General features: G+C 42.3%; 3 protein-coding genes across 4 annotated transcripts; 1 reads left to right on the top strand and 2 right to left on the bottom strand.

The window, feature by feature from the left end:
• Nucleotides 1–26736: 26736 nt before the first annotated feature.
• Nucleotides 26737–67069, bottom strand: TGFBRAP1 (transforming growth factor beta receptor associated protein 1). 2 transcript variants are annotated; one of them, XM_032997080.2, is made up of 13 exons: nucleotides 66671–67069; nucleotides 65435–65564; nucleotides 63319–64020; nucleotides 54441–54635; nucleotides 53314–53468; nucleotides 47600–47682; nucleotides 40163–40504; nucleotides 38776–38833; nucleotides 37304–37447; nucleotides 36180–36326; nucleotides 34424–34583; nucleotides 32367–32800; nucleotides 26737–31477 (listed from the first exon to the last, which is right to left on the bottom strand). In XM_032997080.2, the coding sequence occupies exons 3-13, from the start codon at nucleotides 64001–64003 to the stop codon at nucleotides 31289–31291; spliced, it is 2592 nt and encodes an 863-aa protein (XP_032852971.1). In that variant the 5' UTR covers nucleotides 64004–64020; nucleotides 65435–65564; nucleotides 66671–67069; the 3' UTR covers nucleotides 26737–31288. The 2 variants fall into 2 exon arrangements, with proteins under 2 accessions (XP_032852971.1, XP_032852970.1); XM_032997079.2 differs by lacking the exon at nucleotides 65435–65564.
• A 1117-nt stretch (nucleotides 67070–68186) lies between these two features.
• CUNH2orf49 (chromosome unknown C2orf49 homolog) lies at nucleotides 68187–83209 on the top strand. Its single transcript, XM_032997033.2, has 4 exons — nucleotides 68187–68362; nucleotides 70045–70211; nucleotides 76599–76971; nucleotides 79810–83209. The coding sequence occupies exons 1-4, from the start codon at nucleotides 68219–68221 to the stop codon at nucleotides 79864–79866; spliced, it is 741 nt and encodes a 246-aa protein (XP_032852924.1). The 5' UTR covers nucleotides 68187–68218; the 3' UTR covers nucleotides 79867–83209.
• FHL2 (four and a half LIM domains 2) lies at nucleotides 83066–110634 on the bottom strand. Its single transcript, XM_032997032.2, has 6 exons — nucleotides 110321–110634; nucleotides 98722–98901; nucleotides 90654–90828; nucleotides 87398–87567; nucleotides 85519–85705; nucleotides 83066–83957 (listed from the first exon to the last, which is right to left on the bottom strand). The coding sequence occupies exons 2-6, from the start codon at nucleotides 98875–98877 to the stop codon at nucleotides 83806–83808; spliced, it is 840 nt and encodes a 279-aa protein (XP_032852923.1). The 5' UTR covers nucleotides 98878–98901; nucleotides 110321–110634; the 3' UTR covers nucleotides 83066–83805.
• Nucleotides 110635–132057: the final 21423 nt, after the last annotated feature.

Genomic DNA, 132057 nt, shown 5'->3' with positions numbered 1-132057 from the left:
TCATCCAGGATCTTCTTTTCTTTTACTATTTATTTATTTTTCTCTCCACCACTTTAATGTTTTGCTTTGAGTTAAGATACCAAAATTGTCTCTGAGACAAACGGACTGTATCTACACCATCGACTTCTGGTAATTGTCACATTTCTTTAGTGTTGAAAACAGTCGGAAGGTAAAGCTGTAAGGATGCTTCGCTTTGTATTAATGATGCCGTGTTACCACAAGATGGAGCAGTTTGCAATCGAATGAAACGAGCTGTTTGCAGAAGTGGTACAGAGATACTTGGGAAAGAGATTACGAGTCTTCCTTATAAATTGTGACTTTATAACAGATTAATATGAAAATAAACATAATGGGTTTCAAAAGGCGAGATGCAGATTGTCTGTCCGGGATGTTTTCTCCTGACAACAGAAACAAATTTTAGGGAGCAGCAATAAATGTCTGTTGATGCTAGTGGTCAGCAATCTAATTCAATGTGTAATACCTTCAAATTAATATTACAGTCTTATGCTGAGAAATGCCAGCTGATGTGTGAAGCTTGGAAATGGTACAGTAATGTTGTGCCAGTCATCACACAGTTAAAATCACAGAATGGTTTGGGGTTGGAAGGGACCTTAAATCTAGTCCCAGCCCCCCTGCCCCGGGCAGGGCCCCCTTCCCCCAGCCCAGGGGGCTCCCAGCCCCGTCCAACCTGGCCTTGAACCCTTCCAGGGAGGGGGCAGGCACAGCTGCTCTGGGCACCCTGGGCCAGCGCCTCACCCCCCGCACAGGGAAGGATTTCTGCCTTCTGTCCAACCTCATCCTACCCTTAACAATCTCATACTAATCATATACATAACTAACTAATAAATGTAATCGTTTAAGCAAAATGCCAGAAATTGGGTTTGGCGAAGGGGAGGGAGACTTATTACTGAAACTGCATTTTATCCGTACGGTTTGGTAAAATCCTTGTGCATATAGAAATTAATTTTCACAGCATTCTGTGATATTTTATATAGTTCTGTGGTGGTTTATATAGATCAGAATTCATGGGGTAGAATTGGAAGCTAGCGTGGGGTTTGTGCTCTGCTAGCAGGCAGTGGGTATTGGCTGGCATAGCTTACTAAACGTCCTGCAAAACCTGTGAGCACAAAGCAGCGTGGGGGGAGAACAAAGCCCGCAAGCAAATGGGCAATAATGGGTTTAGACTTCATATTGCTTAGCATCCGCCTCGACCACTAGGTCAGTGACTACCTTCACTGTTAGTTTTTAGTATTAAATAACTGAATATTGAAGCCTTTCTGGTGGGCAATTCCAATCCCTCCTGCCACTTCTCTCCTAGTTACCATGAAAAAAAGCCCTGGGTGCTGCACAGAAGAGGTCTGCATTTCAACACGCTAAAGCTTTAAGGTATTCAGATGTGTGCTGACCATTTCTTCATCATTTCAATAGATGTCACCTTCAGACGCTGGCCATGCTTACAGCGGGGTGGTGCATGCTTGCCACAGGTCCTGAGCAGACCAGCACATCGTGGGGGCTGTTTCAGGCTGACGTTTTTAGCAGGAGATGCAAGATGATACACCAATGCTTTCTTCTGAAAGTGCTGATTTGCCTCCCAAATCACCCAAAGCAAGTTCTCCTCTGTTCCGGGACTGGTCCCCGATACATTCCTGCTTGCTTGGTTATGCTTCCCCTTAGTAACTGCTGTTACGTGGTGATGCCAAGATAACTTTGACTGCACCCGTGGTAGAAATGATTCAAAAGACATCTTGGTCTTTTGTCCAGTACCAGTGTGCCATGGTCCATCCAGTCTTTATTTCAAGTCCCAGAGCAGCCCTGCCGGATTTAGATCGGTGGCACCTCTGAAACTTTGACCTTGTACACCTTGAGTGCTGGATTGCATATAGGCAGTGGCAGCTGTAATGCTTTTTAGCTGGTGGGGATATCAACAGGATTTTTTTTTTTGTTTAAACTTGTGTTCATATAATGTAACAGCAGTTTTAGAGGGAAACATTGTTCAAATTAAGAGTGATATAGATTATTCATTGTCAATAATAAATTTAGAATAGTATACGCTGCATAAGAGAGGAAGAAGAGGTCATTGGTTTGTAAAGGGTTTGGTGGTTTGGTGACTTTATCTTCCATGTGATAAATAATAGAAGAATTTTTCTTTCGCTAAAAGTAATTAAACAATTACTTTTATTGAGTTAGGCTAAAGCTATTATTAGTACAATGATCCAAATTTTAAGAAAAGTAAAAGAATTTACTACTGGGAAAAGAAAAGGGGGGAATTGATCTGAGGAAACACCAACCCAACAGCCCCCCCCTCCTTGGGATGCTCACCAGATGGTCCATGTCACAGGGCGGTAACTCCTTTGCAATGGAATGAGAAAGAACAGGACGGGCCATCCCTGGTATCTCCTGTCCTTGAGATAAGAGAGGAACTGAAACCACTGAGCCAGCAAGACAACGGAGCTGCAAATTAGCCCAGACCTGAAGGACAAGGTGTAGGTGACCACAGGGCTGAGTTGGCGCAGAAGTAAGGGTCAGCTAGAAACACGGTGAAGAAGGCTACGAGCCTTCATGTGAAGACCCCTGCCCACGACCTCCAGGGAGCACTGCGCAAGCGCGAGGGGAGGCGTGCTGAAGGTGTTGAAACCAGCAGCTGTAGAAATAAAAAGGGGGATTGAAACTTAAGCAATTTGGTGAGCCTGGACGGAGCTGCGACTCCTCGGCCACCCCAGCGCTGCATTTGCTCTCTTACCTTAATAAAGATTCATTAATCCATATTTGGATGTGATTGGCCTTCATCTACCTATAACATTCCATATTGCTTTTCACACTTGAGCACCACGTAACCGTCGCTGCAAGCGTGAGGTTAGCCAGCGAAATCCCCGCTGAGAGCTCTTACGCCGGAGCACCAGTGCCTGAGAAGGCTATGGCACGCACACCGAAAACACCCTGCGAGACAAAACACTGGCTTCGTTCAACGTCATTGCAAAAAGGAGGAGCACAAACACATGGTCGCACACTATCTTCCCGGCTCGTACGAAATCGTAGGGCAGCTGGGTTGTCAGGATGTTCCAGCTTCCACGCTCAAGCCGGGCTGGAGGTCCCCATGGCAGCCAGCAGCCGCGGGGGCAGCGGCGTGGTGCTGGGGCTGCTGCTGCTGCTGGCACCAGGCTTACTGCAAGAGGGAGGCGAGACTCTGAAAAATCTCCCTGAGGCTGTCAAGTTCTGGTGGGGCTGGGCCCCAGCGTTGCTAAAGCAAGGGCTGCCCCGGCTCGTATAGGTGTAACAGATACCTAGGATCCATTGCTTGGTAAAAGTTCACCTGCGGATTATATCACCCGCAGGTTAGAGAGGAATTTGGTGTTCTCCTCACTCAGCTGCAGTTACATTCCTAGGAATGAAAAAACTTGTTCTTTAGTGAGCACTGACACCTCTTGGATGTTTTTGAGCCAAGGCTGGAGGGGTCCCTCCTGCGTCTTCACCTGCGACAGCTCTCTGGTTGCTATTGCTTCTACGAGGAGAGCTGATGAGACCTGCAGGTTTAACAGTCGGTTTCTTTCCGTGTGAAAAAGTCACTTCGGGACCGATTCTAAATCTCCCCCAACATTACCTCTGACCTCCGTTTAATGGCAGAGGTTAAGCAAACAGACAGATCATTTTCTCCTCTAAGTGCATGCTTCCAAGGCTGGAGGACTCATTTGTACTCAAGTTGCGAAGAACACTTAATGATTTTATTTGACTAAGGCAAAATGAGAAAGGGAAACGATATTTAGGAAATTTCATTAGGAAAACATTTGCTTCTTTGTTTCTATAACAGCAAGATTACTGGGTAATCTCTGCTAAAGCAGAGATTGCATCAGGTATGCTGGTGGAGCTGATATTGATGGGCTGAGCGTGCAAAGCATACGCATTGCCCTCTGGAAGACACGTAAGATGCTGTTGTGGTTTGGGCCTGATCGGCAACCAACCCCCGCAGCTAATCACCCTCCCTTCCCCCTCCCCACCTGGGAATGGGGGAGGGATTAGAGGGGTGAAGGGAGACTTTCAGGCTGAGATAAGAACAGTTTAATAATGGCAATAAAATAAGAACAATAATGATGATGGGGAAAACAAAAAGAGATATATATAAACAGGTGATGTACAGTGTAATTGCCCACCACCCACTAACCAATATCCAGCCCGTTCCCGGCCAGCGACCCCGAGATACCAAGATCCCACAATCGCAATCCTGGAAGTGAGAGAGCTCCTTCCCAACCACCCCTCCTCTATATAGTGAGCATGACGTTCCATGATATGGAATATTTCACTGGCCAGTTTGGGTCTGGTGCTGTGGCCGTGCTCCCTCCCTGCTCCCTGTGCCCTTGTGCACGGGCAGGACACGGGGAGTCAGAGAGTCCTTGAAGTCTCGGCAGCAGCTGAAAACATCAGTGTGCTATCAGCATTCTTCCCATACCAACCCCAAAGCTAAATCCAAAACACAGCACTCATCTAGTCCCTGAAAAGGAATATTAACTCTATTTCAGCCCAAACTAAGACAGATGCCTCTGAGCAGGAAGGTGCAAAACGGCTGCCCCAGAAGGATGTCCCAGGGCACAGGCCAAGAGCTAGGCAGGAGGCAGAGCAGCTCAAAGCGGGCAGCAGAGAGCCGAGGGCAGCTGGACTTGCCAGAGCACGGAGCCAAGGCTGCCAGGCGCGGGAGGCTGGGGAGGTCCTGGGAGAGGAGCCAGCTCAGGCAGTTACTTGCAGCTCAGTGCGGGAGCTGTGGCACCGACTGACGCGGTGACGGGCACTTCGGTCCTTTGGGAGGTCATGAGGGTTGGGGGCCCGGACCTGTGCCCCCCTGCTCCACAGGCCCGGCCGGCCAGGCTGCCCTCAGGCAGGCAGGACCGGGACGGAGGTGGGGAACCACGGGAAGGAGGGAGGAACCACTGGCCCGAGCCCTCGCGCTTTTCACCGGCAGAGGATGTGCCCCTTTCCTGCAGTGGCGGGGGGCGATTCAAATTCTGTCATTTGCCAACCCAAAGGGGACACTGGCTGTGCTTCCTCATCCACTGTGAGTTTGCTTTTACCTTAAGGAGCGTATGATTTACAGATATAACGCTTTACTTTAGAATGAAGTTTATCAGATGTTTAACATCAAAAGTCAAGGCTTCATCCGGCGCCTGGATTTGGCATAAATCTGATTCGTTTCTTTTGTAGAAAGCCAATTTAGGAATCAGTCATATATTTTAATGGGCGTGAAAACAGCTCCTCTTTGGTCATTGTAGTAGATTACAGCTTGTAGTCTGACATCACTTAGCTGTGTAGCAAATTGTCTGAATATGAAAACTCCTATTAGGACACTTAAAAAATTTCTGTTTCAAAATGACTACTTAACAACCATTAAAGCATCTTTATAGAAATGTCACTACCCTCGTTACATCTGTACCTTTGGTTAGTTTCTTTCCCCCTTTCCAATTTTCTCCCAGCATCTTGCAGCTTGCCTATTATTTGGATGTATAATTAGAAATCCATTATTATGTTTTATGGAGATGTAAAGAGTAGGAAGAAAGCTGCGTAACTACTTTTTACATGCAGCATGCAAATTATCCACCTTGTGTATTTTGGCTCTGAATGTTCCGCAGATGTAGTTTCATTTCCCTTGGATCTCTGTTTACCCATTTTTATTGCTAGTCATCAAGCATAGCAGCAGAAAAATCAAAATAGGAGGGGGGGAGGGACCTTCCCATAGAAGCAGCTTAGCATGCCCCTGTCGCAGAGCGGTATTGACATTAATGTGCTTCACCTACACATTTCTGTACGCAGCCATTATTGGTAATAGATGGTCATGGAAACGGTAGGGGTAATCAGCATTGCAGGAGAAAACGGTCACTGCCAAAGCTGAATAGTTGGGGAAGTGCTTTGAAGGGTATGATTTAAAATGTTCTAGCCAGATGCTACGTGTGCTGAGAGAGGATGCGGGATGGGGCTTTGCCTGTACCTCACGGCTCAGAATGAGCAGACGCCTCTTTCCTCCTCCCCGCTCTTCCAGCTGCCTGCTCGTGCCGAAGGATTCTATCCCGCCGCGTGACACGCTCAGGACCTGATCTGAAGTCCGTGGAAATCTTAGAGACTTCATGACCCTTAGGTTTTTAAGGACTTAAGATCTGACTTTATCCTCTGTGAGATCCCACCCGTGCACACGGCACTGTGAGGTTTGTGGGTTGCGCTCCTGCCGTGGCTTCTTCAGATCTGCCGGTCCATCGCAGGGCTCGTCCCTTCTCCCCCTCCCTCCCACCTGATACAAATTTCCCAAGCCAAGAGTCTCTCTCCGTGGCTGGTGACCAGTAAAGGTCTGGTGAGGCTTCTAAAAGCTGGCAAAGCCCCTGGGGCTGTGGCTACGTAGCCCTTTCAGCGTGGCACTAAACGCCGAACGCCTTAAGAGAGCGGCAAGCTCTGCCGTGCCTCTTGGGGGTTCCTCGCTGGATCCCCAGCGACGTCTCCCCGGGCGACAGGACGGCTCTAGGCGGGGAGAGGCCTCGGTGCAGTGGCCTTAAAGCAAAGATTACTTTAAATCGGTGGTGGACATCGGGTATGATATAAGTGTATGGAAGTGGCTCTTGGAGCAATTATAAAAGCACATCATCTTTCTTTTGTAGGGGTAGGAGGAGGGAGCCGGTGCGTGAGGAGGAGCTGGCTTCCTAGGAGAGAAGGAGACTCCTTCTCGGGGGTCTGGCAGGGCTGTGATCTGGGAATTGTGACTCGTTCTGTGGTTTAGTGGCTCAGTGTGACTTTCTGAATATTATGTTTTTAAAAAGAAAAAAAGGACAAAGTGCGCCTAGTAAGTAGACATTTTTTAAAAAAATAAATTTATTTTTTCCCTGAATGCTATTGTATCTAATTTCTTTAGCCACTAACTGGACAAAACCAGATATTACATCTCTACGATCTACGGATCTTTCCCCATTCTGAATCGCTGCTGGTTTTACTTAGCTTTTAACTTCATGTAACAGGCAAAATAATACATTGCTCAAGGGTATCAGACTCTTTTAGTCATGGTAAAAGTAGGAAACAGATTCTGGTCAACCAGCCATTACCACTTAATAATAAAGTAGTATTTGATCAGTGTATCATCTGCATATTTATACACACACGCACACACACACATATACATCCAGGTATTATACACATTTTTTTATATGTATTAGAACTAGGGAAGATTATTCTTTCTGATTAAAAAAAAAAAATAATAATAATTTCTGAAGCTAATTTGATAACTATGCTACAATAATGACTTAGGGAAGTCGTAGAGCTATAAAGACTGGAACAATTCAGAATAATATTGCAATTAAGAAGAAGTTCTTACGGTGCTGGGCAAGGACATGGGAAATAGTTCAGCTCTTGCTCCTTTCCAGAGCTCGTGTGTGAGGACAGAGAAATGGCTTACTGCCTGACCACGACCTGCAGGAATTTGGTAACACCTGAACAGTGGGAATGGCCCTGGATATCCCCTTAGCTCTTGGTGTCCAGGCTTTCAGTAGAGAATCCAAATAAGAGAGTGGTCACGCCTGGCACCTCGTGCTGCATCCTGAGCCAAGCCCTCAGGTCGGGCAGCACCAGAGATGCTGCTCTCAGAGAAGCCTCCTTTTCCACTCCGAGCTGGCCACCAGCCCTCCGTGGGCTCAGTCCAACGGGCCTTTTGGAACCTAATATGGCTGCATGACATTTAGCCGGTGGTCAAAACCGGCCCGTGGCTTTTTGGAGTCGCAGATGGAACAGAGCTCTGTTTCTAGGCTGAGAGGCTGGGCTGGGCCACGGAGAGGAGAAAAGGTGGGGCAGGAGAACAGGTCAGGCCTTTTGCTTCTGCTGCCGTTCGCGGTGCCGGAGGGGTACGGCGGATGACCGCTGATTTGGGGTAGCAGCAGTCCTTCCTCAAAAGCGAGTGCTCTCCTTGCTCTGCGCCTTCACCCCCTCCTCGATGCCGGCGGCAGCAGCAGCCACGCTGGCTCTCCAGGAGCCTCGCGGGTGCGTGTGAGAGGCGGTAGCCCTACAGCCAGTCCCTTGCACCCCGAAGTTTCCTCCCGCAGGCGACGGGCTCGGGGTGCCTAAGCCCGAGTTGTCCTGCTCATCGGGCGGGAGAGGGAGGCTTTGCCCGCCACAATTATTCATGCCCAGGCTGCCACAATTACTCCCGAGGCCACATTCGTGCAACCCGACACGCGGTTTTCCCTTTGGGCAAGGAGGGTTGCTGCAATATTTTAGCTTTACTTGGAGGAGAGGGTGGGATCTGAAGACGTCGGGGTCGTTGCTCGCGTATCACCGTGGCTCACAGCTTTATCCGAACCTGTGGCTGGGGACTCGGGTCAAAGCAGTGATGCAGCTTGGCCAGGTACGGACCAGAAAGCCGCCGGCTCAATCCCGTCCCGCTTTTGGCTCGATCTCCTGCAGGTCCAACAGCTGTAGAAACTTTTTTTAATCACTAGTTTAAGAAGATATATCTCTGGATACATCCAGGGAGTAGATCTGTTGAGGAAGCAGGTGCCAGTTTTCCATAGTTACTTTTAAGAGCCAAATTGTGCTTTAGTGCTGATTTTTAGTTTTAAGGCAATATTGAGAATTTAAAAACCCTTCTTTTTTATTTTTTTTAATTTATTTTTTATTTGATCCAGCTGGAGCTTGTACTTCCTCTTTAACTTTTTCTTTTATTATTTAAAATCCTTAATTATCCGAGACAAAATTGGTAAGGAAATCTGCAGAATCTAGGGATTCCACAGAGCTCTCTCTATAAACACTCAGGCTATTCACTGTTGCCAAATAGACATGTGCCAACTCTGAAACACCCACCCACTCCCTCCTTCTGCCGCAGCAAACTAATAAGCGCATTGATTACATTCATTTAAAGAAAAACACTGCTCTTTTAATCTTTACATTCCGCATGCTTTAGATTTCTGATTACGAGAGATATCCTGTTTATCACACATCATGTGGTGAAAAAGCTACTTGACACACCTCAACGCATTAGATATGTTAAAAGAATATTTTATAGGGTACCAGCAAGTGGTAGTAGGAGATAATTATCATTTCCTGCAAGCTGTTGTTGTACTCTTCGCAAGATGAACGAGAGGTCTCTTAAATGTGATTTTTGTAAAGGTCCCTTAAATGCCTTCAATCCCCCCAAACAAAAATACTCACACGCAATTTTTCTCTTCCTTTCCTCTCCTCTCCCGCCTCTACCCCCCACAAATCTGGAAGAACTTTGTTATAATGGTATGAGACAACCACATGATGCCTATTTTGCTGCTCTATGGAAGTCAGTCACTAGGAATGACAATTATATAGTTATATATAGGTGCATGTATATATATACTCACTTTTTTTTTAATATATATATATATATATATATATATATAAAATGCAAATGCAAAATCATATATATGTGTTGGACACGCACTGATAAAATACAAAGTGAATATTTAAGCCAAACTCGAAGCCCATCTTTTTAAAGAGTTGCACAACTTTTTTGATTTGAAGACTGGCAGGAATGTCCCCGGTTCGGTGCAAAATCCTTTCCAAATGTCCTGCGCACCTAGGTATACAGACGTATGTACATGGACAAGCTTCCTTTCCTCCAGTGAGCCAAACCCCACGGCCACGGAGCAGGTGGTCCCTGGGGTCTGCCCCCGGCCGGGTCTCCCAGAGGTGCCGGAGGGAGGGGAGACGGGCAGGTCCCCCCACGGGGCGGCTGGTGCTGGATCCCACCTCCGAGCGGCTTGGAAATGAGCAACAAACTCGTACCAAAGCTGCGGAAAACCTTGCTCAAAAGCCTCCTCTGGGCCCGTTTGAGTTTACTGCAGCGAATTTGGGATCCTGGCATTCAGCACACCCGGGCTGCAAGTGATGTACTGGCCATGGCACTGCTTGTACCCCTAAATGCAACCGGCACTGTCAGTCCCGATTTCTAAAGCTATCGAGGCTCCCAACCATGTGGAGAGGCTTCTGTAGCCTCTTGAAAAAACACCTTTAATCTAGTAGCTCGGGCCAAGTTCTTGAGGTGTTTACTACTTAGTGAGTTCAGGCATTCAAGCATGACCCCTGTTTGGCATAGAACACTTCACTTGTCCTTGGTTAGGGCCACTCTCCCACCCATGCTCAGTGGGAGCTGTGTCCCACTCCGTCAGCAGTCCCATCAGCTGCAGACAGAGACTATGCTGAGGAAAGAAGAGCCACAGGAGCTGAAATTTGCTGACAACAAATACACAGCCTGTATTCTTTACTTCCGCAGAGAAAAGCTGGCTTTGGTCTCCTAGTCCAGCTCTCCTGGTTTCGTTGCCATTCCCCTACTGAAACAGTGGTGCAATCACAGCATCAACATTTAAAGCATCGGTTTGTAATAATTACCATAATCTAATGGCAGCCTTCATTTTTTAACAGGAATTTCTGAAAGGAGCTGGGAAGTGCTAGACAGAGCGTCCCCGTGGAAGTTCAGCTCTGTGCCCAGTCTGGTTCTCAGGGACAAAGCGTAGTGCCATCCGCATGCCGAGTACAGAGGGACAGGGAAACAGTGCAGAGCTGGGGATTAAGTATTATGCATTAATATGAATTAATAGCTGCAATGATGTTCTGCAAGTCAGTGAGAAAAGTAACTATGCAGCTGCAAGTGGGCCCTAAAAGCTTGATTTTTGGAGCCTCCGAGGGAGACTCAGAGGGAGGGTGCTGCAGAGTGTGGAGGGGAGGACCCTGGCGTCACAGCCTGCTGCTCGCTCTTGTCAGGTTTAAGGGGCAGCTTGGGAGGGTGTTGATTTGTTAAATGGGGAAATACCCAGAACCTAGGTAATGAGCCAGCACCCTGATTCATTCTCCTTGTTTGAAATAACATACTTCTGCTGAGGGTGGATGCTAGGACACCAGCCGCGTCTGCTAACCAGCAGCGTCCCACAGCAGGGTTGGTAGCGGCCGTGCTGAGTTTCCAAGGCTCCATATTTTGCACCCCTGAAGCTCCCTGACCAGACTGGCAGTGTCCCCTAAGAGCCTGACACAGAATTAAACCGTTGGTAATGATGTGGAGGGAAGCTGTCTGGGGACTCCCTGGCATCCGTCTCGGCAGTGCTCCTGCACGCGAGAACCGCCCTGTGCTGGCTCGGACCGTACAGCTTCGCTTCGCTTTGCTTTTTTTTTTTTGCAGAAGGGAGAGGATATCTGCAGGTAGCAGAGAAACCTGTGGGGATCTGAGTTGTCTTTGCTACTGATCTTCAGTGTTTGGGATTCTGCACTTGACGCCGTATGCTACAGTCATAGAGTGCAGAGACTCGTGCATCTGTAAAACCAGTCACTATAACCCGAATAACTTGCAGGCGTGAGGTCCTGTGGGTTCTTAAAACCAGCTCTGCTCAGTCTTTGCCTACAGAGTGCACTCCAGTGCAACTTTTAGGATTTAAATCTGTTTGAGGTCATACGTCCCGTCTCCGTATCGTGCCACTGTACTGCTACGGCTGAAGTAGGATCGATGTTTCCACAGCTTCTCACTCCTCAGGCTAGTGCCTGTTCATATTTCTCATGAACATTTCTCATGCAATCCCCAGTTACTGATTAATTTTACTAGTTACTTTTAACACAACTATTTATTACTGGCCGAAACCATGAACACTTCTAAAAGATGTACCTTTTCCCCCGCTTTGCTCTGTTGGCCTATAAATTACTAATGTAGATTTAATTTTTCAGTTAAACCAAGCTAAAGATAGGTTTAGAATAAAACTGTTGTTTTGTTTTGTTTTGGTTTTTTTTCCATATATGTACAATCTCCATAACTATTCTGTCAGACTTTTAAAGGCAGCATTTACGAAGAATTCTTCCTAATATTTTGACTACTAACCAGGTTTTTTTCCCCTAAGAATAGATTTTCTAATGGAACAATTCAGAAGAAGCACTATCATCATATCAAAATGTACTGTGACAAGAACTATTCGGCTTTACATTTTGGCATTTAATGTATTCTCAGCTCTTTACAGTGGCTGGCAAGGGTGACTTTAAGCAGCTGATTGTAGAGAAGTAGTTGAAAAAAAAATTTTTGTAGTAAGAGATCCAGGACAAATCGTAGCAAATCTTCCCTTGCTCTTTTTCAATTGCTTTTAACATGTGTGTGTTTCTGTCTGGCATCTTCCAGCAGAAGTACAAGACGTCAGCTGAAGACTCCAACGACTCACAAAGCTTCCGTAGACTTTCTAAGACTTAGTACAGATTGTCTCTGTCCTTGGAAAGAAGGGAGCAACTAGCTCACACAGAAACCCAAAATATACAGAAAACATGGATGACAGTAGAGGGATTTTTGTTGTAAAACTTTGTTTGCTTCCAGAAAATTAATTGCGCTGGTGTCTGAATATGAACTACTTCATTATGGGCTTGGATATATGTCACAAATAAGGAACTTGTAAAGCTAAAGTATCCCCTGAATTTTCAAATGCTGATGAGAAGCCCTCTATAGGGCTCAGCAGAAATTATAAATGCATTTTTCTGAGTCTAAAGGACTTGGAAATAATTGAAAATATAAATTTATGCTGTAGAATCTTGCTCTTTTTGCCACATATTTTCACTGCTGTTCCGGTAGAGACTTTCTGCTGTAGTGATCCTTACAGGGAGGATTCCCAGAAGGTCTGAAACATTTCAGATCTTATTGCTTATATTTTTTCTTTTCTTGACAGAGCAATATGAAATAGCTGACCTTGCCCAGGGCATTATCATTAAAGCTAAACAAGATGACACTTGTGCTGCGTCTTGGTCAGGAGCTGTCTAAAGCACTTTCTGAGTTCTTGTGAAACAAGAAGAAAAATTCCAGGCAATTGAAATGCATGTGATGCTAGCCACATAATGTTTCTTATTTAAACATTAATTTATGGGTGTATTAGGATATGTGCTTAAAACAAAGAAATGGAGTGTCTTACAGCTCAGAAGCTCTTTTTGAAATTTTTATTTATTATACAGCAAATTAAATTCAGACTTGGATATTTTGAAGAACCTTTGTTTGAGGATCTACCAATGTGCTCTGGGCTAACATCTGTGCTTGCCGGGTGACCAGCAGAGGTCTGTCAGGATCTTTTATCCCTCATATCAAACGTTGGAGCATAGATGGAGCTCCACTGACATTAGCTGCTAACCAGTGACTGCACTTCAGGCAAGGGAGCCAGTAAGGGCTAACACAGGCCCGGGGAGAAGGGGAGCACACACCAATTTTCTGGATTGGACACAAGAAGAGAAAAGTGAATTTTTGACAGAAAATAAATCTAGTCTTCTTTTTTGCCCTTTACTCAGGAAGCAACACAGCACACATCACGTACAGGTCCCGCTCACACAGCCGTTGTGTCCACGTGCTCACCTGGGCAAATATTTTAAAGCCATCGTTCTCTTCACCTTCTTCTCCCCAGCGCCCTTGAGTCAACGCTTCAGGGCTTGTGCAAGCACTGCTGCTCTTGCCAAGCTTGCGCCGTCCGGTCACCTAGTGAACAGTAACTGTCGGTTTCAGGAGTGAGAGGTTGCAACCCGTTCCCAAAACTGTGCAGCCAGCCCGGGCGATGCCCTACTGTGGGCAGCTTTCCTTGCCTGCCCACTGGCTGGCTGAAGCTCCTTTACTTCGGTTCTCCTTTCTGCTCGCAGGGGATGGGTAGCACGGAGGAGGCTGAATAACCTCATGAACAGAATTGTTCTCCTTTTGGGATCACTTTTTCCCATGATGTGCCGGCTGCTGTGTGTTTTTTCCCCCATACATCGGAGCTTTTCCGGGCTGGAGTGCCATTCAGAGCACACTTCCAGACCCGGAGGTTGTAGCCAACGCAGATGGATGGCTCTTTGTCGCTGAGCATACGTGAGTGCTAAATTGAATGTGCGCTCTTGTCTAATATTTGACAAAGCACATTGAGTTAATGACTAATGTTTCATTATTACAGGAAGCTTTTAGTACCAAAAGGTTAAGTGGTTCATTTGAATATTGCCTGAGTATCTTTGCCCTGTCAGGTTTTTTTTTTTTTTCCTGAAGTTAATTTACCATTGTTATGATCATGTCTGAGAAGTGGTGGGTAAAAGCAAAAGCAGGTTATGGGGGTCTGTTTCCATTACATAATTTTACCGGTATTTAGCAAACCGGATTTTACTTGGCTAAGCATCTAATTTGCATCGACCCTTACACAGGGATGAAAAGCCTGTTCTGAGCATAGGCCATCTTCCTCAGGGAATTATTTTCATCAGAGGCAAAAGACTTGGGGGGGAAGTGACAGAAAAGCAAGCGAAGTTAATGGAGATAGAAGAGGTTGCCAGAGCTACCAGAAGAGACTTACCTTCACACAGATAGAGGATTAGGCTTAGGAATTATTGTTAAGTATAAAATTGCAGTGGCTGAGTACTAGTAAAGCACCATGAAAACAAGTTTCTGCTACACTGACATTAATGATATAAACTGCTTGTGACATGTGGTCATAAAAGTGGGAAAAAAATTTCCAAGACAAAAAGCCTCCGTGTGACTTTGGTTATGCTGAACTCTCAGTTTTTGAATGAGTTTCTTTCAATGAGAACCAGATTTCTCGTAAACGAGTTCACCATGCCTTTTTCTGTTTCGTTTGTTGAGAAGGGGAGCACACACGGACACCAAACCCGCACTGTCCCGCTTTGCTGCTTTCCTGCACAGGAGAAGTTTGTGAAGTTGGCTTCTGAACCTTGCAGGAAAAACATGGCTGTTGTAATTCTTCAGCTTTTTTTTCGATAGTCACTGCAGTGATTTTGCCACTCTATGGCAGAGTGTGACACTAAATGTTCACCTGTGTCTTTGTAGCACTGGCAGTTTTAGCAGGTCTGTGTGCTCTAGTTGTCTTTTGAATAGATTTGAATACTTTTTAGTCTGAATCTTCAATTCAAAATCTTTTTTGCTTGTGATTAACGATAACCCCCTATAGATTGACCTCTCTAGAAAAGAGATCTAGCTCAGTACAGCAATTCTAATACCAAGAAAAAAAGCAATTGGAGAGGCTTTACTTTCAAGGTAGTGGTTGTAGGATTTTTTTTTTTAACTAGTTCGTTATTACATTTTCTATATCAACTCTTTAAATTGGGCAAGCTTCTTTTTTCTAAATCATCTAAATTATTTTTTTTTCCTAAATAATTTTTCTAAAGACATCTAAATTAAGATATCTGTTTAAGTAAGACTTGCTTGCAACTGAACCTGAAATGTTGATAAATTCAGGTACCTCCTGGTAACACTGGCTGCTACTTTGCAGCTTTCAATTCCAACACTCTGATCTACCTTAAGCATCAGTAGGGAGAATATCCAGGCGCTAGACTGAGAACAACTGCATCTGTGCACTAGTATGAAGGATCTAAATTAATGGTCATCGATTAATCTGACACACTTGCAGACTTCTTAGTCCTAGCACCAAAAAGTTTAAAGTTTTTTTAAAGATACTTTTGTGGGCTTTCAAGTAGCCGATTAGATGGTCTTGCAGTGGAGTAATGCTTCTGTCCAGGAATGCGTCTCTGCAGTGTTAAATTGAAGGGAGAGTTACTAAACTCCTTCTTCACCCAGAAACAAACCCAATCTTTTATTTGTTTACTTTGTAGTTTAAAGCTGAAAATGTTCTTTCAAATGGGTCTCAATGGCTCCCTACGCATTTTTCGATCACAATAACTAGCTTGAAAATCAGCTTCACTTTTTTCATTTTTCAGGAGTCCAGAGAATTTTGAGGTGAAAAAATGTTTTATCTTGCATTGCTCAAAGGACTTGAAGGGACTAGTTTCTGCAGAAAAAAAATCATAGACAGCTCTTATGTCAAAGACCTTCCCTTCCCAAGTCCAGATCTTTACCTGCCTTAGGGTAAAATCTCCATGACCATTATCAAGGCACTGTAATATCATACTGCTTTTCTGTGTAAGTGCTTTGTTAAATCAGGGGTTTCCGTGCATCTCAGCACTGAGATTCTATGAACGGATTAGCCCTCTTATTCTGAGTTTAGACCAAACATCAACATAAGGAAGTATTTTTGTAAATGTGCTCTAATTCATCCAAAGGCATTATTCTCTAAGACCTAGTCCTAGTGTGTGAACAAGATCTTTACAGGACTGACCTGATTTAATTTCTTGTCCAATATCATCCTTTTTTTTTTTTTTTTTTTTTTTTTTTTCTTTTTTTCGGTAACATTTTTTCCTGCCTTATTACATCAGTAGATCCCTGCTTCAGGTGGTATCTTGTCACCTCTGACACAAAAAAGCAAAACACATGCTTTAGCAAACCTCTGCAGAACAAGGTATTTCGCAGTGGGTTAGGCCGCCAGGCCAAGCACACAAACACAAACTGAACGAAGTGTGTACCTCGAATCAAGACACCGCGTGCTAGTTAAATGACCAGTGAACAAAAATATTCCTTCCTACCCTCAGGACTGCTTCACGAGAGACACCACAGTGGAGTACCCACCCCCTCTGCTTCTAAGCAAGGTAAAATAAAATGGCTCGTTTCAACAGATACCTCACATTTCAACAGACAGACAACCCTGGGAGTTATCGCTCAGGGATGCAGCAGCTGTTTGGGGATGTAGGCAGTGAGGTGTGAGAGAGCTTCTTCTATGCACCCTGTGGGGCCCAGCAAAGCTGGGCTGCAGCCTGAAGCAGAGCTGGAGTCTATTTACTCCACTGCTCTGAAAATGTTTGCCCATTGGCACTTTTCCCTACAAGTTGACAGGGGAGGAGTTGCTTAATTTGTGTCAAAAGCCAACACTTTCAAGCCTCCACAGGTTCTTTCAATGCTCAGCTCCATGTACCCTGCAGAAAAAAATGTTTCTGTGTTGTGTCTCATCCTCTGAATCAGGTTTCCTCAGAAGATCAGTAATTTTTCTTTTAACCTTTCAATTTCTTTTAAATTGTGAAAAGCCCAAAGGGTTGAAGGAGACCTCAGAAGCCACTAAGTCTTCCTTTGTGTGAAAGGGAGCCTTGTGTCATGGTTTGAGCTCAGAGGGCAACGGAGCACCACACAGCTTCCCCCTCAGGAATGGGAAGGAGAAAATGAAGCCAAAGGCTTGGGAATCGAGGTACAGACAGGGAGGGGTGGCTCACACATTACAGCCACAGGCAGAAGACAGACTCATTAGGGGAAGAAAAAGCACATCAATTGCATTCAGACACTAAATCAATTGAATTCAGACATTAACAACAACAACACTTAACAGAGCAGGGTAGTGAGAAGCATTATCGCATTTTCAGAACGCCTTCCCCCCACTCCTTCCCCCTTCTTCCCAGGCTCAGCTTTGCTCCCCATTTCTCTACTTCCTCACCCACAGCGGCACAGGGGCCAGGGATGGGGCAGGGGATGGGGTCAGTCCCGCCGCCCCTTCCTCCTCAGCAGGAGGACTCCTCACATTCTGCCCCGCTCCAGCATGGTGTCCCTCCCACTGCAGACAGCCCTCCACGAACCTTCTCCAGAGCGAGTCCTCCCCACAGGCCGCAGCCACTCCCGAGATGCGTGGGTCACCCCCGCACGTTTCAGTCCCCCCAGCGCCCAACCACAACAGCGGGGGCTGCTTCTTCCCTCAGGGTCCCGGCCTTCTTCGAGCGCAGACGCCCGCTCCGGTGTGGGCTCCTCCACAGGATTCAGGTCGGCCTCAGCTCCACCATGGACCTCCACGGGTGACAGGCTCTGTGGTCTCACTGTGGGATACAGGGGCGTCTGCTCCGCTGCACCCCCCCCTTCCTCCTCCTTCCTGCCACTGACCTGGGTGTTCGCACAGGCGTCCTTCTCCCAGCTCCTCCTCACAACTCCCAACGCCCTCCCACATTCCCCTTCTGAAATACGTTCTTGCAGAGGCACAACCACCATCGTGACCTGGCTCGGCCTTGGCTGGAGGTGGGGCCGGCTTGGAGCTGGGGCAGCTTCCAGAAGCTTCTCACAGGGGCCACGGCTGTAGCCCCCCCTTCCCACTACCCCAAACACGGCCACACAAACCCAGCACACCTTGCAGTGTGAGCCGCTCAGCCTCACACACACTGAAAATGAGGAATTTTGCAGTGCTGAGTAGCTATGTGTAGTTACTTACTGTAATGTATTTCCCCAAGTTTACACCTCTGGGTTCTGAATCAGTGGTCCTTCTGGTTGGAAAGTTCTCTACTTGTGGCTCGTTGCAGGTATTGTTTTCTACCATTCCTGGGGGTATCTGACGTTTGCTAAATCTCTCTTAATTTTGGCTGCTTCCACATCTAGAATATTGATATACTAAATTCAAATTTTTAAAAAGAGTATTAAAAGGACTAATGTCCCAGTGCAATTAGCTTTCAAAAATAAACTAAATGGACTACTTTTTGGCTGAATAATTATGACAGCAGGGGTTTCTAATGAAGAGTGTGAAAGACGTGAATGTCCAGAACAGACACAGGTTGTTTAATCCAGGCTGGAGTGACATATATCACCTATTCCAAGATAGACAAAATGTGCTCATCAGGACACCCTTCAGCATATAAATAACCATCAAAGAACAGTGGGGAAAGTGTCCCAATGTGAGTTATTGTCAGGGAAAAAGTGGTCTAAAGGCAATACTGGGAAACATGCCCTTACGTGAACCAAAATAGTCCATATAGAAGTGGTAGGCTGGGATGGATTTTGGCTTCTTCAATGCTAAAGTTGTGTGGCCTCAACTCCTCTGCCAGCAAAGTGTTGCCACCAAAGCTGCGGGTCCACTCATGTTTTCTTTCTCATCTTCAGTCTCATCAGCAGAGATGCAACAGCCATTATAAACGGTGGGTACTGTGCATTTTCAAGGTATTAAAGCTGTCCTGTAAGCTCTCCTGCCCCAGTTTTGTTTTGCTCTGGCATGTGTTGGGTTCACAAGGTGTTAATGCTGTGAACGCAGAAGCCTTGTCCTTGGCTGTGTAGAGGCTCATAAGCAACTGCCAGCACCTCTACCCCATTCTCTGAAACAAAAACGGCACTCGCTGCCCGGCAGCACCTCACAAAGCCAAGGGCCTTGCATGTGGTGAACCCCCATCTCTCAGAGAGTCAGGGTGATACACTGGCTGGCTGAAACTGCACACCCACAGCAGGTCGAGCCTCAGCCACGTTCTGAAGAACTAAAACCACTTTTTGATCATTAATTGGCCGTACAGGCCTAAAAAAAGAAGCATCCAAAGTAAATGCAACGAGCTGCCTTAAAGTGCTAGCCTCGAAGTAAAGACAACATCCTTCTTTTCCATGCACGTCAGGGCCCTGCCGATTGGAAAGGAGGAAAGGAGGGAAACTGGAGAAGGTTGGTGACGAGGTGAAGCTGCCGTGTCAGTGGTTCCAAGGCTGGCTAACACTCTTTTGCCTGCAGTTTTCAGGGCTGGCTGGGCTGGCTGCTGCCACCGGGTATTGCTGCGCTGCTCTGCAGCCAGGCAGCATCCTGCTCGCTCAGTCGCTTCAGCAGATGTGCATGATTAATGGATTATTTACCTTTTGCTGCCTGATTATTATTTTTTCTGCCGCTAACCTTTTCACTTTTACAAATGTAGTTTGACTTTGAAATTCTGGGGATTCCACTTATAACCTTTATGTTTATTGGTGAAGTAGCTATTATTAGACTGTTTCCCTCCCCCCCCCTTTCTAACTCTGGAGTTTAATTCTGGAGTTTAATTATATTTTTCCTCCTGCCTTTTGGTACAGGTGCAGTAATTAAATGGCATTAAGTCTGTTTCACGATCATTAAGTAGGCTTGTTATTGTCCTTTTTCTATATATTTGGAGTTGTAAATAAGTCACCTTCCTAATGAATCCACCTGGTAAAACTTTGACATATCACCAAGATAGTGCCGCCACGGTTTTACGAAGAAACCTCTTGAGTTAGGTTTAGTCCCTGGCCCTTTCCAGCAACCGGCACAGAGAGGTTGGGGTGGAAAGAGAACTGCTGCATTTGGTACTGCAGCGTGAAACTCGCAGTCGGGATGAGCCCAAGGGAGAAGGGGAGGCAAGGGGGAGAGCAGCGGGACAGAAATTTCATTTGACCCTTAGGGGAAATATTTTCAAAGCCCCAGGGGCACGTGTGGGTGCCTCCAGTCAGAAAGAGTCCTAAGAGCTGAGTGGACACTGGGGGATACTTGCGTAATCTTATTTTTCCTCTGCCTTTTCCTTCTCCTTAGCTTTTATTCCTTTCCCCATTCTGCCAGCCCCCTCCAGCCTTATCTCTGGATTTTTTATGCCGTTTCTATAATTTATTTGCTAAGGCACATTGTGCTGATTCCTCTCTTAGTTTAGAGTATTTCTCCCTCTCCCTGCCTTTCTGATTTCCTCGTGCACACTAACCAGGCAAGGACACTCCCAGGTCTCTTTCTGTGTTGTAGCTGTTCTCTTGCATCCTCTCTGTAAAAGCCAGTCTGAATCGTGTTGAACCTTAAATAATATGCCAGAGCATTCCCATTGCTCCGATGGCAGGAGGACAGTCGTGTAAAACAATGGCAGGTAACGATGCGTAAAATGGGCATGTCAAAGTTTCTGGGCTTTTTTATTATTTCCATTGCTGGCACCACCTGAACAAGACATTTTATAAGTTTTCTGTGGCGGGTCTCACCCCACACTGCAGGGAGCACACAACACTTAAGTGCCACGTTACACCAGAAATAAAGTATCTAGATAAGACATGATGACATGATGAAAAAACATAGATAGCACTTGTCATTTCCTCCACTCCCTCAGCTTACCTTCACCGGAGATGGAGGTCAGCCTGAATGGGCTGAGAAAGCCACAATCCTCAAAATTTGTTGCCTGAAACTGGCATGAACTTCACCCTCAAAATATTAGTCTGGAAAAAAAAAAGGTTTTCTTCTTTAGGAAAATGCTATAAAATAAAGACAACTGCCCAGACAGGCTGGGTAGCTTTAGCATTTCATTGTTACGTTGGTGTCATGAAAGAAATTTGAAAGTTCAGATGTAGTTGTCACTTCTGTTACCAAATGTTACTGGCTATTCTGTCACCCCACTGACAGGGCCTCCAGCTAGATCCAGAGGGGCTTGGACATAGGGAATGGGGAACAGCCCAGCTCCTTGCACATTTGCCAAATATCCATCATACTCTGGTGGGAAGGGGGTCATTGGTTTAAGGTTTTGGAGGTACGGAAGAATGATAACGAAGGTGAAGGTATCTCATAAATATTATTCCTGTAAAAATAGTTCAGCAATTAAGCACTGTCAGTCGTCACCCCATTCCTTTCAGACCAAATCTGGCTACTAGAGAGTAAAATGAAGCAAAACTTATAGCAGGTTCAACTCCATTTGCTTCAGTTCAGAAGACAAGGATGTCTTCAGGATTCATAATTTTTGATCCAGGAGATCTTGTCTAAAACTTTTATTTTGCATTAAATCAGCACTTGCTATTTATTGTATAAGTCCACATGCAGCAGGCCTGTCCCCTTGGCTTCCTCAGATTTCTGCAGATAGAGGTGGACAGAATTTGGCAGGACTGCTTACAAATGCCTTCAGACTCCTTTCGGTATTACAACAGTAAGTTGACTTAATAGCCATTGTTTCCCTAGTAAAACCATTAGAGATGACGTTTCATCATAGAAACTTCATTAAAATAGTGAGTGTATGAAAACGTTTCATCACAAAAAGATATTGCGGACAAGTTAAGAGACCTTGAATTCTTGTGTTAGAGCACAGCTTTGCTCTTTATTTAGTGCGACATTGTTTAATGAAGTCAGGAAGCTCTGTTTATTTTTATCATGGAATCACAGAATGGTTTGGGGTTGGAAGGGACTTTAAAGACCATCTAGTTCCAACCCCCCTGCCCCGGGCAGGGCCCCCTTCCCCCAGCCCAGGGGGCTCCCAGCCCCGTCCAACCTGGCCTTGAACCCTTCCAGGGAGGGGGCAGCCACAGCTGCTCTGGGCACCCTGGGCCAGCGCCTCACCCCCCCCCCAGGGAAGGATTTCTGCCTTAGAGCTCATCTAAATCTACCCTCGTTCAATTTAAAACCCTTATCCCTCACCCTATCCCTACACTCCCTGATAAAGAGCCCCTCCCCAGCTTCCCTGTAGCCCCCTGTAAGTACTGGAAGGTCTCCCTGGAGCCTTCTCTTCTCTGGGCTGAACAACCCCAACTCTCTCTGCCTGCCCTCCTAAGGGAGGTGCTCCCGCCCTCTGATCTTCTGCTTCATTTTCTAGCATTTTACTAAAGCTTAATATCAAATTGCACAAAGTTTTGATACAAGTCTGGAGGGGAAAAGAGGTCAAACCCAGGCGGAGGGACCCCCCCGGGCAGGGCACAGCCTGCACCGCCCCGAGAGCCGAGCAGCTCTTCAGCTGGGGAGGATGCCCCCAGAACAAGATGCAGCCCAGCAAGGGAAGCAAGCGAGCAAGCCAGCCGGGGAGGGATGGGAGCAAGTGGGCACAGCAGAGACTGGCAGCCCCGGAGAGCAGTGGCTGTGGGTCTTATCCCCAAGGGGGCAAGAAGGGGGCTGGGTGGAGGGGGATTTGCAATTTGGGAAGCCACAGAAGTCCGTTCTAAAATCCGACACAAAATCAAAACCTGACCTGACAAGACGCGAAGCTGGGGATTTGCTTGCAAACCTTGAAAACTTTCTCCCTACCCAACTCAGGAGCTTTTTCCATTTTAAAACTGTTCTAGCTCATGACTTCCTGGAGCCCAACTTTTGCATTCAGAGCCCTTCTGGGGCTTTTCAGGGCGTTCTCTTTGAAAAAAAGGCCCCAGCAGGTTTTCTTTTTGACTGCCTTCGAATCCTGTTACAACACGGCCTCAATAAAGAAAGTCTTCCTGGTTTTCCTTCCACCGGAAGGTAAGTTATCAGCACAGTTGATTATTTGTATGAAACGCTGTGCACACTTTTAAGTGACTTGGTGTCAGGCAGATGGGGAAACCGAAAGGGTAGGGTATGGAGGTCTCAGTAATTAATAGCAGCTTAACAAGAGACTTCCTCCCTCCTCTGGGACTGAGATTTCTTCAGTTTGTAGTTTTTAGTTTTGACCATCACATTTCTATGGCTGTTCAGCATTACAGGATGAGCAAGTGCTATCAGAAGCAGTCCTGGCATGCTGGCTGGAGTATCTAGGAGGGGATGTACTGAGCAGCTGCTACCCAGAACAAGAGTTTTTGGGAAGGTTTGGAAGAAGGAGCGCTAAACTTTCTGCTTGACAAATCAGCATGTCACAATAGGCCACAGAAACGCTTTGAAATAAGATATGACAAGTTAAAACCTAAAGATGGATCAAACAAGTACAGAAATTAAACCTTCTTTCCACTTTGCAAATATAAATCTCCAGTGCCCAACATTTTTTAAAGCCACAGATACAAATCCATCCTGTGCTCCTCCCTCTCCATCTTCAACTGCTTGTAGTTCAAGTAGAAAAAAAACATATTTCTATCAAACTCCGGCAGCTTTCTTGCATGACACTGCAGAGTAACCTTTCATGTTACAGGGACTAAAGGGATTGAATCATCTTTGCATGCAGTCTGTGACTTTCAAACTAATAAAAAGAACTTGCATTTTCTTTGACTATACTTCTCCAGGTCAGAGAAGCACCAAGCAGACACTCTTGAAGCTGTCATCAGTAGCTTGTTATTTTCTAGAAATCCCCTGTTTATCCAGTCTTTCTGTAATATCTGAAAGAAACCTCAAACTGTTCCTCCAAGACAGATGCACCTTTTAGCCACTTAGCCACCACAGAGTCTGGTGGATGCTCAAACGATACAGTCCTCTGGCAAAGAGCTGACCAGAAGACATTTGGACCCTTCCCAACCTGGTTTCAAGCTTATCACCACTGGTCTAAAGACGACTAACCTGACACAGGTTGACCCTGCTTCAGGTTGGGCTTAGACAACACTGTCTCTGGAGAACCCAGCCAGCCTAAAATTTCTGAGGATTTTAACAGACGTTGGGATGGTCAGGTACCGCAAGTACCACACCAGCAAGGCAGTATCTTCAGGGGATTATTGGCAATTACAGGCAATGGCAATGTTGCCCATGACTGCTACTGGATTTTTAGACACTATTATTATCCCACTGAAAACCTGCCGTGTTCAGCCATCAGCTTTCTGTTGGCAACCCTGGCCTCTTTGACCCTGTGTTGTCCTGCAGCTACAGTTGTTGCAGTGAACTGGACCTTTGAGGCTCATTTCTGCCAAAACTCAGCTATGCTCTATTGTTTATTTGTCTTGGAAGAGGGTGCCACCTGCATGATTAGTGTAGACCATTTTCTAACCACTGTCTGGAGGCAAAAGTAGCTGAAATCCCACCATGCCAAAGCCACAACTGCTTTTTTTCCTGATACTTTTTGCATTACCTTTCCTCCACTGACTGGATGGATGGTCGAGGAAATGCAAACCAGGGCTCTCCAGGGTGCATTTCCTGCTGGCTGAGCTAATGAAGTGATGCTTGTTGTGGTAACATTTTTCATTCCTTTCTGCATCATGCTGTGCTCCAACCTTTGCAACCAAAACACCTCTCTGCAAGAGAGTCCTGAGCACCCACCAACACACCCACGGCCTTTGCTTCGGCCACAGGAACAAACCTGAGCTGACGGGGCTGTAGAAACCTTACCACGTGAATGTAGACTTTAGTTCCCACTCTGTTGGGTTTTCACCTCGCTGGCTCCCCAGCTCCTTAGTGCACAACCTGCCTTTGGCAGCCAGTAGATGCCTACAGCGTTGCTAACAGCTACGGAGCCCGGCCGAGGGCTTACCCTGTCCTCTCCTGCCTGAGCACCAAGACACTTCAAAGAGGTTTGAGCTGAGTTCTGGCATAAGACATCCGTGATTCTCCCCAGAGTACCTGAATGAGGAAAAATAATACAACCTATTCTTCCACTAAGAGCCACTCAACTGTCTAAGCGGTGGTTTCGGAGATGTAGCTGAAAATCAGGGAAGAACTAGGCAAACCGCACAAATTTTGCTTCCGTATCTTTCTTTCTGACCAGCCCATGAGTTTTTGATGCACAAACCAAACCAGAGAATGAGCACGTTCCCATTTGCTATTTGGCTTTGAGACATCAAATAAACCCACAACAGTGCTATACTCTCAAAGCCATACTTGCAACCAAAGCCAAGTTGACTGAATGGCACGTAGCTACTGCTCAGGAGCCTTTATGATAATATTTCTTCATATAAACTTATTTTCAGCGAAAAAATGCGGCAACAAAAAGACAGGGAAGAATAATGTTTGCACTAATTTGAAACAAGCAGCGAGTCCTGATGATTAAACAGCCTATGCAAAGAGCCAAGGAATTTTTGGTACAAGAGCAGTGAAACATTGGGGTGACATTCATTTGTACCAAAGTGAAGCCATGGTTTCAGCGAGGTCTGCCTATTTTATAGTTTGCCAGGACAACCATCACATCCACAAACTGCATGTGAGAGAGAGAGGGATGTAGCAGGCAAAGGACATACCAGCTGCTCAGGATGCAGAGGCCCGTGCCAATACATAAACCTAGCAGTGACCACTTCTCCCCTGCCTGGTTACTGCCCCTTTCTCTTAAATTCCTTCCAGTGATGGTTTTAAAGGAGCTGAGAGGCATTTTGTTCAGGTTTCCCATTTCTCATTACCCACAGGCCACCACCTGCCTGCACCTTCTAACCAGCGTCCTCAGTACGTTTTGGTCACGTACGGGATTTCACGTGTCGTGGGCAGGGAAAGGTGCAGGGAGAAGAGACCCAGGCACGTGCGGAGTGGGGCTGGAGACCAGCTGAATTAGCTCATACCCGCATGTCCTAAACACAGATTTCTCCCTTTCCTGCACTTGTCCTTTGCATGCAGCCCTCGCTGCCTCCCCTTGGAGATCCACCGGAGGTTTCCTTGGCTCACCGCAGCCTCCTCCCCAGCCCTTACCCCCCCCCTTTCCCAGGGTTGCCTCACCAGCAGGTCCTGTGGTGCCACCGTGGTGGCCCCAGCCCCGTCTGCTGGCAGTGGGACGAGGGGGACACCCGGCCCTTTGGCCCTGAAGCTCTCTGAGAGCCAGGGCCGTGGCTCCTGAGCGGTGAGGAGGAAGGTGAGGAACACCGCCTCCCTGCCGCACAGAATGTAAGCGCCAGCCTCATCGCCACACTGCAGGGATAGAGTCATCCCCTTTTCCTGGGAACATGGGCTAGGCTCTGGCAGGAATTGCGCTTTTGGCCTCCTAAGGTTGAATTTGGGGTCTCTAGTAATAAAAATACAATCCAACCTTGGTAGTACTTGCACCTTTGCTTTCCCTAAATTGTCGTTTTTAGTAAAGACTGCCCCAATAGAGAAGCTGCGGCTTAAGCTCGCTTTCTACCTGGTCCCAGAGGTGCCTCTGCAAACAGTATCCACTTTTACTACTTTCTGCCACCAGTCTATGGACTCAGATCGACACCGGCCCTGTTTCGAGGTCTTCCCCTCAAAAAACACCAGTACTTCTGTCGGTATCGCCCCTGGCTGTCCACACCCCTGCCACTGAGCAGACCCCCCCCTCTAACCGTGGACTCGAATCACGCGAGTGCTTTGGCTACGCCGAGGCAGATCAAGCTCTTCCACATTTGTGATGGCAGTAGCCGCTTTCACCTCAATCTGTAAAAATGCAGATTCAGTCAAGGAAGAGGTAAAAACAAAGTAAAACTTCTTCCCAAAAGTAAAATTCACTAGTTTTTAAGAACGCCTGTTTATCTCCATTAACACCCTGCACTGGCTTAATTCAGCCATTTCATCTGACCACCACTGTCAGTACCCAGATGAATTCTCTACCACTGAGGAACCTTTCTCCTGCACTTGGCCCCTCACATCTGAGAATTTATGTACCTAAGAACGAATGACAGAAACATAATTAAAAGATTTTTTTATTAAAAATCAACATATTTATACATTTGTACATTCCACGTACTGCTGTATATGTTCACCAACATAACCATTAAGTCAGAAAGCATTAACAGTACAGATTTCCATCTGAAAAAAAATTTACTGCAGGGGAACTTCAGTTTTGTAATCAATTAGACATTACAGAACATCATTAACCTCTTCCCTTCTTTTCCCTTTAAAAGTAGCAGCACATTTAATTATCAGTGTTCACAAGGCATAAGCCCCAAAGTGCTGTACAGCAAGAGAAAAATTAATTAGTAAATATAGGCAATAGGAGGAGAGTTCACAATGAAAATGTATTAGTTGCTGCCTGTTATAAACAGCAGGATGTTAATAAAACACTTAGAGCTATGCTGAGTAGAGACTGCAGCGAATTGGGAAGAGTAATAAAAAAGTTACTTCTTGATACAACTGTATAAAATATTTTTTAATGCCATTCCGAATAGGAGTCCTGCAAAGAACAGACATTGTTATAAAGATTCGGCAGAGTCAGGACAATGCATGTGTGTTCAAACATGCAATAAAGGGCTCAGAAAACACACGCATACTCCATCCCTACCACCACCTTTCCACAGCTGACATTATTAGGGTTTCACGTGGTTGACTAAGAAAGTGACATTTTAATGAACAAAGACAGATGCGCACAGGAGTCCACACGGAACTCCCAGGATTTATACCCACGTCACTGAAGTGCTAGAAGCGTGACATTAACCAGCTAACAAGGGTTGGAAACCTTTTGGAGAGTGGGGAGCAGAGAGGAGTTCTCATTGTAATCCCGACTCCCGTGCACGCCGGAGCCACCACAGAAGTCAGCCCCCAGGTACCTGTGGTGCGCTCTGTGTAACAAAAAGCAATTGCTTATTTTCTCCAGACTTTAAGATCAGTATTCCTGTGATATTATCGCTGTGGCAGCTTATCCCTTTAAATCACAGAAATGAAGATCTGACTGAATTCTCTCCCATAAACGTACAGCCATGAATCTTGTTTCAAGCAGACTGCCAGATTCTGGGCAATTTTTCCTCATTAGTATTTTCCCTCTCTTTTTGACTTAGAGAGGGGAAATAACTGCGTATGATGACATATACATGTCATAGGTAACTTTTACGAGAGGAAGCATGGAGATATGAAGAGTAGAAAAGGGTTTAACCAGTGCTTTCTGTATGTATCAACGGCTGTAACGGGGTATGGCCAAAATAGTCAGAGCTGCAGTATTTCTGTAATTAGAACCTACGTGTTAATCAAATGTGCCTCAGTGTCTGCAAAAGCACCTGTGTGAGAGACCAATCTGATTTATTATGGCCTGAATCACAGACACATTAAAAAAAAAATCTGCACTACTGTTTTGGTTTTCACACATATACGCACAAATTTTTCCTAAGGAAAAAAAAAAAAAAAGTGAGAGAGATGAATTACAAACACAAGTAATTTAGCAAGAGCTAAATTAAGAAGAAATGTTCTGACAGAATCTCCTCTCTCCAAGGGCAGGTTTAAGCCACCACATTCCCTAACTGGAAAGAAAAAGATTGCATCAAGCTTAAACTCCCAGAACCCATTTGATTACCCAACCAGAAGGATGGTCGAAGAAATGTTCCTCTTTCCTGCCTCTCCTGCTTCAGGTATCCAGTCAGGGACTAATAACCAGTTCACCATTCATCCCCTGCTTGCTGCTGCAGCCATACCAGAACTCACCACAGCGGCAACGCTGCCCCAGCACTTCAGGTACACAGAACAGGCATGAGCAAAGTGACAGTGCCAAAATAAAAGGAGGAATGAATTCGGGTTCTCCAACGGGAGGTTCACTTACCCAAAGGGTGTTGCAGTTGTCCTACCTAAGGGAATCCGAATGCAGGCCTGCCATAAATATCCTGGTGATGAAGTACAGAATACCACGCGCCACGCAGACGGAGGCTGTCATCTCCTCTGGTCGAGTATTCTGCCAATTGCTCGAGCGCTGTACGCACACTGGAAGAGCATCCTCCACCTGCCACCTCCCTGCTGACCAACTGCTCTACTTCAGCCTCATGTCGGGTTTTTTTCTGTTTTTTTTTTTTTTTTTTTTTTCTTTTTGCTACCATAGGACTTCCATATTAATTCATCGAAATGAGTTCTAGTACAAAATTTAACAAAGAAAAAGGTAACAATGTATAAATCAAATGTCATTATTTTTCCAGTCCACATTTCAGGGGGGCTAAGAGTTAGCTCCTCCAACTTAATCAATCACTGTTTTAGGCATCTATGATTGCAAATATGCTACCTTACATTACTCTGATTTCTGTATTTGTTCAGTATGTACAATTATTGTTACTGCTGCATTTTAGCCAAAGTACAAATCTGAAAAAAATCTTAATAAGGAATTGTTTAATCTTTCACAGACATACCTCTTCATTCAGTAACAATTAAGAACTTTCTTGTGGTCTGGAATGATATGTCCTCTATTCCATTGCAATTCTAGTTGACAAGACTAAGATCATCACTACCTAGTGGCTAGAATTAATCTTAATCATGGAGTGTGGTTTTTGTTTTAGTACCTCCTTATTAGACAGGAACAGAGCATACCGAGGATGCTTGCAGGAAAAGAAAGTATTTCTTATGAACTGCATGCGACTGTACACAAAAGACTTATCAGATCTTTGTAAAATCACCTCCTCTCTATCAGTAAGTGTTTTGAGGACAGGGGACTACAGATCTGTCCATGTCATCATTGCCAGTTGTATGCACAATGTTTGAAAATCGTGAATACAAAACACACAAGAGACTGCTCATAGCAGTGCCATGGGAGAATCATTCATGCCAGAATTAAGTCAGAGACGCCCACATCTGTCTGGTTTTGAAGGTGCCTTTCACTAAACGTGGCTTACAATGTCTTAGCGGGACGAGCTACAGAATTCCTTACTTGCATTTTATCGAATTTTTAAAGCCCAGCAAAACAGCTATACTTTTCTAATGTCAAACTCGTGAAAGAAAAAGATCTGAAGGTCTTGTTGTTCAAAAACAAAGGAATGGAGATTTCTTTTCTTTCCCCCTAAACATAGTCTGGCTGCCCCTCCTTGGAGGCAGCACTACGCTTACAAGGCTGCTTCCTTAGCCAACCTCTCCGTACCAGGAGGCCCCTGATGAGACCGCATCTAGAAGATACCACGCAGATATCCCATACTGCTGAAAGGCTGCATCCTGGTGTGGAACGCTGAAACGGTCAGCAGCCCTGCTAACTCAACTGCATGCTGGTCAGGAGAGCTTGGTACTTATTAGAGCGTTACAGAATTAAAAGAATTGCTTTGACTCGGTAATACGTTTATTTAAAGTCATCGTTTTTGAACCTTTCTTGGGGAAAGCTGCTTCTTTTAAACCGGTTGCTTTAAAATGGTTAAATAGCAAAGTGAATACCGATCAGGGCAATTAAATAAAGCGTTTTTGTTGTGACTTGAAAAAACTTAGTTTACAGAATGCTTTGTAGAATAAAACACATCCAGTACCCCCCTGTAGTGCACCTCTGTAGATCTCTTCCCAATTATATCTTCTTTTCGTGATTTTGATTGCACAAAGTCATCTACAAGTACTAAAACCTATTCTTGTGGAGTCCCAATCTGCCTAAGTTATGTTATAGCAAACATTTAGCACATAACCTGTACACTTATGTATCAGCTATATCTTTATCCTCCAAAGAAACTCTAGAATGATATAAGATCAATTTATTCAACTGTATGTACAGTATATTTGCATATTAATAAATAAAAGTTAAGGTCTCTTCCCCCATATAAAAGTGACTACAGTCTGACCAGACAATCTGACTTTTTTTTTTTAATCTTCTAAGCACAGCCATGCGACTGAGGCTATTAGTTCCCACTCAGTTTATTACAGTAACTGTAAGAGTAGAAACCCAATGGACCAGTGCTTACATTTAAATGCTATACAGCAGAGGAGAGGGGCTGGGGAGGTGGGGGAAGTACTAAAAAGTGCATCAAAAGCCAACAGTTTGTAGAGCAAAAACAAAGTTCATAATGTGATCCTGGGGAAGAGAATCTGGCCCAAAAGAGGACATGCTGCAGCAAACATTATAACCAACACATATTTTTGTCTTGATAGTAAGCTGCATGGTGCCAGTCTTGTCACGCAGTGTTCCAAGAATTCCAACTCCAGTAGATGCCATCTCCACCTCTACAAATTTATCAACACCACAATCAGTGCAAAGTGACATTTCTTAAAATACCTGTTTGCCTTGTCTCCATAACATTCATCCTTACTCTGAAGAAAAGGCTCATTTCCTTTAACTGTTTATTACTATATACAGAAGAGCCTATAACTGCACCTCTCCATTTCTGGTAGTGAATTTTCTATCTACATTCATTAGAAATCAAAAAGATAAGTGGCGATATTTCATATTTACTGGAAGTCTTCCCATTAACCCAAAGACTAGCGGTTCATCTTGATTTACACCTAAAGTAGCTGCACTTTGTTTGGTTTTCCAGCCCACTTTCAATGGGGTACAAGTCATGAGAATCTGTGGCCTGGAACATATTTCAAGTCTGATTGTTGGAGCTGGAGGAGTGATGAGTCATGTTTGAATTCAGATGTCTGTTTGCAGCACAGTGTGTGTGGACCATACCCCCATTTGGGTATCTTACAAATACAGGCTCACAGAAAGGATTTTGGCACACCTGGCAGACCTTTTTGTCCGAAAGAAGAATTGGGGTTCCTTTTTGTTTAACCTAAAGAGAGGGGGGGAAAAAAAGAAAAAAAATCAAACACGAGTCTAGCAAGAATGGAAGGAAAATTATGAGGCATATAATTTCAATTGTGCCAAATGGACAAACCCGGTCAATGACAGAGGTAGTAGCAAAAGACAGCTTGAACTATTTACCTTGAATTCAGTTTCCAGATTCATACTCGTTCATTTTCATCCTTCCTCTTAAATACTGAAATTTTTTTCTTTCTTTTTTTTCCTCTTGTTTAATAAAAGAAAAGCACTGACACATTGAATGCAATGGAAAACCCAATGCAGCTTCCTAAACAAGGTCACAGGACGACTCCAAGCAAACTGAGTACTGATGCATTTTTATTCCAGACAGATGCTGCTAGATATACTGTCATTAGAACTAAATTGATTTAAGAATCTACTGGGAGCTTTAAGCAACACAGCTCTAGCTAGAAATAGAAGAAAGTTGCACAAGTGAATTTACTACTAACAAAAGCTACTAACAAGCTTCAATTAATACTAAGTGCTGGGTGAACTTTTTTTGCAAATTCTAACAGGTCTCAATCCTAGTGAAAAAAAAGCTAATTCACATTTGTTAAAGTTTCTGCAAGAACTTTGCTAATCTGTAAATCCCAGATTCACTTTCATTCAGTCCAGAAGTTCACCAAAGTAGTTCCTATTTCAAGGCCCCCATCTTTCCTTTTGTTTTACAGAGAAAGCGTAAAATTAAGTTTGAACTGAGTAGTCACGGCAAAAAACTAAGAGGTGCAGCAAGTAAAACTGCCAAAGACATGAAGACAACTTTGTCCTAATTCTTCAAACTACTTCTGATTATTATATGTTAAAGAACCTCACTGTAAAGCTTCAAAGTGCTTCTGTTTAAAAAACCAAAACCAACCTACCTTCTCGTGTTTGTAGATTAAGTTTTCAGCTTGTGCTAACCCAAGTGCAGCCTGAGTCATTCTTTTCGTATGAATGCTTTGCCTCACTGCTCCAGCCAGAAACGGGGAGAGGAGCTGCACTGACCAGCTGTCAGGCACCACCTGCAGAACTAGAGCTGCATCAAATTCAGCAGCGTGGTTGTTCAAGAGATCCACAGCCGCCGTGACCAGCGCACAGTCCGAAGTGCCTGGATTTAGATACACCGACAGCAGCAGATGGAAAAGCCTCCGCCTGTACTGCACATCTCTGTTCTCCGAGTTCCACATACAGTATTCTTCAGCAGCATGGAAGTCCTTTAACTCGTGGACAAGGATATGCAAAGCCTTCTCATGTTCTTCTAGTTTTCCATATAAAATTGCACTTTCCATATGAAGGTCTGTGCCCTGGATTTTGTCTGTTAAATGAGAAACAAGGCAGTATTTGCTCAGTGGAGAAGATGACTACCCCCCGTCCCAGAGTCAGTGTAAACAAGCCCATGAAAACTCCTGCTGTTTTTGCAGGGGTGCGGGCAGCTAAAGGAAAACAGATGTTTCCAAGTACAAGAAAACCTAGATGTATTGAAACACATCTCAAACAAAAGAGCACCACAAAACACAGGGAAAAGAAGTTACTGAATAACAAGTGATATAACCACTGTCACTGACCTCTTTTAAATCCTAGCGTGTCAGCCTTGTGCATTTCTGTGCACCCTGCTACCGTGTATGACAAACGGTTAGATGAAGCTGCAATATTTTTCACCTCTGCTGCTCCCAGTATTATAGAAAATTACAGAATAAGGTCCATAAAAGGCAAATAAAGATCAAATAGTACTTCCCTTTTCCTAAAGGATACTACAAACTCCACAATCCAGTCTGACAATTTACAGTTAAAGTGTCAGTGACAAGCAGAGAGAATGGCAAGTTCATCTGGCATTTCAAAATAAAGTAGAAAATCCTCTACTTACTGTAAAGGTGATAAAGACCTGGCATGGGCCTCTGTAAAAGTTATGGAAATACAATGTTTTTCCCCCCAAAATATTTTGGTTATCAAGGACGAGCACGCTAGCATGCACTGATCTCACCTTCACATAAGATAAGAATTGTCACGTAAGAAATCCTGTGCTTTGGAGTACATGGATTTCAACAGAATAACCCATCTTTTAACTCTTGCCCTTAAAAATTTGGTTAAAATTTAAAAGATGAAAAAGAACAAGAGTTTCAATAACTGTGTTATAGTGTATATTATCTGTCATATAATGTTATGCTGACTGGAAATTCAAAGGGACATTAAATGTTGGTAAATTATTTTAGTTTCTACTCAGCTATTTTTATTTCCACATCCACCGGACTGTCCCACTGATTTTCAGAAGAAAACTTTTCACACCTTTCAGTACAATAACACGTCATTTCCCTCTCATCCAGTGGAGGAAACATTAAAAATAAGCCATTATAAGCACTGGCCAAGGAAAAAAATTTAGCTCAACTGTTGCCTGCCTTATACCAACAGTAGGAAGTATGTTACACTTTTCACTCAGAAAGATGCTCATGTTTTTGTTTAGCATGAACCCCAGCTTTTGGGGTGAGAGTAGATTATGGACAGCAAAGTCGTCCTTGGTAATCAGATTCCTCAAAGCTTCACTTCAGTTCACTGAGAAACAGACTGCTTAACAAGTGAACTTCTAAGTCTTCCATTTGCAAAAGATTGTCACAAGTCACATGCCCATCAGTAAAAAGAAACTGACTATAAATTAAGAAGATAATTGTGTGAAGAGATTTTTTTCTATCTAGTTATGGTATTCCATCTTTGGTGCAGGAGCAAGCATAGCACTGTACCTGATGAGCTATGGGAGATCAAAGACAGCACTAACAAGTAAGCTTTCTAAATTAACTTGGGTCTGTTAGAAATACAGACGGTAAGCCTATCAACCAAATACACCTAGAAACCTCAGATCTTTTAGTTTTCTATCCTTATGAGGACTTTATTTTGTTTCCTGGTGGAACTGACATACAGCATTTATAACAGAAAACATGCATCTTACCCAAAATAAAGTGAATTCTATAAAGATCAGATTTCTGAAGAAGACCACGTAGTTTAAACAGCAGTTCAGTTGTTTCTGTACAATTATCCACGGTCACAGATTTTAGCTTAAGTATTGCCTCCAAGTACAAGACAGCTAGATGAGTATGGTACTTTTCTTTCTACAGATGAAAAGGACAATGTTAGCTCAGTTTACGAAGACAACCCCTTCTTGCCATCAGTAACAGTGATGAATATTTATGTGATTACACAGAAACATGTTTTAATTCATTTATTTAATTCAAAATAATCAGAAAGCCTTTTGTTCATGCAGATAAAGGACTTATTTAGACCAGCTTCACGAAATACACTATACCTATAGTATGGGATTCTCTATTTCATGAATACAGGTATTTCCAAAATGTAGATATGAAACAACTTATTCCTAAACCCATCTTTTACGTTGAATAAACAAGCACTATGAATAACTCTACTTATGCAAAAATTATTTCCTTTCAATAGTTCACCTAATGGAAGTCAATGCAGTAAAGCAGATCTCTCTCCTTTGAGTACATGTATGACCTCCGTTGTGTCTTCTCCTTTTGCTTCCCTTGTAAAATGAGTAACCTTGATCTAATTCATCCTTCCTCGTATCCAGGCATGCTCTTTGACCTTTTCTATTTCTGCAGTAAAATTTGAGGCGGCCACCAGAGGTAGACATGCACTCTGAAGACAAGAGTGCTTTTTGTGTTACCTCACAATATTTGTATAGACAATATTCATCAAAGCAAGCTGATGATCTGACTGTTTGAAAAATTGTCACTAAAGCATTCACAATAACCTAGTACTTGCTAAAGACCAAATCAATTTACAACCCTGCCTTTACAAGCAGGTAAATTTAATGATAACTTATTTTTGTTACAAATATTCTGCAAGGCACTATATTTAACTCAAAAAGTTTGTTCGGAAATATTCATGACATCAGAAACTAGTAAATTCATCTGTCATGGTGTCACACACCTTCACATATTCACAATAGTGACAGAGGGAATCCACTGATCTAGCATGTGTATTTGAAGATTGTAAATTAGTGGTCATCAGTTCTGCCGAGTTCTTTCAGTGTTCATTGCCCTGCTTATTTGCAAGTTAAAGTAACTTTTGTGCTTAATATGTCTCATATCCAAGTACCACAACGTTTGGCTGCTTCTGTATCATGCTTAAAAACCCAAAGGTAGAATACACTGTCACTTATGACTTGTGAACACATCTTTTGGACATTCAACATCTATAGTGCTTTGGAATTCTACAGTGAGAGGTGCATGGCTTAAGCTGCATCATTAATTGCTCAGATCTCTCCAGAAGGTCTAAATAAACATAACTACTTGTAAAACACTGAACTGGCAATTTCAGTATATTGCTGCCACAGTGCAGCAGGATTAGCAGTTGCTCAAACATTTTTCTATGATCTTACCAGATGGAGGTTTGAGCCTCATTGGTGAAACAGAAAAGTATGCAATAATCAGCTGTAAAAAACCCCCCACCTCTGAGGGGAGGGAAGCAACTGTCTTGCTATCGAGAGAGGTGACAAGGTAAAAATAACGCAGATATCCGCTCCTCACCTTCTACTTTAATTGTAAAACAACTCCTTCCCTACTGAATACATCTGAAAGCCTTCAAATTATGTTTATTTCTTCTAGATTTTGGCTTTTTTCAGAGTTGTTCATCATAGTCTGCATTCTGAATCCTATGCTTATCTTTAGTATTCTTGTAAGACTCACCTCTATTTTTCTTTCCAATACTAGATGTTCTAGATATTTAACACGTGCTTTAGGGTATTTGTTAAGGCAACCGATGATATCATCTGCATTAAAGTTGCTTTTCTCCTGTTCTTCCAAAGGCCTTTTAGTGAAAATCTGTATGCCAACCTAGAAAGAGATGACTGCATTTAGGAACTGCAATTAGGAATTTGAGGTAACCATTTTATTACCTTTTAACTACTTATTTAATAGCACTATCAGATTAGTTAGTACCTTATTCAGGAAGATAAACAACACAAAACCCTGCTCAACACCACCAAGATGACATTACTTGATGCTTATCATGATCTCACTCACCCCTATCTCCATTACCTCAATTCATAGCCTATACATTGTCCAGCCTATAAACCTTGTGTTGGGCACAGCCTCCAACAGCCACAAAAAGTATTGAGCAGATCTACACAACAGCAGAACAAGAGACTTCAGCCTTTGCAGCAAGAAAGCATGTTAGAGACCAGAATGTTTACAGCCTTATCACACATGATGACATACACAGGAGACTTCTATAAATGACCAAAACAGAAGTTTAGAAATCTGTCATTGCACGTAATAACTGACCTTTAAATTAATACAAATTAGGCAATGACAAGTTCCAACAGCACAGTGCCTGATACAGCATTAAGCATCCCTTTTAACAGCACACCACACTAATGGATGTTACAAAAAAAATTTTTTTTTCTCATTTGGGAGAATTAAGTTAACTCTTGTACCAGTGAAGTTTTGTCTTGAATGAAGGCTATTTATTCTACATCCTAGTGTACACAGATATCAACCAACCCTGAAATCCTGTTAGAAAAGAAATAGCAGCAAGAGTTAGCTTGTTAGGTGATTTTATTATTTTTTTTTAAATATCTGAAAATGATCTTGCTAATTATTAGGCAAGTATCACTAGTACTTGTTAACAGATAGAAGAATTGAGAAACCTGTAATTTTTCTTCTGTTGATCACTATTTAACTGGCATTAAAACATCCTGCAAAAATGCTCCATTTAGCTATCAAGATGGAACAGTGTTAATGAACATTCAAACACCACTGCAGGGAAGTTATATTTATGATGTTCTGAGAAAGGTACACTAATTACAAACCTCTTCATTTTTTTGTAAAACCCATTCAGAGTATTTCCACACTAGATCGTGGTCTGAGCAGAAGGTAAGGAAGTCAACTATATATTCATAGAGATCTGAACGTGTAGAATCTTGAATGTCTCCATCAACTATCTTTACCCATAACTGCAACAAAAAACACACACAGATTAAAGTGCTTAAAACATGTACTAACTCTTCCAACTCAAAATGTATGTGAATTACTACAACACTTAGTATTAGCCACTGGTACTCGTGGAATTAGGAAGAGCTCCTTGAAACACCAATTGCAAGGGACCTCACTGGTCACTAAATTCATGCCTCCTCTCTATCATAGGCTTTTCTTGCACCTACCATCTTCAACTAACTCAGACTCTGCATCATGTGGACTCTCACATTCTGAGAGTGACTGGCCGAATACTTCAGGAGGAGGTACACTAATCGCAAAGAAAGCTTTTCATGAAAGTCCTTTTCTCCAATGCATGGTATAATTTTCATGTGTTCTATGTGTGCAAGATTAAATGCAAATGATCTAAACAATTTAGAAGAAAACCTGATTTTCTGTTCTTCTTTCATTTTGGCTGAAGAACTTCAAGTACCATGTGAGATTATTTTTATATAAATTGTAATTGGAATTAAAAGGTGCCGTTATCTAGCAGACCAGTTTAGCAATAAACGTTGTTCCTTGAAAAAAAGAAAAATACCTCTCACATGACAAAAAGTACATACTGTTTTTGTTGTCCTTACTGTTTTTCTGCTCAGAAAATTACTATTTACATAACTGACTTAAATGCATTGACAGTGTTACTGTGATTAACATACTTAAAAAGCCACATAGTAAGGCAAACTACTTAAGGATATGGTCTGAGACATACATGTTATTTATTGATTAAAAAACATTTTAATTTTTCTAGATGAAGTTTTGCAGACAGGAATAACAAAACTATTTAGTCTCTGGTCTACAGACCGCTGCTGGTCTTAGTGACATCAGAAGCAGGGGGCCCAAAGGGATTACTAACCCAGCTGAAACCCACAGGTCTTGCAGAGTGCATTCACTGTCCATCATCAGGTAAGGAAATAAACTCCCAGTTGCTGTCACAGTCTGCCATGAGATTACAGTACTACTTTGCTGTGTGTATACAGACTAATTGGCACGTGATATATCCCTGAAGTCCCTCAACCCCCTTTTTAAGTGATCTCTTGGTTATTTTAGTGCCTCTGTGCATCTTTTAAGAGTACAAATGTATGTTCTGCTATGCAGAGTTTTGCTTAAAAAAGAGCATACATGCATCTAAATAGCTGTCATCTTCAGGTTTTTCACATCTAGCATATTAATTTATTCAAGAAAGTCTTAGCATAAGTTTCTCATACATACACATTACTACTAGATAAATTAGCACCTCAGATTTTTATCTCGGAGGTAAACTGGTATTTTTAGAATGGTTTACGGATATCACTAAAAGCTTTATTCTAACCTGAAGAGCTGCAGCATCCTGACCATTGTAGTGATACAAGAGACCAAGGGCAAAATACCTGTACAGAAAGAGAAAATAATATTAAAATCACTAGGATCATACCTACCAATTTAACTATTGTTAGATTAGCACAGAATAAGAAATAATTGCTTACAGTGGGATTTTTAGGTGACATGTACATGGCTATGTCTCTACCTGAACAAGTGTCTGCAGGCATCTTTTCAGAACCAAAGGAGAGAAGTTGTGTCTTAGAAATGTGTCTCTCTCCTGTCTCTAAGGCAGTTTCTAGTTACTAGTGCCAAGTTAAAGAAAGTATGTGTCACATTAGAGATGATTCCCATGCAGTTCTTCAAATTTTATACACAGACTTAACACATAGCCCCAAATAATAAATAGTCCTCCAATAGTTAATTGGGTGTCATTAAATCAAACCTCTATGATGCTTTTACTCAAAACTCTGTTTTAGTATGAGAAACATTTTTTTTCTTTACTACAGCATGAAATCAAGTCAGGCAAGGAAGAGCTCTGTACAGTGCCACTGCAGAGGGGTTTTTTGTGTACTGTAATAAAAATAAAGCTAAAGTTATGTATCAGCTGTTCTTATGGAACCATATTTTACCATTCACATTTGCGATAGTTTGCCATGCAAACCATATTTACCAAGAGGATTTAACAAAACATCTGAAATAAACGAAAACACAATTACAGACTTCTCACCACTGTAGTTGCTAGTACTGCCACCACACAGTTTAAAGAAATTCAATTCAAGACAGAAACACTACCTACGACTGGAGTTTGTATTTTACACATTTACTATCTATCTAGTGTTTCCTGCTTAATGACAAACAGCTAATTCTCCACCTGCTGGCATTTCCAATTTGAAGTCATTTGCAGTCATCTTAAGCAACCTCCTTTCAGTGGATCAGTGGGAGCACAGAAAAGACACAATTCAGAATTAAGATCTCTTTCCCTGTATAAGCAACTACAATTTTAAAGCCACTAGTTGGTTAACAGCTTCTACCTAAGGTAGTAGATGCTTTGAGGCATCTTTTCATTCTGTCCAAGCACTGCTAACTGTGTCATTCAACTGTCACAAGGGCAAACAAATAACTTCCCCCCCCTCAAATTTGTACCAATCCTTTATTTTTGTGTTGGACACAGAAACTTTCAGGGAGAACTCTGTATTTACCAGCATAAGACAGAATGCATTTTCTTTACCTCAGACTGTCAATTAACACCTTTTTAAATGCTGACAAGTGAGACCAAGTTGTCTTTTGACCTGAAAGCACAGAAACTACAAGGATTTGAACACGCTCTAGAAGCCAGTAGCACTCAAGACAAATTTCCCTCCGGTCTCAAAGGTGCAATATTCAAAAAATCCACTCACTTTTTGTGTTTTTCCAACCAGGCAGCACTATCTGTTAAAAGACAAAAGTTCTCCGAAACTAGCAGATCCAGCAGGCTTTCATGATTTGCCTCTGCATATAGCTTGAGTAAAGCCGTGTCAATGTCCTCCTTGTAGCCATTTGCAACCTCAGTGCTGCGGACTTCATTCAAGTAACTCATGAGGAATCTTTTGCATTTTGTCATCTTCTCCTGGTCCCCTTGGGTCAGCTGGTTTAGGTCCGCGTACTCATGCAGAGGGGGATGAGACCGTATAAATGAAGAGGAAGTAGGCAACAGGAAGGGGTAGAGAGAGATCAGCTCCCGGACATCAAGCTGGCCGCTTCTGCAATTACAGTGTCAAACTAGATGAAGCAAAAAGAAAGAAAAAGTATACATAGGCACAAAAAAATAACATACTGGGAATGTGTGCTCGCATATGCTTAGGGTCGGGAGACCTTTCTTTTTCCTCCTCTAGACATTAAAAGCTCTGAGAATTCAGAGACTGGGCAGCCTTTTGCTTTTGACATCCCACAGCTGTTCTGTGGCATATACAAAAATCGGCTGAGTAGCCTCCATGCAGCTTCTAGGACTCTCCTAGACTCCATCAGTACACTACGGTAGCTAACCTTCTGGTGGAGGCAAAAAAAAAAAAAAAAAAAATGTGGAGAGTGTGAATTCTTTCAGGCAAGCCACAAAGACTGCAAGTGTAATTCTGTAGAAAACAGAAGCTTCCCGTAGTAAACTATGGCTTTCAGAACATGTGTTTGGATGACAAAAATGTTTTCCCCAACCCTGAAATCCCCCAGATTCCTCCTTCGGCTCACTTCTTAAGGAGGTTCTGAAAATGAACCATGGATACTGATCATGCATCTTGTCTAACCAGTAAGTAGTAGTCTGTTGTACAGGCACAGGTCTTGGGTCTACATCGATGTCTGATACTATGGAGTGGCTTTTCCACTTTTCATGTGAAGGGCATCTATACAAGTTGTAACATAGATACGCTACACAAAACATTCTTCTCTCAGCCTAGATTGAAGAAATTCCTCCAACATTTGAAGAACGTATGTTGTGACAGAGGAACAAAAGAAGAAGTTTTTTCACACGTGGCAAACAACTCCTCCATTTTCACAGCTAGAATGACTCCTCCTCCCAGGCCTTGCTTTAGAAGAACAGCAAGAAATCAGGGGGTTTATTTCACTGTCAAAAGTCATTATTCAGAATTAACCTTTAACGATGAGCATTCCTGAAACACAGGAGATACTGTTGCTGAAAAAAATCAAAATGAACTGACAGGTCTCCAAAAGAAACCCTGGTTAGTTACTACTTTGTTAACAATAAAAGTTTAAAAAAATAGTTCTTATCTATCCAGTGAACACCAACTTCCAAAAGACTTTCCTTTCACAACCCTGATTAGAAAGAATTCAAGTAAGAAACAAGTCATAGACATGGAAGTAGACAAAGCAGCAGATTTCTGCAATCAAGTGTGAAAGATCCTCACAGGCAGACTCATCTCTTCCTTACTGTTGTAAAGTGGGGTATGCCCTCAGTTGTTCACTTCTTGCCAGAGACACAGTTCCAAAATCATCCAGGAAATATGAACTAGTAGAAAGCATCACCATGGCAACACCTATTTAGAACTTTTAAAGCAGCAGATACTGTTGTCCTTTGGCTATAAAAATCTATACCAGAAGAATGGAATTCTGGAAGACAGCAGTAACAGCAAATTTAAAAGCAGCAAGTATCCTGTTCCAGAACCTAGTGACTGCAAAGCATAGGAACAACACCACAAACAATAGAGAACCACAACAGACTAAAATATGAACGCGGGAAGCCTTCCTGTGAGAAGAGGTTTGAATAGTAAAGCTTTTCTGATTTGTACAGACCTCCTACTGCCTAAAAACCACCTCTACACTAGAAAGGCCAGCCTCTAACCACGAGTAAAGTGTTCATGTCTACTTTGCAGATTTCTGCAGCTGAAATTTCCTTCTAATCCCTCTTTTCAGACTTGATATTTGGTTTTGAAATTCTCAGATCTGCATTATGATGGAACTCACAAGTTGTCCTGGGTTGAATGAGTGGTGTTTTTTTTTTTCTGGTAGCAGGGGAGGGGGCTACAGTGGTGGGCCCCTGTGAGAAGCTTCTCAAAGCTCCCCCAGCTCGAAGTCAGCTCCACCTCTGCACCAAAACTGAGCCCATCAGCTGCGCCTCTGCGATAACGTATTTAAGAAGGGATGTGGTGAGGAGCAGTGGGACTGGTGAGGAGGAGTTGCTGCAGCTGCGTGAACACCAAGGTCAGTGGAGGAACGGAGGAAGAAAGGAGGAGGGAGGTGTGCCGGAGAGAGACCCCCCTGTATCCTGTGGGGAGACGGCAGGGCGGCCCCCCCCACCACCCATGGAGATCTACGGTGGAGCAGACATTGATTTATGGCCTGTGGCTTCTGCCTGGTTGACCAAGGTGCTGTGCCCAAAGAAGGCCGGGGTCTCATGGGAAAAGGCAGCCCCGCTGCTGTAATTCAGCGCTGGGAGGATTGCAGCATGCGGGGGTGTCCCACGCCGGAGCAGCTCGGGAAGGGCTGCAGCCGTGGGAGGGAATCCAGTTGGAGAAAGTTGGTGCCCCATGACGGAGCAGTGTGGGGAACGCTGCGGCCCGTGGGAGGGACTCACGTCAGAGAAAGTTTGTGGAGGACTGTCTCCTGTGAGAGGGGGACCACGCTGGAGCAGGGGGAACAAGTTCCAGCAGCTCCCCCCACTGCAGATGGCAGAATCAGCAGCACTGACTGCACCCCCCATTCCCTGCCCCTGCGCCCCTGGGGGAGGAGGTAGAGATATCGGGAGCAGAGCTGAGCCCAGGAAGAAGGGAGGGGTGGGGGGAAGGTGTTCTCAAGATGTGGCAATGCTTCTCACTGTCCTACTCTGTTAAGTGCTGTTAGTGTCTGTAATAAATGTATGTTCTTTTTTTCTTCCCCTAACAAGTCTGCCTTTTGACAATGACCATAATGGGTGATTTTCCCCTCCTGGTCCTATCTCAAACCCCAAGCCTGGCTCATCTGTCCCTTCTTATTGCCGGAAGAGAAGGGGGAGAGAGTGGCTGCGTGGTGGTTGGCTGCCAACCAGGCTCAAACCACAACACAAGAAGATGAAGATTTTTTTTTTTTTTTTTTTTTAAGAGGCAGAATAACCAAGAAGTAGGAAGTTGTGTCAGTGGCGTGGCCTGATGGCTCACAGTTTGGGCTTTCAGTATGAACTTGTTACAGTAATCTAATGGCAGCTTTAACTAGTCCAGCTACTCATGAAAGTTTAAGACCTGAGGACCATCAGATAAAATATGAGATGTAATACATTAGAAAATTATCCCAATTTAAAGAAAGAAGATAATATTTTTTCCCCTCCAAGGCTCTTCACTGATTTGTTTTAGAACAAAAGCTAACCCATGACTTGAAAAACATCAACAGGCTATTCAAAATTAGCGTGAAAGAAAGGAGTCTTCGTAAATCCACAGAAATTCAAGTATAAACGTTGGTTCCCTTGCTGGCTATGCTGCCAAGTATTTGGAGATAGCCTAAGCTTGAGATGGAGACTACAATCATAGAGATGGATGAAGAAATTAAAAATTCTATACTTAACGTGCCACTTTTAGTAAGTTTTAAAACATTTTCCAACTTCTACAGTAGCTTCTGCATCCTTTCATCTTACTATTCAACTTCTTCTAGATGAGGAAGCTCTCAGCTACTTCATCTCTGAACTTCATGGATTCTGGCCTTAATGACCATCTGTTTCCAAAAGGAGAATTGAAACCATCTTCCAACTCAGGTTCACCCGAACCCTGGGCTGTGAATCACCAGTGGTTCTCTCAGCAAGTCTGACTCAAGCTCACGTTGTACAGTTTAGCTCTCCCCACAGCACTGGTAATCAGCAATCAAGCAGCCTCCTTAAAAGCACAATATCATCCACAACAAACTTCAAAAAAATATCGAGTACTAAACAGTGACCCCACCCACACGAATGGTTAACATTCATCTCGAGGCTTATGGGTCCTGGGATCTGTGGGTGTCTTGTGGCTCTTGCCATCACATTTGGAGGCAACAGTTTAGGAGCAGCTATGGAAGACCTCGTCTCTCATGAAAAACACATCTGAGTCTTCAGCTTCCAGCATCTCAGGTTTAGAAAAATATAGCTAGCAACTTATCACAAAGTAGAAAACAGGCTCGTAAGACAAGTCAAGCTATCAATGTTAAGAGGAAACTTCCCTTTGAGTAATTCTGCATTAGGTCTTTTGGGGCTTTGTATATACAAACAGTGCAACAGGCAGAATCTAGAAGTTTTCAGGAAACTTAGACCTAAGTTCAGACCCTTAAATTTACAGATATCAGAGATGTCGAAGAAGCTTACGTGATTTAGCTGTTTTGCCTAGATCCCACTGACTGTAATAGAAGCTTATATTCTTTAATTACATTTAAGATGCAAATCTCACACCGAGTCCTATTTCTTGTGTCTCCAGGTATAAGTAGCAGCAATTTTTTAACCTTTCCAGTGTAGGATAGACTTTAGCTGTAAGTCTCTCTTCAGCCTTTCCCAGGTGAGACAACACCGTCAAAAGAGTTAACATTTTGATTTGTTAAACAGCCACAAAGTTTAGAAAAGCTCCAGTATCTGTCATGTTAGATTATAAGCAACACCTAACCAGTGAAAGGACATTACCAAACACACTGGAGAGAAATGGTTTCACTGTGACAGCTACCAACATCTCAGCAAGACATTCATCAAAAAGCCTGCTAAACATCATTGTTTGGTCTAACTGCATGCAAGCCTCCAATGATAGCAACATGAAGTAGCAAAAATATAATACATAAATGACAGTTATATAACACGGTCACCATTCTGTTATTGCTTAAAACAGAATTTGTCAGATGAAAGAAGCCCCACTGTGACAGCTCGCTCAGTTTAAGGTTAATGGATCCAGCTAAAGAAAGTTCTCCTCCCTTTGTTGAGCTATTTGAATTTCAATAAAGCTAATACTTCCTTTTTGTCAACCTTCTTCAGTATTTAGAAGTATCAGCATAACCAAAAGGAACTCAGCAGGGAAGTATTCTTCTTAAAAGTTTCAGTATTCAGCAACTATGAAGTTAAGCATAACATATAACTGTATCTTGACAAGGTTACCCAAGAAGGATTATTGATGCAAGAAAATGAGACCTTTAGTCCAATGTAATAATTTTCCCTGATATAATAATATCCCCAAGATATTCTCTGAGGAGACAACCTCACTTCATATTTGGCCAGAAGTAGGCCCACATCACACCAAATTCTTGGAGGTACTGCTGTCATACTGTTCCACTGCTAAATCCATCTTTTCTCAGATAGGTACCAAGTTTCCCTTTGGCATTTTAAGACTTAAGCTATTTCTGACTAACACTAGTTTGAAATACCTGCAGAGTAACACACAGGGATGGGAAGAAGTGTTTGCATAGACTGCCACTATCTTTTCCATTTTTCCTGTGAGCATCAGTAAATATAAAGTGAACAAGACTGAGTGTATATTTGGGCATAACCAGGTATTACTTGAACTAGTTGTGTTCACCAGGGCTGAAAATCAGGGCACCTGGTAAGCTTTTCAGAGTCACCAAAATACTCTGAATAGCTTACGTATAGCTGGCCAGAAGAAAAGCACAGAAAACTTTGCTTTGCTTTGACCTCTCAGCAGTTCAGCAATTCCTGAACAGTTGTTCTGCTCTGAAGTTGCAGCTTTTACAGGAAGGGAACACCCCTGGGATGCTGACTCAGCTCCAAAATTCATGTCTGGACAGCACGTTTTCTTGTGAAGCATGTTTCTTTATATAGAGGAGCTGCTACAATCCTGTTCATTAGAACTCATTTGTCTGATGGACTGCTAGTTGGATGGAGGCTGCATAACTGGTCTTAGCTCCTTTCACAAGGTGACTGGAGCTCCCGGCAAGATACATATCCCCCTTTTCATCGCTTTTAAAAGATCCTTGGGCCACTGCCAGAAAGGCAGGGCCCCCAGATCATACCCCACAGGGCATTATTGCCAGGCAGGGTCAATTAAAGTGATAGAAAAAAAGATGAAGTGTCAGACATAACCAAGGCAGCTGCAGAGCTACAGAAGTCTGGTGACCAAGCCTAAACAATGAAGGCACCATAGGCAGTACAACCTCAACAAGCTATTTTACCAAAGCTAGCCACACTAAAAAATAGTCCATTGGAAAGCCACATGAAGGACTTTGTGGGAATGGTGTAAAGGATTCCTAACTATGTACAGCTTGTACTTCTACTTCAGATACACAGCACAGCAGCGATTCAGTCTAGTGTTTGGAAGATTACAGGGAGGAGGAAGATTTGCAAGTTGCTCACTAACGCCAAAAATTACAAGGTGATACACAAAGTGGTTGTGGCCAAAACAACCTGCTACTAAATGCTGTTCAGGCTGCTCCTGTCATCCACTAATCTTCACACAGAGTACACTGCCCATTCAAGCCCAGGGTCTCACATTATCCTGGTGAGCAAGAGGCAAAATGGTGAAGTCCCTCATCAATAGTAACATTCCACAAAGCTTTACTTTCCTTGATACATTTTCATAAACCCAAGGACAACTTTTTTTGCTATTACTGTACACTCTTACAATATACAGCAAATTGTCTAACCTTAATCCTATTCCATGGACTCTAAACTGATTTAAAGCGAATTTCAGCAGACAACCAGGAGAGTTATTTTATGTGGTCAGCATGGATTACACTAACTCCGGACTGCTCCTCATCATAGAATGAGGCACAGCTAGCAGAAATTAAATTATCAGGTAAAATAAAGATAATGAGCAGCATTTTTTGGATGAAAGTGGAGTACCAAGGTCAATTTGTAAACAAGAGACTGCTGAAACAGCTAAATCGGGAAGGTTAGTACAGACTTCAAGAACAAATAATCTGTCTTCTGGAAAAGGCCTAGCAGAACAAGTGTTAAAACAAATTCAGTATTTATCAGTATCCTCAAAAAAAACAGAGCAATTGTGTCAATAACATTTAAATTGTAATATTCAAACTGTAACTTTGTCAAGTTTTTTTTTTTTTTTCCTTAGTAAAAAATAATTTAAAAAGAACCAGGTAATATTCATGCTGTAAATCACAGCACAAACTCAATAATAAAGCCTTAACCCTCATGGGCATAAAGTAAAAAATACAACACTCAGACTACAGGATTACATCCTCAATGCTATTGTATGTTAGCATACCAAAAAAAAGATGCATTAACTCTTCAGTTATAAAGTTGTTTCAATGTTACTCTGCTTTTAGCCCCAACAAAACCATTTTATCACAGTGAACTCACATCTGCATCAAAAAAACATTTAAGCAACAAAGTTTTTAAAATCAAGAATGCTAACACCTTATTTAAAGAAGATAAATTAATAAACTTCTTGTCACACAATTACCTGAAGAGTTCTTTTGCTTCAAGGAACTGAAGCTGTGCAAACTGTATAAAACCTGCTTGCTGCAGGATTCGTTTGTACATTACCTATGAAAGAGAAGGGGGGAAAAAAAAGGTTTATTAAATTTGTAAGGAGTTATTTACATAGTGCTAGTCACTACTGAAAAAACTACCTGCCAAGAACACTGAACACATGATCTCCAACCAGACCTGTCAGGTTACATGCAAAACAAAGCCTTGATCCTCTGCATTTTAAATTGTATGTACCTGAATATACGGAATCTACTGCCCAGACTCAGTTTCTTACAGAAAAGCGTGTGGAACACAACACTATTCAGGAGTACTTACTAAAAGCAAAGTCAACCAATAGCAAGTTTAAGTTTTCTTATTCAAATAATGACTTATCTGACATCAGTCAGACTTGTCTCAAGTTTTTGTTCGTGGTATTTGCAAATGAAAAAGCCACTGGTCATCTCTGAAGATCCCCATGACTCATCAGGCACAAAAGAAGATTTAAACTCAGGTGTGGTCCCACACAACCAACTTTCTCCCCATCTCATCTCACTTCTGCACAACCTTGCTGGTGATTCTCATAGTCTCATCACCAGCCGATGATCGTATTTCTGGCTGATAGGTTTTGGGGATTTTTTTTATTAAATAAAAATACTTCCGAAGCAGTTCAATTTATCCAATATGCAGTACATTATGCAATGTACATAAAAATATGGTTAAAAAGAGGAGCACAAATAAACCATATGAAAAGCTATGTGTTATGAAGTTTTACTGTTAAGGTCATGCCTAGACAGCAAAAAGTTTACAAGAGGGTCACTAGAAAAAGAGCACAGAACTACTTTAAATGCTGGGTATTTATTTAATCTGAATGGCCAATTAGTTACCATGAGATTAAATGAAACCCTCGAGACCAGAATGTTTCCAACAGCAAAAGAGAATTACTAAAAGCAAGGAACCTAAACTGTGCTCTGCAAAGCATCCACTGTTTGTGACACCACCAGTATTTTGCAAATACACCTAGCTACATCCACACGCCCTCAGCTTTCCCTTCAGGTTGCTCACGACTTTACAGCTTCCTAATGTTTAACAGTGTACATGCATGCTGTTATTAATAACAGATTCCCATTTTCAATGAACATACTCAGAGAAACTGCAATACATTAGCACTGTATTCCAGGCAAGAATTGCTGAAGAGTGTCAGGCCTCAAGTAGCATGGACTGATATTCTAATTGGTGAAGTTTCACCTTGATTAAAGATCATGGATTTACCAAGAGAAAAGCTTGATTTAAGTCCATTTAGTCTGTGTACGCTGTACTAATGGATTATTTTAAGGAAATACTTAATCTTGATCATTAAAAACTACTGATTTGTAAGGTTGTGAGACTTGCCTTACCAGTATCGGGGAGAAAAAGGGAAACAGAGGGAAATGGTATCTGGCATGGCTTTTCAGGCAAATGTAACAATAAAAAAAGGAATGAACAATATTTCCTGACATCTTTATATTAATTAATGTTACTATGCTTTACATCCAAGTGTACTAATTCAAAATGCAATTAACTAAAGCTAAAAGAGAATTTAATTACAGTAATAAAGTAAAACAGGTGATCAATTCACAAAATATCCAAAATATTTTGGATTTATAGCTGTGTTATTACATCAATAAATGGTAATCTGTGAACTGATGAATACCCATATGGTCACATTCTTCAGGATTCTGGTAAAGGATTTCAATCTGCAACTATCTGCATCTTGTAGCACCAGAAAAGCTTCAAAATCTGGCCTCAGACTTTCCAAAGAGGGTTGAAGTACAAACATTTCTTACCCTGCTAACTAGTATTAAAAAAAGTCTTGTTTTCAATCTTTGCAGTGGAGTGACCACTAATATTTACTTATTTATTCAATTAGGATATAGGAATTAAGTTTGATTTGATCCAAGACACTGAAAATACTGCTTTAATTGTAGACCTTAGTCTGTACAGCAATCTTTTCAACTAGAAGTTGAAAGGAACTCATTGATAGTGTAAATATAGGCCCAAGGAATCAGTTTTAAATTTGAACTGATAAGTGGTATTCACTTTCATTTAAATGTTGACATATCTTCACTTGTCCCTTAAAGCCACCCAACAAAAATGCTGTAGAATGTCTACAGGCAGATGCCTTCCCAACCTGTTAAAGATGCAACAACAGGATATGGAGTATCCAGGTTAATTTTAGCTGACAAGATAAACACTAAACATTAAGATGTCCTGTGATAAAGATTATGGAAGCAACAGACCAGACTTTCTGTGGAAAATTAAATATTCTCTCTTCCTCATAGGTTTTTAAAAATGGGCTAGGCCTATATGCCAACCACATACAGTTAACTTTGGTTTATGACAGAAGCAACACCTTGAGTTCTTCCAGACCCGTTCACCAGAATACCACAATAGGCTTTTTTTAAAAAGGTACTAAATTACACCCAGTCAAAATTCAACACGTTGTTTATTCCCATATAATTTTTGAAGAACCACCGTAGGACCTGAAGTGCTTTAGGCAAATTCTCTATTATTGACTGAATCCACATTAAAAAACTAATTATAAAATCATGAAATAAGATTTGTATTAATTCATAACTGAAAAATCACTAGGAAACAAAGATGACTGCTGAAGCTGCTATAGGTATAGTGAGGCCTTAGTTCTCTCAACTGCTAGAAAAATCTTTTATAGAATGGGCAGATTTACTAACTGGATTGACAAAAAGATTTTTTTCTAGAAAGTCACTTTGGCTTTTCATCAGGTTTGGGTGCAGTTAATATGTTTTTTGAAACTAAAAAGAAATTAGATGGAAAAAAAAATAATAAAAAAAAAAGAGATACCTATGCAAGATGTGTGTCAATCTAACCAAGGTCTTCACTACCATCAACCATGATTTCTGCAAACTTCATCTGTCCTGAAAAATTAGTAAGTCGTATTCAGTCATTTCATGGTAGCATGGTAGAAAGGCCTTTGTATTCTTCTACCAAAAATGATATCTAGCGAAGCCATCTCCTTAAAACACTTTTGCTTAGTGTTTTTTACCTAGCAGTAATTCTTGATGCTCAAAGACAAAGAATTTTCATCTAATATTGCAGAGATAAATTTGCAGTCTGCAGAGACCATGGGTTAAATAGAGCTACTAATGCATGACCTGCTTCTTTCCAATAACTAAATATTGGCTATACAAATAGTTCTGAGGACAGTACTTTACTGTTTCAATCCCAGTATCATTCTGCATTATCAGCATATATATATTTATGCTGAAATAATATTGCTGATATATATAGAGAGCATGCATCTGTGTATGCATGCACTGACAATGCAGTATTGAACTGTAGGAAAAAAAAAAACATGTCATCAAGAACTGTCCTACAATGCCATGACTGAGTTCAAGTCACACATAAGATGGCAAAAGCCATTGCAAACTGCAGAAATTAAAACAGCATGTGATAAAGTGGGCACTATACTACACGTACCAGACAATTTCTATCACTCTTCTGTATAGATAAATTACAGTGGCTGGATCAAGTGTGTTAATGTCGAACCTATGCATTCCTTCCCACTGCTCATATAAAATGGCAAAATAAGGGCTTGAAAGCTACTCAGGAATCAGTAAAGCTTGCAAGATAGATATCCAAAGACATCTATTAGAAGATACCTATTATCTCTCTATTACCTGAAGAAATCTCTTAGACAGGAGTTAGGAAGGGAGCACCTATGTGATCAGTTAAAATATGCCAAAGAAACGTTGCCAAGATATATGTAAAGCATGTAATTTGGTTGAAGTCCATCAGATTTGTATTATGTGAGACTACAGTAACAGAAAGTCTGATGTGCTTGTAACAAACCTGTAATGGGAGCATTAACTTTCAGAGGTACATGAGAAAGGAAGCTCAACACGTTATACTTCCAACTACAGATAAGCTTTGAAAAATTGGACTAATGTCTCAACAACTCAGCCAAGTTGATTCATTTTAATATGAGTCAGTGGGAGACTCCATCAATTTAAGCTGGTTAATATCAGTTTGTAAATACTGCCCAGAACTAGAACAGGTTATTTTGCTTGCAAGTAATATGTTCTCTGTTCTTCAGCTATAACATTGACTCAAAGTATCTGAACACCCTTAAAAACACATTAAGTTAGAAAGAACTTACAATATGTCTTGGAAACAGTAATTTCAGGAAGACAGACACTGTGCACATAAGATACATGTGAACAGAACATAACTTATCCTAAAGACAAAAATCCTAAATGCAAGAAAACTTAGGAGGAATGAGATTCTACATCACATAGTTCATCCTGTGACACACACAGAAAGACACCTCCGACACTAAATCTACATAAACTAGAAAAAAATAATTGGAGAATTAGAGGTCATCACACATAGAAGACATCGATTAGATCATGCACCCTGTCCTCACAGCAGGATTTTAGTTTGCTTCTTTAAACAGATTGAAAAGTTAGAAGTGAAGATGCAAGGCAAAACATGATGGAACATGAACTCTGTATTTCCTAAATGCTTTTCAGCTTCTTGTACTTCCAGATAGTTGTACCTTAGCAAAAGGATGGAAACACTTCTCTGGCCAAGCTTTTTACTTCCAGCAGCCTCTCAGCTGTTCATTCAATGGAGGCGTTAAGGACCAAAATAAAAGCTAATATAAATTTAATTTAATTTAATGACTGCTTTTCAAAGGCCTTGACCAAAATTTCAATAACAAGAAATTAGAGGCTTCTTGAAATGAAAAAAAAAAAAAAAAAAAAAAAATCCCGATAGACTGAATCATTTTGGACCATTGCAATTCTGTACTTTCCACAGTCATGTTCAAAACTTTACATCTTGCTGAACAAACCTAAAGTAATGCAACAGGTACTATTTTAATGGCAACAAAATGCTCCAAAGTACGTTAGAAAAAACAAACCAAATTTCCTGCAGGTTACAGATCAAATTTTGCTTTTTCAAAAGGAAAGACACCGAGGCAAATACTCGTTCACCTACTTGGCAAGCAGAGATTTCATGCTTCTTTTTCCAAGTTTCAGTCTCTAAATGACAAATAGGACTAAACACAGTAGAATATGTAGAATACAATAATATAAACCAGAGGTAGGAAGAAATGAATACAAATCTCAAATCAACACTCTAATCAAAGAGTTACTAAGATACTTTGCCACACGAGAATCTTAAATATTCAGTTACACACCAGTATAAGTACTACTTGTATGAGTTTGGACGAAGGATGTATTTGCTTTAGATTTCCCATCATTTAACTTTGAAGTTGGAATACTGTGGAGTTTAGCATATAGAAAAGTAAAACCTTACAATTCTTTTTTGAAATAAAGTATGTTTTTTAAACAGTAATAACAAATAATAACTGAACCTAGTACTAAGGAAGCAACACACTGGATTTTCTATCACTAGTTTTTCGAGTTTGTTTTCCATTTTTTCAAGTTACACACTTGAAAAACACCAAAACCCCAGCAGAACAACAGCATTCAACCTGCCAATATCCCAGCCTTTATAAGCACAAGACAATTCAGCAGCACATCTATTTCCCCAGGCTGAAACCATAAAAGGTATTAGATTTCTTTTCAGTGTAAATTCCTCCCCTACCCTCGCTAGTCACTTGACCACAGGTATACATGGCCCCACTGTGAAATTTATATTTTCATGAAAATTAAAGGAAGGACAGACCTGAAATTTCTCTTTTGGAATATTCCTTCGAGCTCCTTTTGCTAGAACAAGGGCTTCTTCCACTCTGTGGCTGGCTAGAAGATCCTGAATCTGTTTTTCCAGTGGTAGTGGCACCAAGATATACACACCCTTATTAGTAGCAACGATCACCTTTCCTAGATAGAGCAAACAGATATATTCAGTTTACTTTCTCTACAGAAAAAAATACGCTTCAGGAATAAGCTTTAAGATTCACTATTTAAGATACAAGAACTTAAACAGTGTTAAAGTTCCAAAACTTATCTTTGTTGCTACCATATAGTTTACCTGTCAATTGCACTTCAGAAATACAGAGACAATGGTAAATTTATTTATTTACAGCGGATTTCCTTCCACTCCGAGTAAATGAAACTGGCTATAATCTCTTATGATGAACTAAGCTGTAAAGGCCACCACTGAAACTACTGCCCAGATTCCAGATGACAGGGACTTTTAACTGCCAGATATTTCCACAGACTTACATTAGAAAATTGTAGGTTATACATCAAAGGTAGCAAGTAACATATGGTTCATAATACTAGAGCTTGTAGCTCTCTTGGAAAAAAATAGCAACACAATGTATTTCACACTTAAGAGTTCTTAACTGCAGTACAGATCAAAAGAATTTTTTGTATTTTTTGTGTAACAATTCTTTATGAAATATCCCATTTTAAACCTCTTCCACAGGTATTTTAGAAAGGAATATAAAAGAACAATTTTGAAGATGTTAGAATTTTGCCAAGATAGCCAGTGGACAAATACCTGTAGCTCACAATTATTAACACGTAACATTAAATGAATTGTTCCTTTGAAAGAAATAATCAGGTTACAAGAAAAACGCTCCAATCGCAGACTCCTATCCAACAATTAACTTGACAATGAGAGTACATTTAATGAGCATACATTTTGTCAGAATCAGGAATATTTTAGATGACTGAAGTTTTACTATCGTAGTCTGCAAGCATCTAATCAGGAAAGCATTTTCAATAAAAGTTTCAATAGTTAACATGCTTGCTAGGTATTTTGTTTAAAAAAGAAACTGAAGTGACTGTGCCCACAGCAGCAGTTGTTCCTGAATTACTGATGCAAAAAGGTGTCCTTTTTAATACCTTCAAAGTCCTGTAGAATGTGACCTTCTTTAAAAGGCAGGGTTTGCTTTTGCTGCTGGTCCAGCATGCTGTGCACTGTAATGAACTCCTCATCGAGAGCAACCACGTAAGGAAAGCACAGCGCTGCTCCAATCACATTCTCCGACCAGTGCACAGGGGCACGCTGTGAAATCCCGTCTACAGTTGCAAACATGCCTACAAAAAAGGAAAAACAAAGCCTGAGGCTCGTGCCAGTTGAAGACTGTTGTTTTCCCCATACGAAGCATGGATACCAAGGCACAGAAATAAAAAGGCTCAGAAGAACAGATGCAGTGTCAGGGGGCATGATGGAACCGCATCATACCTCCCCGGACCTTAGGAACCTGCTGGTTAGTTGAGTTCAATGATTTTTTTTTTTTTGCCCCGCTTTCTCCTTCACCACAGAAACAGACAACACCAAAAACTGAAAAAGAGAGGAATACTGAAATAAACCAGCAAGAACTATTCAAGTTTAGTAAGCTTCAGATTTTTTTTTAATCTGAATGATGCCATGTAGTTTGAATTCATTTCAGAACATTAATATTTAGTGAGACCCAGCATTCAAACAATACTGCCTTAGCAGGAGGCTGCAGACCCGCACTGCCTGACCTATCTGGCAATCCAGGCATGTTTATTCCTTGTAGTGTCTAAAGAGCATCTTAGCTAACAGACAATCGTTTACTTATACTTCTCCACTTCTGCTACAGCAAAATTTTCACAGAACAAGGATCCAGCTCCTTGGAATTAGCCACTTCCTGTGAGGCATCTGCATTTTCAATCATTTGAAAAAAATGCAGAGGCTGAGTATAAAGCATATTTTCCCAAAAGCCAAGCAGAGAGTAAAGACTTTTTAAATATCCCAATGATACCTCCTATGATGTCTTCAAAATAACCATATTCAATCTTCAGTTAACTTGTGTTTTCCTTTGCCACTCTCTCTCCTCCTGTCTATTCTGTCCTCCTTCCTTCTCCTAGTCTAATAAAAGTTTGACTTGCTTTTGGACCACAGGTTCTCTATTTATGGTATTTGGTATTTCCCAATTCTCTTTGGACATTAATTGAAGAAAAACTCCAGTCAACGTTTTCAGACCTAGTTCAGTAACCCTTTGCCAGCTGAGCCATAGTGAAGCACTATGTAAAACTTCTGTTCTAAACATGAATGCATACCCCTTAAATCCACTATTCTCAGGCCATTAAAAATGACACGCCCATGAAAATTGTTCTTTGGCAGGAATGAGCCACTTGACAGCTGGTAGAGTAAGTCTGAGCTCTAAAGGACAGAGGAGATTAAAAGATTACGTTATTCAATTTACAAAATCTCTTCCAAACAGAAGATAATGAGACAAGGGTAGCCGGGTAGGAGGACCATCTTGGAATTAAAAAAAAGAGAAAAAAAAAAAAAAAAAAAGGAAAACAGAAGGTTGTAGATTTTTACAGAATTACGGTGTAGAGACTAAGCTTCTAGATCCTTTACAGCAGTTTTGAAACAATCAGCCCTTTTGCTTGACTAAGGGTGCAACACAAAATTAAAATTTCACAGCTGATATGAACAAGTAGTGCTAGTTGCTTTTTCACTATACGATCAGCTTTTCAGACTGCCTTACAGAAAATACTTTTTTTTGGCCACAATACATAATTCCAGATTTCCTCTACAGTTTTTGATTTTCTTACGGAACAGAGATGGAATTTTATGCCAGGCAGATTGTATTAATCATTTTTAATGCTTTCCAGTTGCTCCTCTGTGCTGTAATCCTATTTCAAAAAGTGTGAGAAAACTGGAGTTAAATACATACTGACCAGTAGTAAACTCAGGGCTAATTATATTTAAAACATTAAATCTTAGAATTTTCTATTTCTCTGACATTCTCAAAAAAATATTGTAAAACCTTTATTTTAAAAACTTTTTTTTTTTTTTTGAATGACAGAGCTGCTCTTTAGGTAATTAAAAAAAAATCCTCTATGGAAGTAAAAGGGTATGCAGAGCAATACACAGTGCTTTTCCAAGTCAATGTCTCTCTACATCCCTTTGCCCTTAATAGCTAGGATTTCTGTGGTAGAATGATGCATCTCTGTCTTCATCCAGCTCTCACTTAAGGATAACAATAAACATGACAACTACAATCACAAACCATGGCCTTTTTATAGTACAGGAATGTGCCTGATGAAACTGAGATGAAGCCAGTAATCAATTCTGTATTAAAAATGCATATGCTATCCAAAGGTTACAAGAGTTACCCAAAACATAGCTACACTGTTCTGAGCACTAAGAGATCTAGAAATTTATAGGATCATAGAATAATTTAAGTCAGAAGGGGTTTCTGAAGGACATCCAGTTCACCCCCCACCCCCTTAAAGCACGATCAACTCAGATCAGGTCACTCAGGATTCTGTGGAATAGACTGTAGATTTTGTTTCAAAACAAAAAGCATCTCAGTGAAAATATCTGTAAGAATTAAAACTTCTTTATTATTACTTGCTTAAAAAGGAATATGAAAACTTCCAGTTGCCATAAAAGTTGACAGCATGAGGAATACTACACGTGGGTGAAAACAAGAAAGGAACATGCTGGTTAACTGCTGACTACCCTGCTTTCTGCAGTGTCATCAGCTATGAGAAAAGGCACTGCATAACCTACGAATCATTCTGCTGAGTACCTGTGTGCTTGTTCTAACTTGTAAGGCTCAGTTCTTCATCTACTCAGTCAACTATACAACTATTCAAACCATGCACTAAGAAGAGCTTATTCTGGAAAAGCAAAAGGAATAAACTAAAATTAGGTATTAAAAATTTGTATTTTTTACTCATTACAATCATGGAATATTTGAAGCAGGAAGGGATCTCTGGAGACTGCGTAGTCCAACCTCCCTGCTGAAAGCAAGGTCAACTAGAACAGGTTGCTCAAGATCTCGCCCAGTCAGGTTGAGTACCTCCCAAGAACAGAGACTCCACATCCTCTCCAACACCTGTTTCCTGGTTTGATCACCAGCACAATGAGGATTTTTTTTTTTTTTTGCTTGTGTTTGCATAGAATTTCCTGTATTTCAGTTTGTACTGACTGCCTCTCACCCTTTCACTGGATACAATACCACTGAACAGTATGGCCCTGTCTTCATTACCACCCCTCCCCCCCTACATTGACAAGATCTCTGCAAACCTTTTCTTCTTCAGATTGAACAGTCTCAGCTTTCTCAGCCTCTCCACAAAATGCTCCAACCAGTCAGTCATCTTTCTGGTCCTTCGGTGCATTTACTCCATGCAATTCAGAGGGGCCCAGAACTGGACCCATCACTCCATATGTGGTCTCACTAGGACTGAGGGGAAGAACTGCCTCTCTCAACCTGCTGGCAACGCTCTTCCTAAGGCAACCCAGCAGACTGCTGGACTTCTTTGCCACAAGGGCACAGTGTTGGCTCACGGTCATTTTGTCCCAGGTCCCTCCCTGAGATGCTGCTTTCCAGCTGGCTAGCCCTCAGCCTGTGCTGGTGCATGGGGTTGTCCCTCCCCAAGTGCAGGACTTGATGTTTCCCTTTGCTGAACTTCATGAGGTTCCTCTCAGCCCATTTCTCCAGCCTGTCAAAGTCCCTCTGAATGGCAGCACGACTCCCCAGTGTATCAGCCACATCTCCTACTTTTGTATCATCTGAAAACTTGCTGGAAGGTGCACTCGGACCCACCATCCATGTTGTTAAAGAAGATGCTAGTATTGACCTCACCGTCAGCCCCCTGGGGTACATGAGTAGTGACTGGCCTCACTGACACGAAGTCCAGCTGACCACAAAACTTTGAGCCAGGCTTTTAATCCACTGTTTCTCTAGTTCATCTGTTTGTCTACAAGGATGTTATGGAAGATAGCACCAAAAGCCTTGCTGAAGTTCACAACATCACTGCTCTTCCCTTACCCACCAATTTAGGCACCTAATCATACAAGGTTATCAGGCTGGTCAGGCAATTTCCCTTTTGTAAATCATGTTGAATACTTCAAATCACATTATTCTCCTTTGTATATTTGGAAATAGCTTCCAGGAGCATTTTCTCCATCGCCTTTCTGGGGACTGAGATAAGGCTGGCATGTCTGTAGTTCCCTGTACATTCTCTCTTGCTCATCTAAGACAGGAGTGAAGATACTTGTTTTCTTCCAGTCCTGAGGAACATCCCCCAGTCATCATGACCTTTCAAAGATAACCAAGAGTTGGCCTCACAATGACACCAACCACCATACTCAAGAATTCATAGGTGCATCCCATCAGGTCTCACTGATTTGTCTGTCCAGTTTATTTAAACGTTCCATAACCTTCATCCTTCTCTACTGAGGGCATGTTTTTGTTGCTCTACATTTTCCCACTGGTCCTAAGGATTTCCTAAGGTAGATCGTATCAGTAGCGACCGAGGTAAAGAAGGCCTTAACCACCTCAGCCTTTTCCATGTCCTTTGGCACCAGACACCCACCCCATTCAGCTGTGGGTATCCATTTTCCTTGGCCTTCCTTTGCTGCAGATATGCTTGTAGAAGCTCTTTTTGTTGCCCACCACATTCAATGCCAGATGGACTGTGGCCTCCCTAACCCCATCCCACATGCTTGGACTTTGCATTCCTCCAAGGTCACCCATCCCTGCTTTCACCTCATTTGCTTCCTTTTTATATTGAAGTTTAGTCAAGAGCTGCTTGTTCATTAATGTAGGCCTCCTGCCACCTTTGCTTGTTTTTCTGCTCATTGGGATGAACCATGCTTGAACTTGGAGGAGGCACTCCTCTCCAGGACTATTTCCCGTGGGATTCTTTTAATCAGGTCCCTGAACAAAACAAAGTTTGCTGTTCTGAAGTCCAGGCCTGTGATCTTTTTGCCTTGTTCTCTTCTCTCAGGGTACTGAACTTCACCACCTCATGGACACTGTAGCAAGGCTGCTCCCCTGACCTTCACATCCCTAGTCAGGTTCAACAAAGCACATCCTCTCATCAGCTCCTCAGTAACCATCAATGCCCTCCAGAAATAAGAACAGCTTGTGCCCTGCTGTGCTGCCCCTCTAGCAGGTACTGGAGTGGCTCAAGTGCTCCCTAAGAACCAGGACCTGCAAACGTAGGTTTCTTCCTGTTGTCTGAAAAGGCCTTACCTACAGCTTCTTCCTGATAAGGTGGGTCTGTAGCAGACACCAGTGTCACCCATGTTAGTGTGCCCTCCAACCCTAATCCATAAACTCTCAGTTGCCTCCTCCTTTGTCCTAAGGCACACTACCACATCTTTCTGCTGCTCTCATGTAAAGGGTAACCCCTAGCCTTAGCTGTTAACACACAGCTGTGCTGATTTCCCAGAATAAGTGAGACAGCTTTCACCATCATGTTGTTTTGTACAGACATCTTTGCGTGCATATGCCTGAAGCAGGGCCTCTTAAGCTGTGTTTGTTGACTACGAAGTCTCTTTGCCAACTCAGCCTACCACCACCATTCCTACTTTAAATCCTCCTCACCAGTTTGGTCAGCCTGTTGCCAAAAATGCTTTTGCCTCACTTGGCCTGGTGGATCCCATCTCTTCCTTAAATCACGATCCACAGTCATAAAAGCCAAATCCCTCATCACCACAAGCCGTGCAATCAGTTGGTGACCTGCACAATCCACCCACTCCTCCTCAAGCTGTTCTTCCTCACCAGCAGGACTGATGAGAAAACCTCCATCTCCAATAGGAGAGAGTCTCCCACTACTACTAACTTGCTAATTCCTCCTGGTGCTAGTGCACTATACAGGCTCAGATGATTTTTTGGACAGTTTCCTGCTTCTCATCCGCAACTGCTGAACAGTGAACATATTCTACAGAAGCAGACCTGCAGGCAGAGGAGAGTTCTTCATTTTATGAGGAGTCACAAGTTTCCAGCCTTTACCATCCCAGAACAAGCAGAAACTCAGCCAGCCCTTCCCTCAGTACAGTTGGGGGTTCAGGCTCATGCCTGGGTCCTGGAGAAGGTTCAATTTCCTTTATGTCATCTCTTATGCCATGCATTCTGCTGACCTCCTCCTGCATCTCCTTTATTTAGCAACAGAAATCCTTAACCAAGCACACACCTCCTGCAGGCAAGGACAACGTTTCCCTCTCCCCCAGTCTCCACAAGAGGCACCAGGCGCTCCCTTCAGCTCAAGACCTGAAGAGCTGCACCCTCCTCCTTCAGGAGCTGGGTCTGAGCTGAGGCCTCTGGTATTTTGGGGCAGTTGCTCCCACTGGTGCTAGAAAGCACACCCTGTGCCAATATCTAAGAACTGTTTGATGAAATTTAAAAAACTTAAAGGCTTTGTATGGCAGGAAATCTGATTAGAAACATGCAACAAGAGCTTCAAGAAATTAAAAACTGAATTTTGGTAAGCATAGCTTCATACATAATCAGAAAGAATTGATTTTCAATTCCCAATAAACAAATTACTGGACAGAATGAAGATGCATAAAAAAAATAATGAAGTTCCTCCTCCTTTTGAAACAATGAGCTATATACTAGCTGCAAGTAGAGCCAACAAAGTACCGAATGGTTAAGTCTATGGATCAACTATGAAAAATACTAACAATCAGTTTTAAATGCAAGGAGTCCAGGTAAGGGAAAAGGTTACATACCCAAGAAGCTCAATGGTGTTTTACTTTATGATTACCATTTTAAACAGCTGCTTTCTTGCCATTCTAAATTCCAGTCTTAACTCAAAAACAAATTAATCTAAATAAATGTCACTTCAAACACTATAAAGACTAATATATTAAAGCAGGATACATCCACCTCAGTAAAAGAGGCTGAATTTACCATGGATGCTTTACCACATGCCAAATGAACATGTCTTAACTAATAAGATGTGCAAAAGCAAACCAAAATTAGAAATGAAGATTTACATCAAGCCTTTTCAAGTCCATTCACTTTATAGCAAAGGCCTACCTCAAATGCTGAGATACACAATGCTTATCTATTATAAAGGTGCTCAAACATCTTCACAACTTTAGAGACGAGTGTTAAAGACACTAAGAATTTTACCAAGGAAGAACAGCAAGATGGATAATACTAGTCAAAATGACAGTGGGAAGGGAATAGAGAACAGATGATTAAAAAAAAAAGACAACCCACAAGCTAAATTAGGCAAAGAAAAACTATACAATCCATAGCACGCAGTCTTTGTAAGGTTTCTGAGCTCATACAAGATAGACTTTGCCTGTGTTATGAGAAAAATAGAAGTTTATAGCATGAGTTAGAGCTGCAGAAGTGTGTTTGCTTAAGATACCACATAGCTGATATTCTAACTCCAAGACAATCTACTTACACAAGGACGTTGGGCTTTATGAGTAAAAGTCTTATTGTATAGCTCTCTTCCAGGACACCAGATAAAAGCAAGTAATAGTAAATAAAATTCTGCTTTCTGACTAAATACAATTATGCTTTTGAAAGTATATCTATTCCTCTTAAACCGAGGAAGAAATGACCCACATGAACAGACTCTGGTTTGACATTCCTAAAAAGACAAATAAAGATTAAAGAAAGAACGGGATCGCCTTAGAAACATGTCAAAAGGGAATACTTTCAGTCAGTCAATTCACAAATTTGAACTTTCATAGCACTACTAGAATGGTTAATGTCCAAAAATACATGTTCGCATTTAAAACAACTAACAGTTTTAATAGGAAGTGGGCAACCAAGATGGCTTAGAAAAGCCCTGTGTCTGAAAAACAAGTTCATCTTGGAATACCTTTGATTTCCCTACACTGATATTCTAATGACTCTACTTCTTTCAGGAAAAACTGGTGAGCTGATGTACATCTCACATTCGGGTCACAAGACAAAACCTCAATATAAACAACTGATTGTACTCCTCCTTTTCTTCGGAGTTTATATTAAAAAGCCAAAATCCATGCAGATCACCGAATGAAGGGCCTAAATAGTTGTGATCTTTGTGTCACGCTATTCCTGATGTGTCATGGAAGATACTTAAACTGCACCTCCTAAATGGAGAGTCATATGGTAAACAGCATGAAAGCATTCTGCCTGTGGTCCCTCAGCTCTGGGATATTGCAGATTTTCCAAAAAAAGCTCAGGATTACTGACCTCACAGCATATTGTTGATTTAGATAGATTACAGGAGCAGTAGACTTTACAATCACCTGTCTATAAGAGAAGAGCATTATTTCATATGATCCAATTTCTGTTTTGCAATACTTAAACTATTATAGTCTGTAATACGGAGCTGAAAAATAGTACTAAAAAAATTAAGCAAATGGGAGCATAAAACTTGGGTAGTATCTGACATCATCTACAGTTAGGATGGAGTTTACTTCCATGGGAGTTAGGATACTGTTTACTTCCACTAACATCTCTTACTAGCACTGTAGTGCAACGTACCTATTTGTGAATCTGTTGCAATCTATAAAATGGACTTCGGAAAAAATCCTCTGAATAGCAACTGAAGAAAAAAAAAACCTCATCTACACTAATTTAACAATTTTACAGCAACATGGGGCTCCTCAAACCCAGTCTGGCTAGTCAATACAGAGAGGCTATCAGCCTCTGAAGTTTCACTTGGTACCAGCCAATTTTTTTCTTACTCTGGGCTGCAAGATACTACTACTGTTAGATGTCTATACAGAAATGAAGCTTTCTACAGACATGATTAAAATACAAATAATCACATTTTTGTGCATTAAAAAAGCAGGAGAGTTATAATAATACTTAGTACCAAAAATTTACCATCTACCTTTCTATCTCAACATTCCAGTACAGCCCTGTGAAGAAAATGACCATTATTGCGCACGACACTTGATTTGGAAGCTTTTCTTCCCAAATTGAGAGAAATTAAGAGAGAGAAGTTTAAAAAAAAACTGCAAAAAAAAAAATACAATCCTTAGTCTCACCTAGGCCTCCGGGGCCAGCCAACAGAAACTCTTGTCTGCCTATCCTTTTCACAATTGGCCGTTTCTCATCACTGCAATAAGGAAATAGATCCTGGGAGACGCCGGTATTATAGTTCAAAATTATATACTGTGTAGTAAGTGCAAGACATAAGTAATAACCATCTACGGCCACAGCACAGGGTTGCTCTGGAGTAAACACTTCCTTCACTATCTGGACTCTGTCTTCAAACACCATGAACATTTGAATGGTCCGCCGCTTGACCGAGATAATGCAGACTTCGACGCAGAAAGGATCCCCGCTCACAGGATTTTCATTTAATGTGAACGTCACAGCTCCTTTGATTCTAGCACCAGTGGGGACAGGTTCCAAGTTCATCATGTTAACTAGTGTTATCGTGTTGTCGCAAAGCACAAGAAGCCTGGTGAGGGCAGAGGCTGCTTTCAGCTCACTCACAGGCTTCTTCAAGCCCAGGTATTTATGCAGTTGCTTGGTGGCAGCAAAAGTTATTTTCCCAGCTGTTGATATCTTTTCATCCAACAGAAAGTGATAGATAAAGCAGTCATTGGTTCCAATATAGAGGTTCTTCCCACAACACTCAATGGATTCGATGTTGATGTAATTTTTGTCTCCCATTAACATCTCCCGCTCGACAGCAGAAACGAGCTTGAAAGCTTTAACACTCATTGTGTCTTCTGGGTGATCTGATTAAAGAGAAAAAAACCCACCATTTATCTCCACACACACATAGTCAAATATCAGAGGTAGCAACTTAACATTCACCAATAAGACAACTCCATTGTTGTGTTTTTAATAGTTTATATCCAACCCGATTACACAAGCCAGAATGAGCACGTTAATAACCGCAGAAATAAATCGAATTGCATGCTTCTACTTCTAGTCCATTCTGAAAGAGATTCACAACAGCACCCAGCTATTTTGAAGTGATGCTTACTCCACAAGTAATCAGCATATTATTGGTTCTCTCAGACACTTTGGCCCTACAAGTGTTTCCTGCCATTACTTAGCAATTTATAAACCCGTCACGCACAGGTTTCTATCACCTGTACATGAAAATATACAAGCTTCAGCACTCACATTTCTAGAGAAGTCACAAGGCATTTAGTGCTACAAGTTAACATCTCATGTTGCTTTACACTCAACTTAGGCCTCTTAGTTTCTTAGTGAAATATCATAGGCATATTCCATTTTAACACATACTTTAGATTCCTCACCCTCCAGTACTCAGAAATACACAACTTCCAGGACACTTAAATTATAACTTTCACAAGGTATCATCCAACTCATAATAAAAGCTGTTGGTTTGTGTTTGCTGGGGTTTGTCTTTTTTTTTTTAATCTGTAGAATGTCAATTTTATTCAGTGCTACCTACACATTCCCTGTATCATACTCTATGAACCAGCAATTATGAAGCACATAATCACAGCAAATGGATAGCATAAAGCATTCATTAAGCTCAAGATGCAATCTCACAAGAAATCAAAAGAATTTCTGTTCTCTATCACAACATTCCAAAAGTCTGTCTTCAAATGCCAAGCAACACTTCTAATATTCATTCTACAAACTATACCTACCCCTTTGCAATCAAGCACTGTCAAGGGACAGATACAATTTATGAAGCAATTAATAGTGTTTTAGAAACAGTCTGTGTAATTTTACTGTACTCCAGACTTGTGTTATTTTTATAAGAAACCAGCAGACAGCTGTGCTCACCACTCCAAAGAAGAGCAGATGAGAAATTGCTGACCTTGTTTAATCACCTTTTAATTTGTCATGACTGGTCTGTAACAGCCACTTAGCCAACACTGGGGAAGGCACAACACTGAACAACTGGAATGGATTTAAGAGATAATATATACAATTACTACTTCTAGTCCACAGGTACAATGTAGACAGGAAACATCAAATGAAATTTCTGTGGACCAACATTTAGTTTCAAATTAGTGCATCTAAAAACCCTTTTTGCTTTTACAAGAGAACACTGAAAACCATGGCAACATTTTCCAAAACTGAGAATAGGTAAGGCACACAACTCAGAAATAACCACTAAACAAAATTAGATCAAACTAAGAGTATAGCAGAAGCAAACCATGTTACCAAGAGATAGTAGTGATCTCTTATGCCAAGAACTTCCTGTTTTTGTTCAAAAGTGAAGAAGATTTTAGTTTGGGCTTCCTTGGCATTTTCAAACTGCATCCTCACCTGGGGTATAAATTAGTGTTCTCACCTTCAACAAAAAAAAACCAAACCCAGGAAGCATTAGAGAAACAGCCTAAGGTAAAATGATAATGCAAGTCTCTGGCAACATAACCATGTTATCCTCCAACATTATCAAAAGAAACATAGCGTATTAAGTTAAAGAGGGCTGCCCAAAGGTTGACTACCAAAAAAACCCAGCCATTTTTAAGAGCCTGTGTGTAGCCTGAAGTGGTAAACTATTGTCTGGAGAGGTCAGGCTGCTTTAATACCTGAAGCTGTCAACTTAACGTTCCCCTAGCCCAAGGTAAAAAAATGTTAATGTATGCCATTGGGAGAACTACAGAACCTTGCTCTCCACCAAAAACCTCCAAAACACTTACTCAATGTAAGTAGATGAAAAGGAAAAGCATAAAATAAACCCAAATAGATACACAATCCCCAAGCAGAAAGAACAAACTCTGGTAGTAAAGAAATTAAAACATTCACACTAGAAAAAAAAAAGCTGTGAGAAAAGCTTTTAAGAACCACCAACGGCAACACACGTAATCGGCACGTGGTATCTTTTTACATTTATTTTGTTTTCATTTTCAAGATCTCAGGGGCCTGCACACACACTGCAAAGCAGGTTCTGCGGAACGTGCCGCTCCTTTAAAGCGCAAGAGGCCACCCCCGAGTTACAAATGGAAGTCAGCGCGCTACTTCGCAGGTGTTGAGAACTCCGGAAAAACCAGATAAGGCGGACGTTTGCCGTGGAAAACAAAAATAAGCGACTGGGCAAGCAAATTAGCAGTCTGCTAAATTTTATTTTCTTTAAGCGCACCGACAACCCCGCACGCGCCCGTGGCCGGTAAGCGGTGGAGAGCGGCTCCTCCCCTCCCCACTTTTGTTCAGCAACACCTTGCTCTGCATTTACGTTTGCGCTCGCCGTCGCCCCACGGGCCAGCGCCCTACCCCCACGCACCTCCACGGACACCCACCCCCCCCACCCCGCGCCGCCAACGACCGCCGCCGATCCCTTCGCCCCCTCACACGCCCACGGCCCGACCCGGCCCCGCACCCCCCCCCCCCCACACACACACCCCCCCGGCCCGGCGACGTGAGCCTTTCCTCCCGCTCGCCTTCCCCCCCCAGCACCTGCTAGAACCAGGAGCCGCCGCCGACACCGGGAGCCCGGGCCCGCCGCTTCGAGGCCTTTGCGGTGCCAGCGCCCAGGCCCTCGCGGCGCGCTGGGCTCCGCCGCCGGGAGCGGGGAAAGGGGGGGGGGGGGGGGGGGAAGGGAGGGGGAAAGGGGGGAGGGGGACACCGGGGAACTGGGACGCGCCGCTTCCGGTGCCGCAGAAGCCCCGCCCTGCGCCAGCGTCACCGCTTCCCGGCGGGGAGGGGAGGGGCGAGGAAGGGAGCGGGGTCGCCTCACCGGGGAGGGGCCGGGGCCCTTCCGGTCACGTGGGGGAGGGGCGCCCGTCGCCCCGGCACCGCCGGCGGCGGGTGGGGTGGGCGGGGCTTCGCCCAACCCCGCCCACCGATGGGGCGTGGCTGCGGCCGGGGGTGACGTCCGAGGAGGAGGGGAGGGAGCGGGCGGCACGCGCCGCTCCCGGGGCGGCTGTTACGTCGGGCGCTGCAGTTACATTACAGGTCCTAGTTACGGACGCACCCCCCCCCCCGTGACGTAGAAAGGATAAACGCGGGTGGGAAAAGCAGCTCTCCCTCCCCCTCAAAAAAAAAAAAAAAAAAAACGGTAGTTGTGGGTGGTTTGGGAGGAGGGAGAGCACGAGGGAGGCGGCTCTGAGGCCGCCACGCGCAGGAAATGCCAGCCGGCGCTACCGCGCTGCTCGCCTGGGCACTGAAAAGCGATTTTTAAACACGGCAAGTCTTAATTCACGTTTTTTTAGATGCGCCGCACACCGACAGCGCCAGCTGCGCGGCCGTAGGCACGCAGCGTGTTCCGCGCGCATCTGTCCGCTGACGTCGCTTGCGCTTCTCGACCCTGCGAAACGCGTCAGTTAGCGCTGCCGCATGACGTTGGGGCGGCAGCGCGGCTGACTTGCGTAACCATCCGTCACGCCCCTCGCCCGCTCCCCAGCGCGCGAGCCGGGGGAGCACGCGCCGGTTTTCCCGGGCAGCGTTTGTTTGCTGCCGCAGCTCAAGAAGCGCTCCCTGGCAGCCGCCGCTCGCCCGGGGAAGGTTTGGGCCCCTCTTCACCTCCGCGTCGACTCCCCCGCGCGGCGCGGAGCGAACGCGTCGCCCTTCACGCGCGCTGACGTCACCCCGCCGGCAACGCCGAGCCGCCCATCCCACCCGAGAGAGCGCACCCCCCCCCTCCCCCGCTGTCCCCGCACGTCACAGGCCGCCTCCCGCTGCCGCACGTGACGTCACAGCGGTCTTTGGCGCGGCTGCCGTGAGCCTCCCCCCGTGACGCCACAGCGGCCTTTGGCGCGGCTGCCTTGCAGCCCTCCCTCCCCCCCCGTTGCGTGGGACTGCCTCCCGACCGGGACCAACCCCCACGGCCCCTCCGTGACACCCGCTCCCCCCCCGGGGCAAATCGGGGTTAGAAATCGCCCCGGGCGGGCCCCGCCCCGACGTCATGCGCAGCACGTCACTTCCCGCGCTGCGCGCTCTCCTCCCACTCCTGCCGTCCCGCGCGGCATTGTGGGAAGGCCGGAAAGGGGCCGCCGGGGGCAGAAGATGGCGGCGCAGGGGAAGGCCCGGGTGGGCCGCGGCGGGGAGGAGGAGGAGGAAGAACGGGGGTCGGGCCGTTCGGGGCCCGAGCTGCTGCTGCTGCACCCGGAGCTGCTCTCGGAGGAGTTCCTGCTGCTCACCCTGGAGCAGGTGCGCCCGGGCCCCTCGCGGGGTGGTGCTTGCCGCGTTCGGCCCGCCCTGTTTTGTTTCTCCCCGCTCGGCCCCTCAGGGCAGCTCCTGCCTCCTCTCACCCCCGCGGGAAGTTCCCTCCCAGGCCCCCTGCGGCTTCCAGCCTTCGCGCCGCCCTTCACCGGCGTGCGGGCAGCGTTGGGGGAGCAGCAAAACAACCCGAGTCGATGCTCTGTCGGCTGGGTGCGTGCTTAGAGGAGCAGAGAAAAGGAAGAGCTGAGACAGAGGAAGGTGGCTTTGTGTTTGCAGAATAATTCACCCGGTAAATCGGCGTGGCTGTGACGCAGCGTTTGCATACAGTAAAATTTTGTCAGTGGAATCTGTCTTTACCCTGTTAAAGTTGCCGCGTTCAAACCCAGTGTATTAAGGAGATACATCCTGCATAACCAGTCCAGCTAATGCTTGGCTATGCATCATTGAAAGAAACTGAGTTTGAAAGTGAGTTATAAACACTTTTGGACTGTGTGAAACTTAAGTGGATGCGATTTGGAATACTTGTTATTGTCTTGCGTGAAAATTTTAGGTACATGAAACAGCATGAATCACAGTTCTAGGTTTGTGTCTGAGCTTGCTGGATTTTTGTATGTTCTTGTACATGCACGCGTAGTTTCTGTGGACAAAACTGCCACATGTGGGTTTTAGGCCCACATAAGAAGTCATGAAGTGTTGCCAAAAACAGTACTGGCAGAGAGTTGACCAGCTTTCAGTGACCTCTAGTTTGTTTTGACCTCTATTAGTGGGTTTTTTTTCCTTTTAAAATAAATTTGGCAGGAGGTACCGAGAAATTTTATCTTAACAACCCTTTACATTATTAGAAAGAAACCTGGTGTTCTGTTATAGCAGACAGTAGAAATCTCCCCTCACAACACCTTCTTTGAGAACTGAATTAGGAAGCATGGCTCTACATCTGTAAGTTTGAACTGCGTTATGTTCTAGTTGCTTGTTTTTTAGAAGTGTGAAGAAGAGCTCTGGTACTGTAGTTGGATTCAGGGAAGCGTGTTTAAGATCGCATGAAAACTTCAGTCGTCATAAACTGCAGTATGTCTATCATAACTTTTTCCCTTTCTATTCTTATTGGGAAAAATTGCAGGGTTTTGGATAGGGAGGGGCTGCAGGGTTGACTTGTGTGGGCAAAGGTGATGAAATGCCCAGTACCGGTCGCAGCTGGATCCAGCTGTCTGACACAGCCCATCACACACCAAAGTTTCGAGCAGAGGAGCTTATGGCACCTGTGCTCAAATGGGCTTAACAGAGAGTGGCAGCCGCCAGAGCCAGGAGACACGAAAGGACGCGTGGGAAGAGGGACATGAGGAGATATATGAAGGGACATGCTTGCAAGTAGTGGAAGAAGAAATCACTATGCACTGACCTGAACGTCCCGTGTTTCCCACTGCCTCGCTGAAGGGAGGAACTGAGTGTAATCCACACAGAAAACAAGGGCAGGAGACCGGGCTGTCATTGACACGGGGCAGTTCCTGGCCTCTCCACGCCTGTCACCCCTGTGGCTGCCTCACTTCTGAATCCCCGGCATTTATGCCCAATACACTACCTTATGGTGGCTTTTGACAAAAAGAAACTGTGCCACTAAGATGCTTGTGCTTTGAATTTGTCATAATAATAATTTCTATTTCTGTTCCCCGCAGAAGAATATACTAGTTGAAAAAGACGTGAAGATGGGCAAAGATGGTCTCACTGATCTCTATATTCAACATGCCATTCCCCTGCCTCAGCGTGACTTACCAAAAAGTAGATGGGGGAAAATGATGGAGAAGAAACGACAGCAAAATGAATTGAAAAGTGAGAATAAAAGGTAACTTAACTTTTATTGGGCTGGACTTGGAGAATTTAGGACAATATATTTAGTTTAATCTTGGCCTGATTAATGAAACTTCTGTAGCTTTTGGACATTGCTACAGTTCACAGAGAATATCGTGCCAGGTCTCCTGTGTCAGATATGTTAGATTCTACTACTCCAATAATGGGAAAAAGGGGAAGATAGTATTTTTTTGTCATCCAAATGTTATTAGTGGTATCTAGCTTATAGTGCTGCTTTTTGTAGAATCATAAAATGGTTTGGGTTGGAAGGGAACTTTCAGGGTCATCTAGTCCAACTCCCCTGCAATGAGCAGAGACAGCTTCAAGTCGATCAAGTTGATCAGAGCCCCGTCTAGCCTGAAGTTGAATGTTTCCAGGAATGGGGGATCTGCCACCTCTCTGGGCAACCTGTTCCAGTGTTTCACCATTCTTATTGCAAAAAAAACCCCTTCCTTTTATCTAGTCTAAGTCTACTCTCTTTTAGTTTAAAAACGTTACTCCTTGCCCTGTTGCAACAGGCCCTGCTAAAATGTCTGTCCCCACCTTTTTTATAAGCCCCCTTTAAGTAGTGAAAGGCTGCCATAAGGTCTTCCCAGAGCCTTCTCTTCTCCAGGCTGAACACCCCAACTCTCTCAGCCTGTCTGCACAGGAGAGGTGTTCCAGCTCCCTGATTATCTTTGTGGCCCTCCTCTGGACATGCTCACGCATGTCCATGTCCTCTTTATGTTGGGGGCCCCAGAGCTGGACACAGCACTGCAGGTGGGGTCTCACCAGAGAGGAGCAGAGGGACATAATTCCCTCCCTCAGCCTGCTGGCCACACTTCTCTTGATGCAGCCCAAGGACACGGTTGGTTTTCTGGGCTGCAAGTGCATGCTGCTGGCTCATGTTTAGCTTTTCATCCACCAGTACCCCCAAGTCCTCTGCAGAGCTGCTCTCAATCCCTTCATCCCCCAGCCTGTATTGATACTGGGTTATTGGTACGTTTCAAGGTACTTTATAATGATGAAAAAAACTTTCTTTTTTTCCTCATATAATTGTTAAATAATAATCATATTTACAGTGTTTAAGAAAATTACCGAAAGCATCTTTGATTATGCTTGTTCCCTGGACAGGTTTGGTCTTCTCTAGAGTCAGGGGATGTATGCTGCAGCAGTTTTGTGTGTCCAATTCAAAACTAACATCTGCTTTCTGAAAGAAACATTCTGCTGTATTTTTTAAATCTTTCTGTTTGTGTTCGATACGAAAGCAAAATCTTCCTCAAAAGTTTATTTTGCTGAATCTCCTCCTCCCAGCCTTCCCCCTGCCCAAGACTTTGACTTTGATGTGTGATATGCATGAGTGGTGTTTTGATTTAGCTTCAGTGGTAAATCCTAAGGAAAGGTGGTTGGAAATTCTCATTATAGTTCTGCAGTATTACAACTTGTTGATTTCATGAGTTTGTTTTAGCTTTACCGAGGCTTTTAACAGGGAAGAGCTAACCAAGTTCTGTCAAGTGATTTCTTAAGTTTTAAAATTTTTAGCAGTGGCTAGGACACTGAATGGTCTTACGTCAGTTTTGGTTTTTTTTTTTTTCCATATGCATAAATGGTTATTGTACCTCAGTTTGTTTGCAACTCGAGGATGAAAGCATGAGCTTAATCTTTGAATAATAAGAAACTGTTGATGTGCTGAAATAGGCATAGAAGAATTTTTTTATCAAAGAAATGAAGATAGCAGGCTGGAGGTGTTTGGGAGAACAAGGCTGTCCTGGTTTGGGCTGGAATAGAGTTAATGTTTCTCATTAGTAGTTAGAGCAGTGCTGTGTTTTACATTCAGTATGGGATTTGGTATGAGAAGAATGCTGATAACACCCTGATGTTTTCGTTTGTTGCTGAGATTTCAAGGACTCTCCAAATCCCTGTGTCCTGCCCATGCGCAGATGCCTAAGAAGTGGGGAGGGAGCACGGCCAGAGCACCGGACCCAAATTGGTCAATGAAATATTCCATATCATGGAACGTCGTGCTCAGTATGGAGAGGAGGGTCTGCTGGGAAGGAGGGAGCTCTCTCTCACTCCTGGGATTGCGATTGTGGGATCTTGGTATTGTGGGATCGCTAGCTGGGGATGGGCTGGGTCAGTGAGTGGTGGGCAATCGCACTGTGCACTGCCTGTTTATACTTTCTATTATTGTTACCCTTTTATTTTATTACTACTATTAAACTGTTTTTATCTCGACCTGCGAGTCTCCCTTTGCCCCTACAGTTCCCTTCCCCATTCCCAGGTGAGGGACAGTGGGCGAGCGGCTGCAGGGTGTTTGGCTGCAGACTGGGTTCAAACCACAACAGAGGCAATGTTAATTTTTAATGTGAGAATGGCTTCATCCAAAGTTTATATGTTGAATAAGTTTAGGGGCTCTTATTTTGGTGCACTAAAATTCAGTAGTGGTGAGACCTATGTAGTATTTGCTGGGAAGATAGTAAGTAAAAGGAGATATGCTTAATCTACCAGTCTCCTTTTCTTTACTAGTTGCTCTTAGCACTTAACATTTGGCATGCTAGGCTTAGTCTTTTGCTCTGTTGTGAGACAATTTTAAGATTTCTCCAGCAGTTAGTTTTTGCTTGTATTACATCTTTCATACTTAACAAATATGCTGGCAAAATACTGTCTAAACAAGTTAATCTTCTACTGCTAGTGTTACTAATCCCAGAGAAATGGGAGAAATAGATTTTCAGCACTTTCAGTAAGTAAAAAGCTGCACAGAGAAAACTTCAGTTTTAGTATATTGATGGAAAGAATGAAGGAGGTTCAATCATATTTTTGGATGTTAAAATATTACACTTTTCCTCGTAGCTGTGTGCACCACTTAAGCAGAACTGGCACGATGCCATTGGACAGGAGGAAGTAGAACTTGGCATTCTTGTGTTTAAAAACAAAACAAAATTCCTAGGTATTGTGAGGCTGTAAGTTATGTACAAGTCAGAGATGGAAACTAAGTGTGCTGTTAGTTCAGTTTAGAAGTCAGATAAACTGATCGTATGAACAAGAGGAGTTTTCTGACGAGTTCCTCTGTGGAAACCACACAGCTCTACCATGTGTGCTGGAATTAATAAGGGACTTGGAGGCTTGGTCAGCACAGCTCTGTGTGTTTGCATGCCTGTAGTAGTTACAGATGCGAGGTAAAAACACTGAGATTTTAAAGTCAGTGTTGAATATTGTATTTAGTTTTACTGCTTGTGATTGATGGCATGTCATAAAAGACTTGCTGTGTACCAGCTGAGCTGCAGTCATGTGTTGTACCTCAATAATACAATCAGATATCACAGTCAAATCACAAGTGTCACAGATGATGGTCTGTACATATTATTACTGAATATTAGAGCTTGCAATCATACCAAGAAAAAACAAATGCAGTCTTACCAACTTCGAACATTTCAGAAAGTATTTGGGCTCAGGGACAGTTAATTTTGTAGATCTACAAGATCATTTTGCCTCCTGGAAGAAAGAGATTGGTATAAATCTCAAAAGGTATATGTAGTTTCTGAAGTGCCACTGAGTCTGAAGACTCAGTGTCCAGGAGCACTGTGTCTGTGCATGCTCGGAGCTGTGGCCTTGGTAGAGCTGCTCATTTCTCCGTAAGTCACCTGAGAGGCCACTTCGTCATCCTCTGAGAACTGCCAGTGCACTGATAATATTGAGCTTAGTGTAAATGAGGTACTTCTGACTAGTTTTAGACATTCACAGAAGAGGTGATCACCTGTCTGTTTTGGTAGCAGGCAAATATTTAGGAGAATCAGGGCCTGGGAGCTAAAACCTACTCTTCTCTCTGGTTTAAGGGCACTACCTTAAGTACCAGGCTAAGCTAGACAAGAATAGGAGCATTTTTCATTAAATGGTCCTCCCAATCAGGAGTTGCTCAGAGGCCATCCTGACTACATCAGTAATCATTTGAAACAGTCAAAACTCAGATTGCTCATGTAGAGAAAGTTTTGCTTCCTCTAGCAAATCTTGTATTCTTTACCATGTGCTACAAAGTACACAGCAGGATTGGAGCAGGCCTTCCATCCAGCCCAGCCCAAAGCGTGGTTAGAACATTTCTCTAGGATGTATGATATGTACACTGGAATCTAGATTTCACAGAGTGTGTCCTGCAGGAGGTGACACGATCCGAAAATGGTGCTTTTCAGTTGTTAGCTAGTGTCAGTGTCCTCCCCCAGAAAAGTGCTGGCTAACATGAGTCCTACTCTGGAGCTTTTCAGCTGCCTGTACTTTATATAAAGAAAGTGAATGTCATGCCCAAGGTTCTGTGTTCTTCCGAGAGTTCTGCATCTAAAAATTAGATGTGACAATTCTTGATGGTACAGCATCCAGATTTCTTTTGGAACCTTCCCAAAGTGTTTCTCTGGGAATGTTATCGGTATTTGTAGCACGCAGTCATTTGTACAAAATGCTACAATTCTAAAATTCAGTTTAGAATAGATAACAATCCTCCTAGAATTGCAGCTAGTTCCTGACTTGGCAGTCTTCACCAAGCTGAATTAAAAAAAAAAAAAAAAACAAACCCCAAAACAAAACCAAACCAAAAAAAAACAAAAAACAAAAAAACAAAACAAAAACAAAAACAAAAACAAAAACAAACAAACAAACAAAAAAAACCCCCAAAAAACAAAAAACAAAGCTCCATGGGAAAAGCAGACTTAATATGTTAAGGAAGGTGACTGAAAAAAGTTATAAAATCTTTTCTTTCACATAGTTTGTAAACTAGCCTTCCAAAAAGGCTGATGGGGAATGTGTTTCCTGTCAGGAGTGTTGAATAAATTCTTGGATAAAGCCAAAGTGAACAAAAAGTTTTATTTTCGAAATGTGCATTGGCTTTTTAGGATTTTCAAGTGAATTTATACTCCTTAATCTATATGTTAACGACTACTGTTGTTTCAGTAGTATTTAACTGAAACAACATGCCTGGCTGAACACTCCTGGCCTTGGAAGCTAATCTCATTTTGTAGAAGCTCTCCTAGAAACTGCCTCTACTGTAGATAGAAGCCACATACTTGTGTCTGATTTCTTGAAAAACAAGACCCAAATGAGTTGGAGGTTTTTCTTTGTCTCTCTCAGTTCCAGGAATGTGATGAATAGAGAAAGAGTAGGATTGTGACATATGTTGTTGTGAACAGATAGTAATGTAGAAACAAGTCTGAATAAGAGCTGAACTTTCTCTTGTTCTATGGGCTCTTAAATTCGGATTTTTTTTTTTTTTTAAAGAAACTCCTGGTCTTGACAGAAATTGTGCGAGCAATGTGTAATTTCTTAATGCGTGAGGTTTATCAGCAGCTGCTTACCTAATGTTGTTCCAAGTCAAACAAATCTCTGCTTGTGGTTTATTTTGAAGTCTGTTGAGATACCTAACATTATTGTTCTAGCCTAACAATATTGGAAAATTCATTAATTACAAATTCATTAATATATTTAATTGTTGAAAACACTGTAGTTCAACTTTAATTCCTTTATTTCATATGAGATGATTAAACAGTAAGTGTACACTGAAAACTGAAGTTTCTAAACAGGAATACTAAATAATGGTGGTTTGATTTTTTTATTTGTTAAATCTGCACTTTCCAAACTCTTTCTCATTCGTGAACAACGCTTTTTTAAAACTCTAAATTCATGTAGAGTGAGCTGTGATAACTTTGTGCTTTATTTTTTTGGCAGTCAGGATGTTTTCTGATATTACTGTTTTGATATTAGCTTGAAAATATTCCTTTCTCATGAATCAGTTGTTATTAAATTGTCCAGCTCTGACTACACATAGGCTTAGAGGCACAAACTATTAAAAAAAAAATTATTAAATCAGCTTAGAATTCCTGTTCAAAGACAGCTTATTTAAAAAGCAGGTATGTTTTTTTTTTTGCTTAATGTTTTTATTCCTTGTCTAACAGTCTTTTAGACTATCTTAACACATTTTTGAATAAGAATAGAACCAAGGAGATTAAGAAGCATCAAAATATTAGATGCTGTTCTTGTAGGTAAGGTGGCACATGCTTTCACACATACCTTTTGAAATACTTAAGAGCTTTTATCTCTTTAGTTACTCTGAAATAGCTACAGTGGTATAAGCACACAGTCTTTGGTTGTACAGCTGTCATTGTTTGCCTAGAAAGTTCCTCACACAATGCTCTCTGCTGAGGAACACTGTTCCTCACACAACCCCCTGCCCCCCCTACTCCCTTATAGTTTGGAAGCAATTTCTGTTGCTGAGTTTGAGCAGCTAAGAGTTTAAGGTTAGTATTTTGGGATGTATTTTTACTTTAGGCAACATTAAATTAATTTTCACTACTTACGTCTTGGATATGGTGTTTTTGAGTCATTTAGCTTGTTTTTCTGAGAATTTTACAATTTTTATTTTCAGTGTTGCAACGGTGGAAGGTTTAAGGAAACGGCCATTAATTGTATTTGATGGCAGTTCAACAAGTACAAGCATAAAGGTGAAGAAGACTGAGAATGGAGCTGCTGATCGCCTAAAACCTCCTCCAGCTGGAAGCACCACCAACACTGTTAGGAGATTATCAGTTCCTTCAAATGCCTCAACATACATTTCAGCCTCCAGTTTATCAGAGGACACTAAGCTGGGAATGAGAAGTAATGAGGCTAAGCAGAACAATATTTCAAAGACTAACAGCAGTGTGCTGGCTAGTCTGAAGGTGTACCCTTTGTCTCCAGTAGCAGGAACTACTGTTGTGAAGTTAAAGAGAGCTGTTCCAAAAGAAGACTCTGATTTGCCGGTATGTACGTTCAGTATATTGTTTTGCAGCTTGTTTTTTAAATTAAAACTTGCAGGAGCCAAACGTAGACCCTCATAAGAGTTTTCAGGATTATTCTATTTTGGAGTAGTAGTAGAGTCTTTATTTAGAAACAGGTGAAAGAGTAGCTGGTTTGGGAAAGGTTAGAAGGAAAGAAATTGAGTACTTTGTACTTGTCCATGGGAAACTTCTGTGTGAGAGAGGCAGATTTGTAGAAAATGTGCATGTAATTTTAAAATGAGTAAGCAGGTAAAACTTCAGGTGGTGCTGGTTGCAGTCAAATAAAACACAAACAAAATAATCCTGCTGGTAGGTCTGAGAGAGAACAGGTGTTATAGAACAACATGAACAGTGTTAAAGGGAGGACAAGTGGTCTGTCTTCTGTAGTAGGGAAGAAAAAAATGAAATTTGTAACAATCACACTTGAATGGTTGAGTAGGACAAGCTTTCATTTGTCAAAGTGAAGGAAGAGATGTTACAGGAACTGAAGTGAGATGCTGAGAGTGGAATGTATCCTTAGAGGAAGAAAGCCATCTGTTTTAAATCTCACATAGGAATTGGCAGGCTAGAGGAAGGAACTGGATGAGAAAATTCTGGACAGCTGCCTAGATTGTGGGTCTGAGTGAGAAGCCATGACAACAAACCATACTAGCTGAAGTGAAAGGCCAAAGGTCAAGCGTTTAGTTTGAGCCATGGTGATCTTCATCAGGAACCTGGACTTCTATAAGATGATGAGGAAGGCATGATGAAATCTTGAACAGAAGGGTCCTGTTCTCAAGATAGAAGGCTGATGACTGAGGTGCTAAGGTAAATAGTTACCTTCTATCTGCAAGTTAGATTCAGCTGCAAATTTTCTGTAGAGAACTACATTTACAGATGGGGGCAGAATGAGGCTGATAAGCTGAAGTGGTGAGAGAAGAGCTAAGGCAGGATATATGAATTCAGCAGGGTGTATCTTTGAAAGCGTAGGTAATGGTGCTGAATGTAGCTGCCAGTTGGGGAGAGGGCAAGAACAGTGGTTATTTTTGACAAAGGTGTGATTAGTCTTTGAGGGCTTGTCAGTGATCAAGGAGCAATGGGCCTTCTCCTCTAAAACATGCTGTGAGGTAGGGATAACTCTTATATTTCTGTCTTACTCCTTCATGGTACAAACGAGGGAATTTTCATGTGTCCACTGGAATACAGGAATATCTGGAGTAAGTTTGGGCTTCAAATAGAAATATCTGTTCTCAGTTGAACTGCAGGGGGAGCTTTAGATGTGCAGTGTGCTATTACATTGATTAAAATTTTCCCAGGACACCAGACCTAACTTCTGTTTTCTCAGTATTCTCCTTTGAAGTGTTTCCTATTAATCTCTTTTTTTGAAAAAATTATTCCATGAAAGAGTGCAGGTAATAGTCTTGCTGCATGGATTGGTAGGTTCCATCAGACTTCTGTTAAACGTGGGCACCTAAGCACGTGGCTGTTCTCAAAGACAGCTTTAGCAACTTTTCCAAGAATCACGGCTGAGGTCCTGAATCAAATTTATGCTGGCAATGTGTGTTTCCTACTTACCAGTATTACTAATTTATTTTAGTCTTTAGAACTCTTCAAAGTGTTGGTCACATCTGAATCTACAGAGCTTTTGAAACTTCTTTAGTATACACCTCAGAGCTTCTTTAATTTAGATGTTTTTGTAGACACAATGATGAACACTTTTAAGTGACGCTGTATAACTGACACTCAGAAGCTATGACCTCTGACTCTTGGCTTTATACCTTAGCCACAGTCTGTGTTGTTCAAGTTAAGACCAGTAAGTTCAGTCATGCCTTGGTTAAAGTTGGTCAGACACGTTTGAAGTTAGGCAGATGTGTTGTATAGGTGTTAGTTTGCCGTCTGAAATTAAAGAATGTGGTATTGAAAAATAAGTGATGCAGCCAGGAAGAATCAGTACATTTGGCAGATGGCTGTAGAGTGTAAAGCTTGATACATTTTTAGTATAACGACAATAATAATGATAGTAATAATGACAGTAATGACAATTGACTTTTCAAGCAAGTGACTGTTCTTTGACTTTCAAGAAAAACTGAAGTTCTTGTGCTGGATAGCACAGAACTATCCCTCTGATCTTTGTTGATCTAATTCCCCATTCTGCTTGTATGAACTATTAAAGCTCTAATTTCTTTTTTTTTTTCTTCTTATTTTAACTCATGAAAAGTAATTATTTCAACACTTCAGTCTCCTACTGTATTACTTTGGGATTGTTTGATTTTTTTTTTTTTGTTTTTCTGGTTTCTTGGACTGGGACTTGAAAAATGAGTTCATCTGGGGCTTTGGCAATTGTTCCACTTTTTTATACAGGTCATTACAAAGGAAGACCCACCTTTCATTATCTTTTTCTAACGTTTTTACTATTTGACAAAAGAAAAATGGTTTCCTAGTTGTCTGGGTTTTTTTCTTACACAATTCAATTTCAACAAGTATTTTAAGAAGGCAGTCTGAAATAACTTTAAAAGCATATTTTGAAACTCCAATATGTACCTGTTTCTAAGGTTTCTAGGCTGCATAATTGAAAGATATTTTTGCATAAATAATTGCAGGATTAAGAAAAACCGAGAGACATATATGATTTGCAGATAGTTAAATTCATTGGCTTTATGTTTCTCTAGAGAAGTTCTGTGATATTTAACTTTCTCCACAAGATGGCAATAGAAAGCTGTTGTAGTAGCATATAGCTGAGTACAGCAATAGTCAGTACTAGATTTGAATATGGCAGGTTAATTACTAACTTCTACTTGGACAGTGTATCTAAGAATACTTATATATTTTCTTGTATTCCAGAATGACCTAAAGCCTACGGAAGCAAAGAAGAAAATCCAGCATGTTACATGGCCATGAAGTAGCTAATGGTGCTTGAAACATAAATGTTACTTCCATATTTTCAAACAGATAAGTCATATTTAAACAGTTTAAGTACCATTCTTTTTACACCCTACAGGGATTCAGATTGCTGTGAAGTTTTAACAAGTTTAAAAGTTCCCTGTTGTAAAGCTGGAGTCATTATCACCAGTCACCTTAAGAGTGTCTACTCTTGTACACCAGGTAGTTCATTACTTCTTTAAAAGATGGTAATATTACAATATACTAAATGCCCCCACTTTTAGTTTTCAAGATTATTATAGTTCATCTCCTGCATGTCACTACAATTCATGCATATACATTTTTTTTTTTTTGTTTCGTTTCAGGAAGATTCAGTTTTGTTCCACTTCTGGTTAAATAGTTAAAATAGCTATTGAGATTCAGAGTCATCCCAAGAGCCTTCTTGGCTTTAGGAAGATAATTAATTTAGATGAGAAAACTGACCATTCTGCTAATAAGATAGTCTGAGACATTTTTTTTGTTCCTTTTTGTTGCACGGGAGTGTAGAATTTACAGTGCGAGTAAGGTTGGGTGATAAGAGATGAACTATTTTAACAGCATTACTTCAAATTGAAGTTTCTCTTACTGACATATGCAGTAAGAAATGCACAGACAGAAGTATGCTATTATACTGTTTGATATGAATCTTTGAGAAGAAGTAGTGAATGGATTAGTGCCATGTTCTCTTAAATACACAGGCATATTTTATACATGCATAAGTGTAAAAATGTGCTGATGTAGCAAATTTGCTTGTTTTCCTGGTTACAATTATGTGGAAAACCTGTGGAATGCAGGCCAGTGCTTTCTGAACTAACAGTTGGAGAGGGACAGGGATAGGAAGACAAAGTACCTTGAGAGCATTAGTGTATGTAGCTGCACTCTAAAAAAAAAAAAAAAAAGAAAAACCAAAATAATAATTAAAACAAACAGACAAACAAACAAAAAGCCTCCAAAACCAAAAAGAAAACAAAACGAACACACCCCCAGAAAACCCTCCAACAACCTGTTTGCCTTTGATAATTTAAGATGGATGTTAGTTTTCTGTGAAACTTGGTGTTTTATCTGGGTTATTGGTAGTGCCTTATAGGGCAGAAATCCAGTTAAGTTGATGGAAACTTTTTTGGTAAATCTCTGTGGCTCAGGGTGAAGCCAGTTTAAATCCATTTTAGATATGGATGGTGAACAATAACGCTTTCAGACTTAGTAAACAAAAAAGAATCAGCTTCTGAATCCACTTAGTTAACTCACTAAAAGAAGCTGTCAGTAGTGATCTGAAAGCTTGTTTACATTGTTAACATTGGTTAATATTGAAACCAAAAACTGTAGCTTAATTCATTACTGACAGAAATTCTCCATTCACTGTTACGACATAAGGCACTTCTCAAATGCTGTAAAATGGTAAGAATGTGTGTTTTGAAATATTGTGTGCTGTTTCCCTTTTACTAAACACTTGTGCAGTTTTTGTACTTAAGTACAGCAAACTTTAATGTAATGTACATTTTGTATGTAAAGAGTTGTCTTTTAAGTAGCTTTATCCTATTTAAATAAACTCAATTAAAAGCAAACAAAATACCGCTGACTTGGTTTTGTGATGTAATCAAGCTTGTTCATTTTACATGGTTGTATTTCAGTGGACTTGAAGTAATTGGAACTTAAGAAGAAGCTTACAAGGTAAAAGGCTCAGTAGCTACTTCGGAGTTTTAGTAGCGGTTAGTGTCCTGTAAAGCGCTGGTCCTTGCACTAGTGTCATAATCTGGTAAGAGTTCTGTTTTGTGGGTGGCTTCTTGGCAGTGGTTTAGAGTCTAGGCTGTATTTTGTTGTAGTTCCAGTTGCTAGGAGCACACGTGTGTTGGTATGTGTTAAGGAGTGATACGCAGAACTGGACTGGACTAATAGCATGATGCTTCTGTTGCGTGGTAACAGGCTTGTTTTCAGGCCGGTATGCTTCCCAGCCTTGTCGTGTTTCACTTGCCTTTCCCCAAAGCTGGCACCGTTTTGCTGTCTGTTGTAGCACTTGGCTTGGGGGGGCGGGTGGAGAAGGGGCAAGGTGCAAGCCATGCTGCTTTTACTACCTTCTACTACCCCCTTAGCTAATAGGAATCCTTCTTTTCTCAGCAAAGCACTCTAACAGAGCTGCAGTATGCTGGGGGCTTGCCAGACCCCAGAGGAGAGAGTAAGTGAGGTGCTTGCCCTCAGCTGGGAGGTGTGGATTTAGGAAGGATTTTAATGGTTATTCTTCACTACAACCTTCATCATAGAATGAAGTCACCAAAGGATAGAATTTATTCATTCAGTGAGATCAGATTAGCACAGCGTGCACTTCAAAAATGTCAGCCAGCCAAGTTCTTTAAATGGCGTACAGTAAGCCAAATCTGATCTGCGGCATCTGTTTAGCTTCTGGAATTGATGAGAGGAATGACCAGTGAGCACTTTACACTTGGTATAAAAAGAAACAAATTCAGGAGGGGTGACAGGAAGTAGGAGCAAGCTTTCCCTATCCCACTTACACATCTGAAGATTCCTGTTGGAAGTGTGACATATTACTTTCCTCCTTTTGCTGGATACAAATTAATTCCACCTGGAAGGTGTACCAGGATCGTACAGTGCATAACATGGCCATATTTTTTGAAGTTTGCTTTGGGAAGAGAGTTATCTTGCTTTGGATTGTTTCCTCTCGATTTTATTGTCCTGCCAGCGTGCTGTTGCTGACAGCTGCCTTTGCAGGAAACATATAGCAGAAATGATGCTAGAGCTAATGGTATTGTGTATTGCAATACAGAACAAACTTAAAGCATGCCCTAGTATGGAAGTTAAACTTCGGGACTTTTGCAAAGATAAATGTCTTCTGAGTTGTCTTGACCCTCCTTGCTTGCTGAGAACAATAATATTTTGATTTTGAATTTAGAGCCTGTGAACACATTTTTATCAGCCTGCAGTCCGTTCAGTATTTTCACACAGTTGTTCAGTTCTACTGATCATTTTCACACTGATTCCAGTTAGTAGGAGACTCTGTTGTATCAGCAGGGCCCGTCTGAGGATTGTCTAAACTCCACAGTTTGGTAACGATTGGGTGCAAAAACGGTCGTGTTTGTATGGCTCTTATGTTGTTTCCTCAGACTGTGAAAGCATTTTATTTGTAAATATCGAATATGTACACACAATTAAACCACAGTCACAATTTTGTTTTAAATGATTTTATTTTGAAAAATACAATGTGCAGTGTAATGTCGACTAACTGTAATACTGGCACTGTCAATCTGAACTTGTACTTCACACAATGATCAGCTAGTCATGCAATAAAATATGTACTTGTTATGAAGCACTCCCACTTCAACTGTTTTATCATTATCTCTTTATGGCATGGCACAAATCCTCGTACACTGAAACACCCTCTATGTTTGCAGTCTCTCTGCACGCTTGACAGCACACACTAGTCACGTAGCTCAAGAACACTGAGGTGAGACCACAGCCCTCTTGAAATTGAATGGTGTTTGCCACCGATTTCAGCGGGCTGAGGGTTTCACCCTGAATATGCATCTGTGAATGTATTGTGAGTGGCTGTTGTAATCCTTGAACTATAGCGGTTGCTTGTAACTGGAATATTTAGTGGAAGGAAAAAAAAAAAAAAAACAAACAAACCAAAAAGAGTATGCTATGTCAATAACACCCAAATGGTTTTACATCTCAGGTTTTGCATTAGTTCTTGTTAGCTGTAGAAATCTTAAACACCAACACTGCTACTAGAGATTTTGAAGTTGTTTTCCCTCCAGATCTGGAGAGTTTGAAGAAAAAGGTTAAGTAATGTTAATAATACAGCGAAACACAGAGTGGCAAAGCTAGTTCTGAACATCTGTGTATTTCAGACTATATATTGCAAGCACGGCTTTCCTCCCTTCTCCCCACCTCTTACTTTGAGTTTTAAATATCCTTCCCACATTCAGGGCAAAGGATGTCATCCCTTTCTGTGAGGAAGCCACGACCCACTAATGAGAGAGAGCACTTCTTACAGTTAAAGCAATCGTTATGCCACTGCCGTTCTTCAAAGGAGATGTACTTGGTTCCTCCGAGTCCTGTTCGAAAACCAAAAGCATTCTGTTACAAGAATAGCACGTCAGCCATCAGGTAATGCTATTGCAGACTCCCCTTGTGGATTGCTATGGAGATCCAACAGAGTAGTGAAAAAATGCCGTTGTGACAAATCTATTTGTTGCTTTGCTAATTTCGCCACCCTTATTCTGTAGCAAGTAATGTTTTCATCCTCAAATAGTTCTGTTGCTTTCAGCTAAGTTAGTGAACTAGACTGTTATCACTGGTGATAATGGCAAAAATGAACTTTCAAGGGATGGCACTATGATACACAGCAGAAGAAAACAACTGCCCCTGAACAGAAGTCTGATAGTCTTTTACAGAATGTTTTATGGTGTCTGAGCAAGTTAGCTTTGTTTTGTAAAAATGCATTTAGATTGTTAAAAAAAGAAGTCTGATAGGTTGTGTCACGACTTGATTCATACCTTTGAAGGAAGTGTGCCTCAAGAAGCAGGTTAGCAAATTGCAAAAAGCATTCAAGAGTTTGAGGCTGTAGAGGTTATCAGAAGGGGTATTGAAGTTGTACAGGAAAAAGAGAGAAAAGGAGCAAATATCTCTTAGTAGTAATTATCTCTTGCATAACCTCAGAAATGACAAGCGATTTGAATATGATGCATTGGACTGATTAACTGGAAGTCAGTGAAAAAACTGAGTTGGGCATATCTCTTACCTGATGAGAGAGTTTTCTATTTTGTTTTGCCTTTAGTAGCAACATTTTGGAAAAGAAAAGAAAAGAAAACAAAAACCACAAAACAAACAAACAAACAAACAAAAAAAAAAAAAAACCAAACCAAAAAAACCCAGCATATGACAGAAGGGACTGTAGTGTTCAAAAGAGAAATGAACAGTGTCTGTGGCATTATGCAGTGATTTTCTAGGAGCTATGCAATCAAGCGTATGTTAGTGGGAGACAGGCACAAGGGCAGAGCAATAAAAAGAGAGAAAATGGTCCAGATATAACTCAGATTTGCAGTCTTGGACTGTATGGATCATGCTGTTAAATGCTAATTGCTTCATAGAGGAAGTTATATTTTTATGCTAAGTGTTTCATTGTAAAGCTCTAAGCAGTTGCTCCTTTTAAGTGCCTTTGTGCTGGAAAGCAGTAGCTAAAATCCTTGTGATTTCCCAGTTGCTGTCCTGGAAAGTCAGAGAAGAAACGCACTGTGCTACAGCACGAGGTGGAAGCCTGTTAGACATTTTCTGCTGGTGAAGGGGCTTTTTGTCCTGGTTTTGGCTGGAATGGTTGTGAACCAAGTGGAATGACGTACAGAACGTGCATATCCCACTACATGCATAGCTCTGTTACTGCATGTCCACCATGTTCCGTGAAAATCGGGTGAAAAGGAAGAAACTTAAGGACCTCTTCCATTTCTTTTTGTTAGGCACTTGAAAGGCATCATAAACGTTTAATTTCACACATCTTGAATTGTATAGTGTCTTGAGTTATTCAGAATGAATTACTGAACCATTTTTAATATTAGAAGCAGTTAACTGAAAAAAAAAAAAAAATCCAGAATTTAAAGGCACTGGCCATGAGAGACCTACCGCTGATGGGGTTCGTGCATCCAGCACACTTTTTGGCATAGAGGTTGCAGAAGCAGCTCAGGCAGTATGCGAACTCATCCCTGGAGGTAAAGCGTTGTCCAGACAGCTGCTTCTTGCACCCAGTACAAACGAAGCACTCCTTATGCCACGGCTGCTCCCGGTAGGTAACGCCTCCTGTAGTGATGGCCTGTGGGGAGGGACACAGAAAGTGTTCTCTTGAGGGTTTGGATCTTGATTTGGTAGAGAGGAAGGGTGATGAGGGGTTTTATGGGTGGGAGGAGGCAAAGAAGGCTTAACGGCACCAAAATCATAATTTTCGCTGGAGCTGACCTTGAGAAAATCGTGCAAGTGATTTATTGTAATTTCCTAATTTATACATGCCCCGTGCTTCAAGTACTTTATCCTCCATATACTGTGTAATTTCACTCTCAGCTGTCCTCTTTGCTTTTAAAGCTAGTTTTTGTACGTCGCTTTTCATACGCGTGTGCTAGGATGGGTCTCACCTGTCCCATTTTTCATGGTGAAGAAACTACCTTACGTGTTTCAACTTCCCTGTTACTTTCTTTGGCAAAGACTGTTTTATTTTAAATTCTGGCTGAAGTCTCTGCTTTCTGCTTCTCTGGACTTTGTCTGGGGTTTTTCCTCTTACAATGAGTTGTTGCCTACAAAAACAACTCCCCTGATGTTAGACAAACTGAATTTTTTTTGATCCTTTCAGTATTCCGAAGAAGTCTGTAAAATTGAACAGTTTAATTTTTTCTTCCTTTTTTCCCTAAAGCGAGTTTCCCTGGGAATCAGGCTTGTATGTGATCATGCTACCTAATGTGTGTATTCATCTATGTCTTTGCCTCTTTCCCAGGTATTTTTGATCCTGTTCTCAAATGTGGTTAGAATTGGACACTAGAGTTTCTGAGATACGGAACTCCTAGAAGCCTCAGAAAATTGATGGATGGGTAGGAGGCCACGAAGGTAATTAGGTGTACTTTAGGTCAAAGGCTGAAAGAAAAATTCAGACTTTACCTGTTTTGTTTTACCTGTGCAGCAGCAAAGATGCAGTCGTTTTTGGCCAGCCAGTGTGTCTGGCTGACCAGCGTGCAGTTTTGCTGGACGGGAAGGGCAAACAGGCAGGCTGCACACATGGAAAAAAGTCCTGGGTAGTGTGGGCACAGGGGGAGGCTGGAAGTACACGGAGGGCAAAGGGGCACAGAGGAGAAACAGTGGCAGTGGGAAAGGGAATCTACTGTGGCTATAGCCATAGTTTTGCTTGTCTTTGCCTATACATATGTCCATAGGAAACTGGGATTTCTTGGTTCCATAAGTGATGAGATGATTCTTCATAGGACGGAATTCTAAAATTCTTATCAGTGTCTGTGTATAGAATTTAGGCAGTTCACAAATAAAAGGTCCTTAGCCTAGAAAGCTGTGCTCTTGAGCATACTGAGTTTACTAGTGTTTATTTCAGGAACAGTATTTGCTCTGTGTAAAGCTTATCTCTCTGTCTTGAATTTCATTAGAATATTAAAAAATGATCAGTGTTCGCTCATCTTCCAGTTAAAATGTTTAGGTATATGATATATCACAGGTTATACTGGAATGAGGTCATTCCACTGCAGATTTTTTTGTTTGTTTGTTTTAAAAAACGTGTTCTCTGTATGCTTTCAGTGCAAAGAGATCTTCAACTCTGAGTAAGAGAATTCTCATTATAGTAAACGCTGTGCCTGGTGCAGGATGGGAACTGAAATTAATTCTGTCTCTTAAAATCAGTTGATTCTGATTTTGAGACACACACATAGGAAAACAAGATATTCTACCTACTTGGGTGTAAAGTGGGATGGACTTCAATCTCTTAGGTTTTAGGTGAGTAAAATAAGAGCACTACCTTCTTGCACTGGACGCACTGCATGGCAAACTGCTTTTCATAGCAGGGTACGCAAAAGTTTTGATTGTCCTTAGGGATGAAACTCTTTGTCCCAATCGGCTGTTGGCAGCGGTAGCAGATAAAGCAGGTCTCGTGCCAGCTGTTGCCCTTGTATTCCATCTTCCGAGTACCTGTAATGAGACCAGAGCATCAACTGAACTTCTTCTGGCTGAGACGGAGGCAATTTGTCGCTCTTGTTTGCCTGACAGCTGGCTGTCAGTCAGTAAGCTATGAGCTTAGAGGCTATTTCATGTTCCTACCAGCTTTGCGTGGTATTGGGTACCATTGTAAGTTTTTGTAGAGTGAGTGGTTCTTCTTCTATGAAGAAGAAAAACGTTTGCTGCTAATAATGAAGGGTTAGGACAGACTTTTGAGGTATTTGTAGAGTTAATAATGAATTCTAATGTACAGGAAGATTCTGGGGAATTGGCGAGACACCAACAAAAGCTGCTGTTAGTGCTGAGTGAAGGTAAGGCCATTCCTTATTAAAGTTTGACTTTGTTCATTCCAAGTCCCTTTTGTTTCTTTTACAGAGAGCTGCAAGATACCTGGTTATTTCCTGGCAAGCTCCTTGCTTCCCTTTCCCAACAAAGTATACTCATTGTCTGAGACAAAGGATTGTTTCATGTCTGCTCTGGGGCCTTGTTCCTGTCCTCATCGAGGTCCACAAAAAATTTGCAATGCTTTCCAGCTCTGCAACACCTATCCTAAATGTTTTTCTGTCTCTTGAAACATTCAGTAAGAAAGAAGCTTTCTCTCTGTCTTGAGTTGTATTTAAACCATAATTGCAATGTGAAAGGAAGAAAAATCTTTAAACAATCCTTTACTGAAAAGCGGTGTTGGTAGCTAGGAGCTGAAGGTACTTCTCGAGAATGAAGTTTTAGGGTACAGATATTGTCCTTTGCAGATTCAGCCCACTGTATGACAGGTAGACTCTGAGCCCCTCCAGGAAATTTGAGATGCCCTATTATATGGATAAATTTCTTTGCATACTATGTCACTTCCCATGTACCAGTTTGAGTCAGAATAATTGATACTGGCCAGAAGAGAAAACAAACAGGTGATGCTCCTACAGTTCTGCGTTACTCTTGAAGCCTGTAGCAACAAATATGATATCAAGTGCTTGAAATTCTGACAAGCTGATCCTGTTGGCTAATGATGAAAACCTACATTAACTCCTTTGATGCCAAGTCTCCCCACTCCCATTACTGAAAGGTTAAGTTTCACCATTTTTCCTCTCAAGCATTAATTCCTCTTTGTTTATTAGTTGCGTATGTTTCTTCTTTTCCAGTCTCATTAAATTCTGCCCGGAGGCATACTTCAGGATTTTCACTTTTTTTTTTTTTTAAAGGAGTGTAGTAAGTGAACTGTTAATTGTCTTTGTGCCTGATGCCTACATGCTTGAATATTTTTGATCCATTTTATTAATGGACACCTTTCAAGAATTATGCCCTCTCTGTGCTGGTAACTTTCTGTATCATACCGAGGAGCAAATAAATGAGTCCTTGAAGGAATGTTGCTCTGGAAAAAGGAGATGTGGATAATTTTGTTTTAATACTCTATAGAATTTTATTTTCACAGTTTTGGTTGCTGTCTCTTTGGGATTGTGTTGTCACTGGAACTCAAGGTAGGGGGAGCCCTGTTTGTTAGCAGCTGGACCGAAGTCAATGGGAGTTTAGTTTGCAGAAGGACTGAAAGATCAAGATTGTAATTATTTTAGTATTTAATGGGCATGTCGTGATTATGCTTTATTAAATCTAAATTGTACATTTAGTGGAGCAAAGCAAAGGGCAAGTGTATCATTAACAGTCTCCATAAAGGGTATCCAACCCCTTGCTGGTTCTTTCAAAATGAATTATGCTTCAGCTGATGATCACAGTGCTGTGGCGTAGCCCCTGTGCTAACATGGTGTGCTGCGTACGTAGAAACCGCACACCAGGTGTACTGCTCTGTGAACGTGGTGACATCACGGCTATCTTGAGTAAGCATATAAAGACCAGTTGGTGGGTGTAAAGCTTCGTAAAAACGGATTTATTCTGTTTCAGATTATAAGAGAAGAAAGGACTCTCTGGGTCTCTGAACCCAGCCTCCATCACTACTCATGAATCTATAGCCGGCGTAATAGGCAGAGAGAGATCTATTTGGTAAATAAGCTCACTGATCATGGAGGTGAATTTGATGACCAGTCTTAAAACTATATACATATATGTAGTTCCAGCTTTAAAACTGGCACTGGTTATTCCCAAACATGTCAGTTGGTAGTACTGTATTATGTAAAAACAGGTGTGGATGGAATAACAGGAGATGCCTTAACCGACTCATGAATGGGTAGGGCCATCTGCTTTTAAATATCATTGTTGTTTCTGTTTATATATCCTATTTCATCATCAAGCCCTTATTTTTACACCTTAGGTGCACAGCATTATGGTTTTCAGCTTTTGTTTAAGATGACCAATGTCAGAACCAGACAAGGAAAAATGTTACTGGAAAAAGTATCTAGTAGTCATTATGGAGCATGTATGCGGATTCTTCAAATTGCCTTTTAATATTTTATTTCTGTACCAATATTTCTTCCACATTAAACCCTCAAATCATCACAGAATGCTGTTGTATTGACATGAGCAGATGAGGTTTTAGCAATCTATTACTATAACATCATGTTTCATGTTGAAAAAGAAAAGGGCTCTTTCCTGTTTCTTCATATCTTTGTGCTCAAGAAAGACCTTAGAGGCACTTTAACCAATTTTTCATTTTTATGGGCGAAGCTAAATTTAGAGTAATTACGTGAAAAGCTAAATCGTGAATTAAGTAAGCTGTTAAACTTGCAAGCTGCTTCTGATCTTCAAGCAGTGGAAGACAATCAAGACAGAGTACAAAGCTGGGACTGAAGAAAAAGATCAGTTTTAGTTGTCCAGTCATCAAAAGCCTTTTGATCACTACTGCTGTAGAAAACTATAAATCCCATTAGTAAAAATGCTAAATGAAATAAATACTAATTTTCAAGAGAAATCTAATTCACGTGAATAACAATTCTATCACAATCCTTCATGAAGATTACATGTTCTGGTGACTTAGAATGCACCATCAACTGTATTTTACAATGGTCACCATGACTTAGAAGAGATGGACAAGGAAAAACATTTGCCACAAATGTTGCCGAATTTAAGCTTGATATTTAGCCTTATCTTTTCTTAGTCCAAAAAGTGAACATCCTAACCTGGCATAATAGTCTTCTTGCACTCATTACATTTGGAAGAGTATTCGTTGGAGTAGCAATCAGTGCAAAGTAGATGTTCCTCTTTTGCAGCAAAAGGTTTGTCCACCAATGAGTTCTTGCACTGGAAGCAGTGGAAGCAGGTTTCATGCCAGTGGCGGTCCTTGTAAGACAGATCCTGTAGAAATTCAAAACCACAGAGTAAGCAGAATGAATAGTTTGCACAACTGGAAGCTCAGAGAGTGCAAACATGTCCAAATCTGAACCGCAGCCAGGAGCTGAGGCTAATTCACTCAGCTCAAGAAAACAAAATGTTCTGATGAAGGTGAACTTATTTTGCTATGATAACCAAGAACAGCTCAGGACAACTATCAACCAAACCTTTTTCAGTTCAAGGTAACCTTTATCTTTTGTATGTGGCAGAGGAACAACTAGTTTCACTTAGATATTTCCTTTGAGAATAAAGCCCCGTTTCTGAGTCAGATTAAAACTTGTTATCTGTACAGGTATAATAGACTTCCCCTATTTGTCTTGGATATTGCTGGTTTCAAGGTCACTTCATAGCTGTTCACTCCTGGACAGAAATCCTTTTCTCAATAACTTTCTGATATTTATTCAACTCAGCAGATTTACACTGAGGGTGGAACTGGTCTGATCTGTGCCTTTTTTTTTTTTTTCACTGCAACTAATTTTTACCAACTCTTGTGTTTTCGTTTACCTGTGTTGGAACTGGTCTGATCTGTTCCTTTTTTTTTTTTTTTTTTCACTGCAACTAATTTTTACCAACTCTTGTGTTTTCGTTTATCTGTGTTCCAAATGTGGATCAAACTGAAAGATGAGACCAGGTTGTACCTGTAGTGATCCAGAACACTCTGGCCAAGGGATTAGCATGGTCACCTAAGTATTTAAAATACTCTCCACAGGGGTGTATTTATTACTTAAAAAGCCTGGTCCTTCTAAAAAGGGATGGACTGTGCCTTTTAAAATTTAAATTAAGGTGGCCTAATCATGTAACACTTGAACAGTGTCTTTGGACTTCAAACAAAATGGAGCTTAGACCATTACAAGAAAAGGTGTCTACCCCAAAATATATAGGCTTTGGTTTGAGATGGGAGCGTGAGGGGCTAGTATGGTCATGAGTAGGGATTATGAAAATTCAGCAGAAATAATTTCTCAGGTTCTAGCTCAAGATCCACTATGTATTAATTGCAAGCACTGAATTAATCTGGTTAACTGAAGGAAAAGAATGAGTTGTAGAATATCTGATTTTTTTAATTGTGTAAACGGAAGTGTCACAAAGCGTTCAGACATACCCTGGCCTGAGCTGCTCCGTGTCAGCCAGTGCAGTCACAGGTAACTCCGAGCGTGCAATCTTAGCCCAGAGCAAACCAAAGATACTGTGGGTTTGAGTTACTCTAAAATAACATCACATTATGCCTGCGGGAGCCTTGTTCTCAAAAACAGCTATACAGGAAACACTAAAATAGTTTTGCCTAGCTCAGCTGATATGTGGTAACTTGTTAAACTATAGCAACTTCAGTCAGAATTTTACCATGCAATTATGGATTTTTGTTTGTACATCTGTGCTACTCACCTAAATTTCTTAAATCACCATAACACTGATACCCAATAGGTCTTTCATCTCTGAGATTGCATTCTGCAATAGCCTAGCTAAGCCTCCTACCTTAGAGCTTTCAGACTTGTTTATTCAGCTTGTCTATTCGTTTCAGCTAACTCCTTTAGAAACAACACAAATTTCAGACTGTAAAATCTTAATCTTTTCTAATAGAAAAATGAAAAAATTACTCTTTGGAAGTTATTTACATTTTTTTTCCTCTTCAAATTAAGCTGAACATCCTAAATCTGATCTCAGACGGGAATAATATTTTCAGTAAGAAAAATATAACATCCAGCCAACAGTTTTCCAAAATGTGAAATCTGCCAGCTAAAAGTAGAATGACAACAGATCTGGTTTTCTTTCTCTTGTAACAGGATGTATTGAAATTTTTTTTTCCCACTTGCTGCCTTTCTCCTCTTCCTGCAATATTCTGCAACCTACTTTTAATCTTCAAAATTCATGTGCTGATATCTGCGTTTGTTCTGCCCTAGTTTATCAATAAAATTATACCCTGGAGAAGGTGTGTGCCTTTTAGAAGAGGAGCAATGAAGACGATTAGGGGCCAATGATGAAAGGTTTGATCCTTGAGTCAGTTATGATGGCAGCTTGTATAGACAGTAGCTGGGTAGGTGCAAAGAGCAGATATTTTATCACGGCAAAGTGATGAAGTACAACTACAACCCAAAGTACTCAAGACACCGACTGACTTGAAAAATCTTTAGCTACCTTGGATAACAGATAACAGGTATTATCATCAAGGATGAAGAATAACAGATATTGTCATCAAATGTAGAGGGAGTCGACGATGTCTGGCTTCAACATGCCTGCAGCACAATGTTAGACTGATGAAATGGATATTGCTTTATCTCTCTGAATCTGTCGCATCCAAAGCAAGGAAGTTCAAGGTACTAATGAAACCGTTTCTGCATCATGATTGTTCTTAAGTCAGTGTCATAAAGTGACTGAAAATGAGGTTTGGTCTACTTCCACGTGTTGTGTATCTAGCTGGAGCCTTTGGCTTGTACATAAGTGGTGGATGTATTGAACTGGAACAGATTCTACACTGGAGAAGTTGCACGTGCAAAACTGACTTCAAGTTTGTCTGTCTGACGGTCTGGTCCTCGGTTAAACAGAAAGAGCATTAGGTTTACTCTAGGTGTGTGAGCTCTGGGTTCCGCTAGCTGATTGTAATCCAAATAAATCTGTTCCAGCAGAAAGTACAAGTGATACACAACTAATTCCTGTTTATTGCCTGAATTTGCAGAAGGAACTAATAAAGAAAATTACTATTGTGGACTTGGAACTGGAGTATATCTTTAAAATACTGGTGAGCATGACTTCTCAGCCACTTTATGCAGTTTGAGGGAAATGAGTCCCTGGTGCTACATATTTTAACCGTAGCTTTTAACGCAGCCTTCTATGCTGCCTAAAAGAAATAGAGAGAATGAGTCTTTTTGCCATCAATCTGTGCATCTGTCTGTGGAAACTGACAGCCACCTGCTCTTGTTAGGTAGAGCGCAGGTAAGAGACTTGTTGGATAAAGCACAGACAAGAGAGTGAATGGTTACCACAGAATGACATTTGAGAAGCGGAACGGTGTTGACATATATAGAGATGCATGCTCGCAGGTGCTTGTGGACACGGTCTGTGCAGTAAGAGTGTGTTGCAGCTGAAGAGCAGAGAGCAGCGGGCCGGTTCCAGGCGTGCTACTAGCGAAAAGAGAAGGGGAGGGGGGCAATGCATGTCTCTGCAGAGCTATGGTAACTCCTGCAGCAGAATTTGCGGGGAGAAATATTTAACACTTCATTCAGTTACATTTCTTCTGAACATGGGAAATAATCATTCCCTTATAGGGTTTCATCTGAAGATAAAAAAAAAAATAACCAAATTAGCAATCCCTGAAACTACTGAAATTTGAATGGGTGCTTTTCTCAGCCTCGTCTGAAAACTTCGGCTCAGTGTTCACTGGGACAACCAAATGGAGGATGGATGTTTCTCAGACAGATGTCAGAGTGGGCCAAGTGGAGGTTCTTTGTACCCGCTCAGGTGACTGTAAGAATATGATGCAAGCAAAACTTTATGCAGATCCTATTTGTATCCAAAACTTTTTAGACTCATCCCATGCAAAATAGATTTGAAACTTATGGTTTTGAAAAACCATTATGTGCTTTTCAAGTAATTTTATTTCCAGTTACTTTCCTTGTGTCATTCCCAAAGAAAACTTTGTCAAGATAACTGTTTTCTATATTGGCAAGATCATTTTCTAGCTCCTCCATAGTTCTGTGTAGTTTTGATCCAACATGGTGTATTTGGCCTCTAGGATGGGACTGCAGGTGACTTTTTTTTTTAAAGAAGTAGAAGAGCGGGGGTTTTTTAAACTAGAATAGCCCCAAGACTAGGGTTACCAGCTACCTGGGTTAAGCATAGACTTCTCATATCGTGCAACTATACTGTCCTCTACTCTGGTTTTATAAGTCTAAGAAAACTCAAGCCATTGTATATTACCTTTTCTCCTGAACGGGCTTTCGACAGGGACCCAACAGGAAGAAGGAGATTAGAGAGCTTATTACCAGAAGAGTAACCGTATATGTTTGTTCATGAATGAAGACTACATCAGACTTTTTTCTTGCCACAATTCTCTTTTCAGAAGGCTGAGCAAACGGCGTTATGCCAACAAAATGCGGTACGGATTTTAGCCGTGCACACCTTGTAGCAAAACACTTAGGTACGTAAGACTGGCACATATCTATTAAAAGCATGTTTAGATAAGGTAAAAACAAGCGATGTTGTACTGGACCCAGGCCCTTAGGGATATGAGAAGAGATTAAGGTATTTGCCTCTTCCAATTCCACTTCACAACAACTAGCCTGATATTCAGTAATGCATTGAAAAAGTGCTGCAACACAGGACAGAGTTTAAACATGAAAAATTAGAAAAACAAATATTTTTTCCTTTTCCTGATCCACATTACTACAGGCTTTATTTTTTATTTAGTTTATGCGTAAGACCGACCCTTTTGATTCATTTTTGGCCAGTGTGCTGATGCAGTGGCTTTATCTCACAATTTACTTTTAATTTCATTCTCACATTTTGCAGAGAGAGTTTTCACCCCCTCTTGCCTGCTAAGGCCTACTTGTGGACTGCATTAAATACTGGATTACTGTAGGTATTTCCTGTATTTGTGATGGTTTCAGTGCCATAGGGCCTGCGAGGAAACTATTAGAAAAAGCCAAAATCAACCAAAAGTCACATTTCAGCAGTTAAGCAAATGAGAACATAATGGATGGATTTCCAGAATGAAGCATGAAACTGTAGGTGTGGTGAGCAATCACCAGGGATGTAGGCGATGAAATGCCAATTCTTTTTAGGAAGAGTACATTTCTCCTAGAACTGTTTGGCGTATGAATAATATGTAATATCCGTGAGAGGAATGGCACCGCGTTTTTCTACTGCCTGTTAGTGCCTCCTACCACTCAGTATATGAAGTTTTTAATCTGTCTGTGGAAGTTTCATAAACATCAGCTACAATTGTTTACAGTTAAATAAATGGCCTAAGTCCAAAAGTGGCATTCAGACACATGCTGTCATTCAGGGGTTTTTTTTGGGGGGGAAAAGGCATTTAAAATAAAGAACAAATTGCTTCTCACTCCGTTACATTCACAGTTACCCATAAATTGCCATAGAAAGATAATGAAGCAAATTCTTCCCTGATTTGAATTCAAAGAAAGCTTTTATTCAGGATGGTTGTCTCGGGGGCTCTTTGTGCTGTAGCTAAAACATCAGGTGAAAATCTGGCATCAGTCTGATCCCCTCAGAGCCCAGGGCTGCCCAGGTTGGAGTATTACCAGTGTCTGAGCAGACTGAAGTTCAGCTCAGGCGAGTTGATGCTATTGCCCGAGCGCTGACACCCTGCAGTAGTGTCAGGGATGGCGAGCTGGCTGTCCTCTTGTCAACACTTGTTTTACTGTGGTGTAACCCTTTCAGCTGTAGGAGGGTTGCTCTTAACTGGGAGGGCTGGTAGGAGGGAAAGGAAGAGCATCCCAGCTGCAGCTGGGTTCTCAGTTCAGCTCTCCTCGGTGTGGAGAAGTCAGCGGTGGCCAGGAGGGACTTGAAAAGGAGGATCTGAGGTGAGGACTATGTGGAGCTTTTCAGGTTGTAATGTTGATGGGGGGGTGGGTGCCCCTGCCAGGTGCAGAGGCCTGGAAGTGACCTTTTCTGATAACACTGTCGTTCCATTAGGTTTTGGTTCCAAATTTTACAGCTGCACAAAGGCTATGCCAGAACATGCAAATAAATGTGGACTCTATTTTGTACATGCAGTAAACATACTGGTTTTACTCCCAAACACAGTACATTTTATCTTCTTTGCTCAGGGGGAAATGCAAATGTAATGTGTAAAAATGCATATGTCTGAGTATGTATATATGCGTATATTTCTTACGTGTTTACATACCTATGTATATGCACAGTTTAATGAGGAGCAAAAGCATGATTTTTTTGTGACTGTTTCATGGCTGAATTATGCTCAGTATTGCAGTGCACAGGCTTCATCTGAAACTTATCCTGTGGCTGAGGCACTTACAAGGGCTCTCTCAAATGTGTTCTCTAGCATCTATTACTGTCATTGAAAATCTACCCTAGTTTTCATCTCAGTGGGAACATTAATAGGATCTTTTTTTCTACCCAACCATGTAGGGTTTTTTTCAGAAAACTTGTAGGAATTTAAGTTTGCAACGTTTATCCATTTGTCAGAATTTGGTTAAAATTGGTCAAGAAGTTTAAAAGCTGCAGCATAAAGCACGGACAGGCACAGAAACTAAAAAGGACACATTTGGACTGGTACACTTTGTATTTCTTTAAGAAATCCTTATTTGCTATCTTAGAGTTGTGTTTTCCACATATAGTTCTGGTTCTTTACATACATAAAATATTCTTATATTGCAGACAATTAGGGGCTGGTTTTCTCTCTGCTATTAGAGTGTGTCTCGCTTAAAAGTACAGAAGAGCAGTATATTGGATAACACCCACGCTCCCTAAATCCATAAATCTGGGTTGAAAAGTTCAGCCTGATTAATTCCTGAATACTTTGTCTGAGATTTGTTGAAGCTGGTCCAAGTTTTTAAATTCTTGAATATCAACACATGGAAATATCTTCTCAGGGGATTAGAAAGAGACCTTAAAACAAAAGCACATTCTGGAATGGGGCAGAAATATTTTGCTTTTTCGGGTCAGGCCAGCTGTATCTCTTCTCTAATCTGAATATTTATGAGCTGTAGCAAAGCTGGTAGTTTTATACCCTCTTACAGATTATTGCCAGTTCCCTGTCACAATGGTGAAACATTCTCACCCTTCTTAAGGCTTCTGAAAGGGGCTTTCCTACCGATTTGCCAATAGGGTGGGATAGATCAATTCGGAAGATATGAGACATTTATTTTTCCCAATCTGAGTAAGCACGTGTTTTTATATCTTTAAACTACTGCTGGAGTGGTAGTATCAGTAATAGGGACTATTTGGTGCTTTTAGAGGTATGGATCAGCAATGTAGGAAATTCAGCTTCAGAATTCCTCATAGCAGTCAAGAATCCTGTGACCATGCAATGCAAATTGCTGTTCGAGTGCAAACTTGCTGTCAGTGAAACTCTTGGCCAACTTTGAACAGGTCAATTTTATACTGGATGGAGTCCGTCCGTGGCAGTCCAACAGATGCTTCACTGCATGGCTCAAATATCACCTGTCTTCATTCAGACAGAGCAAAATGGCATGAACTCCAGTTGTTTTGGTTAATTTAAAAGAAATGCAGGTGGTCACACCTTATTTGTATCAGTTAGGTGTTTCCGTGTGGTGCAGCAGTGCACAGCTCAAGCAAACAAGGCCTCTGCTCTTGCCTTCGCAACCTTTAGTTAGATTCCACTATGATCATTCTGTATTTAAAAAGTTAATTGTTCTGTGTTCTAACTGACTCGCTACTGGGGTCAGCATTAGCCAGATTTTTGTGGTCCACGAGTTGGTAGCTTTTCTTGAGCATGTCTTGTCTCTTGATGACAACTGAGTTGTGGTCACTGCAAAGCCGGCAGTGGCTTACCTCTCTCTGACCCAAAGGTAAGCAAGACCAGCTTCTGCCACCTTTCCAGATCCCAGCTGACCCCGAGGACAATTGGGGTCTCCTAATGAATTAGAGAGTCTTTCTAACATCAGATCATCCTGTGCCTTATGGGAAGAGAGGGGTGTTCTTCTATTTCTATCAACAAGCTTGGTAAAGAAGGGTTTGCCAAATTAAGTGGTGAAAAGCGGGTACAAGGGTCCAGAAAACATGCTCCCCCCCAAAAAAAAGAAACCCCTAGGTAGCCATTTAGCTGGACTCATGGATCCTTCCAGGTGATAGCACCATGTCTCAGAGACATGTATCCAGGCTACCCTTTCAGAATTTCTGTAACAAGACACAAATCTGGCATACCTTGCAGTCAGCGCCAATAGGTTTTTTGCATTCCTCGCAGGTGTTGGAATAAAGGTTTTCGTAGCATTTCACGCAGTAGGGGCTGTCCTCCCTAAGGATATACTTCTTACCAAAGAGGGACTCTTTGCAATAGTGACAGTCAAAGCGTTCAGTCATGTTGGTGTCTGGAGTCCAGATATCCTGTCATGAAGACGGAAATAAGCACATGTCAGACTGAGATACACTTGACCCAATCCCCCAAGCAAGGTTTATCAATTCTGGTTTATCATATTGTACCTCAATTTTAATTCAACTTTCAGTCAGATAAATTAACACAATAGGAAGAAATTGGACTATAAACTTTGCAGTGCTGGGTAATGACAGTAGCCCATATACTTTAGCCATCCACTGACCTGTCTTTGACCAGAGCTAGTGCTAGAGATGAGAGAGGAGTAAATTCTGAGTCCGAAAAATTCACGTGGGATTTGACCAATAGGTCCAAAGCAAGAAGCTGTCTCTGTCAGGAATGGAGGAAGCCAAGTAAGAGGATGAGCCAGCTAATCTTTAGGAGCAACACCTCCTCTATAAAGAAAGATGAAGGTTTGTATTGCTGGTAGACTTTAGTCATGCACAGGCTATTGGGCATCAATGTTACGTGCTTCTGCTCCTTGTTTCTCTACATTCTCAATGAGCCAATGTCTGGCAATCATTGCCCTGCAGTGGGACACCAAGCCTCCATCTCTGCTCGTGCATGGGACTGTGGGCGCTGTAAACAGCAGGAGATGTGGGGTCGGTGATTATATATCTGGTTCTTCTCTGATGCAGCTGAAAGAGTTATCCAACAGCTGGGGTGTGCTGGGACACAAACAAGAGCTAGCTACCCTGGTTCAGGCAAATGTCAAACAATGATTACAGATGGGGAGAAGCAAGTAGAAGGAACTGCAAATGATGTCTCAGCTTGTCTGAATTAGGGACAACTGCTGTTTGCTCCTGAGGCCTTGTTACATCTTCAGCATTTTCTGGATGCACACATAAGCAACAATGACACAAATGCCTTTGATTACTTCCATGAATGTTCGTTATTGCCTGGGACAATTTATTTTGGTTTTCACTGGAGTCGTCAGCTTTTTTCTTAACCTGAGGCTTTCAGTGTGTGTTGCACCTGAAATCTGTTTGGAGGTTACGGTTAGAGCAGGGCATAATTGTCTGCTTAGGAGGGGGAATTTCCCAGGCAGAAAGTACATTCCACCTGGGCTGCAGGAACTTCATTGCCTGCCAGGCCTGATCTCCTCTTTAAGCCACATTTGATCTATAAAGCCTCAGATGTTTTGGGTAATAATGGCTTAAGTGGCTACCTCTGTCTTTCACACGAGAGTGACATTTACAGCAGCTGCAGTTCTTTCGCCAACTTCAGCTCTCAGTTTTAAACAAAAAAGTTGTTACTTGCTTAGTGTTCTTGGCACAGGTTGTTCAGTTCTGGAGTTTGTCCTCTCCTTCTGGCAGTGGGAGTCACCCTTAGGGCATTCTGAAATCCTGAGTTCTCCAGGATTTCAGTTTTTATTGTTACCTTTTATTCCCTATAGCTGGGGTTTGATTAAGGTTTTAGGGAAAAGTTTGTTTTGATGTCTAAAAAGCTTTTTTATTTTTAACGCTCTGTCAACTGCTGAATTGTGTGTTGACTAGCACAGACTAAGGGGTGAGTGCCTTTATACGTGTGTGAAGTAGGTAAGTGATGGCTCAGCTGCTCAGAAGTCTTCTGAACTCCAAGCAACTACTGAAGAGGCAAGAGAGACAAACTACCAAACCCCAAAACATACTTGGGTGAAAAATCCTTACAGCTCATCATCTGTGCTCTGGACAACCCTGAAGGAGTAGCAGTCCAGCTGTTTTGACCCTATATATCCTCTAGGAACTAATTAGCTTTCTTATCCCAAAGGGGAGCTAGGAGTATGTTAGGTGCTCTTGGTACTTAAGGAGCAGAGAAGATGATAGGGGCTGATAACAAAAAGATGGAAAGTAAGAAGACTTGGACTGGAGAGAGGAGTTCAATGACTACCCAAAGCTCCCCTGTAACCCATCTCCAACAGCAGTGGCTAGCAATGAAAGTGCAAGGGAGGAGAACATGGCCCGTACAGAGTGACCTTTCCTTACTAACCACTTCCAGCAAGTTAGTCTCCTCTTGAAGCAGAGGTGCAGCCTTTACCACAACATTTAAAAGGTGATGGTGGATTTATTTTCCCCTCCATTTTGAGCCTGTTTATACTCCCAACCCCCTTAACACATTTGTACTTCCCATGAAAGAATTCAAGAGGACTTAATTTCCTTCAAGGAGTAATTTCAGCAAAATGAATGGAGTCAGACCAGTATAAGCTGGTGCGGGTATGTATTATTGAGTCTGAGAGGAGTGATAGCTTTGTCCATGTAGCCTATGTTTAGGACAGAAATCTATACTTTTCACCAGACTTTATTATATATTTTTTCCATATGATAGGATTTGCTTGCACAGTTAATTTGCATTATTACTGAGTTACAGTGCGAGCAGGAACCATTTATGAACTTTCACTTTTCACCTTTCTTCAGAATTAGTTCCTTCTAGACCTGAATTAGATGTAGATGTGTGATACCAAAGAGTGAAAAATTTCTCTGCAGTCAAGATGTGTAAAAGCAAAAAACATAAAATGTGATTCCTTTATGACTTTATACCATTTCTGTCCTTCATCCAAAGCTGCTAAATGCAAAATATGGAAGAGGTTTGTGACTGGAAGAAGGACTCAGAGGTGGATGTTCCAGTCTCTTGGTCACAGGAGGGTTCTTCTTGGGTGCTGTATGATTTTCTGGGTGTTTTCCCAGGAGCAGAGGCAAGCATTATTTGATAGAGTAGTCACTGCTAATATTTTAGAAAATACTATTTTTGTGCCTATCCTGAAAGGGATTTAGTTTTATTAAACGTGCTCTAAGATTGTCACAGTGGATTGTCCCCCTCAGCCTGAGCAGGGAGAGGCAGACCTGATTTCTATGTCCCAAACAGATTTAGGGGTGAACTCTGCTTTGTGAAGACACTGAAGAGGCAGCACTGGATGGGGTTCAAGGCACAACTCTAGAGATCTGAGAAATTAAAAGACAAGAAAGAAAGTATCCAAGATCTGAATTTTGGTTTTAGTTGCATGAACATTTCTTTTTTTTTTTTTTGGATCTGGCACTGATTTCAGATCCAGTATCTGTTAAAGTTAGGAATTCGGGTTCATGTGGTTTCATTCAGAAAGCTGGAATTCAGGGTGAGGCATCCCAAATTCCAGGCTATTTAGTTCTGGGCCTTGGATTGGATCTCAGGATCTACTATGTGATAGTTTGAGGATATTTAACAGTTTTTTTTTTCTTCTCTGGAGAGAAGAAATTACATGTAATCACAGGACCTATCTACTGAAGAATTAGCAGGAACATCAAACAAATAATTGCACTGTTGTCTTACAAACAAGAAGTGTGAAATCATACTGAGCAATGTTTTTGCCTGTCACTTGGTGCACATGGTCCTCTACATCGCCAGTCCATTGGTTCTTGTCATATACAAAAATTGTGCTTAGCTTAGTGTAGATTTTATGCACTGCTTTGGGCTTTAAGAAAAAACAAAAGGCTTTCACAGTTGTGGATGGACACAAATTGCAATTCAACCTCCTTGCCATTGAGCTATTTCTTCTTCATGTGTTTGATATTTGTTGACTGTAAACCTTTATGGGCCACAAGCTCATCTTTATTACACCTCTTTGCAGTACAACAAGGTCTTTAGAATTTGTCGCAGTAGTCATTTTATAGTTATGCTTTTTCAGATTGCTCTCAACATTATCATGGAAAAAATTGATTTTTCTGCCATACAGTCTCCCTCCTACAACATTAGACATAACAAGTACATCTCCAAAAGGAAAAGAGCTTTTCGCTACATGCCCAGAAAAGAAGTTGCAGCTTATGCCAACTGTTAGCACTACCCACGTTGTGTCTTCCAGGAAGTAAGAATTGGCATGAAAATTACCCAAAAGTTATTGGGCTGACTTAAAAACCATGTTTCTTTCCTCTTCTTCCCCTGTTTGCTCAAACAGTCTCATTTTACTAGCAGTAATTGTTAAATTTATCTTATCTCAGAAAAGTTAGGGCTCATAATGTCATTAAGAAATCACCCAGTGTTCCCCTGTCCCACGACCCTGTTGAGTACGGGAAGAGGGGACTAGCTGCCCCAGACCTTGCATGCTTTTTCAACTATGTCTGCACGCCTAATAAGAGATGTTCTGTACATCTCTTATTTCAACCCTTCTTAGGGGATGTTGAACACTTACAGGTACAGATGCACACACACAGGAGAGAGAAGGAAGCCAAGGCAAACTGTCTGAAAAATGTCAGAGTTGTTTAGTTTATTCAGTGAAGTAAAGCTCTGGTATCTTGTAACAGTATCTGGAGATAAAGAATTAAGGTCCTGTAGATGCCAAAGAGGGACTTGCTGTTGACCTCAGTTAGGTCAATAGGGCTGAGACTCTACCTGTGCCCCTGGAGCAGGATGTTCTGTTAGCCACCTGCTCAGGAAATAAAAGGTCTTCTGGGACACTCATCTTCCTCCAAAATGTACACACATTTCTTCCACCTGACTTTTTTCCAGAAGAACTGTGCACATCAAGAATTTTCTATCTGTTTATTATCCTTTCCCTGAGAAAGGAAGATTTGTGTCTGGCAACTGCAGTGACATAAGCCATGCAGGTCTAGAGCATTTGGAAACAATTTATGTTAATGTTCCAAAGGTTAAATGCAAAGATTTATGATATCCTTTTCAATTATGAACTAGCAGTTCAAACTGTGCTGGTCTTCCTGGCAAGGGGTGATTATTTTCCTGTAACTTAGCAGCTATTGCCACATTCATTATCTATCATCCCAGTGTGGCAACAGCCAGCCACTCTTCTAAGAGCTAATTATTTTTTCAAACCAGGCCATAATGCCATGCAAGGGATGAGGGGGGAAAGCTAATTTTATTTCTTTTCAATTTACTTTAGGTAAAGAAGAAATGACCATTTGCCAGCAGCACTGACAGGAGTTAAAGTTACATACAGTCAGAATCAACCTGAACTTCAGTGTGTGGAAGTTAGCTGGTGAAGATGCACAGCATGGACACCCAAAGCAGTCCTGTGTGTTTAGATTTACTAAACCACATTAAGGGACAGTAGTCCTCTTTCTTTGGCTGGCCAGGTGTAGCTCATGCTCTGCTTCATGGGTTGAGTGCCCACAGACACTGTTATGACAGAGCAGAAGGAGATCAAAAGGAACCTGAGTGCTTGGAAGTCTTGTTGGCCATAGGGAAGGTGTTGCCTCTTGGAGTTTCTTGCATCCCCGCCGCTCCAGCAGTGGGCTCCTGGCCGTGGGGAGCCAAGCCAACTGATGCAGAACAACTAAGCCTCCCTCCATGGGCCGCAGAGGGACATTTGTTTCCTTACGCTAAAGATGGCCAGTGCAAAAGCTAACCAGGTGCTGAGAGGCAGGTGATGCCCAGGTCATGCTGCAGGGAGCCCCGCCAGTCACTCTTCCCTTCCATAGGTCTCCTGTCCCTGCCAGTGGCTACTGGGGTACCACGGGGTGAAGTTGCATTTCTTGAGTAAAGAGAGGGAAAGGAAAATACATTTGCATGATTATTGAGACACTGAAGCTTATGACTATGTCTTTTGCTCATACGAGCATATCTGTGTAGGCCCTTATAAAGGGGAGGCGTGATTACCGTAGGGAACAAGTTGTTGGGTAACCCTGTATCCATTGATCTGGGGTTTATGCTAAGCTTGTAAATGAGACTGGGATGCTTAGACAGATGTGGCTGCACTCTTTCTCTTTTAAATTTTTAAGTTGGGAAGAAAGCAGAAACCTTTTTCTCTTGCTGCTGCTATGGAAAAGCAGCCCTTTAGAAAGCCCATCGAAAGAATATGGCACCTTGTCTTCAAAAAATCAAGATCGTTATAATATGTCATTGCCTTCCCCGAACACCCCTGTTAACAAGCCCAAACTGCTTTACCAGTGTTTGCATAAAGGTTAGGATATTAGAAGTACCTAATTACAGAGGGGTTCATTGCTGCTTCTGAAGGTTTTAAACTCAGAGTAGATATTCACAGATCTCCTAGAAGCTCCCTGGCAAAAGCCAGGAAAACTTGGTTTGAAATGGAACATAACGATAATAATAATAAAAACCAATAAAAATCAAATCAGAGTAAAGAAACTTCTTCCTAGATATCCCACTCAGGCCTTTCTATGTACATGCTAAATATTGAAAGCTATTTCAAAAAATGTTTAGTTTTCAATGGACTTTTTGAAGTCATCTTAAAACATTCTTCAGAATTGCAATCAGGTTTTTCCAACGACTCAGCTTCCTTGTGCATGGCTGACTTATTTTGCCTATGGTATAACATTCCGGTGTCTCTTTTTAAGCACTTCAGAGCAATTTTCTGAGCAGACGGACTGCATTAACGTGTGCAGATAACCAAAGCATACCTGGTTCCTGTCTGGATTACACAGACAGCCTATCATGAATTGGAAAGTGGATAGTCTTCTATTTAACTCTGTTTTCTTTAACATAACATTAATAATAATAATTAAAAAAAAACCCAGCCTGACCAGAAAATGTTTCTCGTGTGGTAAGGTTCCTCATGTGCCTGGCTAAAGTAATCCCAGTTATAGTAGTAGAGAGAACACGCTCCAGTTGTGGTTTCTGTGCGGTTTGTTGTGTTTGGCAGTCAGTAAGGATCTGCTCCAGTTTAGAGCCACTCTAGCAGTGGTAGAGCAAACACCAGTGGTAATAACTAGAGGGGCCACAGAAGAACTGAGCACTGACACTTTGAAAATTCACCCCACACAATTTACACTATGTGTATCTGAGGTTGATATTGAAATGACTGGCGGATGTATGGTCTTACCAACATTCCTGCATACATTTCAATTACAAAAGGAGCCTACTGAAATAACACGGAGCATGACTCTTAAATCTACCATAGCAAGGAAGAGCACAGTTCAAGCGGAAAGGCTTGATCTTATTTTCTGTTTTAAAGCCTTTTGAAACTGCTGTCTTCCTTCTTTCTCTTGCAGAGTAAGCAAAGGCTTATTCAGAGAGAAAGATCAAGTACTCAGTATTACTTAAGCACAGAAATTTGTATTTCTAATAAGATCATTTAAGCAGCTAACAGAAAATGATAGAGGAGAAAAATATTATAAGATTAATAAACCCAGTTATCTCTGGCCCTACCCTACAGAAATAATGTACAAGTTAAATAACTGCAGACACTAAACTCCAATAGACGTATGTTTTTCAAGAAAATAATTGCTTTCTCTCATTGACAGGAACACTGCTAATCCCAGAAAAATTAGACCTTGGGACAAAAATACCCATAAAATGCCACGTGCTACCATACAGTGACTTTTCTGAATTCACCTATATTTTTGAAATCCTGCATAACACAATCCAGGGCACAAAACCGGAACAATGTCCCAAATATTCTATGTTTCCTTCTTTCTAGAAAGAAAAGAAGAAAAACTGGGAGGGCCTTATGCAGGAAGAATGCTTTGTTATTTGTCCTGGCCTCTAGCAGAACAGCTCTGGGTCTCTCTGTCTGGTTCTCTTTACAGAGGCCAGACCACAAAGCCCCTTTCTGTCTAAGATAATTGACATGCCTGGTGATTTGGAGGATCAGTTAATGTATGTCTTTCAGCTACCATACAGAACTACTGTAGCAGTGAATGCCTCAGGGCTGCGAGGCATCCGTAATTCTCTGCCCAGCTAATATGCTGTTGGCTTTCCGAAACGTGGCAAAGGAGGCTACGTAAACCTTAGAGGTACCCATTCAGTTGGGCACGTTTTAGCAAAATAGTTTGATTGCACCTAGGTAAAACCAGCTTGGTCCAGTTTATTTGCTGAGGTTTGGGGCTAGAGACTAGACACAGAAAGCAAAGAGATCAGCTATTAACATTGAGTCAAAGTACCCGTGGTGCATGAGAGATGCTGGAGCAAGAACAGAAGGACACCGAGAGCTAGGGGACACGGACCTAGGCAATATTTTTGTGGGTGAGATCCCTCCTAACTGAAGAAGGAAGATGCTTGACCCACCATGGAGAGATGCATAGCATAGTATGGAGGGTAGGAATTCATCAGAGGTGGGATCCTGGTCACTGAAGATGCTTCTGGTCTAAATCTCAAGAGTGCTTCAGAGCAATGACAAAATAGAGCTTGGTAAATGCTTACAGGTACGTTATGGTTTTATGCAACCTCTTACTTTTATTACACAAGATGAAGTAAAGAGTGGTGGGTTTTGAGTCCTTGTGCCTGTGTTTGCCAGGAGTCTAGAACTACCTCCCACTACCAGAAGTGCAACTGTAGTCCTTGCTCTGCTGTGGTTGATATATTTGCAACTTTAAAGTTGAAAATTTGTTGTGAAAGGGAGAGATGAATATTCTTATGTCACTGTTACACTCACCTACATCCTTCTTACAGCATATTACTAGATATACAGTAGCCATTTAGCATCCTAGTTAATATCAACCAATATAATATAGAAGGCTATGTGAAAAGGAACAAAATTAGGACTGTAACTTTTTCACCTGGCATGAGTATTTTGATATCCAGCCTTAAAAGAAGCCTCTAGTGGTTTTTAATCAAACTCTCTCTCTTTCTCTAGCTAATTAGTACTGTTGAAATGTTAATGCTTCAGTGGCTGTCAATGTATCGAAGATTTATTTCTGTGAAACCCGCCATTACCTTGCCATTTTATACCCTCACTTAGGGTGAATCTGCATCACAAATAACTGTGCATATGTAAATGAAACACTAAAATTACACAATCAGAATTAATCAGTCTAAAAACACAAATTATGAGATCCCTGGTCTCTGAAGCAGTACCCAAATGAGGAAAGTTGGCTGTCTACAACAGTACACCATCCAGAGTTTCTCTGAAGATGCTCAGGACCAAATTATCTGTCAGAGAAACGTGAATGAGCTTCAGACCTGCATATAACTAGTCTGTGGGGACCCTGAAATAGTGGCAGCGTGCTGGCCAGCAGCAGCAGGCATTATTGCAGTTTTCAGCCTGATTTTCATGGAGAAGAAGCCATTTCTTCTGGCCGACGGTGTTAACATCTATCTGACCCTGCCTTAATACTGGATGTCCTAACCCCTGTGAGGTGAGGCAAGGAGGTGAGGACATCAGCAGGTAAGACATTGGCTTTCTGTCTCGGGGCTCAATGCCCTGGAGAATTGGGTCAGGAGACCGTCACCTGAATATAGGTCTTTACAACACTCCTCATGTCTTTCCTTTGGGATGAAAGCTTGAATTTGTGCAATGCAGCAGAAACTGTTGCCGGTCTTTACAATATCAGGAGTTGTACTTTGTCACCAACTTTTGGGGTTTTTTTGGCTTCTGGTGTTTAAAGCGTGATGGGATCCTGGAATACTGTGTTGTATGAGATTGAAGGAGTTGTCTGATTTTTTTTTTTTTCTAATGCAGAGTGAGCCAGCTGGGAGCACTGATGTTTGCATGGACAGGAAAGATGTGATTTCAGGGAAGGGGCTTTCCTAAACTTCCTTAAGAAACCGTAGATAGGAAATGGGGCCTAATCTGTACCTGAGTACTTGAGTTGGGAATCACGATTACATTGTCTTCATGGCAGGAGTTTTGCTTATACAAACAATATCTGACACAGTATAGCTGCTGTTAAGTGATAACAGTGATCTGACAAAATTAGTAATACTTTGCTATAAGTCCCAACCACCTGGAAGTGACTACTTGGAGCTTGCATGTGTAGCACTGCGGATTCTCAGGGGAGCACATTCAACAGAACGGTGAGTACCAAAAATAAGTGCATTCTACCCCAGCACTCCTGCCACCTTGGGGTCTTCTAAGCTTTCTCAAAAGACCTCAAGAACTGGTCCATCCCCCAGCCTCAGGCCTCCTAGTCAGATGGAGATGTCAGATGGGATCCCCAGGTACCTTTCACAAATAGGATTTCTCAGAAATAGTGGTTTGTATCCTTTCAGCTGCCCAGCTCACCTCAACCATGTGTGGGCTTGGATGCCAAAGATCATTATCTATGTTATAGCTAGCCTAATAGTCTTATTGGTGCTCTGGTCAGATTTTGGATACAGTAGCTTCACTATGGCAGTCTTAGGAACTGAGATTTCAATAAATATAGTACCTCATGTCCTTTTTTTTAATTTTTTCCTAATGCGGTCAAAAATATACCCAGGCTTGATTGACAGAACATCCTTTAGAGTTCATCCTTCCCCAGTTACATGTACAGGGGCAGAAAACAGACAGAAATTTTTATAAAATAAAAAAAAAAAACCCCGAGACTACTTTTCTGCCTTCCAAATCCAAATGCCTGAAGCAATCATTTTCAAAGTTTGCCATCTGGCTGATAAAAGCCACAGAAGATTTTAGGCAGAAAGCAGGGATTCCCATCAGTTTATGAACCGATGAAAATAGGGTTCATAGTAGAAACCAAATGGCAGCCTTAGCTATAGCATTCCTTCACATTTGGATGCATGTGAGTATCTAATAACACACAGCCTTCTGTTGGTCCCTTCTAGGACAATTCCTATTTAAGACAGCATACAAATATGTATAGCCAACAATAAAGGTTATAGCTACTGACTGTGGCAATCTTGGTGTCAATCAGCAATCTTAGCAATTTATACCTCTAGATAGGAGTCAGGGAAGTAACAATGACAGACTGACTGACTGCTGCTGGTATATAGATTTTATAAGGTTTGCTTTCTTGTGACAACGTTTGTGTCTCTGTACACAGCAAAGCTGAAATATGCAGGTATCTGGTGAACTAAATAAAAGCCATGTCTCTTTAGGGAAGTAGAAAGTTTAGAACAGCCATTAATGCAGACAATGAAAGTTAGTATTTCCTTTATTATGTACACAGAGAAAACCATGTTAGACAGCGTATATTAAGGATGTGGGTTATTGTGGCTGCACACACATGCACGCAGAGAGAAGCACGAAAAGAAGGAATTCAGAGCTATTAATTGGGTTTGTGTTCTAATTTATTCTCTCCGTGTAAAAAGAAGAAATACGATGCTGATGGCTCCCCATTTTTCCCTGTACACAGTCTGCCCACAGAGTTTGCCTGCAAAGAGGAGAGGCTACCTTTGTTTCATGTGCATCTGCTCTTGCCACAGTGCAAAATTGCTCCTTTGTTGAGCTCGGCAGCAGGAGCGTGCACAGAGGTGTAAGCACTCTAAGACGCCAGCTTCTACTTTTTATCACCTCCCCAGTGGATTACACGCGCAGCACAATACAGTCATTAAAAATAATTTTACTCGAAATGACCCAGCACCTCATCAGCTCGCTGATGTGTCACTTTACTGAGGGACACGCAGCAGTAATTGCTCCGATAAGAAATTTGTCTTTTTCTCCTCTTCACACCCTTCGCTGTGTGCTCAAGAGAAAGGGGGACCAGCAACCTCTCTCCTCACATCCTTACCCAACAACCCACTGGGGCATTAAACAACCCTCTTCTCCTCTCTGCACCCTTTGTTTAAAGCGACACCTTCAAAGAGATATTCCGTGGGTAGTGGGGAGGGAGGGGAAAAAAAGGGATATTTACTTACAGAGCAGTTAATGTCACCTCCTGGACCAGGGACAGGGGGTCACATCCATTAACAAATGTGTAAAGAGCACACTGGCCTGCTTGCAGAGGAGAGCTGTACAGCTAGCCGGGGCTTTCTACTGCCTGCGAAGAGCGGCTCTTCCGATTTCAGCTCTGCAGTCAGTGTTGTGTGGAAAGAGGCTGCTGCCTTCCCCAGCCTAGTGAAACCCCTCTCTATCATTTTACCATATAAGGAGACAAAAGCATCGGAGACACTCATTCTTTTAGGCGCTCTGCAGCTGGCATTCAACACTTTCTCTATTCCAAGGGTGTCGATACTTCCCCCTCCTAAGCATCTTGTCTTTCTTGGCCCCCTTCCTAAAATAAGGCTCCCCCTCCCCTCCTCCAGCCTTTGTTTCTCTAAACCCCTGATGCTTATTAATAACGTAGCTCTGCTAAATCCGAGGGATCGTGCTTTGCAGAAGGAAAGGTTTTACAGCAACTCCAACCCAAACATTTGTCAGGTTCTTCACCTGGCTGAGAGAATAAAGTATTTGGTTAAAATTGGTATCAGGTTTTATTTGTTTTGGCTGTTATGCATGCTGCAACTTAGTGCCTTGCCCAGAGAAGAGTGAAGCAAGCTGCCTCTTCTCTCCTTTGTGGAGAGGTGTACATTTTTCTGAGGAGCAAGTGTTCAGGCGTTTCTTTACGAGTGTTCAGAGCCCATTCTTGTTTCTCTCCACCCTTCTTTCTTTCCAAGTTCCCCCATAGTGAGGAGGAAAAAAGAAGAAAAACAAGGGAAACTAGTGAAACCAAAAAACCCCCTTGTGGAAGAGAAATCCAAAGGAACAGATTGTCTCAGCACATGCTCAGGACCCAGTGGAGAGCCGTGCCAGTGGGCACATGCTAAAGAGAGGGGGAGCCATTAATCCTCCTATAACCAGGATCTAATTTTTCTGCTACAAAATCCGATTTCATCTATCAACCATCCTAGCAGAAACACATTCTGTTCATCAAAACAGTGAGGGTCCTGGGAAACCTCCCAGAGGGAAGAATTTGGATCAGAAGCACATGGGAGATGTCTGCTCTCTGCCATTTGAGGGGTAGAGTAGGGAGGCAATTCAGGGTAATACTTCAGTAATGACTGGTGCTTGCCAAAGGGAGGTGCTTTAATTCGAATGCTTTAAACCTTAAGAGAAATCAGTAGGATAAAAATGTAAAGCCCATTAGCCCATTGCTGCTGTTTTGCATCCAGATGATGCAAGGTGGCCCAATGCCCTTTTTGCATTGGGCACTGGGTGGTGGTGTTCGGGCAGTGGTGCAGGTGTGCGTGTGGGCTGGCTAAGGGTTTCTCCTGAAAAACAAACATGTCAGAACACCGCCTTGTACTTACTGTCCTCTCGTGCACCCAGGTGGTAGTCAGACGTGGCGTGGAGATGAAATGTCAGTCTCGGCTCTACTCAAAACCTACAAAAGTCCAGACAGAAGAAAATGGTGGGGAAGGGCCATTCCTAGTTCTTCTATAAGGACTAAAACTCCTTTACGGACGAGAGTTGTTTTCATGACCAGCAATGCCCATGGATTGATCTGCCTGTTGCTGCAGCCTTTGCCGTTGCGTTTCCAAAAGACAGGCGTTGTGCCCTGGAGGACCCACCATGGACTTGCAGGATTAAGGAGTTTGATACTACGGCAATTAAAGTTTATTTAAATCAAAGTTGCTGCGCTCCCCAGCCACATGTCCCTGGCTCTCCCCTTGCATTCACACTGGCACTGGAAGATGAGTTAAACCAGACAATGAGCAAGTTCCAGTGAGCCCTCGAGCTACCATGGAGTTGCACCGTGTTCTGGGAGAGCTGCTGGTTGGGTTTCCAGCCCCACCACTGGCTTGCTGGATGCCCTTGGGCAAGACATTGTATCTTTCTGCTCTTTAGTTTCACTGTATGGAAATATAGATCTTAGGACAACCAAACTCTTGCGTGAGTTGTTAGCAAATTTACAAAGGACTAGTTGGTACATTATGATAACAATAATAACAACAACAACAATAATGTTTCTTTCTTTTGGATTAAACTGTTGCCCAGTGACAACAATAGTAATTAATTTCCATCTTAGTTACTGTTCTTACCCCAGCTCTGATTTCGAAGTGCATGTAAAGAAGAAAAATGGGCCCTGAAGGTGATTAGATTTGGGATATTTGAGTCAGTTTCTTTCCGAACCATATTAAAACAAATTAAATATTCCAGACGTGATTTGATTTTTTCAATTTCCATTATATTTTAATTTCCCTATCTGTCCATTGACAGTCACTACAGCAACTCTGCCAGAGAATTTTTGATGTGACCTGCTGGAATACAATACAAGTGTTTTCCACAATTACAAGTTAAAATATATACTGGCTCCTTCTGAAATGGTTTAGTTTAACTGTTGCAGGTCATGGGTTGACTTTAGGAAGATAAGATCGCCTCTGTCTGATCTAATCTAACATCTCTGACTCCTGGAAGGCAGAAGAGCCTCTGCCAATTTAAAACCTGACAATCTGTGGGCTCGCTATGGGACTTGATGCTCAGCAGCCACATCAAGAGTGCATGGAACTGTGAAAGGGTTGAGGGAGAGTTACCAGGCATCTCCTTCCCTCCTTGCATGATCTGGTGTATGCAGTCCCTCAAACACTACTAGACATGGCAGGGGAAACCTCCAACCTCTCATCCTCCTTCAGTCGGTCCACCCTTGCTCATTTCACCTTTTCATCTGACATGTAAATACTCATCAGTAATTGGCAAAAACCCCCACAGCCTCTTTCCCACCAGCATCAAATCCTCCTAGGGGAAGAAAACCAATTTGCCTTAATGATAATTAAGGAAAGGGAGATGGGGATGAAAAAGCAGGGGCTTTTTTCACTGGCAAATTTCATGTTTAAGTGACCCACTTTTTATTATTTTATTTTATTTTTACTTCATTGGTTCTCTGATTAGCCCAGCACAGATCAGCCATCTTCAAAACTTCAGAGGAGACAATGCAGTGAAAGCAGGGGGCAATGGTTCTAACAGGGTGCCTGCACTTAAGATTGAAAATACAAGAACCATCCAGTGCCATCCTATAATTTAGAAACATACCCTACGGCTTATATATTTCTCATCTATATAGCATTTAGATAGCATATATTATTTGTTCTTCAGTGGCCTGTGTGCTTTAAGAGGTTTAATTCTAACGTGGAGAAGGCCGTACCTCACGTATGGGAAACAAGATGGAAAAAGTATCATTTTCATGGCAAGATTTCTCAGTGATTTTACTAATCCTTCAGAAATCTCACTTTCAGCTACTGGGTTGATGCTGGAATAGCTACCATCTCAGCACTTATCTCCTTTCCTGGCTGAAATGAATGAACAAAGAAAAATAGTGGAAAGAGATGTCTGGAAGTGGAATATTTCTATTTTCCCCCAGTTTGAGTCACAGAGAAATTTAATGTCTCTGAGGGGGCAGGGCGGGTGGAAAGCTACACTTTAAGGTTTGAAAATGGCTAAGCTGTTTCCTTCCACTGCTATTCTATCCTGGAAACTGTTAAGTTACTTTATCAGGATTCAGCAAAACCCTTTTTGATGCTGGAACCTGTATAACACAAGCTTCCACTGAATATGAGAGGGTGCATTTAGGAGAACTGCTATTTTTGGCACTACTGCTTAGGAAGTAGTATAGACTCATGCAGACATTGCATTTTAGTTCATTAAACCTAAAATAACAGCCAGGCAATATTAATTTTTTTTGAAATTTCATTCTCATAAAATGTTCAGATATGTGGTTTACCCCAAGTATATGAGGAATATGTAAAGGGTAAACAGATTTTTTTTACTGTCTATTTTCTCTCCCCATTCCATCTACCAGTCATGAGGCTTTTTGCAACGTTCTGATCTTCTTGTGTCTAGATCCTCAAGTATAAATATTTAGCAAGTAAGAAATATTGGCATTTCACAGACTCTTTGGACAATCCATTATAACCTCTGCGGCCAAGCCAGATAGGGAACTTCACATGAAATTAAATGGAAGTCTGTTTGCTTTGGGTTGATACAAGACTTCTTGTATTTTTGGGAGGGTGTTTAGTCAAAATCAGTGTGAAAATCTTAGTGTTTTAGAAACTCCAGTCTAATCTGAAAAAAAAAAAAAGTTTCCATGTTTGTTTTCTTAATGTGTTTGAATAGTTTTCACATAAAGACTTAAACAATTTCCTTCAGTGAATATGAAGGTGCCATGGCTCAGTATCGCTGAAGAAGAACTGTTTTTTTATAGGAAAATTTATCTTCAGAAGGATAATATATTTCTATGTGATAAGATAGACGATACTGACTCAGATTCAAGGCTGTTCCTGTGCTAGCATGATCCGGGATGGAGTTGAAAGCGCTTTAGACCATTATGGATAGTTTGGACAAAGATTTTGTTCAGTTTTTAAAGTTAGTCAAGACCTCCTTTTCTATACAGTTAGCCCCAGTTTCATTCAGAGAAATCTGTCTCCTGAAAATGATGTCTCAAAGGGAATGTGGCAGAGAGACACCGATCAGCGTGTGGTCTGACACTGACTATGCAATTGCACCTATGCTTATTTTTCTTTGGAAGCCTGAGCTGTAGACGTGGTTTGCAATGGGTGACCCCGGCAGAAAGACAGTTCTGTCCCCGCTGCTGCTGCCTTCCTCTGCCTCAGCTGTGGTGACAAACAGCTCTTGACACTGATGAGGGGTGGGGCATGAATTGAGGAGATGGCAGGGGAGAAGAGTAGTGGTGCTTGAGGCAGGAGGGCACAGACCACACCAGAGGAAGCTTCAAAGAGCAAACCAGTGTTTTAAGGAACTGGTACCTGCTAAGGAAAATGCCTCTTGGTGATGGTTGAGTTTTCAACAGCTTGGAAAGCTGAGGTACCACATTAGAGGACTGACAGGTTCTTCATTGGGCAAGCAGCATTTTCAGAGGAGACATCCCAGGTTCTCATGGATTAAAAGAAGACATAAAAGCCATCACCAGATAAGGGCAGCCAGTCAAACATCTCCCCGAGCATCAGGTGTCTGTGCCATGTGGGCCAGCCACCCTGGAGAGCCCTCACCAGGCTGCTGGCCAAGTGAAAACGAAATCATGAAGAGTTGTAAGGAAGCTAGTGGAAAGTAAGAATTCTTGCTGTTGAATATAGTCTTTTCCTCCTCTACTTTCCCAACCACTTTCTCTTTCTTTCATCTCACTAGAGACCAGATGGTGCCTCTTTTTTTAAGGAAATGGAAGTGAAACATTTTAGTCTGTGCCATCTTCACACCTCTTTGCACTCTAAGCACTCCCTAAATCCCTCAGTTCCATAGTTTGTTCATCTGTAAACAGGGACAGGGAGACTGGTGACACGTCTTTGGAAGTGCTTTGGGATCTCAGAGGTTGTTTAAACAACCTCTGAGTTGAGGTCAGTGGTCTTTAGAAACAGAGAATCTAAATGATGATAGTGCAGAGACCTATGCGGAGGAGCTGTTGCTTCTTTCCTTTCTTCTGGATTCAGCTCGACTGCCATGTGGGGCCCTGAGTATCACAGATGGGAAGAGGCTTGTGGGTTTCCTACGGGTGGAAGCTGGGATGTGAAATTACTACAGAGCTTGCAATAATTGCTGGTCTTCGGAATTGGCAAATACTACCCCTTAATTTAGAATTTATTCATTTCAGTATAATCATGATTTATGGTTCCCTGTTTCAGACTTATGAAACAAGCACACTGTGATTGTTCCAAAAAACTAATCGGTCCGTATTTTTGATAGCACAAGAGACGTGCAATTCAGTACAAAATAGCTCACATACCTAGTATTCCCCGCAGTGTTCCCAGCACGCTCCAACGTTTGCAGTCAAAGTCCCCTTTCCAGAATCCTCCCCCTCCCGCTGCTCATGGCTCCTTCTCCAAACCCTTACTTCTGTGTAAATAATTTCCTTCTGCTTCCCTTAACACTTTATCTGCCTGCATCCCTGTCATCTTTTATGACCCTCTAGAAATAGTCAACATCAACCTTTTAAAATGCCATTTCCCCTTATCAGTCAGAGGCCCAGGTAGCTTCTGAGCAAAGAGAGGTTTGTAAAATTGATCAGTTGGCAGACACCTCAAGAACTTATCTAGCTCACTTCCAAGACAGCAGTGACAATATCTGACTTGTTCCTGCCAGATCTTCGCCTAATCTACCCTTAAGGATTAACGTTAGGACTTCAAAACCTCCAAAGTCAAATGAGCATAAATTTTGTCAGTCCAACACAGACGGCAGAAGGAAAGAAAAAGACATCCAGACTAGAGTTTTCAGTCTAACATGAGTGCTTGTAAATGATGACTAGTGTCAGGCAGGACCTGTAATTTATAGGTATTCAGATCATGCCATAGCAATATGAGAATCATTGGGCAGAAGGGTTCCTCCAACTTGTTATCCTGTTCTTGGGGTCTAAGAAGTAACTTAGGAAGAAAATGCAAATAGCCTGTAATGATACCTTCTCAATACTCTCCCATCCTCCAAGAACTTTTGGCTCAACCTGGGATTTCTCAACCTGGAGGGAGTATCCATACTGAATATCACTTCCATGAACTTGCAGAGTTCCCTGCTGATCCCATGAATGGAAATTCATAGTTTCTTGTGACAGGTAGCTCTATTCTATGTTGGTGATGAACCATCTCCTTGTGTTTGTTTTGAATATATTACCCGTTAACTTCATCTGATGCCCCCTAGGTCTTAACATTTGGAGAGATAGTGAGCAACTGATCTTTATTCACATTTGACAGGATGTTCATGTCTTTGTCAATCTTTATCATATGTCCCCTCAGCCATCTCTCTCCTAGGCTGTAAAAGTCCCAGCCTACCTAGTCACTCCGTAAGAAAGTTACCCCCCTGTGTTATATCGTCCTTCCCTAAACTTTCTCCAAGATGACAATTCACTCTTCCGAATGATGTAGGCAGAACTTTAACATTCAGTATGCTTTTTGGCTGCTTTTGAGCACCAGACAGGTTTGGTTTTTTTTTTTTTTTGTAAACCTATATAACCCTCAAATTTCACACCCAGGTGGTCAGCTCAGAACCATTACTTTATAGCTAAAGTTACATTTTTCCCCATGAGCACTGCTTTATGCCTATCTGCATCATGTCTAAGGTGCTGTTCCGGTGTCCACTCATCCTGTTGCCTAAGATCCTTCTGTTTCTCAATTTTAGTAGAATTTCCTCTATTAATCTCCTATTAATCTCCATTTACTGCCTGCTTATCTTTCAACAGTTTTTATGCAATCCATACAAAGATCTTCCCTCTTATCCTGTGGTTGCTTACATGTTTTTAAGGGTATTTGGTGAGAACCCTTGATAAATACATGGAAAAGTACAAATAAGCAGATGCTGCCAACGAAAGATCTCCTGTATCTACATGCTTTTATCATCTTACAGGAACCTGATGGATTTGTAGAGCGTTATTTCCCCTTACAAATCTGTATTGAATTTCTCCTGATGTATCCTACTTATTCATCTTCTTCACCCTGCGTAGTAATTTCTACTGAATTTATCAAACTTACCAGGCTCTAATTCCCCCAATTTCTCTTGGAATCATTTAAGAAGGTTGGCACCATTTTAGCTACTTTCAGGTGTTCAGTTCTGAGCCTGTTTTAAATAAGAGGCCATGCACTATTATTGTTTCAGCTAATTCATCCTTGAGTTCCTTTAGATTTCTTGGGTGAACACCATTGGGTTCTAACATTTTCTTCCTATTCATTTTGTTTATTTGTTCCATAACTCCTCTACAGACACTTCAGCTTGAAATAGATCCTCTGATGACCCCCATAAGGAAGTCTTCTGCTGCAGGAAGTTCTCAGAGTTCCTTACAGTGAACACAGGAGCAAAAAAAAAAAGTTGTTTATTTTTTTTCTGTTACAGCCATCTCTTCCCTGAAGACTCCTTTTGTACCTTGGTTATGTATTGGCCCTACCATTCCCCAAACCATTCAACTTGCCTTGAATTCAAAAGAAACATACATTTGCAAATCATTCTCCAGATTACTTCAGACTCCTAATATTTTGATGCAAGTAGAAATAGTCACCTTCTCTGATCTGAATATGGTTGGGGGCAACCTGTTTTGCAGAAAGATTCTTCTGTATGGTAACAGTTATTTTTCTGCCCAACCGCTGTTTGTATATACTACATATAAACTGAGAGGGTCTGAGACGCAGGCTCAGACATATATTATGATTGAAAATATGAGCTCAGATTGTACACTTTGAAGTAGAGTCCTTGCTGTTGATCCTCTTAGGCCTGTGCTTACTTTGAACTCTATAAGTGCTCAGGCCCTTTAAATAATAGGATTAAATCAATCTTTTAGTTGCTGATGTGAATTTCATGTCTAACAATTCACATAGAACTGAAAAAATGTACCGTCTATTGTCAGCCTGATAGATGTATGGATTGTGTTTGTCCCTGCCAAGTTTATATTCACATGGCTGTCTAGTGGAGCTGCCGTCTTCCTGTGAATTAAATTCAAATTTTGTGAGTAAAACAAAATAAAGGCTTGTAACAATGGCTTGTCTTGAAAATAATGTGTCTCCTGTTGGAAGATAAGTAATTTATTTGAATCATTAGAGAGAAGTCAGAAATCATATTATGAAGCAGTGCTAGTCCTTTCTTTTATCCCTAATGGCTAACCACAAAGTCTATCAAGTCCTTGCTGGGTTGCTACAATACAAATAAATTCCTTATACGACTGAGCACTGCCTACCTGGCTGGCTGCTCCCCAAAGAGCACCCAGTCCACAGTGATGCTGGCTCCTCCTTATACCCCGTAGGATTTCCAGGAATCCAGATCCCTTACTTGCAAAGAAGAGTTCCACACTTGGATTTCCAGAAAAAAGTGCGTGGAGGGGGCTGGCTTGTCCGGCAGCAGACACAGCACTGGCAGGCAGCAGGAACTCCACTTTCAGGAGAGAGCAGAGGAAGACCTGGGAGGAAGGCAGGCTGCTCTGCTTGGATGCTCTTCTACAACCATGCTCACGCTGCTTCTCCTGCTGGCTTTCTATGTGAGTCTTGGACTCGGAGCTGTTTGTTATTATTTCATTTAATAACCTGCATATTTACCTGACATTTGCATTTGTAAGGACAGGGGGAAAAGGCAGAAAGGAGACATGGCTGTAGGTACTTGGGCAGGAACCCAGGCTGAGGGTCTGGTCACAAATCCTTTCCCAGCAGCTGGCACAACTGCCTGCGTAACAGAACCTTGACCTGTTCCAGGCACGAGGAGGTGGACGCGCCCGTGCCCTAGCTCTCTGCTAACTCAGCCACTCATTCAACAAATGAGGAAACCATTACCAAAAGCAGGTCACTGGGAGGAGTGGCAGACCCCGGTAGGAAGAAATGAGAACAGGGGGAGGAATGGCTAGGACAAAGGGAAGACCATGCACGGACCCAGATGATCCCCCAGAATGCAAACTGGGTGCTCTGCTCATGGGGGTGGGAGAGGGTGGCCTCGCCACGCCACCGCTGTCTCTGCCTTTTGCCACTGGAAGCAAAGCAAGGGCTGCTGAGAAGAAAATGATGGATGAACAAACCGCCCTTGCATCCTGCAGCCTCCTTGCAACCTCCTTGTGCCAATGACAGGGAGATCTTCTCAGGATGACCGCGTCGCCCATTCCTCTGGCCCTGCTGCCTTCCCTGCCTGCATCTACAGCAGTAGCTTGCATTGGCCCAAACACAGCAGAGGATGGTCCACACTGTTCAGCTGTAAGTGCAGCCCCTGGTCTGGTTGAGCCCAAAGCTCCCATCACTCTCCCAAGGGGTGTCTGGCATGGCCCTGCCCAAAGGACTGCTCCCAACAGGAGGGTGGATGTGTCCATCTCAGTTTGCCTGGTAAGACAGTATAGCTTTATGGACACCAGTTGTGCCATGCTAGCTGGCCTCAGGGCCAATATTTTGTCATAAACTAAAATGTTTCTAACCGAGACAAAACTAGCTAACAGAGAAACATGACCGTAAATCAGATCTAATTATTTTCCACAAGGATGTCCTTAGAAAACCTGTTCTTGAGATTTCCGTGGTTTGGTTGATGTAATCTGTTCTGCTATCTCATGCACCTTGTGTTCTGCAGGGTCAAGAGAAAGCCTTTTTGACCCACTCTAGTCTCCCTTTCTTGAATCCTTTGCTGCTTGTAGTTCTGTGGTCTCTTGGTCTTCAGACCTGGTGGAACGTGGATGTAAGAAACAGACAGTTTTGCTGGTTATTTTTCAGGTATGTGCTGGGGTGCCAAATTCTGTAACCACTGTCTTCCTCACTTCTGTCTGCCTGAAGATATTCTTAAGCAGAAAAATGTCTTTTTACAGTAAAAAGACATTTTCCTGTGCACATCATATATTATGTTCATGTAATCAGGTCCGTATAAGTATATCCACTGCTTAGGCACGAGTATTCCACAGCAACAAATAATTGTATCCTAAGCAATTAATTGCACTAATGAATCTGAATCCTCCTTAGGTTGTGAATCTACAAGTTATTGAACTGAAAGTCTTAAGTAAACTGACACTACAGATAACACCATGGCTTTATTTAAGGTTGTGGACTACAAAGAAATGTGAATATTATTACCATGAAGCCCAGAAGTGTTTCTGCAGTCAATCTTGGAAACCTTAGAGTAAAACTCTTACTGAATTTGATGAGATGGAGGGTGAAACAATTTATAAATGAATGACCTTATCAGTTGTGATAAGAAGTTCCAACTGATATTATAATAGGTTATTTATAATGATTGACTATTTTCCCATTGATCGCTTAACTAACAAACTTACATAAGCACCTTCTACTATTAGGAAAAGTTATTTTTCTTATTTTAAATGGTTGGTCTAAAATGAGAGAGAACCAGTGTCCTAGCTGGCTGATTGTTATTGTTACTATAGTCACACTGATGTTTTTCAGAAGCAGTTCAGTAAAAATAATTAGGAATACAAGTCCAACTCATAGCACCAGAAAAGGAAAGTATCAATCTCATGCAAAATCTCTTCTTTCCATCCAAGATTTATACAAAAGACTGTTAACATTTCCATTGCAATCTCCAATTTTTCAGTGACCTTCAGCTCTGCACGAAAAGGTGCATTGGATTGAAACTTTTTCTGAAGTTTCAGTTCTGTTGACTGAAAAGACTATTGCCATTACAGATTTTCAAATAGGTTTGTGTCATGGTCTACAGAACCATCACCGTTCAGTCCCTCCTCCTTAATTTCTACACTCTTTCATAACCCTTCATTCCTGAGCAAACTTTTGTTTTGAGAGGCAAAGTAATTTCTGCAGACTATTGCTCTCTGTTACAACCCCACCGTGCGAGGAAAAATTCCTAACAGAATATTTCCACTTCGTACATGGGTTCTTATTTCCACCAGAATCACTTCTCATTCATCTGATGTGCTCCTTCTGTGCTCTGGGTCCCCACTCTGCACCTGAAAGCAGACTTTCAAGAGTTCCTGCAGCACTGGGATAGCTTTGGCTCACTTCATGAATCCCTAGAGAATACCCCAGAATGCATCAATATGCAGGAAAACCAACGCAAGAAGTAAAAATGACCAAGGAGAAAGATGAGTAAGCACAACCCAGTTCTTATTACAGAGAGTCTACATTGCTAAAGCACCCTGGTTTGTAAAAGCAGAAAGGAGGGGAGAGTTTTCAGGTAGTAGTCAGGGACTTGTGGCAACAGTCTGTTCCTCGATCAACAAAATGCTTTGTGTAATCTGGGCAAATAACCTACAGTGGCATTCATCTCACCTCATTTTAACTGAGTAGTTGTTAGCCGATCCAAACAAGCCATCCATGACCCCACTCTAGTGGGTGGAGAAAGAGAGGCACTTGTGAGGGGTGATTCGTTAGACACCTATTGAGGATGAAATAAACTTCCCTATAGAGGTGCTTTTCCTTCAGCGTTGAATCTAGAGGGAATCAAGCTGCCTGGTTCAGACAGACATCTGACCTTGGGTAGCTGAAGCGGGGCAGGTGTGTCCAGCCAGAATCCACACACCTGAATTCAGCTGCTATATTCTCCCCTGCTTAATTGAGCAGAGCTGGACACAGTGTCCCACATGTTGGCTAGAGGATTTTTAAAGGCAGATGAAAGGAGGAAAGGGGAGAGTCTCTCTCCAAGACTTACTTCTTGAAGCCCTGGGTCACAGCAGCCCTGAGCTGTGTCTCACAAGCCTCGCCGCACTTCAGCACTTGGGTCTGACCTCAGATCTGGCCCTTACTTCTTCTTTCTGAATTAGGAAAAAGTACTACTTTTCTCCCCTAAAAGGATGTTGAGGGAAGAAATACTCGATGATAGGAAATACAGTCAATACGAGTACGTAACACACAATGTGTTTAACCTGTGCTCGTGCAGATTCCTGAGCTGGAGCTTGCACCCAGAAGTTGAAAACTACAACAAATAGAGTTTATTCTGATAGCTTGCTCTCTTTTACTGTTCTGTACCAGCAGTGCCATGATATATGATGTTAGCATGTCTGTCTGGTATTACAAACAGTGTCCTAACCACCTGAGTGTCCTGCTGCCTTCTGTACCCAATGTCAGAGGCTGTGGGGCGTGTTTCAGTCAATGGGCCTCATGCATAGGAAATTAGGATACTTGACATTTTAAAAATGGGATAAATAACAGAATAATGGGCTTCTGTGTGGTGGCATCTGTGGATTGCAGGTATTCCTGTTTTCGTATGGTAATCTCTAGGCTTGCTGGGCTTTGCTTCCCTAGCTTCAGACTACCAAAAAGGACCCCTAGTCAGTGTTACCTACTTCCCTCCAACAGAAACTATGCAAATTTCTAGTGAGACTTTGGTGAAAAATCCGTTAAGCTTGACAGGGAATATGCTGAGCTGAAAGCCCACTGGCTTTGTTTATGAAGTGTGTGAAACAATTTCTGCCCCCACATCTGTGCCCATTCTACTCCCAAACCCCACATGGTTTGATATTGTTCTTTTTTAAAGGAGAGTTTTCCTCTCTTTAGTTGCAATATGGAAGTTTCACAGAGACAGCAGGAAAAAAATATTATAAAAGAGAACCTGTAGAACTGGCTTCACACAAAATGTTACTTAAAATATAAAGTGTAATTAAGGGAAAATATTTTTTTTCTAACTCTTTCAGTTTCACTGCTTCTTGGTGGCATGTGTTAACAGCAGCTAGTAAATCAACCTGCAGCAGAAACATTTTGAGTTAATGAATGTGATGAGTCCCTTTAAAATGTGTATAGTAGTGCTCCTTCCACGTTTGTGTTAGAGCAAGCTGAGCAAAACCAGACAGAATTGCTTCAACTGCTTTCAGAAGAACTAGGACTTTGTGTAATATGACCTATGCTTCTTAAAGCTAATCAGCATTAGATGATGAACATTGTTGAAACAGCCTGAGATTTATCAGCATGAAACTGTACTCACTGTGATGGAAAGCCAAAGATAAAATATGGCAGCCAGTAATAATGCATCTCACTGAAAAACAACTGTGTCAGAGTGCCTGTGCTCTGGTTAGACAATACACAGCTACAAAAAAGGGAAATGGTTAAGGAAAAACGTGAAAAGGCGCTTTGGTGGTGCAAATCTACACAAGTTTGGCACTATTAAAATTAGAAGGAAAAGGAGGACATCTGAGCTTTGCTAAAATCAGTGGATGTTTCTGAGAAAACTCCTATTGATTTCAGCGGGGCCAGGATTTCACCCCCAAGTCAATATTCGCATTCTCTTCCTTCTCTGGTTTTCTTCCTTGTAAAATGGCCTTTTACATTTTCTGTATTAAAGAAGTGTTTGAATGAGTCTGCCCCCTCCCAGCCTCTTGCCAGCTGCAATCAAAGGTCTGCCTTGTTCTGATGGCTTGCTGTTTGGAAGGGAAAAAGTAAAGTTATTCATCCATTAATCATATTTTCAAATGCTAGGTACGAACAAAGTATTATTGTTGGAAAGACTGACTTCAGAATGGGTTCACTTTGGGAACAGGCTTAGGGTCTTTGTGTTTTATTTCACTTTTAAATTCAAATCCAGTGAAAAATCACTGCATTAGTATGTATGTTCCCTCATTCTTTCAAGCTAAAGATCTTTGGCCAACTTTTTTTTTAAAAAAAAACCCTAATGTTTTGCTGCACATGATTGGAATGCTGCTTTTGCGTTTTGTTTTTAAGAGGGAATACTGTCAATACACCAGTGGTGATTCTTTAACGCTAAGTGCCCAGCCAGAATGATTTTGTTATTTTTATTGTTTTAGCCTGAGGCTTGGACAATAGACAGAGAATTTGAGGACATGAGAAAATTTCTAGTACGGGAGAAGTGAGACTACTCTATTAAAAATTATTAGTTTTGTACATGATTTCTTTATTGCACAATTTACTGCGGAGGCACATCAGTTTAGCTTACTAGTAAGATCTTGGAGAAAACAGACCAAGTGGAGCAGCGGGTCTGGCGAAGGCAGCTGCCAGCTCCTGCCGGCGGCCCGCTAAGAGCCAGGGCTGCGCGCTCGGCTGGGACGCGCTACCTTTGGGCTCCAGCCCACTTACAAAACTCATCCCGCCAGTGTTGGGGAGCAGAAGGTGGGAGCTCCGTGCAGATCTGAACAGAGCAGAGCATGGTGTAGCATTGAGACCGTTACTACTGGAGAGCAGAGAGAGGTGTGGAGGCGCCAGCTGCGGTGTCTGAAGACATTAAGCCTTCCAAGGCATCTGTGCGGAGACAGCAAGCCTTGAGTTAAGATAGGCATGTGTGCAGATGACTTGGTATTTTACCTTACTTTTTTCTTCCATTTAACCTATGTGCTGTTCTTCACCTGAAAGGTGCTCTCTTGGTGCTATCTACACTGGTGGTCGCAGCCCCCACCAGTATAAGCCTGGAGAACTCGGCCAGACAAGGCATGTTAATTGAGGACGCCCACCATGGCAGTGGGTTCCTGTCGCGGGCGAGGTTGGACACATGGGAGCACCCTCAGAGGCCATGTCTGTGATCATAAGTCGAACAGGACCACAGGATGCTCCCGGGCACTGAGACTCAGTCAACCACACTGGTCAGTTGTCCAGGCGCCGGTTAGGGCTGTTCCCACCTGGGCATGGCTTGGAAGCAAATCCTATCCCTAGGACATGTTTTTGATGTGGCCACTTGGTTTTGGAGGTCAGGAGTGTGTAATGGCCCGGGCACAGCCCCAGGGCCCCATCTCCCCCAGGAGCACTGCCGGGTGTATCTCACGCGGTGCCGTGCCAGAGCCCCAGGGACAGCCCTGGGACTGGACCCAACTTCCCCACGTCCACCGGCCCGATCAGCACCTCACATAAACACCCACCTCTCAACTAAAGGTGGTGGATCTCCAGCAGCTTTGGACCAGCTAAAGACCTACCCTTTTGCCTCTGAAATCCTCGCTTAGGGACTGAGCCCAATCCCAAACACTCTGCAGCAGGCTGACCTTTCCTACAAGCCTTGGCTTTGGGTTGGGGCTAAGTGGTGCCAGGGACCCCGTGATCCTGGCAAAGCCTGTGGAGCAGTGGTTGCTCAGCATTTGGGAAAACAGCCTTCTTTCATTTAATTTTCTAAATAATGGAATAGTAAACAAACTCTGGTGAAAAGTGTGATAACTTTTGTTCTTGGGTGAAAAGTAAATTAATATTTCTTACCTTTGTGTCATACTTTGTGATCCTTAGATTAAAAAGCCCTTCATTATAAGAATGTTTATATTAAAAATGCATATGTAAATGCATCCAAACAAATGTACACACGTGCACAAACAATCTTATTTTTCCAAAAGGGTCGTCTTTTATTGGTTTCATTTGAAAATTAATGTTCTCATGAGATGAGGTTAAAAGTAATTTAATGTAACAATAGCCTGATAATTGGCATTTGGCAGTTATTGCTAATGCTATTTTACAGGCTAGTTCTGACAAATTTCTGCTTTGACACCCAGTTATGTTTCAGTGCTTCACTTTCTTTTCCCTTTTCACACAGCTGCTGTAATCCATAACAAGTGACTGTTTAAACATGAAGTCAGCAAGCATCACCTGTAATTTGCCTGCCTTTCTTTCATGGCCGTTAGGAAATGGTCTGAAAGAGGGGATAAAAGTAAAATGTTCCTTCTGTCCTCTTTTTTTTTTTTTTTCCCACTATTCATTTTCCAAATATTCATCATAAAGAAGAAAATGCTGATAGAGGGGGAAAAAAACCCAATCTAATCAAAAGCTTTCTGACTGAAGTCATTCAGTTTGCTATTCAAACCAGGAAAGTGTCTATAGTTAGACGTGGTTGTGTTCCTTGAGAACACGAAAACATAACAGCATATTATTAGTGCATATACTAAAGAGCAGCTGTTAGTTAGCACCTGGTTCCTAACAGCAGACTGGAAATACAAAGAGAGACGCTCTGTGTGTTCCCTGGCAGCAAGAAGGGAACAAACATCTTAAAATCCACTCTCCCCCTAAGAAACAAGTGCTCCCCTCATGATATCCACACAGAGCCCTGAGAAATTGCCAGCTCCCTTTGCCAAGGGAAGGTGCAAAGGAGAAAAAAGGGCCCAAAGGACAGTGAAAAACAATCGAAGCAGTGTCTTACCTTGCTGCAGCTCCGTGCTGCCTCTGCTTGTGTGTGTCTGAGAGCGAGAGAGGACGGGGACAGACTCGCTGTTTTACTGGGTTGCCCAAAGTATGTATTTAGCAATTAGACAGGCATTTGTGCTTTGGGTTAGCTATAAATATAATATCTCCAAAGTACCGGCCATCGGCAGGAGATAAGGACCGCAGCATCTCTGTGCTACCAGCCTTTTAAGGCATCCCAGCTGGAGCGGCACGAGGCCCCCGATGGAAAGAGCTGCCACACTCCTGAGCAGCCCCAGCCCTTTCCTCTGCTCCCTTTTGGAGTGCCTGACCTTAAAATACACTCACCTGCTCTAGGGAGGGCCTGCGAGGGACCCCAAGGAGCCGGTGTTATTTCAGGGCTTGATATTTTGGCTGAGCTACCGGCAACTCTAATTTCTCAATCAGATTATCTGTCAGGGCTCTGGGATTGACAGAAACACCCTAGGAAATGTTGGCTGCTCTGCGGATGTATCAAACCCCAACTGCCCTTCGTCTGTCTGTCTGTCTGTCTGTTCATCACAGGTGTGCAGCCTTGTTGCCTCATGTCCTGCCTCGTTTTACCCCTGCGCCACCCCGTCTGGGGGGAGGGAGGCAGTGCCAGCGCTACCACTTCACAGCAAAAAAGACAGAGACATCAGGGACTAGCCTGAGGTCATGAAATAAATCAGCGTGGGCAGCGGGGCCGTGGGTGGCTCAGGTGAGAACTCTTTGCTTGGGGGTCCCTTCTTGCTGCATCCCAGGCGTGACACCGGGTGAAGAGGACACTCGTACGTGGAAGGAACAAGAGATTAAAGGTGGAAAAAAGCTCTCCCCGCAGCTCCCGTGGGCAGAATCTTGCTGGCTCTGGAGGAAAACCTGCCTGAGCAAGGCTCAGTGCAGAGGTGGGGTTACAACCTGCCTACCTCCTTGTTAATGCTGGGTCCAGCTCTGCATTTCAATGTACTTCTGCAGAGAGAGTCGCAGCAGAGACATAACCCTTGGTGTGAAGTTGAGCTATTTTAAGGTGTTCTTTTTAAAAGGAGGAAAAGGAAAACCTCTCTTTAAGACAGGGAGGTGAAGAAATAGCATAAGGCAGCCTCCATGTGCAGGCAAATGACTCTCCTTTACACAGCAGCATACTTCTCTGAAGATGTACTGTGCTGTTGAGCTGAGATTGCCTGTTGTTCCTCCTCCTGACTGAAGCAGGAGTATTTGCTGAGGGGTTCGATTTCTTTGCTGGCTGTATTTATTACTTCCACAGTCCTGAAGAACCCTTCATTCCCTTCATCTCCCTCTGCTCTCTTTTCTCTTCAGAGTGCTGGTTGAACAGTAGTCTTTAGAAGATAATGTCACCTCACAGCTTGTCTCTGAGCAGTTCGTTTCGATAGCAAGCATGGGTCAAGCCGTGGAGACTGGATACTAACACAAACCATGCTCCAGGCTTTCTGACATGACAAACTGATTTATGGCTTGACATGGAGCCCAGTCAGGTTTTATGGTTTTAACTCTAAACCAATGAGAAGTTGGCATCTGAAGGGTTCATCCTAACACAGAAAAACTCATAACAGCATGTCCTCAGCCCCTGCCAAGCAACATGATTTCACAGCCCGAGTCAAGTCTCTTGGAACAAATGACTTTCACACATCTCCTTCTGTCCATGCAGAAATGCCCAGCTTTCAAGCACAGTGGATGAGGATCATGGCCTAGAGATTTAGGTTAGGGAAATAAGAGAAATATCCCACAGAATCCTGATTAAAGTGTTGTTCATCCCAGATCTAGCGGCCTTTTGCCCCATGTTCTTTTAGCTACCGTGTAAACAGCCCTTTCTCATTTCCCAGAACAATAAACAGTTATGAAAAGCTGTATAAGCAGCAAAAATGTGGTAGTTAGAACATATGTTTGGACAGCTCTGGAAAGACTCAACCTTTTCATGTTAGCCAAATTTTTTGTTTGCATGATTCAAAGGTCTGGGTGATGTTGTAGAAACAACCTGGATAAAAGATGGTTCTCCCCAGACCCAGTCCAGGATGTTCTGGGCACTAATGACATGTTTAATCCCCAGGTGTCAGCCCAATTACAGAGCACATTTGGATCTGGTGTAAACATCGAGCAACTGGGGACTAGCTTGGGGTAAATGTGGCCTCCCAGAACACTTCATCTAACTGCTTGAGAAGGTGGATTACAGAGTTGTTAACACAAACACTACAGCTTTTCTCTCTGAAAAAAGCAAATGTCCTGTAAAGCTGGTTGCCCCTCACCGTCCCTCTAATTAAACTGTCCTAGTTTCATTTTGGGTATTGCTTTACTCTTTGATGAGGCTCGCCAGGGAAAGGAGGGCTTCTTGAAATAGGATGCCATCAGAAGGCCAAAACATCAGCGACAAGTCAGGCTGCTGGGCCTGATCCTGTGCTCCCCGCAGCAGGTAATGGGTGAGCTGCTCCCCTGAGATGGGCAGGGGAATGCCCCCGCACTCAGGGCACCAGCGTTTCTGAGCTACAAAAGAGTGACGGGCTAACGATGGAGGAGAGGTATTCCTGTGGTTATTGTCAGGAGCAGAGACATCTCCAGGCTTCTCAGCTTTATAGTGGCATTGGAATTTAGCCCTTTAAAAAGAAGGACAGGGGCTGAAGCGCTCTGGTCCAAAGCAGCAGTAGCATGGCAGGCCCCTTTGCCATTTCCATGGGTCTGCAGCACCAGAGCCAGCCCTGCTGCTCCCACGACTAAGGCACTGGTAGGAAGCAAAGCAAGAATTTCAGCCAGCTCTCTACTCCAAGATGATGGGAGGTGTGCATGCTAGATGAGCTGCTTTAGCATCACAGAACCATAGAACCATTTAGGTTGGAAAAGACCTTTAAGATCTCCAAGTCCAACTGTGCTTTTGAAAGGCAAAGAAAATGCTGCAAGCTTTAAGGCACAGCGCCCTGTGGAAACCACACCAAGGTCCTGTTACCCATTTGTTACAGTGAGGTTAGAAGCTTTACCACTGATCCCTCACAATCAGGATTTGCCCCACCATTCTCTACAAGCCACAGAAGATGTCAGAGTGTGGACATCCAAGAAGGATGTAAATCCTCAGGATAGCTTTAAGAAACAAAATCTCACCAGCTTGCACAGGTTCTGCTTTTTCTAAAGGAAGAGCTCTACTGACAGATATTCATGGGAATCTGACCTTGATGTCCTGACATTTGTGTTCATGGTAGGTAGCACAGGGATTAAAACCGTGTTATGATGTTGTCGAGCTTTAATCTAATTTGGGAGATTTAGAGGGTAGGTTCTGTACATGTGATATTGACTGCTAGAGACTTAGCAGCAGAACCAGAGGGGAAGAGGAAGCCTGTGGAGATTCTGCTAGTATTCAATATTTTGCAAACACTTTGCCCTCAGAGCCTCGCAGTGAGGAAGATGGGATTAACATTTGCTGTTATGAATTGGGGATTCGGCCGTGCCAGCAAGCCATCAGCCTGCCTGCTTCTTCTAGACCTTCACAGCCACAGGTCACACCAGTACCTTCCAAACATGGCATTTGCACATAAAACCCCAAACCCAGCTGCCTCGCACCGGGAGGAAGAGTGTGCAGAAACGCTGACCCCCCCTCGCCATGCAAACCTGCGGGCGCACAGCCTTTTGCCTGGAGGCACACGGGGCGTCAGGAGCGCTGTGCATCTTCAGCCCTCCCCACCTCGGTGAAGACTGTTGGTGGCAGGCAGCATCTGGGCTCCAGCAGCGGTGGCTTTGGGGATGTTGGTGACCTCCAGAGCCCTGGGGACAGGGAGGATCCCAACCCCAGGTCCCTCACGGTGGGTGGGTGACCGCCACCACCGTGCCCAGGCTCTGGAGCACAGGCAAGGTGGAGGTGCCTTCATATGAAGCAGCAAAGAGTATGTGATTTCCAAGGGCCTCATCTCTGCCCAGCTTCCCCTTCTGCCCTGTGTTTTGAACTGAGGCTCCAAGAAGATGTCATTGCTGTGAAGATACGTGCAGGCTTGAGAGCGGGCTGAAGCACTGGGAGCCCTGTGACCTCTGTTTTCCATGGGCACTGTCATCAGCAGTTCACCTCACCTACTTCTTGCCATCAAAAGCTGGCATCTAGTGCAAGCTGGTTATCTGCATGCTTTTTTTTGGTGGGCGGAGGTCCCTATCTCCTGCTGCTGACTACAGGGGGAGAAGAGATGACTCACACCAAACAGCTTAACTTCTAGTGACTGAAGTGATGTGAAATGTGCCTCACTCAGCATGAGATGCCCTTGCCGTGTATAATGTGCCACAAAAATGCCTGTGTTGGGCCAGATGTAGGTTAACCTAGCCCATTTTCCTGCCTCCAGTGATGGACAGTAGTTCATGCTTGGGAATATATATTCCCTAGAACAATTTCCTGAATTCTCACAGGTTTTGGTTTGGGGACTCTCCGAGACAGAAGCAAACTATATTTAATGACCTTGATGGATTTTTTTTTTTTTTTTTCCCTTTTCTTTCCATGAATTTCTTCATCTGTTTCTGAACCCGAGTGGCTCAGGGTGTTTGGTCCCCCCCACAGCCAGTCTCTGCATCTTGCACCGCCCCAGGTCTAGGGACTGGCAGAGGTTCAGAGCAGAGTCAGGAGCAGTCGCCTCCAGCACAAGCAATACTGTATTCAGGTAAATGATGCAGATGAGCCTTAGACTGAAAATTTAGATGTCCAACTGTCCAAAACCTCTAAACCCAGACTTTGTATGGAAAACCTAGGGAGCTTTCCCCTTTCTCCCCCTCTCCATTCCCTGTTCCACTCATGCAGAGGAAGACAAATCCAGTCCCCAGTTTGCATTGCTGCCTTTCTGTCCCTGCTTAATGAAGCTATAGTTGAGGGTTCACTTTGCAAATCTAGTGACACAGCACTGACAAATGCCCTGAGTAATGAGAGGACTGGATGGTGCCTCTTTAGCCAGAGGGAGCTCTGAGTATATTTTCAGAGTGCAAACAAGGTTGGAAAAGCAGGAATCATTTTTTCTTCACTCCTCAATTTATCTGCCCAGCCAATGTCACAGCTCACAAAAGGCCACTGCTCTTAGCAGCTGTTTCATGGCCCCACCTCTGCCCTTTCCCATTTTGGCTGAAAAACTTGTTCGCTCCGCTGTAGCTGCTGTTTTTGGATCATGCTAAGACTTCTTCAGTCCAAAGCTAAATCTACCCTCATGATCCACCAAACTAAGTCCTGATAAATCTAAGCAGGCTTCACT

The sequence above is a fragment of the Tyto alba genome, unplaced genomic scaffold, assembly GCF_018691265.1.
Source record: "Tyto alba isolate M040663 unplaced genomic scaffold, T.alba_DEE_v4.0 Super-Scaffold_45, whole genome shotgun sequence".
NCBI lineage: Eukaryota > Metazoa > Chordata > Aves > Strigiformes > Tytonidae > Tyto > Tyto alba.
Note: the sequence above shows the minus strand (reverse complement) of the source record. Positions and strands in the feature narration are given on the sequence as shown.

What these genes read in the sequence shown, in the direction of transcription:
- TGFBRAP1 (XM_032997080.2), bottom strand. Translation starts at nt 64,003, where the DNA reads ATGAGTGTTAAAGCTTTCAAGCTCGTTTCTGCTGTCGAGCGGGAGATG. An exon ending in GAAGCAAAAGAACTCTTCAG is followed by an intron (nt 40,505 to 47,599) that starts GTAATTGTGTGA and finishes CTGTAATTGCAG; the next exon opens with AAGCGGCCAGCTTGATGTCC. An exon ending in TTTTACAAAAAAATGAAGAG is followed by an intron (nt 36,327 to 37,303) that starts GTTTGTAATTAG and finishes ATCTCTTTCTAG; the next exon opens with GTTGGCATACAGATTTTCAC.
- CUNH2orf49 (XM_032997033.2), top strand. Translation starts at nt 68,219, where the DNA reads ATGGCGGCGCAGGGGAAGGCCCGGGTGGGCCGCGGCGGGGAGGAGGAG. An exon ending in TTGAAAAGTGAGAATAAAAG is followed by an intron (nt 70,212 to 76,598) that starts GTAACTTAACTT and finishes TTTTATTTTCAG; the next exon opens with TGTTGCAACGGTGGAAGGTT. An exon ending in AAGAAGACTCTGATTTGCCG is followed by an intron (nt 76,972 to 79,809) that starts GTATGTACGTTC and finishes CTTGTATTCCAG; the next exon opens with AATGACCTAAAGCCTACGGA.
- FHL2 (XM_032997032.2), bottom strand. Translation starts at nt 98,877, where the DNA reads ATGACTGAACGCTTTGACTGTCACTATTGCAAAGAGTCCCTCTTTGGT. An exon ending in AGTGCGTCCAGTGCAAGAAG is followed by an intron (nt 85,706 to 87,397) that starts GTAGTGCTCTTA and finishes CCCTCCCCACAG; the next exon opens with GCCATCACTACAGGAGGCGT. An exon ending in ATGCACGAACCCCATCAGCG is followed by an intron (nt 83,958 to 85,518) that starts GTAGGTCTCTCA and finishes GTTTTCGAACAG; the next exon opens with GACTCGGAGGAACCAAGTAC.